The sequence below is a fragment of the Anomaloglossus baeobatrachus genome, chromosome 5, assembly GCF_048569485.1.
Source record: "Anomaloglossus baeobatrachus isolate aAnoBae1 chromosome 5, aAnoBae1.hap1, whole genome shotgun sequence".
NCBI classification, from domain to species: domain Eukaryota; kingdom Metazoa; phylum Chordata; class Amphibia; order Anura; family Aromobatidae; genus Anomaloglossus; species Anomaloglossus baeobatrachus.
Window position 1 is genome coordinate 143,533,581 of NC_134357.1, and position 121,896 is coordinate 143,655,476.

The 121,896-nt window shown below is 48.4% G+C and overlaps 1 protein-coding gene across 1 annotated transcript; it reads right to left on the reverse strand.

The window, feature by feature from the left end:
- Window positions 1–49,493: 49,493 nt before the first annotated feature.
- LOC142309794 (beta-microseminoprotein-like) lies at window positions 49,494–102,036 on the reverse strand. Its single transcript, XM_075347248.1, has 4 exons — window positions 101,851–102,036; window positions 69,058–69,169; window positions 64,389–64,491; window positions 49,494–49,725 (listed from the first exon to the last, which is right to left on the reverse strand). The coding sequence occupies exons 1-4, from the start codon at window positions 101,851–101,853 to the stop codon at window positions 49,599–49,601; spliced, it is 345 nt and encodes a 114-aa protein (XP_075203363.1). The 5' UTR covers window positions 101,854–102,036; the 3' UTR covers window positions 49,494–49,598.
- Window positions 102,037–121,896: the final 19,860 nt, after the last annotated feature.

The following is a 121,896-nucleotide window of genomic DNA, read 5'->3' on the forward strand; positions in this document are numbered from 1 at the left end:
CTATCAGACATTAGCAAGACGATTAAACGTGAGCTTCTGAAAATGCGTGCATCTGAGGCACTGCCATAGGCCCCAATATCAGCAAATAAAAAGCAGTAGTTTGTATCTACCATGTCCAAAATAACTACAGAAAAAAACTTATGATAATTAAAATATCTTGATGCAGAGTTCGGTGGTTTCTTCACTCTAATGTGCTTTCCGTCAATGGCGCCAATACAATTAGGGAAAGCTGTTTTCTCCAAAAATTCATCTGAAATGCGCATCCATTCCTGTGTTGAAGGCAGCTGCATGACATGATGCCTAAGGGTCTCCCATAGCACAGTGCAGGTATACAGGATAATCTTGCCAATTGTGGACCTTCCCAATAAGAATTTGAAATGTAGACTGCTGATGGATTGCCCAGTTGCTAGGTAACTGAAATAGAATAAAAACATGACATTACTTTGACTATTCATTTAAGTTGTATTTCACACCAAAAATTTGTTTCATCCAATGACTGGCGAGATACTGTGTATGACTATTTTTTTATTGCTTTTGTTGGGAAAACATATGTGATCTTTACTTTCCATATTGGAAAAATATTTATTTTTCTGTTTAATAAACAAGCTTGTTTGATTTATGCCTCTTGTTTCTTTTTTTTTTTTAGAGATAGAATGGTAGATGTGACTTCTCAGATCTTATTTTGAGATTGCACTGAGGTTATGTGATCAATATAAGTTTTCAACAAATAACTAAATTTAAAATTACATAATTTCAACAAAATTATGCCTTTGTGATTTAAAATGTATTTCAAAATAACAGATAAAGCATGAGTATACATGACAACACCTACCGTAAAGTCACCAACAGTCGTTCATCAGGGCAGATGCTGAGGTGCATAGAGGTGTCCTGATGCTTCAAACGATGGTACACAAGGCCAAGGATGTTGTCAAATGAATTCATGGTGAGATGGCAGTAGGCTTGGAATTTTGGTGGAAATTTCCGCATTTCGCCATAGAGAATATTAAAATGCCCATGTGTTTTCCTGAGCTTCACAAGGGGGTGAATCCACATCCTTCTCTCCAGTGGTGGCTCTTCTTCAATCATATGTCGCCTAACCCCAAATCTCCTAGATATCAACCAGAGCAAATACATGGTTGCTTCATTGGAGAGAGACATTTTGGAGTGTGTCTAATGTGATAATGAGCTCAGAAGCCAAGTTTTTTAAGGTTTTTTTAAGCAAACTAACCAAATTGGGTAGGTAATTGACCAATTTAACACACCAGGAGCACATTATGATGGGCTAACAAGGTTATTTGTGTGAAAATACGGATCTGCAAAAATGGACGGCACACGGACTGCACACGTACGTATTGTATTTCAATACGGACATTCCACACGCACACACGGCTCGCATACGTCATCACACGGATGCCATACGTACCGGAGAAACGCCCCAAAAAAACGGAATACGGACCCGAAAAACGGACCGTGTCACACGGACGTTTTTATGCGGAAGTGTGTTTTAGGCCATACATAAATACTCACTACTTCTGCTGCTCCGGTCTCCTCAGCAAGTCTACTGAACTGCAGCTTTCTGCACAGCGGCTCACAGTAGTGATGTGATCGGGTTCCGCTGTGCTGACACATCAGAGTGCCGCAGACACAGCGCGAGAGTTATGATAGCCTGTGAAAGGTTGACCATCACTGCTCTGAGTGCCCTAAGTGCAACTCAAAGCCCAATTTTTATTTTTTTGATGTCAAGTGCCAACATGGCAATTTAACCAATTCTATTATGTTAACAAATAATTTTAAACTTGCCTTTGCAGTCTTCTCTTTAGCAGGGGGCATCAAGCTTATGCATGCTTACCACACATTGAAGCTGAGCCACTCCCATTGGTCTTTCTAGCGACAGCAGTTGGATCGATTTTTATGGGAAAAAATGCAGACTATTACATTGCTTTTATCTTAGAATGCAATCAGATTCCATCCTGAAATTGACATCGACATTTCAAAGTGTGAACATCTCTAAATCCTATCAAGACATATGAGTTGCTCCGCTCCCCTTTCATTATGTAGTAATATCCCCCATCCTGTACTAACATCCCCCTTCCTGGTAAATATGTCCCCCATCCTGATATATATTTCCTACATTCTGGTATTTGTCCCTATCATGGCCCCATCTATGTGTACAGTATGTCCTCTATCCTGGCAGGCTCGCCCATCCGAGCAAGTCCCCAATTACCGATACAATTGAAACTGTAATTCTCGATGGTGGGCACGTGGGGGGGCACGGTGTCAGTGTGGACTCTGGGCGCCCCTGACTCACGGGCCCCATAGAGATCGTGTGGCCTGCCTCTATCAGCGATATGCTACTGTTCCCTGGGTACTGTATGTGCTGTGAGCATCTGTACATATCAGGGCTGGAGGCCAACTGGAATTGTCTACCATCATTCGGGGGCCGCATAAAATGATCAACTTAAAAATTACTCTGCTATGTTTGATAAAACAATTAACTCACACCTACTGTGGTGGCTGGAGCTGCTTCTTTGTGCGGGTTTGATATTAGACGATATTGATCTTATTGCTTCTCACAACTGCTTTTCCAGGTTTGTGTCAGCTGGGACTGCTGTATATACATCACATAGGAAATGCTGGGGTGATATACATCACTGGGGAGGGCTGGGGGTCATAGGTGGAATTGGGGGAGGCTGAGGAGGGTCTATATGTGACTGTAGAGGCTGAGAGGGGCCAATATGAGACTGGCAACGGTGAGTGGGGCCCATACGGGACTGGGGAGGCTGATGGGGTCCAGACAGGACCTGGGGACTAGACACCACAGGAAACATTGGGTGCATATACATCACAGGAGATGCTGGGGGTATATACACGACATGAGGGGTTGGCGGCATATATACCACAGGGGAGGGCTGGGGGCCATAGACATCACTAGGTGATCAATGCTGTCCAATCTTGTGAACGCATCTAAATATCATAGCAACCATACAGACCAATTGTGACGCCCTCTACACCCCAGGGGTCACAGGTCACTACACCACACACTCACCCCCACACTAGGCAGGTAACACCCGTCAACCACAAAGACCTGATTGCCTCCCTCAGTGTTGGACATGTACACCAGGTGAGCGGATTCAGGCGGAAAGACACGCCTACCAAGGAGTCTGCTGGCCTGAGGCAGGAAAACACAGAGAGTTGAGTTCTGCCCAGTGCAGAGAAAGGAGAGTACAGTTGAGGAGTAGTGGAGTGAAGTGCAGTTCTGCGCGGGGCCTGGGTTGGAGCTTAGGACCCCCCAAACAGTCAGGCAGGCAGACGGCAGGGACCGCCTGCAGGAGACCGGGAACACGACCGGTGGAACCGTAGGGACCAGGACAGAGTTGGAGCCCGCCGGAAACGAACCGGGGAGCCAACAGTATACCGGAGCACCAGGACGGGTACTCAGACCCTGACTAGGCCATATGCCACAACCATAGTCAAATTCACTGATTGAGGATCTGGACCTCCCGGGGTTCTTTCCCACCAAAGTCCTGATTGAAGGCAACAGCCCAACCTGACCGGATAGTAGCCACCGCCAGAGGCCAGAGATCCAAGGGCCAGCGCCTGCAGGCAAAAGAGCTCCTTTGACACACCCGCCGGGGAGCGGACCACCCGTGCTTAGGCACCGTGGTCCATTTACACTTAGGTGCAGGAGAAAGGGGGACTCTTCCAACCCGTCTAGTGGACTGCAGTCTGCTGCAGGCCTCCCGTCTATCACTACGTTTGGTTTACCAGTGACTCTGTGTGACTTAATCGTGAGTACAACAGTGCCATCCGGCACCGCGCCACACCGCAGCATTGCGCCCTGCACCAGCTCCCCGCAACCGGGCCCCGGACACACCGTCCCTACCCACGGAGGGGTTAACACCAAAGCTGCGCCCTGACACCGCTTCCAGGAGTCCCTCACCTCTACCGCAGCGGTGGTGTCCACCATCACCACGACCCGTGGGTGGCATCACGAGCAATCACCCCGACACCCTAAATCCTCGCATCCCCCGCATGTAGCGCCAGCCTCCCTTACAGAGCGAAGTGACCCCCGGGTCCATGAGAGGCTCGAGCCACCGACCGCAGAACGAGCACGGATCCGAACGGCTCAGCGGCCGCAGCCGAGGCCGCGGGGCGGTACACCTCGACTCTTCCGGCGTCACGAACAGGATCGATCCAGTTTACTCACCTGTAGAAGTGCGCCTTGTAGTTCTCGTCAGCGGCGTCCCGCTGAAAAATTTGACGATCCGCCATCTTGGGCGCGAAGAGTTCCCGCTCGAGTCGTCTTCCCCGAGCAGTAAAGGCGCGAAAGTGAGACCCCGCCCCCAAAAGAAGGCAGTGCCAGAGAGAACCAAGGGGGGATGGATGGAAGAATGTCGGCGTTCCCGGACGGGAGAGGAGGGGTGCCCGTCGCTGGAGCGGCGGGCCCGGAAGAAGCAGAGGAGGAGTAGTCTTTGAGGACTGCGGCCCGGGTGAACTCCTCGCCGGGATCGCTGCTTGGTGGGAGCGGGAGCTGGACCGGTTCTGTATTAAGGTGAGGACGCAGAGCCTGCAGCAGCTACTTGATTGGAAGGCGGAGGTCCGCAGGATGGTTACTGTGGTGTTGGCCCGGGAACTAGGGGCTGCCATCGTCGTGCAGCGCCGAGATCAAGCCACACAGATTCCCGAACCCGCCCTGATCGAGTGGGAACCGCGATCTGGCAGCGCCGCGGCGGGTGGACCTGAGGTGATACAGCTGATGGACGAAGAGGTCCTGAGTGCGCTGCTCCTGCCGCCGTTCCCATTAACCGTGTACAGCCCCGGCACCCACTGCACATAGATGGGGAACCCGATGGATCGTCAGACCGTGGGCCGAGATGGCCCCTTGCGGTGGTAGCCGCCTCCCGACATGATCCCTGAAGTTAACCGTTCATCGTTTTAAAGTTGAAGTTTAAAAGGGCCCGTTCCCCGCAACCTGCTTCCTTTGTTGAACGCCCCCATGTTCCGGGTGGTGCCATCCGGTGTGCCAGGTGGAAGGAGCCAGCTCCTGCCCCACTTGTTGAACGCCGCCGGGGTCGGGGCCCCGGTGGGCACCACCAGGAGGTCGGAATCCTTGGTAGAAGAAGGCGGGGTGTTAGAGGAGCGAGGACAGTTCTACACGTGGAGCCCGGCCCACCGTACCCGCTCCGCAGGCAGTGGAAGACGGGGTCTTTCTGGACAGTGCCACCGTGAGTGAGCCTGGAATTGGGGACCCGTGCTGCCCTGTGGTGGACCGGGGAAAGTGGCCGGAGGAGGCTGCTTAGGCAGCAGAGTTTCATCCATCAGCAAGTCCCCGTTGGGACCTACAGAGTTTGTGGTAGCCCGTTGGCTATGAAGCGCCCGTCCCCGTTGGGACTTGTGCTGTCACCTTTGTCACCCTTTGTCACCTTGCCCTGTTTAACATGAGCGACTGCCATGAACAAGGCCGAGAACTAGCAGGCCAACCCAAAAACTATTGGGTCTGTAAATATTGTCCCTTCCTGCCCCCGCCATGCCCTTCCCGCACTGCCAGTCTCCGGAGAGGCTGGTTGGAGGAAGGACCCGCAGCAGAGTAGGCTGGGGTCCGGTCACCACCTGAACCGGTGACCATCCACCGGGGCAGGGGTCCCCTTGGACGTGGGACCCCTGCAAGACTGACTGGGTGCAAGGCACCGTACCCGTTCCCGCTTGGGTGGCCTGGGCCAGTTCCCGTTTTCCGGACTGGGGAAGAGGGGCGCTGCCTGTTTCTTAGGGGCAGCATCAAGGTCTAGGTTGCTTGGGTGGGGAAGCGGAAGGACATGGACCCGTCCCGTTTGTTATTAAAAATGTTTTCCCGTTTGTAACGGTTCAAGTAATGTGCCTCCCGTAAGGGAAGAAACGAAAATGCTTTTGAATGTTTACATGTTTTTATCTTTTCCAGTTTACAACAAAAAAAAATCGGTGTGGACGGGCAGCCCACTAACGGTCTGCATTAAACCAAGGGGGAATGTGACGCCCTCTACACCCCAGGGGTCACAGGTCACTACACCACACACACACACCCACACTAGGCAGGTAACACCCGTCAACCACAAAGACCTGATTGCCTCCCTCAGTGTTGGACAGGTACACCAGGTGAGCGGATTCAGGCGGAAAGACACGCCCACCAAGGAGTCTGCTGGCCTGAGGCAGGAAAACACAGAGAGTTGAGTTCTGCCCAGTGCAGAGAAAGGACAGTACAGTTGAGGAGTAGTGGAGTGAAGTGCAGTTCTGCGCGGGGCCTGCGTTGGAGCCTAGGACCCCCCAAACAGTCAGGCAGGCAGACGGCAGGGACCGCCTGCAGGAGACTGGGAACACGACCGGTGGAACCGTAGGGACCAGGACAGAGTTGGAGCCCACCGGAACTGAACCGGGGAGCCAACAGTATACCGGAGCACCAGGACGGGTACTCAGACCCTGACTAGGCCGTAGGCCACCACCATAGTCAAATTCACTGATTGAGGATCTGGACCTCCCGGGGTTCTTTCCCACCAAAGTCCTGATTGAAGGCAACAGCCCAACCCGACCGGATAGTAGACACCGCCAGAGGCCAGAGATCCAAGGGCCAACGCCTGCGGGCAAAGGAGCTCCTTCGACACACCCGCCGGGGAGCGGACCACCCGTGCTTAGGCACCGTGGTCCATTTACACTTAGGTGCAGGAGAAAGGTGGACTCTGCCAACCCGTCTAGTGGACTGCAGCCGGCTGCGGGCCTCCCGTCTATCACCACGTTTGGTTTACCAGTGACTCTGTGTGACTTAATCGTGAGTACAACAGTGCCATCCGGCACTGCGCCACACCACAGCATTTCGCCCTGCTCCAGCTCCCCGCAACCGGGCCCCGGGACACACCGCCCCTACTCACGGAGGGGTTAACACCAAAGCTGCGCCCTGACACCGCTCCCGGGAGTCCCTCACCTCTACCGCAGCGGTGGTGTCCACCATCACCACGACCCGTGGGTGGCGTCACGAGCAATCACCCCAACACCTGAAATCCCTGCATCCCCCGCATGTAGCGCCAGCCTCCCTTACAGAGCGAAGTTGTTGAGGAGAGCCATAAGATGAAATACTTAATTAACCTCTGAATATAGAGCACTGTGGGAAGTGTGTTCAATGAAATGAATTCTCTATACATAAGCCAGTCACTCTTAAGAGGAAGCCAAGATGGCCCCTGATGACATCACAGACCCTACCATCAGCATGGATCCACCAGATGATGTCCCTCCCATCACCATCACCATGGATCCATCCGATGACGTCATAGACCCGCCTACAATGACGCTCACCAATCAGCTCATGGACTAACACATTGTTCAACCCACTGACCAATGGACACATCCAAGTATGCTCACTGTGGGGCTGACCATGCCCCTTGGCAAGGTTATATCAGAGCAAGCTCAGTTGTAATAAAGCAGAGTATGGGCTGACTTCTGTCGAGGAAAGATGAATATCCGACTGTGTCTGATCACATTTTTCAAGCATGCACTCGATCCACACCAATTAGACCAGGCAGTAGGCAACTAGTGATCTCTGATTAAGAGTTCACCCTAACATTATTGGCGCCCAACGTGGGGCCAATAGACGGAGACACCTGAAATCCTGATGAACCGGCAACTGGAATGGCATGACGTGCTGGACACCCCAGGAATTTGATCACTTCCTAGCAAGAGTATGGTAGGTCTGCTGATTTTTCATAATCTGTAGTCTTCCCGTGGTCTCGGGGGGTGTGTGGCACTGATTGCCTGACTGTGTCCGGTTTGTTGGGGTATCTGTTGACGGGCAGACGAGTCTCACGGCTATTAGCCATATTAATCTCGGAAGAACCGTCACATATTCAGTTGCCTGCTGCCTCTTCTGTATTTGTCTAGAGGGGAGATTGACTAGTAGTTAGGATAGCAAGTGAGTTTTTGAGCGGTGTTTGGAAACGTGGAGGACGCTCCATGTGGTACGGTTTTTGGTTGTTGCCTGTCATGTTTTGCGGTTCTGGTAGAGATTTAAATAGAGTTGTGGCTCGAGGCCTAGAGTGAATGACTAGGCTCGAGGTGTAGTAAATTGAGTTTTGTGTCAAGGCCTAGAGTGAGTGACTCGGCCTAGTAAGTTGAGTTTTTGGCACGTGGTCTAGGGTGAATGACTCGACACGAGGCCTAGTAAATTGAGTTCTTGCCTCGAGGCCTAGAGTGAATGACTCGGCTCGAGGTGTAATAAATAGAGTTTTGGCTTCAGGCCTAGAGTGAATGTCTTGGCAAGAGGCCTAGAGATAAAGAGCAAATTTTAATTGGTCAGGTTAGGCACGTGTTTTTCACGGGCTCTCAAAGCTGTATTAGAGAGGCTAGTTACAAGTCCTCCAAGAGAGGCAGGTTAACGGAAGTCTGTGTTATAGAGACTAGTTACAAGTCCTCCAAAAGAGGCAGGTTAACGGAAGTCTGTGTTATAGAGGATAGTTACAAGTCCTCCAAGAGAGGCAGGTTAACGGAAGTCTGTGTTATAGAGGCTAGTTTCAAGTCCTCCAAGAGAGGCAGGTTAACGGAAGTCTGTGTTATAGAGGCAAGTTACAAGTCCTCCAAGAGAGGCAGGTTAACGGAAGTCGGTGTTATAGAGGCTAGTTACAAGTCCTCCAAGAGAGGTGAATCGGCCGGTATAGACACCTTGTAGTCAGGGGTGATACTAGGTATTTTTTTGTATATTACGGAACGCAGAAATCAGACAGGGACCACGTGGCAGTATAAGGAAGGATTTGGAAGTGTGTGCTGCAAACTGCAGGTTTTCTTTAGTGTTTCAGTTATTTGTCATCTCCCCCGTATTTTTGTTTGTCTGTTTTTATCTGGTATGCATAGAGAAAGATTGCTTGTTTGGTGTTGTTTATCTTGAGAGAAAGATGGAGAAATCGATGAAGTTGTGTGTAGTTGTAGTCGGAAAAAATCCGGAAACCATGTGCTATTTTTGGTTGCAGCCATTTTAGGTCAGATTTTAAAATGGTGGATGAAGCACATGGCTGAGGCAAGCATGGTTTAAACAAAGAAGAGGAAGTGAGGGGGGATGTGTGAAGAAGACCATGTGTTCTGTAAATGTTTGAACAGTGGACTGGATGGAGTACTATATACTTAGACAGAAAACAAAGTGTTTTATCTATAATTAGACTTAGATCGTGGACATATATATGTGTGTGTGTGTATATAATATGTGTATAATATATGTATATATATATATATATATATATATATATATATATATATATATATATATATATATAGGAGTACAGACTACAGAAAATAGGAGAGAGAGAGTTGGAGCAGATGTGAGGTCCTTTTTCTCTGCCACATGCCAAAATGGTGGATGAAGTCCACATGGTGGCCGAGGCATGTTTGAGACAAAGAAAGGAAGTTAGTGGGGGGAGGTGTGTGAGAAGCCATGTGCTATTCTGGCAGTGGCCATTTTGTTAGTAAATCTGTGTAAAGGTGACAAAACTGCTCCCACCAAATAACATATGAAGTGTTAGTAAATGTTTATAGCACTAAAAGATGGAATATTGAATGATTGGGTAGTTGTGGAAAACACTAAATATAAATCCAGTGTGCAGGTTGGACTGAGTCAGGACAGTCAAAAGGAGGAATATCTTATTAATTAGTAAGCAATAAAAGAACAAGAGAAAAACCTTAAAATAAACGTACCTTAAAACAAATCTTATGAAAATAAATAAATACTCCAGTTATGGATCTGATAGACTGATCCTGAGAGTTGCATGTTTTTAAAAAAATAAATAAATAAAAAATAAATAAATAAATAGAGATGGACCCCAACTTGCATCTTGCAGAGAGAGAAAAAAGAATAATGCTTGTTTGTGGCTTCAGAGGGAGGAGGGAAATACAGGCTTTTCCACTAGAGTATCAGGTTACAGGGGGGGGGTAGTTCTATCTAAGTTTACACCTTAAAGAGCAGCTCAAGCAAAAAAAAAAAAAAAGAGCTTTCTGCATTTAATTCATTGCAAATTATACTGGAAAGAGGTATAATTTATTTTACTAATTTTATCCTAAAGGAATAAAACTTAATTGTGTAAATGTTTAGATTTATTGGTAGATACAAGAGCATAGGAAGCTGTTTAATCAGATGGATTTCTATGGTAAATCAGCATTTTATAAAAAATAATAGTATTTATGGACAGAATTATCACAGAGATGCTGAAAATTTGCTGATGATGTCCTCAATTTTGCAAATATGAACGCCTCTATATCCAGAGGTTGTGTTACGTTATTAATATTATTGTTGTTAATAATAATGATAAAAATAATATTTTTTATTAATAATAATTTATTCATAATTACAATAATTTGGTTTAAAAGTATGTGGATGATTTATGGCATTCTGTGTTTTATATATAATGTATTGCATCATCTGTTTCCTTTTTATAGAAAGAAAGATTGTAATGCAGATTTCTGTGGTTCAAGCGAAGGTTCAAAAGCCGTTAAAATAGTTTTCTATTATAAGATTATACATAACATAATATTTATTTTGTTCCCGATTTAGGTACAATCTACATAATGTGATGTTTATGCCTAAATGTAGAGCTCCGGGGCCACACAGTTTTTGAATCTAATTATGCTTTGGATAATAGATTCAAAAAGGGGGGGAAAGATGATGGGGAAAATCACACATATTATTTAAAGGTTTTAATTTGTTCATCAAATTGAGTTTTTCTATTGGGTTTTCTTTATATTTTTATCTGTAAGGAGGATACAGCAGTTTTACATATCTCATGATTGCTCTAATGTAACAAGAATTGTCAGGTTTTGAACATGTCTCAGATGAGCCCATTGCTAATGCGGATTTTGAGTTTTTCCCTAGATGGATCCAGATACCAAGATGCTGGTTGTTTCTGCACTGGATATGCTGAGGTTATGCAACATGAGGTAATAAAAATCGAACCACTCACTCCTCTCCCATTGGAATAGGAGAACGAGATGAAGATTTGTGATCACTGTGGTTTGTAGAGCGGAGGGAGGTAAGATAGTCAAAATGTGGAGTGTGACGTGATAAATCTATAAAGACCGTAGAGAGTGTATATGAGCCCAGGTGGAGGTGCTCTCCTGTTATCAAAAGAGCCGGTGAATGGTGCAGGCAACAAAGAAGCAGTGAATGGGCCTAGAGTTGAGAGTCCTTTACCAATGCAGACCAGTACCTCGGTGGCTCCTGTCACGCCCGTGACATTGGTCACTCCTTGTGTTTTTAAATCCCTACAGGAACAAGCGATTCAGCAAGGAACGGCGTGTGAGACGCAGGGAGCCAGCTGACTGAGGAAGGTCTGTGGATAAAGGGCGGTAAGCTTTCTCTGCCATGAGCGCTCTACTCAATAATGGCCCAGGTAACCCATGTGACAAAGGTATTGGGATGGACAAGATATGGGCGGCACCACTGCTCAGTACCCAGGTGGCCAGACTCACCCAGTTTTGTAAGACGTGTGCTTATTAAGGTAGAAAAACTGTAAAGACCTCGTAGCAACACCCCCCTCATCCGCTCTACTGCTCCGGTGATTGCAGATTAGTCATATACATCTACCATGAGTAGGTTTATATGAGTTTTGTGCGTGTTGTGTGAATTTCTTTTCAGGTCTGCTCTGAAACATATCCAGTATGGAAAACGTTACTGCAGAAAAACTTAGTGCTGGTGGTATGTAAAAAATTGAGTTCCTAAAAAGCGATAAAAGAACATATTCTATAGCAGAGGTCACTATAGAGATCAGTACCTGGGGATGCCCCTGATGAACCCGTCTGCCATTGTGAAGAGGGGAGAAATGCGTTGGGCTTCTTTCAAGCTAAATGTCTGAGAAATATGCATTTATTTTATTAGCCTGAGTGTCAATTGTACAGTGGAGAGTCTGTGATTGGACGAGATCTCCTCATGACTTTACCTCGCCTTATTATTATTATATTGATACAGTGGGTACATGTTATACATGTGAGATATTTAATTTCTTTTAGGGTTTGGTCCTTGAATTTGCTTTATCATATTGATTTAAGCTACCAAACAGCTATGTAAAATATAGAGTTTGAATATTTAATCTTTGGGAATTAATTGGATATATATAATTGCATATTGACGTCTCTTTATCCCCTGTATCTCACGGTTTCTATATTCCCTCATTGACATTAGCATCACGTATTAGCTTAGCAGTGTAGGGATAGGAAGGGTGAGCCGTCGGGGAGTGGGGGCGCCAATTCGCCTTATAGGGTGCCGACCTCTGCTGCGAGGTAGGGAGAGTTTAGGGCTATTGCCCCAATCCCTGCCCCCTCCTTTATTGGAATATCTAATTGTGTCTATACTCCCATGGGTTTATGTTGTTTGGAATTTTAATGATTATAACATAAACATGTAACGATCCACAAGATAATGGTGGACGCTGGCAAATCATGTAACAAATGTTTGTTTTCCTTAATAATTAGATCTTTATATAAGGTATTTTTTGTTTAGTACCTAGAATGTGATTATATTTCTCACAGATACTGCAGATACAGTGTGATATCCTGACCAGTGATGTACGAGCCTTATACAACTGCCTATATAGTGTCTTAAACATGTGTATCCTCCAATTCCAGATCCTAAATCAGTGTTAGGAGCATGTGGTCTCCAGCCAGGAGACTGGGTGATCCTAAAAAGACAAGTCAGAATGAGCTATGAGTCAGAATCAGGTGGACCGATCCAGCTTATCCCAACCACAGCAACTTCCATGAAGCTTGAGGGAAAACCCATCTGGAGACAACAACCACTGTAAAGAGTCCATTGTACCAGCAGAATTAGGGTCACAACACACATAGTGCTGGATTATCTCACATAGAACCTTATGGAGAATTTCTAGATTGGGGATGATACATGGGAAATAACCATAAGGGAACAATGGATACAGGAACATTACACAAATAAGTGCTCATGGTGGGAAAAACATTATCTGACCTGAACCAAATCAATTATTTTAAGGGTTTAAGTGACTTTTTAAGGATAACATACACTTGTAGGTAACTGGTATTGTTTTATTTGTTGGTATTTGAAGCCGTAAAAGTGCTACTCTGTGTTACTGAAAGTATTCGGATGGTGGTAGATTATAGACCCGAGACAAGAAGAAATCCATTAGTGTTGTGATACAATCAGGTGTATTCGGGTAGAAAAGTCTCGAAGACGCAGACAGCACTCGGATATTGACTGAGAATCAGTCTTTCAGAAACAGTAATGCTAAAAGCTGCAGCATAACAGTAAGAAGCTTATTCTTACAATTGCCTTACTCTTTCTAATCGATTAATCTCAAATTCTGAGTAAGCTCTTCGGCATTAAATAGTCTGTTCTAAGGACTGGTTCGTTACCTATACCTCTGTGAACTGTGTGTGCGGGATGTGATCAACTCTCTGATCAACAGTCTGTACCAGTGGGGGCAAAGGCTTAGCATTGCTTGTTTAGCGGATAGCAAAATGAAAAGAGTTGCATTTAAAGCATTAGAGCTGATTTGTTAGAGGACCATAGTAGGGTCAGAAGGTTAATAAAGTATTTAGGGGAGACTGTTGAGGAGAGCCATAAGATGAAATACTTAATTAACCTCTGAATATAGAGCACTGTGGGAAGTGTGTTCAATGAAATGAATTCTCTATACATAAGCCAGTCACTCTTAAGAGGAAGCCAAGATGGCCCCTGATGACATCACAGACCCTACCATCAGCATGGATCCACCAGATGATGTCCCTCCCATCACTATCACCATGGATCCATCCGATGACGTCATAGACCCGCCTACAATGACGCCCACCAATCAGCTCATGGACTAACACATTGTTCAACCCACTGACCAATGGACACATCCAAGTATGCTCACTGTGGGGCTGACCATGCCCCTTTGCAAAGTTATATCAGAGCAAGCTCAGTTGTAATAAAGCAGAGCATGGGCTGACTTCTGTCGAGGAAAGATGAATATCCGACTGTGTCTGATCTCATTTTTCAAGCATGCACTCGATCCACACCAATTAGACCAGGCAGTAGGCAACTAGTGATCTCTGATTAAGAGTTCACCCTAACAAAGTGACCCCTGGGTCCGTGAAAGGCTCGAGCCACCGACCGCCAAACGAGCATGGATCCGAGCGGCTCGGCCGTCGCAGCCAAGGCCGCGGGGCGGTACACAATCATAAGAGCCCATCCATATGTTTTATACACCTCCACAGTACATACCCGCCCACATATAACGTCTAATACACACAGCTCTGCTACATGTGTAAGGGACTATTAACGGAATGTCAGTGAATACCTAACCCAGACCCAGAGGTCTCAAGCACACGGCCCGCAGACACCTAGAACCCGTGACTATTGCGTCTCCGTAAACGGGGCCGCCGCCATCAGCGCTTTACTTCAGGTGAATATAATTTGCAGCAGCACAGAGAAACACGTCTGTACACGTCTTCACTAATAAGGGATATTACAACAGGATGGGCACATTGGTGCAAGGGGACAAGGATGGGCACATTACCACAGGGGACGAGGATGGACACATTGCTGCAAGGGGACAAGGATGGGCACATTGGTGCAAGAGAACAATATGGGTATGTTACCAGAGGATGGGGACATTACTAAAAGATGAGGACTAGGATGGAAATATTACTGCACAATGTTGGCTTAAATTACTATATAGTGTTAATTGTAAAATAAGTGAAAGATGTTCAAAAAACATAATCCAAAGGTTTAGTGAATAAAATATGCAATGACTAAAAATGTCACTGGGTCCAGCAAAGAATGCAGTCCTGCAAATATTATATATTTTTTTTGTCTATGCAACTCTTATACTCAGCCGAGTTTGAGACCCCTGCCCTAACCCATTAGGCCCCTGTGCAGATGAACTGCATTAATGGTATGTGCGCCCCTAGAGTGAAGCGACACAATGTGAGGCCTTCCAGACTGACACAGCCTTTTTTTTTTTTTGTTTATTTATTTTCCTTCCCACACTTAGTCTAGTGAAGCCTTCTATTTATCAAAGCTTTATAATTTAAAAAAACCCTCTCCTAGTTATCCATAGAAACCAGTTAGGATTAATTACAGCTGAGGTCTGACTGGTTGCTATGGGTAACAAGAACAGTTGTAATCTAATATATAAAGCTGAATGTGTGTGTATGTGTGTGTGTGTTTATGTGTGTGCAGACGGATTGGCATCCGCACCATCGCAACTACAGCCACAAAATTTTGCACACTCACACTTCTGGACAACAAGAGCGTCATAGGCTATGTTTTGAGGGGAAATTTTAACCCCACTCTTTACAGTTATTCGCCAAAAAACCTGCCTCCATTAAAGCGAATGAAGCTGGGAGTCACAGTGCAGCCAGAACTTCAGAATAATGCGCAGCCACGCCCTTATATGGAATGTTGGCGTGTCACAATGCACCCAGGGAAAGAGACAGACATAGACAGGGAAAGAGGCAGACACAGACAGGGAAAGAAACAGACATAGACAGGGTAAGAGACAGACACAAAGAGACAGACACAGACAGGGAAAGAAACAGACATAGACAAGGTAAGAGACAGACACAAAGAGACAGACAAAGAGACAGACTGACATGGAAAGAGACAGACAGGGAAAGAGAGGGAAAGAGAGAGACAGGTTAAGAGACAGACACAGACAAAGAGACAGACACAGGGAAACAGACAGACAGGGAAAGAAAGGGAAAGAGACAGACAGGGTAAGAGACAGACAAAGAAACAGACACGGGGAAAGAGACAGAGGGAAAGAGGGAAAGAGACAGACAGAGAAAGAGAGGGAAAGAGACAGACAGGGAAAGTGACAGATAGACAGGGAAAGAGATAGATAGACAGACAGGGAAAGAGATTGAGACAGATGGAGAAAGAGACAGACAGTCAGAGACAGACAGGGAAAGAGACAGACAGACAAAGAGAGAGACAGAGATATATACAGACGGGGTGACAGACATAATTACATTTATATCTATTTGTTTTGTGGGTTTTGTGTGCAGAATACATTTTTGTTAATACATTCTATTTTGTTAACAGCAGTTATTAACCCGGGCGAAGCCGGGTAGTACAGCTAGTATATATATATATATGTATATATATATATACAACCTCCCCTCCATATATTCAGATTATAAGACGCACCTCCTACTTTCCCCCAAAATGTGGGGGAACAAAAGTGCGTCTTATAAAGCGAAAAATAAGGTAAATGTTTTTATTAAAGTTTTACAAGTTACAACTAAATAAACATTGGAGGCTACCCAGCCTCTACCCCCTTCCCAACCCTCCTCTACCCAACAAGCATTAAACAGTCTTGTAGAAAGGAGAGATAATGTCAAATCTACAGCTCCACACATTCTAGACAAAAGTTCTTAAGTACAATTATTACATTTATCAATTAATCCAATTAGACTTTTGTTTTTCTTTGGGTTTTTGCTTTGTTTGGCATTGTACACTGTTAAATGTCATTTTTGATGAAGAATCTAACCTGTTCCCATGCTACTCTCTTCTCCCCAAAACTCCGTCATCATTATAGATAAGTTCTGCAGAAATTTCTTGCCCTTTTCCCTTTGTTATCAATTTAGAGTAAGACCAATCTAAACCTAATCAGTTCCCTCGAAGCAAACCCTGACCCGTCTATCCATCGTGCCCATATTTTTTCAAATTTGATTACGCCATTTTTTTTTCCGGTATATACTTTTCTCCACATTTATCACCCAATTAACTTTTTTGACATATTCAAATATTGTAGGACTGTGGTCCGAGATCCAGTGTTGAGCGATTAGTTTCCTGGCAATATATAATAGTCTAGATACGGCCACTTTGCCCTCCTCCTCCAAAGGTAAATCCTCCACGTATCCCAGAATACATACAAAGGGAGTTAAGCTCGTCTCTATCGTACATACTCTATTGATTATTTCTGTCACCTCTATCCAGTAATGTTCAATATCAGGACACGACCACATCATATGTAATAGATCTGCGGAACATATTTTGCATCGTGGGCAGAAGGGGGTCAGTTCTAAATCCAATATCAAACAGGAATCTAGGAGTGCGATATACTTGGTGAATAACGTACAGGTGTGACAGTCTGTATGCCTCCCCCAATGATAGACTAGGAATTCTTTCTAAAATTTCTACCCATTGGTTGTCCTCAATAGGTCCTATAGCTCGTTTCCATTTTTCTTTTGCGATTACTGGACAATTCCGGTGCACCAGATATAATAGATCCCAATATAAATGAGAGATCACTCCCGCTGAGCCTCTAGAGGTTGCTATGCGTTGCATGACTTTGTTCTGCTCTAATGCTCTACCCGTAATAGAGATTTCTGCCTGATAGGCATGTCTCAGTTGTAAGTACTTATAAAACTCCGAATTCTGGATCCCAAACTGTGCTTGCAACTGAGGGAAGCCTCTGAGTTGGCCCCCCTCCACAATATGTGTGAATCTATTTATCCCTCTAAAAGCCCAGCTCCCAAACCCCTCTAAACGATGCAAGTTAGGTAACCATGGAGTTCTCCATATAGAGGTATAATGTGAAATTCCCTGAATGTCTTGTAGTTTTTTAGTGTTATCCCAAAGTTTTTGGATTAGTAGTAGGGTTGGGCAACTATTAGCAGCAGCTCCGAAGCCTCCTTCCTCTAGAACCTCGTATAGATTAGTGGAGTGAAAATATTGTTGTAGAATCATATACTGTGCCCCCCCCCCCTCAAGGGTCCTCCCATCCCCGAATGTGCTGAAGCTGAGCCGCCAGATAGTAAACCCATGGATTGGGTACCGCCAGACCTCCACTACTTTTATCCCTCTGCAGGGTCTCGAGCCTAATGCGCGGCATCTGTCCGCCTCAGATCAATTCCCGGAATAATGCATTTACCTTATAGAAAAATCTTTGTGGGATCCATTGTGGAGAGTTGTGTAGCTTGTATAGTAGTTGGGGCATCCAGATCATTTTGATCAGGTTAGTGCGGCCAACTGCTGAGAAGGGCAGGCGAGACCAGACTTCCTTCTTATCCTTAAATTTCGACAGAATAGGGGTTAGGTTTAGACTCTCATAATCCTCAACACAAGTGGTGACCATTATCCCCAAATATTGAAACTGGGCAACAACCTGTAGGCCTGAGTCTACGTAATTGGGTGAGTTTGTGGTTCCATCCACCAGAAGTAATACAGACTTTTCCCAATTGATTAATAGACCTGAGTATTTCCCAAATTCTTGTATAACCCCCATTGCCCTTGGCAGTAATGATGTTGCATTGGCCAGAAAAAGGAGTGTGTCATCTGCGTATAGCGCTATTTTTTCCTCCTGACTAGAGATGAGCGAACCGGTCGCGGTTCGGCTCGAGGTCGGTTCGCCGAACGGAGCTCCCGTTCCAGTTCGGTTCGTCGAACGTTCGACAAACCGAACTCGAACTGCATAGGAAACAATGGCAGGCATTCACAAACACATAAAAACACCTAGAAAACACCCTCAAAGGTGTCCAAAAGGTGACAAACAACTCACAACACAACACAAACACATGGGAAAGTGACAAGGACATATACTCATGGGGAAACAAAAGAGCTGGACAAGGAAAAAGAGGAGGACACACAGATATATGAGTATATGCAAGGAAACATCGATGCCATTACTGTGCAACTTTAGCCCTGCTCATTTTAGGCTTCCAATCTGGATAAATTGCCTGAGCTTGCCACGTACGCCTTGGGGATCTTGTCGTGTCCTGCAGCCAGCGTTCTCTCGGAACCTGTCTTCAGTGCTGCTGGGGGTCTGCTGGCAGATAAGCACACATGTCTGTCCACTGACAATGTGGACATGGCTCTCAGAGGACTTTTCTTCCCCTGGGTCAGCCAGGGGATGGAAAAGGCACGCGTATTTTTGAGAGTGCTTCATGCAAAGCATCTTTTTATTTTTCAAAAGGGGGGTCAAGTGATGCCAGTCAAGTGGGGTGTGTGTGGCCCAATTAGTGGCAACGAGGGAGACTGTGGTTGGAGTCCCCTCGCTGTGTTTCTAAAAGAACCAAAATGAACAAGTCATGGCTCTCAGAGGACTTTTCTTCCCCTGGGTCAGCCAGGGGACGGGAAAGGCACGCGTATTTTTGAGAGTGCTTCATGCAAAGCATCTTTTTCTTTTTCAAAAGGGAGGTCAAGTGATGCCAGTCAAGTGGGGTGTGTGTGGCCCAATTAGTGGCAACGAGGGAGACTGTGGTTGGGGTCCCCTCGCTGTGTTTCTAAAAGAACCAAGATGAACAAGTCATGGCTCTCAGAGGACTTTTCTTCCCCTGGGTCAGCCAGGGGACGGGAAAGGCACGCATATTTTTGAGAGTGCTTCATGCAAAGCATCTTTTTCCTTTTCAAAAGGGGGGTCAAGTGATGCCAGTCAAGTGGGGGGTGTGTGGCCCAATTAGTGGCAACGAGGGAGACTGTGGTTGGAGTCCCCTCGCTGTGTTTCTAAAAGAACCAAGATGAACAAGTCATGGCTCTCAGAGGACTTTTCTTCCCCTGGGTCAGCCAGGGGACGGGAAAGGCACGCATAATTTTAAGAGAGTGCTTCATGCAAAGCATCTTTTTCTTTTTCAAAAGGGGGGTCAAGTGATGCCAGTCAAGTGGGGTGTGTGTGGCCTAATTAGTGGCAACGAGGGAGACTGTGGTTGGAGTCCCCTCGCTGTGTTTCTAAAAGAACCAAGATGAACAAGTCATGGCTCTCAGAGGACTTTTCTTCCCCTGGGTCAGCCAGGGGACGGGAAAGGCACGCGTATTTTTGAGAGTGCTTCATGCAAAGCATCTTTTTCTTTTTCAAAAGGGGGGTCAAGTGATGCCAGTCAAGTGGGGTGTGTGTGGCCCAATTAGTGGCAACGAGGGAGACTGTGGTTGGATTCCCCTAGCTGTGTTTCTAAAAGAACCAAGATGAACAAGTCATGGCTCTCAGAGGACTTTTCTTCCCCTGGGTCAGCCAGGGGACGGGAAAGGCACGCGTATTTTTGAGAGTGCTTCATGCAAAGCATCTTTTTCTTTTTCAAAAGGGGTTCAAGTGATGCCAGTCAAGTGGGGTGTGTGTGGCCCAATTAGTGGCAACGAGGGAGACTGTGGTTGGAGTCCCCTCGCTGTGTTTCTAAAAGAACCAAGATGAACAAGTCATGGCTCTCAGAGGACTTTTCTTCCCCTGGGTCAGCCAGGGGACGGGAAAGGCACGCATAATTTTAAGAGAGTGCTTCATGCAAAGCATCTTTTTCTTTTTCAAAAGGGGGGTCAAGTAATGCCAGTCAAGTGGGGTGTGTGTGGCCCAATTAGTGGCAACGAGGGAGACTGTGGTTGGAATCCCCTCACTGTGTTTCTAAAAGAACCAAGATGAACAAGTCATGGCTCTCAGAGGACTTTTCTTCCCCTGGGTCAGCCAGGGGACGGGAAAGGCACGCGTATTTTTGAGAGTGCTTAATGCAAAGCATCTTTTTCTTTTTCAAAAGGGGGGTCAAGTGATGCCAGTCAAGTGGGGTGTGTGTGGCCCAATTAGTGGCAACGAGGGAGACTGTGGTTGGAGTCCCCTCGCTGTGTTTCTAAAAGAACCAAGATGAACAAGTCATGGCTCTCAGAGGACTTTTCTTCCCCTGGGTCAGCCAGGGGACAGGAAAGGCACGCGTATTTATGAGAGTGCTTTATGCAAAGCATCTTTTTCTTTTTCAAAAGGGGGGTCAAGTGATGCCAATCAAGTGGGATGTGTGTGGCCCAATTAGTGGCAACGAGGGAGACTGTGGTTGGAGTCCCCTCGCTGTGTTTCTAAAAGAACCAAGATGAACAAGTCATGGCTCTCAGAGGACTTTTCTTCCCCTGGGTCAGCCAGGGGACGGGAAAGGCACGCGTATTTTTGAGAGTGCTTCATGCAAAGCATCTTTTTCTTTTTCAAAAGGGGGGTCAAGTGATGCCAGTCAAGTGGGGTGTGTGTGGCCCAATTAGTGGCAACGAGGGAGACTGTGGTTGGAGTCCCCTCGCTGTGTTTCTAAAAGAACCAAGATGAACAAGTCATGGCTCTCAGAGGACTTTTCTTCCCCTGGGTCAGCCGGGGGACGGGAAAGGCATGCATATTTTTGAGAGTGCTTCATGCAAAGCATCTTTTTCTTTTTCAAAAGGGGGGTCAAGTGATGCCAGTCAAGTGGGGTGTGTGTGGCCCAATTAGTGGCAACGAGGGAGACTGTGGTTGGAGTCCCCTCGCTGTGTTTCTAAAAGAACCAAGATGAACAAGTCATGGCTCTCAGAGGACTTTTCTTCCCCTGGGTCAGCCAGGGGATGGGAAAGGCACGCGTATTTTTGAGAGTGCTTCATGCAAAGCATCTTTTTCTTTTTCAAAAGGGGGGTCAAGTGATGCCAGTCAAGTGGGGTGTGTGTGGCCCAATTAGTGGCAACGAGGGAGACTGTGGTTGGAGTCCCCTCGCTGTGTTTCTAAAAGAACCAAGATGAACAAGTCATGGCTCTCAGAGGACTTTTCTTCCCCTGGGTCAGCCGGGGGACGGGAAAGGCATGCATATTTTTGAGAGTGCTTCATGCAAAGCATCTTTTTCTTTTTCAAAAGGGGGGTCAAGTGATGCCAGTCAAGTGGGGTGTGTGTGGCCCAATTAGTGGCAACGAGGGAGACTGTGGTTGGAGTCCCCTCGCTGTGTTTCTAAAAGAACCAAGATGAACAAGTCATGGCTCTCAGAGGACTTTTCTTCCCCTGGGTCAGCCAGGGGACGGGAAAGGCACGCGTATTTTTGAGAGTGCTTCATGCAAAGCATCTTTTTCTTTTTCAAAAGGGGGGTCAAGTGATGCCAGTCAAGTGGGGTGTGTGTGGCCCAATTAGTGGCAACGAGGGAGACTGTGGTTGGAGTCCCCTCGCTGTGTTTCTAAAAGAACCAAGATGAACAAGTCATGGCTCTCAGAGGACTTTTCTTCCCCTGGGTCATCCAGGGGACGGGAAAGGCACGCGTATTTTTGAGAGTGCTTCATGCAAAGCATCTTTTTCATTTTGAAAAGGGGGATCAACTGATGCCAGTCAAGTGGGGTGTGTGTGGCCCAATTAGTGTAAACGAGGGAGACATCATCTGCAACTTGTTGGCAACAGAAAGGCTGCCTTTACACCCTTTTGAGACCGAGGATTTTCGAGACCTTATGCCCATTGCAGTGCCCCAAGAGCCGATGGCCAGTCGTCACTCCTTCTCCAAGAAAGGCGTGCCCGCGCTACCACAGTAGGTCGCACACAACCTCACCGATTCCTTGAGAAACTCTGTGTGTGACAGGGTGCATTTCACCACAGATACTTGGACCAGTAAGCATGGACAGGGGAGTTACATGTTGCTGACTGGGCACTGGGTAACTATGGTGAGAGATGGAGACGAGTTTGCTGTACAAGTCTTGCCGTCCCCACGACTTGTGTGTCAATCCTTCCTCTGTATGTACAAGTTCCTCCACTGCTTCTGCCTCCTCAACCTCGTGTGGGTCCTCCACCTCGGCCCAAACCCTGTGTGGTCAGTCCACCCTTCCTTGTAACTGCGCCCAAGGAATCCCACACACCTCCTTACTATGCTGGCAGCAGAGCTCAAGGCCATCAGGCGGTCAAATGTTTACTTTGAAATGTAGGGGAAATGTGAGACACCGCTGAGGAATTGTGGACGGTTAGCTCTTGAGAGTGAGACCGAGTTTCATCAATGGTTGTCTCCACTCAACCAGCCGCCAGGGAAGGTCGGGTGCGACAATGATGCAAATCAGTCTGCGACCCTTCTTCAGGGCAATGTGGCACACGTGCCTTGTATGGCTCACGTGTTGAACATGGTTGTCCAGCAATTTTTAAAACACTATCCCGGCCTACATGGCCTTCTGCACAGGGCACGGTGTAATGCCTGCCTGGATCGACACACTCAGATGGGCTGTAAAGGATAGGCTAGAGGCAAGCCACTCACCAAGCTGGACACCCAGAACCCTGAAACCCTTTAACCCCTATACAGTGATTTGGAATTACACAGGGCCCAAGTTGATCAATACCTGTGGAAGGCTGCAGTTCCAGAGAATAGTAGTCATGCAGGGTCAAAAACATTAATTGAGGAAGAGGAACAGAATGGGATGGCCAGGACTTAATCAGAAAACAAGCAGAGGTGAAATGCGGATCGGCCAACGAGGTACATAAACAGCAAGCAGAAAAAGTAGTCAGGTAACGAGCACACAAACTCATAAAACTGAACTGGGGGTAACAGTAACAAGAGGTTCATAGCTTTGTCTGGCAGTGGTCTGCAGACAGGAGGGGCCTAAAAAAGGGTGTGGTGTCTTCCCATTGGTTGTAGCTGAATGATGGTACTTCATCTGTGAGATACCCACCACCTACATTCAGCCTGTGGTTCTGTATCTGTCAAGGTAACGCAACCCAGTGGGTGACCATAACCTGCGTCCACCTGCGCCGCAGGCATCGACTCCTTTACCATCATCAGCACTATGCACGAAAGGAGCACGTTGTCACCTGGCGACCGGAGTACAAATTGATTGAGAGGACTACGTTGGTGACTTAACAGCCGTGTGCGGCAATGATGCAAACCTGTCTGCGGCCCTTCGTCAGGGCAATGTGGCACACGTGCCTTGTATGGCTCACGTGTTGAATCTGATTCTCCAGCAATTTTTAAAATACCATCCCGGCCTACATGGCCTTGTGCAGCGGGCACGCTGCTATGTGCTCACTTTCATCCTTCGCACCCAGCAGCTCAACAACTTTCATCGCTCCTGAAGTCTTAGGGTCTGGCGGTTAAACGCCGGAAATGCGATGTTCCGACACGCAGGAATTGGAATCTGCACATGTTGCAGCGTCTGTGGCAGCACCGCAGAGCCCTGCTGAAATACGGTATGATGTATACCCTGGGCTAACTTGATCCAGAGGTGGTGCAGATCACGCTGCTGGAGTGGTGTCAGGTCAAGGACCTATGCACCCTTCTACACAATTTACAAATGTCGACGAAAATGTTTAGCACTAGTGATGCCATTCTCAGCGTGACAATTCTGGTCATCTACAAGATGGAGCACACTGTAAGCATTATTCGGAGTCAGGTGTTGGTCCAAGAGGAAGGGGAGGAAGTACAGGAGGAGTCATATGCAGAAGGGATAATAAGATGTACAAGGTCCATACGTTGAGCGGCACCTAGGCGGCAGTCATGGTGGGGGATAGGGATTAACAAGGGCGCATAGTATCAGCAAAAATTGTTGATGAAGGTACAGGAGCCCATGAAGAAATGGAGGACGAACTTGCGATGGGCATGGAAGACTCAGCAGATGAGTGAGAGCTTGCTCACATTTCGTTTGTGCGAGTTTGGGGGGAGAGGGCAGAGGAAGGAGGCACGATTCTCACCTCTCTGCCACCAACAAACCAAGGACTTTGTCCTCCTGGATGCACAAGACACATGAGCGCCTTCTTGCTGCACTACCTACAACATGACCCTCGGATTGTACGAATTCAAAGTAATGCTAACTACTGGGTTGCCACACTGTTAGATCCCCGGTAGAAGACAAAATTTGGCGAAATAATTCCAGCCATAGAAAGGGACGCACGTATACAGGAGTATCTGCGGAAGGTGGTACGGATTCTTAGATCTGCTTTTCCAGTAAACACCAGTGCTGCACAGAGTGAATCTCAACGCTTTGTCATGGATAGGAGGAAATGGGCTTTTACTTGTCCACATCTGAGGGACCGAGGGCTGGCTGCTGGGCTGAGATGGCATTGAGTACGGTGTCCCTGCAGAGTTGCACTTTTGGTCATATACCAAATGAGTTGAAAAAGGACAAATGCTGGTGGAAAGGGGAACAGGTGTGTTGGAAAGGGGAAAAACGTTTTTGTCCATGGGTTTGGTGGTTAAGCAAAAGTTACATTTGATGAAGAAACACCATCTGTTACGGTGGGACTGGCAGATTTGGATAAGGTGGTATATACTATGTTAGCGGTATATAACGAAAATTAATAAGAAAGGAAAGAGAAAGGTATATATCCCCATCAGCAGTCAATGTCCACCGTGCTCCCAGATGGAAAAGGAGAGGTTGGCAACTGGAAGGTTGGGTGGAGGATACAGAGCTGTGTGGCTATGAAACTAATAGTTGCCTGAACCGAGTTAGACGCCACTCGGATCTTGAGAGTGGGAGCCCTGTTAGCGTCACAGGGTCCACACGCCCACCCATCCCAGGAACTCCCTGTTAACATCACAGGGGCCATTGAGTACGCTGACCATGTGCATTGGGGCCACACCTGTGGACAGCAGGCGCATCAGCAGCAGCAGGCCTGTTAATGCCACTGGGCTGCACAAGCAGTACTTGTAGGACAGGAGCTGGTCTTAACCATTCTGCGTTACCAACTGTGGTGGCAGCCTGCATCGACGCCCTATCCCTGCCTACCTCTGGCCTAAAGCCGCAATGGGTTCAACACATGGAGGTGTGCTCTTTCGGAGCTTAATAGAAGACTGCGCACCTCCTTGTTGGCTCCAGTCCGTTTTATAACCGGGGTCCGCCCCAAACCAGGGTGGACCACAATGCACCTCCTGGAGACAAAAGCAGAGTGACACGTCATGAGTGGCATAACTAGCGTCCTATTTGGAACCGCAACTTCAATAATGACCTCATGGCTGCCACGACACAAACACCTCACCAGTCATCGTCTGACCATCAATAATGAGGTGACAAGTCATAGGGGCGGGCCTCTGCAAGCCATTTGGGAGTGGCCTGGCCACATCGTCAGGACACCTGATGCCCTGTGGTCTATATGGGCCCCCCCACATCAGGGGCAGGGCCAAAGAGTTCATTACCGGACCTAGTTTCTGATGCAGTAAGTGCCTGAGCATGGTCAGTTGCATGAAATAGAGTCTCTGAAAAAAGACTATCAGCTTTAGCATGGTGTCTCGGCACAAAACAGGACTTAGACCCGGCACGGAATGCAAGTACCTGTGCAAAGAGGCTTTTCAAACTAAGTGTGGGAGCATGCGCTGTATCCCGAAATGAAGACTTAGCGTCAGGAATGGCACAGTCAGGCTGAGCATACTCACTAGGCGAAACACTGTAGTTAGGCTGCAGCTGGGGTAAATCGGCACACGCATGCACACTAGCTGCCTCTCCACACTTACACGTGGAGGAGAAATTGCTCTTCGGGTGTGGACTTGGAGATGCTGTCTATGAACAGAAGGAAAAGCTAAAGAAAGCCTCACTTTCTATCCCTCCGAATTATCAAATGCAGCAATGAATTCCCTGAGTTTGCTATAACATTAGCGTAGCAAAATGTGCATGAGGGTGTCCTGCACAGGTGCTAGAAATAGCTTGGCACCAGTGGGACAATAATGAAATACAACAGCCAGTTCTATGATGCCACTAAATGGCAGTATTTTTTGCTATCATTATAGCTTATTAAAAACAGAGCAGGAGAGTGTCCTGCACAGGTGCTAGAAATAGCTTAGCACCAGTGGGACAATAATGAAATACAACAGCCAGTTCTATGATGCCACTAAATGGCAGTATTTTTTGCTATCATTATAGCCTATTAAAAACAGAGCAGGAGGGTGTCCTGCACAGGTGCTAGAAATAGCTTGGCACCAGTGGGACAATAATGAAATACAACAGCCAGTTCTATGATGCCACTAAATGGCAGTATTTTTTGCTATCATTATAGCTTATTAAAAACAGAGCAGTAGGGTGTCCTGCACAGGTGCTGCAAATATCTTTGCACTAGTGGGACTATACAGAAGTCCAATAGCCACGTTTAGGATGCCACTAAGTTCACTCAGTGTTTGCTAGTATAATGGCTTAGTAACAATGAGTTTGAGTGTGCAATGCAGGCAGACGTGCTGCAAATATCTTTGCACTAGTGGGACTATGCAGAAGTCCAATAGCCACGTTTAGGATGCCACTAAGTTCACTCAGTGTTTGCTAGTATAATGGCTTAGTTATAATGAGTTTGAGTGTGCAATGCAGGCAGACGTGCTGCAAATATCTTTGCACTAGTGGGACTATACAGAAGTCCAATAGCCACGTTTAGGATGCCACTAAGTTTCCTCAGTGTTTGCTAGTATAATGGCTTAGTATTAGGCTTGAAACACACATCCGTGAAACACGTGCGTGTTTGGTCCGTTTCCGTGTATACTGGAGACACGGCCAAACGTGCACCAATGTTACTATATCTCAGCGGTTACAATTGCGTTTTTGGTTATGTCCGTTAGTCCGTCTCCGTGATGCGTTTTGTGGGCCGTGTCTCACGCCAGCATGTCCGTTTTCTGCACGCAACACGCAGCACGGACCCAATGAAAGTCAATGGGTCTGTGCGCACGTCCGAGTGACACGGACGCATCTCTGTTTGTTCCCTGTACGTTTTGTGCTTTTTTCATGTGATGTCGGTCTTTTTTCTTTTTCTGTTTCGTTCTCTCCCTCAGCCAGTTGGTCGGTCTCTATGTCTGTCGGTCGGTCTCTCTGTCTTATCTGTCCCTCTAGCTGTCTGTCGGTCAGTTCCCCCCCCTCTCTCATACTTACCGCTCCCCGATCCCCGGCGCGGCGCTGCACTGCTGTTATAAAAACTTCGGCGGCTTTTACTATTTTGAAAAAGCCGGCCGCCCAATAATCAATCTCGTATTCCCTGCTTTACCCGCCCACCGGCGCCTGTGATTGGTTGCAGTCACACACACCCACCACGCTGAGTGACAGCTGTCTCACTGCACCCAATCACAGCAGCCGGTGGGCGTGTCTATACTGTGCAGTGAAAAAAATAAATAAATAATTAAAAAAAACGGCGTGCGGTCCCCCCCCATTTTAATACCAGCCAGATAAAGCCATACGGCTGAAGGCTGGTATTCTCAGGATGGGGAGCTCCACGTTATGGGGAGCCCCCCACCCTAACAATATCAGTCAGCAGCCGCCCAGAATTGCCGCATACATTATATGCGACAGTTCTGGGGCTGTACCCGGCTCTTCCTGATTTACCCTGGTGCGTTGGCAAATCGGGGTAATAAGGAGTTATTGGCAGCCCATAGCTGCCAATAAGTCCTAGATTAATCATATCAGCCATCTATGAGACACCTTCCATGATTAATCTGTAAGTGACAGTAAAAAAACACACACACCCAAGCCAAAAAAAATCCTTTATTAGAAATAAAAAACACAAACAAATTCCCTCATTACCAATTTATTAACCCCGACAAACCCTCAATGTCCGGCGTAATCCACGGACCTCCAGCGTCGCTTCCAGCTCTGCTGCATGGAGGTGACAGGAGCAGCAGAAGACACCGTCGCTCCGGTCACCTCCACGCAGCTAATGAGATGAGTAGCGCGATCAGCTGCTGTCAGTCAGGTAACTCGCGGCCACCGCTGGATCCAGCGGTGGCCGCGGGTAACCTCAGTGACAGCAGCTGATCGCGCTACTCATCGCATTAGCTGCATGGAGGTGACCGGAGCGGCGGTGTCTTCTGCTGCTCCTGTCACCTCCATGCAGCAGAGCTGGAAGCGACGCTGGAGGTCCGTGGATTATGCCGGACATGGAGGGTTTGTCGGGGTTAATAAATTGGTAATGAGGGAATTTATGTTTTTTATTTCTAATAAAGGATTTTTTCCGGGTGTGTGTGTTTTTTTACTGTCACTTACAGATTAATCATGGAAGGTGTCTCATAGACGCCTGACATGATTAATCTAGGACTTATTGGCAGCTATGGGCTGCCAATAACTCCTTATTACCCCGATTTGCCAACGCACCAGGGTAAATCGGGAAGAGCCGGGTACAGCCCCAGAACTGTCGCATATAATGTATGCGGCAATTCTGGGCGGCTGCTGACTGATATTGTTAGGGTGGGGGGCTCCCCATAACGTGGAGCTCCCCATCCTGAGAATATCAGCCTTCAGCCGTATGGCTTTATCTGGCTGGTATTAAAATGGGGGGGTACCGCACGCCGTTTTTTTTAATTATTTTTTTTTTTTTTCACTGCACAGTATAGACACGCCCACCGGCTGCTGTGATTGGGTGCAGTGAGACAGCTGTCACTCAGCGTGGTGGGCGTGTGTGACTGCAACCAATCACAGGCACCGGTGGGGGGAGAAAGCAGGGAATATGAGATTGTTTAATGAGCGGCCGGCTTTTTCAAATTAGAAAAAGCCGCCGAAGCAGTGTGAACGCCGTGCAGCGCCGGTGATCGGGGAACGGTGAGTATGAGAGAGGGGGGGACACTTCAGTCACTCGGGGGATTAGTGGTCACCGGTGAATCCTTCACAGGTGACCGCTAATCAGTACACGGCACACAGACAGAGCCGCAGCATGACTATGAAGTCGGGTGAAGTTCACCCGAGTTCATTCTCATCCCGCTACTCTGTCTTCCGACATGTAGTAACGACATTTTGCATCACACACGTACATTTCACACGGACAACACATACACATGTCAGTTATTTCACTCACGCACACACGGACATTCCACACGCACATACGGCTAGCATACGGGATACACACGCAGGCCACACATACCATAAAAACGGACCTAAAAAACGGAAAACGGACCCGAAAAATGGCCCGTTTTACACGGACGTGGTTTTCACGGATGTGTGGCGGAGCCCTTAATGAGTTTGAGTGTGCAATGCAGGCAGACGTGCTGCAAATATCTTTGCACTAGTGGGACTATACAGAAGTCCAATAGCCACGTTTAGGATGCCACTAAGTTCACTCAGTGTTTGCTAGTATAATGGCTTAGTTATAATGAGTTTGAGTGTGCAATGCAGGCAGACGTGCTGCAAATATCTTTGCACTATTGGGACTATACAGAAGTCCAATAGTCACGTTTAGGATGCCACTAAGTTTCCTCAGTGTTTGCTAGTATAATGGCTTAGTAACAATGAGTTTGAGTGTGCAATGCAGGCAGACGTGCTGCAAATATCTTTGCACTAGTGGGACTATACAGAAGTCCAATAGCCACGTTTAGGATGCCACTAAGTGCACTAAGTGTTTGCTAGTATAATGGCTTAGTAACAATGAGTTTGAGTGTGCAATGCAGGCAGACGTGCTGCAAATATCTTTGCACTAGTGGGACTATACAGAAGTCCAATAGCCATGTTTAGGATGCCACTAGGTACACTCAGTGTTTGCTAGTATAATGGCTTAGTTATAATGAGTTTGAGTGTGCAATGCAGGCAGACCTGCTGCAAATACCTTTGCACAAGTAGGAACAATACAGAAGTCCAATAGCCACGGTTAGGATGCCACTAAGTTTCCTCAGTGTTTGCTAGTATAATGGCTTAGTTATAATGAGTTGGAGTGTGCAATGCAGGCAGAGGTGCTGCAAATATCTGTGCACTAGTGGGACTATACAGAAGTCCAATAGCCACGTTTAGAATGACACTAGGTACACTCAGTGTTTGCTAGTATAATGGCTTAGTTATAATGAGTTTGAGTGTGCAATGCAGGCAGACGTGCTGCAAATATCTTTGCACTAGTGGGACTATACAGAAGTCCCATAGCCACATTTAGGATGCCACTAGGTACACTGAGTGTTTGCTAGTATGATGGCTTAGTAACAATGAGTTTGAGTGTGCAATGCAGGCAGACGTGCTGCAAATATCTTTGCACTAGTGGGACTATACAGAAGTCCAATAGCCACGTTTAGGATGCCACTAAATGCACTCAGTGTTTGCTAGTATAATAGCTTAGTAACAATGAGTTTGAGTGTGCAATGCAAGCAGACGTGCTGCAAATATCTTTGCACTAGTGGGACTATACAGAAGTCCAATAGCCACATTTAGGATGTCACTAAGTTCACTCAGTGTTTGCTAGTATAATGGCTTAGTTATAATGAGTTTGAGTGTGCAATGCAGGCAGACGTGCTGCAAATATCTTTGCACTAGTGGGACTATACAGAAGTCCAATAGCCACGTTTAGGATGCCACTAAGTTCACTCAGTGTTTGCTAGTATAATGGCTTAGTAACAATGAGTTGGAGTGTGCAAAGGGCAGGAGGGTACAGTGGCAGGGTTGTGGGTCTCTGGGTAGAGGAAAGGAAGCCTGCCTTTCTATCCCTCCTAATGGGGAAATGCAGCGAGGAAATCCCTGACCTTAGCTACACAGACGCTGTCATCTTGTGTAGCTGTTAAACTCTGTTTTCAGGACCTGTCACCTATGGCTCTGACCCTGCCGGTATGAGCCCTTAAAAGGACTGATAGAAAGTGCTATCCCTATGCTGTCCAGCACTGTGTATGGAGCGTATACAGCTGTATCGGTGATAGGAGCTGCGCCAGTGATGTCTGACACCAAGGACGCAGAAGAGATAATGGCGTCCGGACGGGCAGATACTCGTTTTTATAATGCAGGGACATGTGACATGGACATCCTATCACACATGCCGTTGCTTCTCTGGCTAAAAGTCCACTTAGCTGTGTGTGTGTCTGGGATTGGCTGACATGCTGGCCGGCCCCACTACACGTGCGTGCTTAGGGAAGGAAGACAAGGGAAAAAAAAAAAAATGGCGATCGCCATTATACATACAGCAGTGATCTGAATGCGCTGTTCCCGCACACTATACACTGAAATGTCATAATAGTGTGAGTCACAGAGTGACTTACACTATTACAGCGGAAAGCCAGCTAGAAATTAGCTGGTTTTTTTGCTGCTAGAACCGTTCTCGAACGTATCTAGAACTATCGAGCTTTTCCAAAAAAGCTCGAGTTCTAGTTCGATCTAGAACAGCCCCCAAAATCACTCGAGCCGCGAACTGGAGAACCACGAACCACGAACCGTGCTCAACTCTACTCCTGACCACCCCTCCTGAACCCTGTTATGTCTGGATTGGATCTAACCATTGCCGCCATAGCCTCAACGGCCAGAGCAAATAGTAAGGGGGATAGCAGGCATCCCTGGCGGGTGGCCCTGCCTAGGTGGAAAGGAGAAGTAAGGCATCCATTAACTTTGATCCTAGCAGTAGGGTTATTATATAGAAGTCTTACCCAGGAAATAAAATCCCTCCCCAGTCCAAATCTGTCAAGTACTGCCCAGAGAAACTACCACTCAATAGAGTTGAAAGCCTTAGCAGCGTCTAGGGAGCAAATTACTATATCCCCTGAGTTATCAACTGGCAATTGTAGTTTGAAGTGTAAGCGTCGTATATTCACTGCCGTTGATCTGGAAGGCATGAACCCCGACTGGTCCGAATGGATTAGTGAAAGTATAACCTTATTAAGTCTGGAAGCTAGTACTTTAGCTATTATTTAGGTATCTGTAGGTAACAGAGAGATAGGTCTATAAGAGTCAGGGATGAGGGGTCCTTGCCAGGTTTAGGTATGACAACTATCACTGCCTCTCGCATCGATTGGGGCAAGGAGCCATTTTTGGCTGCTTGCTGGAAGGTCGACAGCAGTTGGGGGAGCAGGATGTCTCCAAACTTTTTGTAAATCTCTGTGGGGATCCCATCTGAACCCGGTGACTTATTATTGGGCATGGAGGACACTGCTAAATGCAACTCTTCCAGTGTGAGTGGACTGTTTAGGTATACCCTGTCCTCATCTGAAAGTGAGGGCAAGGGGATGTCTTTCAGGTAAGAAGCTATCTGTTCCCTATCATATTGCAGTTTAGTACTGTAAAGTTGTTCGTAGAATTCAGAGAAGGTAGCCAAAAGCGGTCTGATTCTTGCTCCTCGGCATGGAACGCCACTCTGCCTCTACCATTTCTGAGCGCCGCCGCTCCAGCGGCAGGTGCTGCACCGCCGTCCATATTTGGCGCTGACATCTTTTCACTTCTCCTCCTTGGATTTTCGGGAGCAGTCTCTAGACGCGGCTTGCTAGTTTCGTTTTCGGCCTCAGGGTCCTCCTTCCAGCCGTGTTCCCAGGGGGCGGGGCTTCAACTTTGCGCCCTTTCTCAGGGTAGAAGATGGTGGGTTGTCATTTTTCGTGCCTAAAAATGGCGGTAAAATGGCGATTTCTGAAAATTTTGCAGTGGCGCACCGCTGACTGTCCAAAACAAGGCGCACTTTCACCAGGTGGGTAAGTATCCTGTTCGTGACGCCAAGTTTCGAAGTGTGCCGCCCCCACGCCAGCAGCCATGCTGCTCGGATCCAGATCTGCGGTATAGCTCGAGGGACTCTACCGGACCCGGGGGTCACGCGGACACTTCGAATAAAAAGGGGACGGATTTGTACGAGTGTCATTGAAAACTGTCTGTGACGCCAACCACGGTGTGTGGTGAGATGTAGCACCACCACTGCTGCTGTGGGACTCCCAGGGGCGATGGGCTGGCAGCTGGATGTTAACCCGTCCGTGGGTAGGGATGGATGCCCCAGGGCCCAATGTCTCTGTGCAGGGGATGATAACGGCAGGGGCCGGCACACCCGGTCAGGCCGGGGATGTTCCTCACAGTTGAATAAATCACACAAGTCCTTTGGTAAACCAAGGTGATGGTGGCGGGTGTATCTGGTCCCATACCCGGGCCGGTGGTCAATGCCCCTTTTCCGCTGCACGTTATGTTTTCTTGTGTAGACTTCCCGGTGTGTAACGCAGGAGTCCGCTCCTGGTCCTTTAGTTGGGAGCTGTGCCCGTCAGACGCTGACCCGTGGGATCTACCGGGCCCTTGCGGATGCCCTATCCCTCTCTGTGGGTGGTTGTCTACTTTTCGGGACTTAGGTTGGGACAGGACCTGGAATCCTGCCCTCAATCCGTTAATTATCTAGGCCGTCGGTGCCGGTCCTGGCTTCAGGCTCCGACCCTGACACATGTCAGCTTGAACTTCAGGCTTTGACTGCCTGAGCTCGACTCATTCACTCCACTCTGCACTTAACTCCAAACTAAAACTAAACTGTTTTCCCGCCCCGGGCTCTCCAGACCCCTAGGTGGGCGTTTTCCTTCCGCCTGGTCCCGCCCACTGGTGTGTCTGTCCTTCCCTGAGGGGGTGACTAGGATTTTGTCAGCTGGTTTAACCCTGTGTGGGAGCGGTGTTATGCAGGGGCCTAAAACTGTGTGACTATCTGGTTTTGCCAGGGCGTCACAAAGGCATGGACAGATTCTTAGACAGGATTCAATATTAGTGAGCAAACTTGTTAGAATGATAGTGGTAATAGACAAGTAGTAGAAAAGACACAATCAAGCAGGACATACTGGTAGTGTGGATTGCATTAGCACAGAAAATATGTTGGCTCACACATAAGTCCGAATAATTAAAGTTCACTTTTATTTTGGTGTAGGAGTAAAAGCATTTTATGTTTTTTATATTTTGGATGAGTTTTGTTTTTTCTTTGCAGCTGCCTTAGGGTTTGTTCACATGACTGTTGACACATTATATTGTGTTTACTAAGCTTGCAGTTTACAGACCAGATGTTGGTCTCATGGCCTGAATATTTGTCGTTGATGTTGATAGTTTGGGTCATGAGACCTTTAGGCATCCTGGGAATCACGATTGTAATATGGAAGCTACAACAAAGTATGTTATTTTATTAGAAAGCTGCAGGGTTTTTCATTATTCAGTGGGGACAGACAGAAAAGGGTCCTTGTGCAAGAACAGTATATGGGTCCCTTATAGCCCACTAGCTCATTCATAATGCACAATTCCTTCTGCTATGGAAGTAGAACGGGGTCCTTACTTTACCTCTTGGGCTCCTGTGTGGCTGGACAGGGTTACACCAATGATATGTCCACCCCTTACAATAGTAACATAACAACTTCAGTCCCCATGACTGACACAGGCAATCACATGGCTCAGCGGATTGTGTCATCTACATTGGATAAACCATTTGCAATAGTGCAACTTGTCAACAAAGACCGGGAGGTGGGTAAGTATAGCTAGAACCAGTAGCGTAGCTAGCGGGGGGGCAGAGGGGGTGGTTGCCCCGGGCACTGTGCTCAGTGGGGGCCCACTAGGAGCTTACGAACTATCAGTGCTGCATGGTCAGAGCAGAAACTCTTGCCCAGGTGACGAAAATACATGCTAGTGGTACTGCCAGGACATGCGATGATGTCGTGCCCATGTGGCCGAGTGGGAGGAGCCACAGTTGCCGGTCAGAAAACAAAAATCAAGAGATACTGATTTCTGAAGGAGATGCAGGGTGAGTGGCATATGAGGGCTGCAGACTGTGACAGAATGGTGTGAAGGGGTGCAGGGTGTTTGAGACAGGGGTAAGTTGGGGTACAGGCTGTGTGACACATAGGGATGCAGACAGGGTCGGCTCCAGGGTTTTGTGGGCCCCAGGCAAAAGAGTCTCAGTGGGCCCCATCCTCACACAGACACACACATACACAGATACTCGTACATACACATACAGGCATCTCTGCTCGGCGCAGCTCTGCTGTGTGCGGGGATGTTCTGTGTTAGTCTGCTTAGAGCGGGACTGCTCTGTGCGGGGCTGTTCTGCTTGGCGCAGCTCTGATCTGTGCGGCTCTGTTCTGCTCGCCGCGGTTCTGCTCTGAGCGTGGCTGCACGGCACGTCTCTGCTCTGTGCGGGGCGCCTTTGCTCTGTGCTTGTCTGTTCTGCTTGGCACAGCTCTGATCTGTGCAGAGCGGCTCTGCTCTGTGCGGCTCTGTTCTGCATGCCGCAGTTCTGCTCTGTGCGTGGCTGCTCGGCGCGGCACGGCTCTGCTCTGTGCGGAGCGGCTCTGCTCTGTGCGGCTCTGTTCTGCACACCACAGTTCTGCTCTGTGCATGGCTGCTCATCGCAGCATGACTTTGCTCGGCGCGGCACGGCTCTGCTCTGTGCGGAGCAACTCTGCTCTGTGCAGCTCTGCGCGGCTCTGCTCTGTGCGGCTCTGCTCCGTGTGGTGGGTGGCAAGGTATCGGCCATTCTAAATATGTCGGTGGTGAGGGCTTCTTCAAATAATGGCACCTAGAGTTGGGTCGTGCGCAGATGGAGCTCTCAGCTCAAGCTCTTATCTGCGCACGTGCTGACTCCAGCCTCCATTATTTGAAGAAGCCCCCACCACCGACATCTTTAGAATGGTCGGTGCCTTACCACCCGCTACACGGAGCAGAGCCGTGCAGAGCAGAGCCGAGCAGCCCAGCACAGAGCAGCCATGCAGTGAGTATCTGGGCCTCCCTCTGCACCACTGACAGCATCACCGTACTCCAGTACCGTCCCTGCCTCCTGTGACCCCCGCTCCTCTGCCAGCCCCCCTCCCTGGTAAGACACCACCGGATTTTAATACGGACCCCATATTTTAATTTATTTTTTTACTCCAAATTTGGGGTGTGTCTTATAATCCGGTGCGTCTAATAAAACAAAAGATACGGTATTTAAAGAGAAATTAAGGAAACTACTAGTGATGAGCGAGTACTAAAAAGCTCGGGTGCTCGAAGCTCGGGCCGAGCCTCCCAAGATACTCGTGTACTCGGCCCGAGCAACGAGCCCAATGTTATCCTATGGGAGACCCGAGTATTTTTGTGAAATGACCTCCCGGCAGCATGGAGAAACCCTAAAAATGTCACAAAAGTCTCAGAAGAGTGCTCAAATGACATGGCAACAGCATGGGGAAGACCCCTTGAAGCATTTATCACTCAAAAGTCACAGCTGTGAACAATTTTGTCCGCGTTTTACGCCATTTTTACGGACTCACCAGAAAACCTTCCAAAATGACCCCAAAATGATTTTTCATGGCGGAAATGTTAAGGGCACATACCCAATAGTGAGATAGAGCTGGTGTATGTTACTTTTTGAGATCAATACATGAAAGATTTTACGTGAAAACATTGTGTGGCACTCCGATGTCCCTGAGAAGAGACGTACATGAAGGCCTCTTGAGTCTAATGTGCCCATTTTGAGGAAGTGAGTCTTTGTAGTATTTTCCTTTGCCAGGGCAGTCCTAAATTGTGAGGTTCACCAATGCCCCTGCATACAGACGTGCATGAGGGCCTCAAAACATTAAGTGTCCATTGTCAGGAAGTGGGTGTATTATAGTATAGCCCTTAGGCAGGGCAGCCAAAAATTGGGAGGCTCCACATTGTCCCTGGGTAGAGACGTGCATGATGGCCTTTAAACCTGAAGTGCCCATTGTAAGGAAGTGGGTCTATTTCAGTATAGCCCTTTGCCAGGGCAGCCAAAAATTGGGAGGCTCCACATTGTCCCTGGGTAGAGACGTGCATGAGGGCCTCAAAACATTAAGTGTCCATTGTCAGGAAGTGGGTGTATTATAGTATAGCCCTTAGGCAGGGCAGCCAAAAATTGGGAGGCTCCACATTGTCCCTGGGTAGAGACGTGCATGATGGCCTTTAAACCTGAAGTGCCCATTGTAAGGAAGTGGGTCTATTTCAGTATAGCCCTTTGCCAGGGCAGCCAAAAATTGGGAGGCTCCACATTGTCCCTGGGTAGAGACGTGCATGATGGCCTTTAAACCTGAAGTGCCCATTGTAAGGAAGTGGGTCTATTTCAGTATAGCCCTTTGCCAGGGCAGCCAAAAATTGGGAGGCTCCACATTGTCCCTGGGTAGAGACGTGCATGAGGGCCTCAAAACATTAAGTGTCCATTTTAAGGAAGTGGGTGTATTTCAGTATAGCCCTTAGGCAGGGCAGCCAAAAATTGGGAGGCTCCACATTGTCCCTGGATAGAGACGTGCATGATGGCCTTTAAACCTGAAGTGCCCATTGTAAGGAAGTGGGTCTATTTCAGTATAGCCCTTTGCCAGGGCAGCCAAAAATTGGGAGGCTCCACATTGTCCCTGGGTAGAGACGTGCATGATGGCCTTTAAACCTGAAGTGCCCATTGTAAGGAAGTGGGTCTATTTCAGTATAGCCCTTTGCCAGGGCAGCCAAAAATTGGGAGGCTCCACATTGTCCCTGGGTAGAGACGTGCATGAGGGCCTCAAAACATTAAGTGTCCATTTTAAGGAAGTGGGTGTATTTCAGTATAGCCCTTAGGCAGGGCAGCCAAAAATTGGGAGGCTCCACATTGTCCCTGGGTAGAGACGTGCATGATGGCCTTTAAACCTGAAGTGCCCATTGTAAGGAAGTGGGTCTATTTCAGTATAGCCCTTTGCCAGGGCAGCCAAAAATTGGGAGGCTCCACATTGTCCCTGGGTAGAGACGTGCATGAGGGCCTCAAAACATTAAGTGTCCATTTTAAGGAAGTGGGTGTATTATAGTATAGCCCTTAGGCAGGGCAGCCAAAAATTGGGAGGCTCCACATTGTCCCTGGGTAGAGACGTGCATGAGGGCCTCAAAACATTAAGTGTCCATTTTAAGGAAGTGGGTGTATTATAGTATAGCCCTTAGGCAGGGCAGCCAAAAATTGGGAGGCTACACGTTGTCCCTGGGTAGAGACGTGCATGAGGGCCTCAAAACATTGTTCCCATTGCAAAGGAGCGGGTCTCCTGTCGTTGTAATGTCCATTCTGCAAAGAATGGGCGAAAAAATTTACCACTGGGGGTATACCTGAAACAAAGACCTAACTATTGTAACGGTCATCATGATGGCGCATGAGGAGAAGGAGGAGCAGTCCAGCGATTATCCAAAGTCGAGAAGTGTACCCATGGGTGAGTGGAGGTACATGGCAAACTTTAAATTCCGCTCTCATTTGCTGGTGGTGTGGTGAAGTCTGGCCCAATCCAACCCTTGTTCATCTTTATCAGAGTCAGCCTGTCAGCATTTTCAGTTGACAGGCGGGTGCGTTTATCTGTAATGATTCCACCTGCGGCACTAAAAACACGCTCTGACAAAACGCTAGCAGCAGGGCAGGCCAGGACTTCCAAGGCGTAGAGAGCCAATTCATGCCACGTGTCCAGCTTGGATACCCAATAATTGTAAGGCACAGAGGAATGTCGGAGTACAGTTGTTCGATCTGCAAGGTACTCCTTCAGCATCTGGGCAAACTTAGGATTTCTTGTGGCACTACCCCGCACCTCAGGGGCTGTGGTACGTGAGGGGCTGAGAAAACTGTCCCACATCTTAAAGACTGTTCCCCTACCTCTGGCGGATTGGACTTGTGCCTCTCTCGGCTGTACGCCTCGGTTGTCCACTGATTCCTGACCTATGCCGCTAGCGTTTTGTGAGGGGAATGCTTTGCCTACTTCCGTGAGTATGGCCTTCCGAAACTGCTGCATTTTGGTTGACCTCTCCTCCACGGGAATAAGAGACAAAAAGTTCTCCTTGTAGCGTGGGTCTAACAGTGTTACCAACCAGTAATGATTGTCGGCCAAGATGTTCTTAACGCGAGGGTCACGAGACAGGCAGCTTACCATAAAGTCAGCCATGTGCGCCAGACTCTTAACAGCCAGGACTTCAGTAGCCTGACCAACAAGATGACTGAACATGCTGTCCTCCTCCTCCTCCTCCTCCTCCTCCTCCTCCTCCTCATCTACCCTGTCCTCTGGCCAGCCACGCTGAATCGAGGATATGACTGGTGTGCATGTCATATCCTCAATTTGGCCGGAGAGTTGCTCCATGTCTTCATCCTCCTCCTCGTCATAGTCCTCCACTGCACGTTGTGATGAGACGAGGCTGGGCTGTGTGTTATCACCCACACCCACTACTGTTTCTTGCTGCAACTCATCGCGCTCCGCCTGCAATGCATCATGTTTGTTTTTCAGCAGGGACCGTTTTAGAAGGCAGAGTAGCGGTATGGTGACGCTAATAATGGCGTCATCACCACTCACCATCTTGGTGGAGTCCTCAAAGTTTTGGAGGATGGTACATAGGTCTGACATCCATCTCCACTCCTCAGGTGTTATGTGTGGAGTTTGACCCATTTCCCGACGGCTTAGGTGATGCAGGTACTCAACAACTGCCCTCTTCTGCTCACATATCCTGACCAACATGTGCAGAGTTGAATTCCAACGCGTGGGGACATCACACACCAGTCTGTGAGCCGGAAGATGCAAACGGCGCTGAAAGCCGGCAAGGCCGGCTGAAGCAGTAGGTGACTTTCGAAAATGTGCAGACAGGCGGCGAACTTTTACCAGCAGATCAGACAGCTCTGGGTATGACTTTATAAACCGCTGAACCACGAGGTTGAGCACATGGGCCACGCATGGAACATGTGTCAGCTGGCCTCGCCTCAAAGCCGCCACCAGGTTCCGGCCATTGTCACAAACGACCTTTCCTGGCTTTAGGTTCAGAGGTGTGAGCCAGTGATCTGCCTGCTGTTTCAGAGCTGTCCACAGCTCTTCTGCATTGTGGGGTTTGTCACCTATGCAGATTAGCTTCAGCACAGCCTGTTGCCGCTTCGCCGAGGCAGTGCTGCAGTGCTTCCAGCTTGTGACTGGTGTGGAGGGCACAGTGGATGAGGATGCGCAGGAGGAGGAGGAGGCTGAAGAGCATGACATTCCGGAGCTGTAGAGTGTGGGTGAAACACTGACTGAGGTAGGGCCTGCAAACCTTGGTGTGGGAAGGACGTGTTGCGTCCCTCGCTCAGACTGGGTCCCAGCTTCCACAATATTAACCCAGTGTGCCGTCAACGAGATGTAGCGGCCTTGCCCACAAGCACTTGTCCACGTGTCTGTGGTTAGGTGGACCTTGGGTGAAACAGCGTTGTTCAGGGCACGTGTGATGTTTTGTGACACGTGGTTATGCAACGCGGGGACGGCACACCGGGAGAAATAGTGGCGGCTGGGGACCGAGTAACGTGGGACAGCTGCCGCCATCAGGTCACGGAATGCTTCTGTCTCCACCAGCCTAAAAGGCAACATTTCCAGCGCAAGCAGTCGCGAAATGTTAGCATTTAGAACTGTGGCATGTGGGGTGTTGGCAGTGTATTTGCGCCTGCGTTCAAAGGTTTGCTGAATGGATAACTGAACGCTGCGCTGGGACAAGGACGTGCTTGATGATGGTGTTCTTTCTGCGTAGGCAACTGTAGGTGCAGGAGTGGAGGAGGCTTGTTCGCAGGCAGCATGGACAGAGGATTGGCTCGCATGCACAACCAGCGAAGACGTAGCAGTGACATCAGCAAGCACTGCTCCTCGACTCTGTTGTACTTCCCACAAAGTCGGGTGCTTGGCTGACATGTGCCTGATCATGCTGGTGGTGGTCAGGCTGCTAGTTTTGGTACCCCTGCTGATGCTGGCACGGCAGGTGTTGCAAATGGCCTTTTTTGAATCATCTGGATCCAACTTAAAAAACTGCCAGACTCGTGAAGACCTAACATTTGGACAGGCACCTTGTGTCGTCGTGTTGTTCCGGGGAACGGTTGCCTGACTTCTGCCTGGGGCCACCACCCTGCTTCTTACTGCCTGTTGTGATGCTACGCCTCCCTCCCCCTGTGCACTGCTGTCCTCGCTCTGCATATCCTCCTGCCAGGTTGGGTCAGTTACTGGATCATCCACCACGTCGTCTTCCTCTTCCGCACCCTGCTCCTCCTCCTGACTTGCTGACAATTGTGTCTCATCATCGTCCACCACTTGTTGAGACACGTTGCCAACTTCGTGAGAACGTGGCTGCTCAAATATTTGGCCATCTGTACAGACGATCTCCTCATGACCCACTTCAATATGAGCTGGCGAGAGGCCAGAATGTGTGAATGGAAACGTGAACAGCTCTTCCGAGTGTCCAAGTGTGGGATCATTAATGTCCGAGGAGGACGTGTACTCAGCCTGGTGGTAGGAAGGAGGATCAGGTTCAGAAATGTGCGGTGCAGTATCACGGCTACTGACACTTGACCGTGTGGAAGACAGAGTGTTTGTGGTGGTGCCAATCTGACTGGAAGCATTATCCGCTATCCAACTAACAACCTGTTGACACTGGTCTTGGTTCAAGAGCGGTGTACTGCTGCGGTCCCCAAGAATTTGGGACAGGACGTGCGAGCGACTAGATGTGGCCCTTTGTTGTGGCGAAATTAGAGCTTGCCCACGACCTCGGCCTCTGCCTGCACCACCATCACGTCCACTTCCTTGTTCCTTGCCAATGCCCTTGCGCATTTTGCAATGCTGTGCACTGCTGACGTGTATATTCACTACTTGTGCGTTATATCAAAGTTTCTGGAAATTGCACACAAGTGCACCTGTACGCTGCCACCGACAGGCACACACGTGCGGTTTTAAAAACCAAGCACGGACGCAATAATAACCTAACACAGGTTTTAGGAGCAAAAATTAAGAACTCTGACACTATCAGCCACTGCTGACTGACGTGTATTATACACTACACTTGTGCGTTATATAATAGTTTGGTAAACGCACACCAGTGCACCTGTACGCTGCCACCAACAGGCACACACGTGCGGTTTTAAAAACCAAGCACGGACGCAATAATAACCTAACACAGGTTTTAGGAGCAAAAATTAAGAACTCTGACACTATCAGCCACTGCTGACTGACGTGTATTATACACTACACTTGTGCGTTATATAATAGTTTGGTAAACGCACACCAGTGCACCTGTACGCTGCCACCAACAGGCACACACGTGCGGTTTTAAAAACCAAGCACGGACGCAATAATAACCTAACACAGGTTTTAGGAGCAAAAATTAAGAACTCTGACACTATCAGCCACTGCTGACTGACGTGTATTATACACTACACTTGTGCGTTATATAATAGTTTGGTAAACGCACACCAGTGCACCTGTACGCTGCCACCAACAGGCACACACGTGCGGTTTTAAAAACCAAGCACGGACGCAATAATAACCTAACACAGGTTTTAGGAGCAAAAATTAAGAACTCTGACACTATCAGCCACTGCTGACTGACGTGTATTATACACTACACTTGTGCGTTATATAATAGTTTGGTAAACGCACACCAGTGCACCTGTACGCTGCCACCAACAGGCACACACGTGCGGTTTTAAAAACCAAGCACGGACGCAATAATAACCTAACACAGGTTTTAGGAGCAAAAATTAAGAACTCTGACACTATCAGCCACTGCTGACTGACGTGTATTATACACTACACTTGTGCGTTATATAATAGTTTGGTAAACGCACACCAGTGCACCTGTACGCTGCCACCAACAGGCACACACGTGCGGTTTTAAAAACCAAGCACGGACGCAATAATAACCTAACACAGGTTTTAGGAGCAAAAATTAAGAACTCTGACACTATCAGCCACTGCTGACTGACGTGTATTATACACTACACTTGTGCGTTATATAATAGTTTGGTAAACGCACACCAGTGCACCTGTACGCTGCCACCAACAGGCACACACGTGCGGTTTTAAAAACCAAGCACGGACGCAATAATAACCTAACACAGGTTTTAGGAGCAAAAATTAAGAACTCTGACACTATCAGCCACTGCTGACTGACGTGTATTATACACTACACTTGTGCGTTATATAATAGTTTGGTAAACGCACACCAGTGCACCTGTACGCTGCCACCAACAGGCACACACGTGCGGTTTTAAAAACCAAGCACGGACGCAATAATAACCTACTAACAGGTTTTTTTGGGGAGCGACAATTACAGTACAGACAAGTCAGACACTATCTGGACTGTTTTACACTGTGTACACCAGCCCCAGATATGAAGGCTGGTATACGGTCACCACTACCCTGCCTGCCTGCCTGCCTGTATACTGCTACAATAGTCCTGACAAGGACTCTTTTGGTCACTAGCCTGTATTCAGACCTGGCTATACCCTGCCTGTATATAGCAACAATAGTCCTGAGAAGGACTCTGCTACTGTACTCCGACCTGGCTATACCCTGCCTGCCTGTATACAACTAGAATAGTCCTGAGAAGGACTTTTGGTCACACTGTTTGCAGCCCTGCAACTGAAAAAGCTATAAAGGGCCGCAAAGCTTTCCCTGAATCAGCGACACTCTCCCTACACTCACTGTCAGAATAGCTGTGAGCAGAGCACAGCGCGCCGGCCGATATAAAGGCTCGGTGACGCTGTGCAGGCCGGCCAATCACTGCAATTCCACAACTAACAGGGCTGTGGCATTGCAGTGGTCTGCCAGCCAATCCCTGCATGAGGGCTGGCTCTCAAAAGAGCGCCAACATGCAGAAATGAAGACCACGAGTAAAGCACGAGTATCGCGAGATTACTCGGTCCCCGCCGAGCAGCCCGAGTACAGTGATACTCGTGCGAGTACCGAGTAGTGACAAGCATGCTCGCTCATCACTAGAAACTACATATAAACAGACAAAAATCTATACACAGTCATACACACTGACATACATAGATTCACATCATACACGCACACACAGACATGTGACGCCCTGGCACAGCCAGGTTGTCACATAAAGAGTTAATCCTCCTTGGTAATATGATCTCACACCGGTGCAGCCAGACAAGCACAGCCCCCAGTGTAAGGGAAAAGCAGAGGAGAGGGGAGGGGCTGGAGCAGAGAGTGTGAGGAGTGCAGACAGGACAGAGGTCTGGAGTTTAGCTCCCGGCTGGGAGTGAAGCGTTATCCAAAAGGGCCGGGGCAGGCCGTAGTGAGGAAGGGGCCAGAACAGGTAGCCGGAGCCGGGCGGTGGCCCCTCGGTACCTGGGTACCCGGATCACTACAGGGGAGTAGATTCCCCGTTCCCGGCTGAGGAGAAAGAGGAAGAGAGAGGAGAAAAAGGCACTTTGCTGCAGGGAAGGAAACAACAAGGGCTGTTGCACCGTGTGTGGGACTCTAACACCCCCGTACCGGAGGCCGCGGACACCGGCAATTATTAGTTCACCAGTGACTCCGTGTGACTTTCTTGTGAGTACACCCGTGCCCTCGGGCACCGCACTGCAGCACTGCGCCCTGCCCCCTGCTACCCCATCACCGGGCCCCGGGACAACCAAACCCCTACCCACGGAGGGGAGAAATAACATCTAGCTGCTCCATACCATCGCTCCCGGGATCCCCATCTAAAGCAGCGGTGGTGTTCCAACCTCACCACAACCGTGGGTGGCGTCACGAACAATTCCCCTTACCCAAATCCCCTTTTTCTGTGGAGCCTGGGATCACAGACCGGGTCACGCCATCGTGATACCCACAGAAGTGACTCTGTGGCCCGGATCTGAGTACCCCCTGGTCCCCGGGCGAAACATTTGGCGTCACGAACAGGATCGAACCCATCCAGTTACCTGGAGGAAGTGCGCCTTATTCTGGACTGTCAGTGGTGATCCGCTGCAAAAATCTTGAAATCCGCCATTTTAGCCGCCATTTTAGGCGCCAAAAACAACAACTTGGCGCCTTCTTCTCCGAGCGGTGGGCGCGAAAAAGAGGCTCCGCCCCCCTGAGAACGCGTGCGGAAGTGAAGCTCCGGAGGACCGGAAGCGAAAAGAGAAACTTTAAAAGCTGCTGGAAGGACTGCTCCCGAGTACCAAGGGGGAGCAGGAAGAAGGAACCGCAGCTTATGTGACAAGGACTGTAAAGGCAGGGACGCCAGGACTCTGCCAGCATTTGGTTCCTGGAGAGGCCGCCGCAGCGATGCACCGACCCGTTACCCCTGTTACCGGTAGCAGAGCCCGCAGCACCTGTTGGGGAGGACCCAGACCTGGGGTCCCCAGGCCTCACCTTTGTCACCGCCCTGCCACCGGCCCCGGCAGTCCGCCCGGCCGCGACGGAGATGACGACGGCTCCGGCAGTCCGCCCGGCCGCAACGGCAGCAAAGTACCGGTCCCGTTGACCAATTTGGGGCTGTTCCTGGACTGGGGTCAAGGGGTGCTGCCTGGGTTTTAGGGGCAGCACCAAGGCTAGGTTGTTTGGGTGGGTGACTGAAGGACCCGTTACACAGTTATTATTAAAAGTGTTATTTGTTGTTGCAACGTTGAAGCAATGTGCATCCCGCGGTGGGAAGATTGAAAATGTTTAAAATGTTTTATTCTTTTCCAGTTTAATAAAATGTCGGTGCCTAGCCGGCCCGAGGACGGGCCGTGTTTTACCAAGGGGGTGTGTGACGCCCTGGCACAGCCAGGTTGTCACATAAAGAGTTAATCCTCCTTGGTAATATGATCTCACACCGGTGCAGCCAGACAAGCACAGCCCCCAGTGTAAGGGAAAAGCAGAGGAGAGGGGAGGGGCTGGAGCAGAGAGTGTGAGGAGTGCAGACAGGACAGAGGTCTGGAGTTTAGCTCCCGGCTGGGAGTGAAGCGTTCTCCAAAAGGGCCGGGGCAGGCCGTAGTGAGGAAGGGGCCAGAACAGGTAGCCGGAGCCGGGCGGTGGCCCCTCGGTACCTGGGTACCCGGATCACTACAGGGGAGTAGATTCCCCGTTCCCGGCTGAGGAGAAAGAGGAAGAGAGAGGAGAAAAAGGCACTTTGCTGCAGGGAAGGAAACAACAAGGGCTGCTGCACCGTGTGTGGGACTCTAACACCCCCGTACCGGAGGCCGCGGACACCGGCAATTCTTAGTTCACCAGTGACTCCGTGTGACTTTCTTGTGAGTACACCCGTGCCCTCGGGCACCGCACTGCAGCACTGCGCCCTGCCCCCTGCTACCCCATCACCGGGCCCCGGGACAACCAACCCCCTACCCACGGAGGGGAGAAATAACATCTAGCTGCTCCATACCATCGCTCCCGGGATCCCCATCTAAAGCAGCGGTGGTGTTCCAACCTCACCACAACCGTGGGTGGCGTCACGGACAATTCCCCTTACCCAAATCCCCTTTTTCTGTGGAGCCTGGGATCACAGACCGGGTCACGCCATCGTGATACCCACAGAAGTGACTCTGTGGCCCGGATCTGAGTACCCCCTGGTCCCCGGGCGAAACAGACACATTCGAGATAATTTTATTATGGGGAAGCTGGCAGCAGCCTCCTCCCCTCCCCCGCTTGTCTCCGTCCAGCTCCTCCTGGGCATGTGGCTGTGCAGGCCGCACTGCGTGATGGTCGTCACTAACAGACATGGCCGCGCACAGTGCACACAGACTGCTGTATATACATCACAGGAAGAGCTAGCACTACAGTATATACATCACAGGAAGGGCTGGGGGATACAGTATATAAATGACAGGAGAGGTTGGGGTCATAGACGTTACTGGAGTGGCATACATGTTACTGAGGTGCATACTTATTCCTGGGGGGCATAGATGTTACTGGAGTAGTATACAACTCTGGGGGCATACACATTACTGGGGTGGGTGGCATACAGGTCTACGGTGGCCGCACATACGGCTCTGAGGTGGCAGTGTATACGGCTCTGTGGGGCCAGTGCATACGGCTCTGGCAAGTCCCATACAGCTCAAGAGGGGACACCTACTGCTTCGAGAGGGCCCATACAGCTCAGGAGTGGGGGCCCACAGATGAACTTCAATGCAGGAAGAACACGGAGCATTCAACCATGAATAGTGTGTGTCAGTGTGGATTAAAGGGTCGGCAACCGCACTATCCAGGATACAGGATAGTGCAGCTGCCAACCCAAGCACTGCAGTCCCTGGAACTCAGCCCGAGGCCCGCAGGACTGAAGACGGCTAGTTGCCCCCCCCCCAGCTGTCCAGGGCCTCGGCATTTGCCCGGGTGTGTCGGATGCTGACATCGACCCTGGATGCAGGGTGTGTGGAATATGCGGGTTCAGAGTATTTGAGAGAGGTGTAAGTTGGGATACAGGCTGTATGAGATCTAAGGATGCAGGGTGTGTGGGATATGGGGTGCAGGGTCTGTGGGATATGGGGGTGCAATGTGTGAGATATGGGGGCACAGGCTTGGGTGAAGGGTTTGTGGGATATGGGGTGCAGTGTGCGATATTGGGGTGCAGGATGTGTGTGGGATATGAGGGGCAAGGTGGGATATAGGGGTGCAGGATGTGTGTGGGATATGGGGGTGCAGGGCGTGTGAGAGAGCACCACAAAGGAGGTAAAGATGAGGGATAAGAAGCTAAGTGCTCCACCATGGAGCTATAGATGGGAGGAACTTTTACTGTAAAGTGTGGGAGGGGGAATAGTAGCATTCACTCAGTATACAGAGTGACAGCACATTATGGGAGGCAGTAAGGACAGTGGGAGGACGCAGTATGAGAGGAGCAGTATACGAGGGACAGTGTGAGGGCACAGTATGAGAGAAGCAGTATACGAGGGACAGTGTGAGGGTTCAGTATGAGAGGAGCAGTATACGAGGGACAGTGTGAGGGTTCAGTATGAGAGGAGCACTATACGAGGGACAATGTGAGGGCACAGTATGAGAGGAGCAGTATACGAGGGACAGTGTGAGGGTTCAGTATGAAAGGAGCAGTATACGAGGGACAATGTGAGGGCACAGTATGAGAGGAGCAGTATACGAGAGACAGTGTGAGGGCACAGTATGAGAGGAGCAGTATACGAGAGACAGTGTGAGGGCACAGTATGAGAGGAGCAGTATACGAGGGACAATGTGAGGGCACAGTATGAGAGGAGCAGTATATGTGGGACAATGTGAGGGCACAGTATGAGAGGAGCAGTATATGAGAGACAGTGTGAGGGCACTGAGAGAAGGAGTCACCAATACGGTACCTGGATCTAAGGGAGCATTTATGCTGGACAATTGCTGCATTGAAAGGGAATCTGTTAGCAGGTTTTGCTCGCCCCTCTGAGAGCAGCATTATGTAGAGACAGAGACCCTGATTCCAGCGATGTGTCACTTACTGAGCTGTTTTCTGTCAATTTGATAAAAACAATGATTACTCTGCTGCAGATCTAGCAGTTATACACAGCTCATGAATATGCTGGACTACCTGCAGCACGCGAAGTAGTCCTATAATGATAACCTACTGCTGATTAATCAGTAATTTTATCAAAACTACACTGAGCAGGTCAGTAAGTGACACACCGCTGGTATCTGGCTTTCTGCCCCTACGTTATGCTGCTCTCAGATTAGAGGGCAAAAACCTGCTGACTGATTACCTTTAAATGATAGTCAACCGTTTGGTTATATGAAGCCGATTGGTAGCTGTTTAATGGCCTGTGACTGCAGACTTGTGAATCCTCATAGCATGCACACAGTGCACTGTCAGGGTTTTCCAGTGCCGATGGTGAGAGCGAGCCGTCATGTGACCACAAGTGTGCGATTGGCATACTTCTAGCTACATCTGCATGAGGCTTTAGTCTGACTTATTGGTAGGGTACGTGATCAATTTAAGTGCTTAGAACAGCATGAACACCATCTACAGCCCGCTACACTTAACCGTACCAGTCTGCGCATGCATGCTGCAATTTTTTTTTTTTCATAGACCACTCGGTCCAAGGACAAAATCGAACATGTGCACTGCCTCATTGGATAACATTGGTCCGAATGCCATCCAATATTTTGTTGGATCGCACTTGGACCAAAAATATGGTTGCCTACACAAGCTATTAGGCTGCGACACCATCGTTGTAAATATGGTTACCTGGTTAGGGGCTCACTCAGAAGTTTCGCCCCTCTGAGCCGAACCCCTAGCTACGCCTCTGGCTAGAACCCTAGGAAAAAATATCATGGACAACCCTTATGTGTTATTTATATGAAACTGAAAAAAACATTTATTATCTGGGCCATGTTCTAATGAGTAGACCTTTTCATGTTATTTCTTTCCTTTGAATTAGCTATATGTAATGTAAAAGACATCTTCTTTGTATTCCAAGACAAAGCAAATCTTGTATCAACTTTTATTACTAGACGTCATGTTACTGGATCAAGAAATCAAAAATGTCTCATTTCATCATATGCAATAAGCTGTTTTATTTATTTAGCCCTTACAATGAACACACACAGTGCTAAAAATAATGTATATGTCAAGATATATTGTAACTGATATTATTGTGAATGTTTATATCAATTAGTTCTCCTCTCATTCAGAACTGGATTTAGCCCACCATGGCATGTTTACAAGTCTTGTTTGGATTATCTTTTCTAACCACACGGTGGATACAGGTCTCCTCGTCAAAGATTACTTCGCACTTCACCTTGTTATATCCAACTGGTCGGCCAGACCTGAATAAAAAAGAAAATAGAGTAAAAAACTATTATACTTGTATATATTGATATACTTATGATATACACACGTTTTCCATGTATAGCTCAAATAAGAAATCTCTTATATCCTGGGTTTCACATCACTGAAACTAATTCAATTGGTTCCCTATCAAATAAATTGGCTCACTTCACTGTCCAAAATTGTTAAGGTACATTAATATTAAAATATAACTTATGTCATATATTAAAATAAGATAGCAAACCATAGAAATAGGTATACAACGGGTGAAATAATTATTGAGCATGTCATCAATTTTCTAAGTAAATATATTTTTAAAGGTGTAATTGACATGAATTTCTCACCATATGTCGGTAACAACTCATCCAATCCATACGGGCAAAGAAATCAAACCATAGATGTCCAAAAATTAAGTTATGTGTTCTATGGCCAGTAGATGGCTGCAAAGCACAACAAACACTGTACACCATAATATCTGTATAGAATGACTGGAAGAAAACATATTACATTAAATATATGTCCTTAATGGAGCTAACTTCTTCTGAAGAGAATGGCAGGATAGCACAATATGTGTAATAATGGAAATGACACAGGAAAAACTTTTGAACACGCTTACTGAAATTTATTTAGTGCTTCCTACAAAAGCCTTTGTTGGTGATGATAGCTTCAAGACGCCTGATGTATGGAGGAACTAGTCGCCTGCATTGCTCAGGTGAGATTTTGGACCATTCTTCCCCACAAACACTCTTCAAATTCTGAAGGTTCCATGGTCTCCTTCTATGAGCTCTTAGCTTTAGTTCCTTCATTAAATTTTCTATTGGATTCAGGTCAGGTGATTTTCTGGCCATTCTAGCAGCTTTATATTCTCTCTCTGAAACCAATTGAGAGTTTCCTGTGCTATGTGTTTGGGATCAGTGTCTTGCTAAAATGTCCACCCTCGTTTCACCTTCATCATCCTTGTAGATGGCACCAGATTATTATAAAAAATGTTTTTGTACATTTGTCCATTCATCTTTCTTTCCATAATATGAAGTTTGCCAGTGCCGTATTCTGATAAACAGAACCATACCATGATCTTCCCACCTCCAAACTCTTTCTTCATATGTTCAATATTTTTTCCCTGTCATTTCTCTTTATCACATATAACTTAATTTATGATCATCAATGGTTTGATTTTTCTTTGTCTGTGTGTATTGGATTGGTTATTGCAGACATCCGCTGAGAATTTCATATCAATAGCACCTTTAGAAATATATTTAATTAGAAAATTGTTGATGTGTTCAATACTTATTTCACCCACATTAGTGTATATTTTCAATCTCAATTATGTCTCTCAGTAATTATTCCCATCTGGTTAGGTACACCAGACAAATACTTGGAAGAATATATATACATATATATATATATATTCCAAGTATTTCTGTATCTATATATATAATTGCCTTATTCTGTCTGTCTGTCTGTCTTGCTCCAAAATGATGTCATTACAGTGACAACCGTCGCATTAACCGCTCGGCCCCGCCCCCAGCACACTTTGCCTGCTCGGCTCGGCCCAGCCACGCCCCCCGCACACTTTGCCCGCTCGGCCACGCTCCCCCGCACACTTTGCCCGCTCGACCACGCCCCCCACACATTTTGCCCGCTCGGCTTGGTCAAGCCACGCCCCCTGCACACTTTACCCGCTTGGCCACGCCCCCACACACTTTGCCCAATCAGCCACACCCCCGCACACTTTGCCCGCTAGGCCACGCCTCCCACACACTTTGCCTGCTCGCCCACGCCCCCCGCACATTTTGCCCGCTCGGTTTGGTCAAGCCACGCCCCTCACACACTTTACCCGCTCGGCCACGCCCCCGCACACTTTGCCCACTCAGCCACACCCCCGCACACTTTGCCCGCTCGGCCATGCCCCCCGCACACAATGGGCACTTATACACCTCCCCCCAGGACAACTCCACCTATTAGACACCTCCCCCCCAGGACTACTCCACTTATTAAACACCTCCCCCCAGGATTGCTCCACCTATTAGACACCTCCCCACAGGACTACTTCTCCTATTAGACTCCTCTCCCCCCAGGACTAAAACTCCTATTAGACTCCTCCCCCCAGGACTATTCCTCCTATTATCCTCCTCTCCCCCCAGGACTACTCCTCCTATTATACTCCTTTCCCCCCAGGACTACTCCTCCTATTATCCTCCTCTCTCCCCAGGACTACTCCTCCAATTATACTCCTCTCCCCCCAAGACTACTCCTCCTATTATCCTCCTCTCTCCCCAGGACTACTCCTCCTATTATACTCCTCTTCCCCCAGGACTACTCCTCCTATTATAGTCCTCTCCCCCCAGGACTACTCCTCCTATTATACTCCTCTCTCCCCAGGACTACTCCTCCTATTATACTCCTCTCCCCCCAGGACTACTCCTCCTATTATACTCCTCTCCCCCCAGGACTACTCCTCCTATTATACTCCTCTCTCCCCAGGACTACTCCTCCTATTATACTCCTCTCTCCCCAGGACTACTCCTCCTATTATACTCCTCTCTCCCCAGGAGTACTCCTCCAACACACACACACTGCACAAAACATACCTCCCTCCAAAATACACACACGCACCCCACACAAACCGCACAACACACACAGCACCACACGCACACAACGTTGCAGACACACAGCGCTCCACAAACAACGCAACACACACAATGCAACACACAAACAACACCGCTCTCACACACACCCACACCCAGACAACACCCAGAACATTTACAGTGCCCTACACAAACACTTGGCAACTACACACAACAACATCTATATATATATATATATATATATATATATATATAACAGAAATCATACATTAACTACACAATAAATTCTAGAATACCCTACTAGTGCTCACTTCAGTTATCCCATTTAGTAATATGAAGGTTTTTTTCTGAATGTGAACACAGCTCCGCCCCTTTTGGCCATGTTTTTTTCCTAATATTCATGGCAGGTATGCATTTCATTATTCACACTTTCAAGTTAGCAAGTGGCATTTTTCATAGTATGCTTCCATATTTTTCGTTATGCTTATGGCATTATACTATTATCTATGTTTGATGTGCAGCCTTATCCTTATGTATTATGTATTTTTTGGCTTGCACTCATAATATATACTAGTGCTCACTTCAGTTCTCCCATTTAGTAATATGAAAATTTATTGGGTCCTAATATCTATGTGCACCCAATACTTAGTTAAAGGGCTTGTCTGATCAACAATGACAAGTCTGCAGTTGTGCCGCCCCCGTGCCAGCAGCCGGGCTGCTCGGATCCGAATCCGCAGTGTGGCTTGAGGGATTCTACCGGACCCGGTGGTCGCGTGGACACTTCAAATAAAAGGGGGCGTATTTGTACGGGATTTGCCGTAAACTGTCTGTGACGCCACCCATGGTGTGTGGTGAAATGTGGCACCACGGCTGCTGTTGTGGGGCACCCGGGGCGATGGGATGGCAGCTGGATTTTAACCCCTTCGTGGGCAGGGATGGATGCCCCGGGGCCCAGTGTCTCTTATGCTGAGGATGGTGACTGCAAGGACCGGCGCACCCGGTCAGACCGGGGGATGTTAGTTTACTCACGATTAAATGAATCACACAAGTCCAATGGTAAACCAAGGTGCTGATGGCTGGCCGCCGTGGTCGGGTGTATCTGATCCCACACCCGGGTTGGTGGTCTGTGTCACTTTCATCTGCACTCTGTGTTTTGTGTGGTGGACTTCCCAGTGTGAAACACGGGAGTCCGCTGCCGGTCCATTTGTTAGGAGCCGTGCCCACTGACGCTGGCCCTTGGGATTTACCGGACCCTGGCGGATGCCCTATCCCCCGCGGTGGGCTGTTGTCTGCTTTTGGGACTTTGGTTGGGACAGAACCTAGAATCCTGCCCTCAATTGGTTAATTAGCTAGGCCGCTGGTTCCGGTCCTGGCTTCAGGGTCCAAGTACCACCTCTGTGCACAATTTCCGGGTCGGTTCTCCGGTGTCGGTACCGGCGGGCTACAACCCTGCACTGATCCACCTCAGATCTCCGGCAGCCGTCTTCCCATTTCCTGACAGACACGGACCACCATCTGCCACCTAGCCAGTACGTCGGGGCTCCTACCCCGACGCCTTTTCTTTCTGTCTCAGCCTTCACTTTCTCCTCCTCAACTACTCCACTCCTCTCCACTTGAACTTCAACTCAGACTCCCTGAACTGAACTGAACTGAACTCTTTTCCCGCCCCGGGTTCTCCAGACCCCCAGGTGGGCGTTCTCCATCCGCCTGGTCCCGCCCACTGGTGTGCCTTTCCTACCCTGGGGGGGGTGACTAGGGTTTCTGGTCAGCTGTGTGTAACCCTGTGTGGGATGGTGTTATGCGGGGGCCTACTGTATGTGACTACCTGGTTTTGCCAGGTCGTCACATTCCCCCTTTGTTAAATACAGACCGTCGTCCGGCTGTCCGACCACAAACATTTATTAAAACCGGAACTGTGAAAATAGAAAAGGGATAACAAGAATAATAACATTTCAACAGGTAAAAACATTTCTTCCCTTTTGCGGGAGGCACAATTCTTAAACGTTGTAAACAGAATGGAACGGAACGGACCACCTTCTCATCGCCCCCACCCAAAACAACCGGCTCCCTGGTGCCACCGCTAACACTGGTTCACACCCCTTTTCCCAAGTTCAAGAACGGATCTGGGTGACGCCCATACGGGCCGGGTAAAAAGTTCCTTACCCGGCAGTCCTTGTCACGGGCCCCAAGTCTGGGGACCCCTGGCCTCGAGGTTAGTCACCGGTTGCAGTAGTGACTGGGCCTCGGCCTACTCTACCGCAGGCCCTTCCTCCAATCAGCCTCTCCAGAGACTGCGGCAAGCAACAAGAAGGTAGGTTGGGATATTTACAATGCCCAAAAGTTTTTGGGTTGGCTTTTCCAGTCCAAAAGCCATGGTGCATATAAACTGAAAAACTCTTTAATGGGGTAAACTGGAGTAGCCGGGAACTGCTACCTTACTCATCATCTGAGCTTGGAAATGGTGGAGGGGGGTGGAGGTACAGCTGGTCACCATCTTTCACCCACTTCCTCACATCCAGGGCGAACCACCCCCTCTCTCCGCAGTACAGGGTGTAAGAGACCAACTCTCCCGGCTCCATGTCTTGATCTGGGTTGCCCGTGGGCAGGTATGGGGCTACATCCCTTTGGGAAACAAATATTTTGGCGTGCTTGCCCAGCTCGTAGATGAAGCCCCATCCTTTTTGGGCATTGAAATGCCGGACCTGTCCTTGGTACGTCAGGCCCCGCACACGGAAGGTTGCTTGCCGGAGATTGTCCTTTTCCCGGTAGGTACGGGTTAACACCTCTGACTTCCGCTTTTCCCGGGCAGCGATCTCGGTCTTCAGCTGCTGCCGTTGCCGCTCCCAGTACGGGGCACTGATTTTGTGCTCCGCTTCCTCCTGTTCAGGGGCCTGGCCCATCCGGATACCCTCGCTGCCGGCTACAACCGGCCTCCCTTGAAGTGGAGGGCTCCGATGATCCGCGGCCTGCTTTGCCGCCCTACAGGTACATCCCGGCTGCACCTCAGCCGGGACCAGATACTGGGGAGTGGTCGGCGTCTTTACTGGGGCCGACTTCCGGTCGGGCGTCGCCTCTGTTGCGGCCGGGCGGACTGCTGGGGCCGACGTCATCAAGCGCGCAGCCATCCTCGGGACTGGGGGTGATGTTATCTTTGGTGCGGCTGGGCTCGGGGCCGGAGGGAATGTCTTCCGGGCTTTGGCCTTTGCAAGGCTGGTACGGGTGCCAGAGCGGTGGCGTGCTCGTGGCCCGAGGACCCCATTGCCGGGTCCTCGCAGGCAGATGTCACGGGTACCGCTGCCATGGCTTGGGGCAGCGGACCGATTGGGTCACTAACTGCAGGTGCGGGCGGCGAGGGAGGCGACGTGGCGGATGGGGGCAGACCGAGCTCCTCAGCCAGTTGATCCGGTTCCGGTGAACATAGGCGCGTGGGTTGCTTACCCGCTCCTCCGAGGCCATCTCCTTTTCGTGTGCCTGGATGGCTGCAGCCAGATCCCTCATCTCCGCCGTCCATCTTGCCAGCATATGGTTGGCCTGAGTCTGGATCCTGCGGCACATCCTCGCGGTCTGGGATTCCACCCAGCAGTCCCGGGAGCAAGTTCCTCCATGATCGGGTTGCCGGACCAGGCAGACATCCTCTCGAGATGATGTCCAGGAACAAAAGATGGCAGAGTCCTGGTGTCCCTGCCTCTTATCTCCTTGGGTCACATGCCGCAGTTCTCGCCTGCCCCCCTGGTTTTTCAGGAGCAGTCTGCAGACGCGGCTCTCTAGTTTTGTTCTTGGCCTCAGGGTATCACTTCCTTCCGGCCGTGTTCCCAGGGGGCGGGGCTTCAACTTTGCACCCTTTCTCGGGGAAGAAGACGCTGGGTTGTCGTTTGTCACGCCCAAAAATGGTGGCAAAATGGCGGCTTTTCAAAATTTTGCAGCAGAGCACCACTGACAGTCCAGGACAAGGCGCACTTCCACCAGGTAGGTGGATGGGTTACAATCCTGTTCATGAGGCCAGGTTTTGAGGTGTGCCGCGCCCGTGCCAGCAGCTGGGCTGCTCGGAACTGGATCTGCAGTGTGGCTCGAGGGATTCTACCGGACCCGGGGGATCGCGCGGACACTTAAAATAAAAGAGGACGTATTTGTACGGGATTTGCCGTGAACTGTCTGTGACTCCACCCATGGTGTGTGGTGAAATGTGGTACCATGACTGTGTCGCGGGCGGAGGAGGGGACGCCGCGCTCTCCCACTGCTGCTCGGGTCCGGCTGCCGCGGCTGCTGCGGCCTGCTGCTGCTCGGTGGCTCGAGCGATGGGCCGGATCCCGGGGACTCTAGCGGCGCTCCTCGCCCGTGAGTGAAAGGGGGGTTTTGGGTGTGGGGATTGGTTATTGTCCGTGACGCCACCCACGGTTGTGGTGATTCGTTAGCACCACCGCTGCTCTTGTGTGGGGATCCCGGGAAGGATGGTATGGAGCAGCCAGTTGTTGTGTTGCCCCTCCGTGGGTAGGGGTTGGTGATCCTGGAGCCCAGTGATGAGTTGGGAGATGCAGGGCTTGGTGGGCGCAGGGACGCCTTGCGGCACTGTGGTACTCACTCAGCCTGAGACGTTGACACAGTTTTTAGTAAAACACTCGGCTGGATGGACGGGTACCCACAGACGGCTGCAGTTGTTTCTCCCCTGACCCAGTTTGGTGGTATAAGTCCTTTCTTCCACCTCCGTGCACGCTTCTCCTGCACTCCGGCTTCCAGCTGGCTCCCCGATTCAGTACCGGGGGGCCACCGCCCAGCCCCGGCTACCTGCGGTTCCACCAGCTGTCTCCCCGGCTCCCTGCAGACGGCCACTCACGTCTGCCGGACTCTCTGTACGAGGCCCTAGGCTCCAACCTAGGCCCCTGGCTATGTCTGCCTCACTGCAGACCTTCTCTCTTCCTCTGCCTGAACTCGACTGGGCTTGTTTCCTGCCTCAGGCCAGCTAACTCCTGGGTGGGCGTCTCCATCTCCTGACTCCGCCCACCTGGTGTGTCAGTCTGAGCCCAAGGCAGAAAGCAGGTCACTTAGGGGATGTCTACTGTGAACTGCGGGGGGTGGGGGTGTGTGTTGTTACCTGTGTCCCCTGGCTTGTCCAGGGCGACACAACTGCTGTTGTGGGGCACCCGGGGGACGATGGGATGGCAGCTGGATTTTAACCCCTCCGTGGGTAGGGATGGATGCCCCGGGGCCCAGTGTCTCTTATGCTGAGGATGGTGACTGCAGGGGCCGGCGCGCCCGGTCAGATCAGGGGATGTTAGTTTACTCACAATTAAATGAATCACACAAGTCCAATGGTAAACCAAGGTGCTGGTGGCTGGCCGCCGCAGTAGGGTGTATCTGTTCCAACATCCGGGCTGGTGGTCTGTGTCACTTTCTCTTCTCGGTGTGAAACACGGGAGTCCACTCCCGGTCCTTTTGTTAGGAGCCGTGCCCGCTGACGCTGGCCCTTGGGATCTACCGGGTCCTGGCGGATGACGTATCCCCTGCGGTGGGCTGTTGTCTGCTTTTGGGACTTTGGTTGGGACAGGATCTATAATCCTACCCTCAATTGTTTAATTAGCTAGGCTGTCCGGTCCTGGCTTCAGGGTCCAAGTACCCCCTCTGTGCACGGTTTCCAGGTCGGTTCTCCGGTGTCTATACCGGCGGGCTCCAACCCTGCCCCGGTCCACCTCGGATCTCCGGCAGCCATCTTCCCGTCTTCTGACAGACACGGACCACCGTCTACCACCTAGCCAGTACGCCGGGGCTCCAACCCCGACACCTTTTCTTTCTGTGTCAGCCTTCACTTTCTCCTCCTCAACTACTCCACTCCACTCCACTTGAACTTCAACTCAGACTCCCTGAACTGAACTGAACTCTTTTCCCGCCCCGGGTTCTCCAGACCCCTAGGTGGGCATTCTCCATCCGCCTGGTCTCGCCCACTGGTGTGCATTTCCTACCCTGGGCAGGGTGACTAGGGTTTCTGGTCGGCTGTGTGTAACCCTGTGTGGGATGGTGTTATGCGGGGTCCTACTGTGTGTGACTACCTGATTTTGCCAGGGCGTCACACAATCACTCTATGTGTCACTCTATGTGACTGCAGACTTGAGAATCCTCAGAACACACATTCTAGCCAAGGGTATGCATATCTCATATTTGCAATCACATGACCACCTGTTCCCAGTGCTGACAGCAGAGAATTCTCTCCGCACACGGTGTCTGTGATGTGATGATTCACGCATCTGCAGTTACTTAGAGTGACACGTAGAGTGACTGCAGACTTGTGGTTTAGACCAAACAACCCCTATAATTCTGCAGTAATATGTTCCTCAATAAACCTTGACCAAATAGAAAAGAGAGAAAAAAAGTGATTGAGAAAAGCTAAAAAAGATGAGAAAGTTTTCTAATTACTACAACAACATAGCCAATCCTAGGCTTCCTTATTATTTGTTTCAGTGGCTAAATACGGAACACAAATATTTACGGCAATAAGTATATCTTATTCTTCTATTTATAGGCAAACAAAAATGAAGCTTTGATATTTTACACAGCTTTGCTGAAGCACTATGTCATAAGTTTCATCACAATATTTACAGCAGTGTTTTCTTCTGCAGTTATGGTATACATCTACTTAAAGGCTTATTCCCATTAAAAGCTCTCACCTATCCAAATTTTAGATGACAACTTCTGAAGTGGTGGGAGTTTGACAGTGGAGCATTTCTGAGTATAAAATGCTTCTGTCTCTGAAATGCTCCATCGAAAAGGTGCATCAATGGCACAGCACTTTTCATTCTTTGTGAGACTGCTGGAGACAGTTGATAACAGCACTCGACTCTACCCAGCAATCCCACAAACAATGAATGGAGCAATGACTCACCGGGAAGTCCACCACATCACAACACAGTGCAGAGGAAAGTGACAGAGACCACCAGCCCGGGTGGAGGACCAGAGTACACCCGGCCCTGGCGGCCAGCCACCAGCACCTTGGTTAACCACTGGACTTGTCTGATTTCTTTAACCGTGAGTAAGCTGAGACTCCCTGGTCTGACCAGGCGCGCCGCACCCTGCCATCACCGTCCCCTGCACCAAGTCACCGGGTCCCGGGGCAACCGTCCCTACCCACGGAGGGGTTAACAACCAGTTGCCATCCCATCGCCGCGGGTGTCCCACAACAGCAGCGGTGGTGCCATACTTCACCACACACCGTGGGTGGCGTCACAGTCTGACTATGGCAAATCCCGTACAAATACGTCCCCCTTTCATTTGGAGTGTCCGCATGACCCCCGGGTCCGGAGAATCCCTCGAGCCACACTGCGGGTCCCTATCTGAGCAGCCCGGCTGCTACTGATGTGGGGGCGGCACAGGTACACCTTCATGCAATGCAGCCCAGGAGCTGCAGAAGGTGATACTTTTGGGTCAATACTGAAAAAACTGGTGACAGATTCCCTTTAAAATAGGTAAGAATAAATCTATTGGAACCTGGCACTTGCTATTTCTTAAATGTAATAGAAGCATCTAAAACTAAATTGAGTATCAGTACTTCAAAGTACTCCAGCTCCAAGACATATACTACTCTATCAAATGTAAAGAACTGTATAGTTACTGCCTGGGATGGAGATGTATGACAAAGGATATCACTGGAGTGTATGGCTAAAAACAGTATTATTTTATTAAATCAAAATATAAAATGTACAAAATGAACAAAGACAGCACGAGAAACTCTGGGTAAATATAACCGACTTTTCGTTTTTGACTACTGTGTCATGGTGCACTTTATGGGTAAGGTTGATCTTTATTAGAATATATTACCTTTTGGGAGGATATCCTATGGTACCTGTGGAGCCCCACATTACCTTCAGGTCACCTCAGGGTCTTCAGGGACTTCTGTGACGCCCTGGATTAGTCAGGTCGTCCCAGGTAGTCACACACACAACACCACACCCCCTCCCCATTAGGTGACATCAGTCAATCTAAAAACCTTGTCACCACCCTCCAGGTTTGATGTCCACACCAGGGGGCGGAGCCAGGTGGTTGGCTCCGCCCACCGAGGAGTTCACAGGCCTGGAGGCGGGAAAAGACAGACACAAGTTTAAGTTGACAGTGCAGAGTAGTTTTGACAGTGAAGGAGGGAGGACGAGTTCAAGGGCAGTCCTGTGCCCAGGCCTGCCATACACTACTCCGGTGGCTAGGTCGGAGCCCAGTCACCTTTGGCAAGGAGGCAGATGGTGGTGGCCGCCTGCAGGAGCTGGGATTATAGCCGGTGGAACCGTAGGGACCGGGGTCGGGCGGTGGCCCGCCGGTTCCGAACTGGGGAACCGATTGGAAACCGGAGCACCAGGAGGGGTACTCAGACCCAGATGAAGCCCTGAACCGACAGGGCCGAGTCAAATCAACTGATTGCGGACTGGACTTAAGGAACTATCCCACACAAGACCCGTTAGAAGACAACAGCCCAACCATACAGGGTAAAGCCACCGCCAAGGCATAGAGACCCAAAGGGCCAGCGTCTGCGGGCAAACGGGCTCCTATGGGATATACAATTCGGGGAGCAGACTACCGGTGTCTAGGCATAGGAGTCAAACATTTACACACAGAGGTGCAGGAGAAAGGCGGAAACCACCAACCTATACTGGGAGAAGCTGCAGCCGGCTGCGGGCCCCGTTCATCACTCCGTTTGGTTTACCAGAGACTCGAGTGTATTGTGTCAGAGTGAGTACACCAGTGCCTTCAGGCCGCGCACCACGCTGCACCGCACCAGCGTCCAACCCGCTCCCCCGCCTCAGCACCTCCCTCGGGCCCCCGGGACCATCGCTCCCCTACCCACGGAGGGGTCAACACCAAGCTGCGTAACACCGTCCCTGGGACGCCTAGTTAACGGCAGCGGTTGTGTCCATCCATTCACCACAACCCGTGGGTGGCGTCATGAACTTACAATCCAAACCAAACAACCGCGGCCCCGGCCGTGGAACTCCTCACCCAAGTCCCCGCATGTAGCGCCAACTCCCTTGCAGAGCCCCGGGTCCGTGAGAGGCTCGAGCCACCACCCGCAGTACGAGCACGGATCCAAGCGGCTCGGCGGTCGCAGCCGAGCCCGTGGGGCGGTACACTTCACATGTTGGGAATCTTCTGGCCACAGGTTAGTCAGGTTAACTTCAGTGGGAATCGTGACGCCACTCTCGCAATTGCGGTCAGGGGGTGACCGCCACTGCAGTTTAGGGAGCACCTGGGGCTGATGGTAGATGCAGTCAGTTGTTCTGGCCTCCCAAGAGTGAGGCTGGCCCCAGGGCCCAGTGTAAGTGTGTAGTACCACAGGTCGCAGAAGAACTCACACACAAGCAGCAATGTCTTTCAGGGTTTTTACTCACTTTCAGATGGTAGCTGTGAGTCAACCCGGGTAATGCTATGATGAACCAGGTGGAACCAGGTGTCCCTTCGGCTGATGTAGGGGTGACTGCTGACTCGCCTTCCTAGCCCTTCTTGGTTGGGGTGACTCCTTACTTGTAGTATTGCAGGGATCACCCAGGGAAGTCGCAACTACCGTTCTCCCCTTTCTGGCCCGTTTGCTGGCAGCGTGGACCAAGGTTAAGATGGCTCCAGGCTCAATCCTCCTTATGGGCCCCCTCGTTGCTGCTGATGCTGCGGACTCGGTGTAGGTTGGTGAGGCACATACAGTGCCCTCACCAGCAGGTTTGGCAGGCCAAGTAAATGGGTTCCTGCTCTGAGGACCTGTTTCCCCGTGCGGGCTCGGTCTACCGGCAGTCTCCTTACTCAGCCACCTCTGCACTAGGTGGATTTTAGGCAGCACTACACGGTAGCCGCTCTTCCCCGCCAGTAGCCACTACAGGTGCAGGGTCTGAGCGTGTCCTGATCTTCTACTCCACACCTCAGACGTGGCTCCTCCACTCCTACTCCTCTGGCTGCTACTGCACACTCTCCCATCTCCAGTCCCAGTACCCACCACTAGCTGGGATGCGAGGGCCACGTCCCCTCCCTGGGACTGCCCAGGGGTACCCTCTAAGCTGTGTGTGTGTCCTGGTTCCAAAGTGACTGTGTTTCCACATCCTAGTCAGCCTCTGGGATTACCTGTTTTGTACTGACCCAGACGTGGGTGCAGTACTCAGTGGCGCCTGACCAGGTCAGGGGCGCCACATACCCACAGCGGTATTTAATCTCCATCTGTGAGTCTTTTTTAGTTATCAATACAATAGCTATCTGTCCCCCAGCTATCTACCTCACTATACCCATTTCTGGTTCCTATATACTGGTTGTATTATTTTTACCCAGAGTTTCTTGTGCTGTCTTTGTTCATCTTGTACATTTTATATTTTGATTTAATGAAATAAAACTATTTTTAGCCATATACTCCAATGTTCTCTTTTCTCATACATCTCCATTCATGGAGTGGCTTATGGATCCTTTCCCATATATTTTGGTAATTTTGTAATCCCTATTTTTTTCACAATATGCACCCATTGGAATTTATATTTCTCATTCGGCATGGAAATTTTTCATTCTGCATTCTCGATCACTTTTCAATCTGCAATGGAAAACCAGAATAAGGTAAGGCACTATTAACTCTAAAAAAAAATGAGGCGCCCCTGACCTGGTCAGGCACCACTGAGTACTGCACCCATGCTGGGACAGTGCTTCCAAGTAATTCCAAAGGCCAGAATGAGGTGTGTACGCACAGACACATAGCAACCAGGTCTCCCACACCATTAGAAGGGACCCTTGGGTGGCCTCTGAAGAGGTTTGCTTTCAATGCTCAGCAAGGGATGTAGTGGAGAGGCTGGAAGCTAGGTTTCAGTGGCAGACAAGAAAAGGAGGAGGAGCAAGCCAATCTGAGAGAGTGTACAGAAGTTGCTGAAGGAAGCAGATGTACAGCCACGCTAATCAGACCCTGCAGGTGTGGTAGCTGTTAGCAGGGGAGTACAGTAACCAGGAAGTCTGCCTTAAAGACACCTGAGGAGAGGTAGTCGAGTACGGGGATTGCTGGTGATTGGACACGCACAGGGAACAGGTCCCTAGAGCCAGACATTGATTTATTGATCTGCTAACCCTGCCGGTGAGGGGACTAGAGGTTCCTCACCAAAGATACAGAGCTCGAGCCTCAGCAGCAACAGGGAGACCCATAAGGAGATTGGGCCAGAAGCCACCTCACCTGGTCCACGCTGCCGGCAAATGAGCCAGAAAGGGAAGGAGAGGCAGTAGCAACTTTCCCTAGATGAATCCCACGATACTGCAAGTCAGGGGTTATCCGAAACAAAAGAAGTGCAAGGAAGGCGAGTTAATAGCTACCCTCAGAACGGCCTGCAGGAATTCCTGGTTGCAACTGGTATATTCTCAGCATCGCCCGGGTATCTCACCAACCAACTAAAAGTGAGTAAACAAGTTAAAAGACTTTCTGGACTGCGACTGAATTATTCTGCGACCTGTGGTTCCACACACATATACCCAAGCCCCTTGGGCCAGCCTCACTCTCGGGAGGCCATACCACCAGAGACCATCAGCCCTAGAAGCTTGTTAAACTGCAGTGGCGGTCCCCCATCACTTTGACCACAAAACCGAGAGTGGCGTCACGACTCCCATGAAAGTGACCCTGACATACCTGTGGCCAGAAGGGTCCCTACAGAGAAGTCCCCGCAGTGTCCCACAGGCGACCGCTGCGGCGCTGTGGTGGGCAACTCAAAAACATGTTGGAAAACTTCAGATTCATAGAAGGTCTGATGACACATTTCAGAAATGAGACAACAGACTGCCTAATCGTGTACACTGCACGTAGTTTGTGTTCATGGTGCGAGTAGGTAGACATGTGACTGCACATATGCAAGTTGCGGACCGGTCACGTGCTGACTAGACCCTGTTACTCCTCTCAGTGATCTATTAAGAGACTCCAGATGAGAATCTAACCAGCACATGACCCCAACTTTCCAAATTTGATACTTGCAATACAGTAACCATCCACTCCCACAAAGAATACATTGGAATTGTGACAGTGTGCACACCACACATTTTCATGATTTGACAAAAGGTTACTGCATACTTTTTCATAGACTGGTAAACTCCTTTAAACAACTTACGTAGAGCAACATCTCATACTTCCATCCTCAGAGCAATCACAATCTACACAGTTTAATCTCCACGATGATCCAAGTTTATGGACTTCGCCTTCATGAATGCATCCTAGAAAATAAAAAATATGGTACTTATTAACGAAAGAATTCTCATGCTAACCTGCACCAATTTTGTTCATGACATTTTACTGCTATTGCATTCATTTGAGTTGGAAAAGGATACTATTTGTGATGGGTGAACTCCGAAAATGGACTTATCAGCGAAGTCCATGTCACTGTTCAAGTTCAGCCAACTGGATTTAAAAAAAAAAAAAAAGGAATAATGGGGATTAAAACAAGACAATTATAGTTACCAAGTCTCTGTGCTGCTGTCACAATGCTCCTGGGTCTGCTCATTAAAGCTTATAAATATTCACTGCTTCCCCCGCAGACACTCTGTGACAGCGTCTGTGACTGGTTGCAGTCAGACTGCCGGAGTCTGTGATTGGTTTCCCCCACACTAGCTGTATGGGTCCCCGAAGAGGAGTGTAAAAATAAATAAATAATTGGAAAAAAATGGCACAGAGAAAGCAGACAGCTGGAGGCTGCAGCCACCAGCTGTGTGCATTATCATTGCTGTGTATCAGAATGCGAGAGACCCCATGCAGCTTTTTTTAATTATTTAAATCAATAATTTAAAAAAACGGCGTATGGTCCCCACTCAATTTTGATATCCAGCCAAGATAAAGCAGACAGCTGGAGGCTGGTATTCTCAGGCTGGGAAGGCCAATGGTTATTGGGCCCTCCCCAGCCTACAAATAGCAACTCGCAGCTGCCCCAGAATTGGCACATTCATTAAATGTTAATTCTGGTGCTTTACCTGGATCATCCCGATTGCCCTGGTGCGGTAGCAATCAGGGTAATATAAGGGGTTATTGATAGCTGTGGTTAGTAAGAAAATCATAACTGCCATCAAGCACTGGATAAGTAATTGGTAGGGGTCTATGAGATCCCCCATTACTAAACATGTAAGTAAAAAGAAATAAACACAAAACACAGAGAAAAATCTTTTCTAAAAACAAAAACAATATACCACCCTCTTTTTTCATTCTATTAACTTCCAAAACACCACTGCAGGTCCAATGTAATCCGCATGAGATCCCACGACGATCCTGGCTCTGCTACATCCTGAAGTTGAATTGCACAGTCACATTAGAAAATGCAAGTAATAGGAATTTCAGGCTCTACCACTCATTGGAGGTGCTAAGGGGGTAAAAAGTTCTAGATAGAGTAAAGTAAACCCCAGCACTCGCATGAAGACAAAAAGGGGAGTATATGCACAAGTGGATTTATTGACAAACACTGCAAAAGGAACCTAACCAGAGCAACAGCACCGACGTTTCGGCATAGAGCCTTTTTCAAGGTTGTTGCATCACTGGTCAGTGGAAGTCCAGGACAAGCATAGGTGGCAGGGAGACGCCGCTGTAGCCTGTCTCCCTGCCACCCATGCTTATCCTGGACTTCCACTGTAGGCGTCCATCCTCTTCCTATAGTGACCCTGTCACCTCTTCACTTACGGCATCCATCCACCTCCCACAGTGACCCTGTCACGTCCTCACCTACGCACACTCTGCAAAACATATGGAACCTTGCCTCTCTTTATTTATATTCGGTTGTCCGTTGAGACCCGTGCTTCCTTGCTCTGGCCAGTGATGCAACAACCTTGAAAAAGGCTCTATGCCGAAACGTCGGTGCTGTTGCTCTGGTTAGGTTCCTTTTGCAGTGTTTGTCAGTAAATCCACTTGTGCATATACTCCCCTTTTTGTCTTCATTCGAGTGCTGGGGTTTACTTCCCCCACATTAGAAAATGCAATTGAGCACTGACAGAGCAACAGCTGTGAGCAGTGATATCAGTGAAGTTATCTAAGGACACAGCTGGCAAGTTGTGACCTCAAGTGAACGCACCTCAGGTGAAGTCATTGAACTCCGTAACGCTAACTCAGGTGAACTCATTGAACTCAATGCCGAATTACCGGATAAGGCTACCTAGATTATCTGAGGTCACAGCTGGAGGTTCCCATGGTACAACAGTTGTGACCTCAGGTGAACTCATTGAACTCTGGGACCTCAATCAGGTGAACTCAATGAACTAAATGCCGGATTACAAGATTAGGCTATGTGCGCACATTGAGTATTTGGTTGCAGACATTTGTGCACCAATTCTGCATCAACTGGTAAAAAAGTACCAAAAATGCAATGGGTTTTTTTCATGCTTTTGGTGCATTCTTCTGCCAGGAGATGCAGAATTGGGTCAGAAATGTGTGCAAAAAAATACTCAACGTGTGCACTTAGCCTAATCCAGTAATCTGGCATTGAGTTCAATGAGCTCACCAGAGGTGAAGTCACTGAGTGCAATGAGTTCACCTTAGGTGTGTTCACCTGAACTCACAGCTAGGGTATCGTGGGAACCTCAGCTGTGACCTCAGGGGAAGTCATTGAGCTCAATGAAGGATTATCGGATTAGGCTATGTGTACATGTGGGGCTATGTATGGGCTATGTTGAGTATTTAGTGGCAGATATTTCTGCACCAAATCTTCATCGCCTGGCAAAAAAAAACCGCACCAAAAATTCAATGCCTTTTTGACACGTTTTCTGTGAATTTTTCTGCCAGAAAATGCAGATTTGTTGCAGAAATGTCTGCAACCATATAGTCAACATGCAAATAATGACTAATCTGGTAATCTGAGATTGAGTTCAATTAGCTCAGATGAGGTGAGGTCACAGAGTTCAATGAGTTCACATCAGGTGAGTTCACTCAGTTATGATCTCAGGTGAAATCATTGAGCGAAATGCCGGATTACTAGATTAGGCTATGTGCGCACATTGAGTATTTGGTTACAGACATTTCTGCACCAAATGTGCATGTCCTGGCAGACAAACGCTCTGAAAATGTGTCAAAAACGCATCGCATTTTCAGCTCATTTTTTTGCCAAGAGATGCAAATTTGGCGAAGAATGTCTGCAACCAAATACCCAATGTGCGCACATAGCTTAATCTGGTAATCAAGCATGGAGTTCAATGAGCTTAATGGAGTTCACCTCAGATGAGTTCACCTGAGAACACAGCTGGGGTATCATGGGAACCACAGCTGTGTCATCAGGTGAACTCACGGACGTCACCGCTCACAGCTGCACCTCCACCAGTGTGTCTTTAACGCCACAGTGCTCGGTCACATTTTATAATGTGCCGGAGCACTGTAACCGCAAGATATCGAAGCCGGGATTGTCATGGGACATCGTGGTGTGGATTACATTGGACCTCCAGGGGTGTTTTGGGGTTATTAAATTGTAGAAAGAGGGTGTTGGGGTTTTTTTTGTTTTTTTTCCAATAAAGGATTTTTCTCTGTGTATTTTTCTTTTTACTTACACAATAAGTAATGGGGGATCTCATAGACTGGTACCCAATTCTAATCCAGAGCTTGATGGCAGCTATGATTTTTTGACAAACCACTGCTGTCATTAACCACTTATATTACCCCGATTACTACCGCACCAGGGATCTCAGGATGAGCTTTGTAAGCAACAGAATTCTGAATTGGCTGTGGGCTTCTCTTTTTAGACTAGGGAGGGCATGATAACCATTGGCCTCCCCAGCCTGAGTGTACCAGCCCCCAGCTGTCTGCTTTATCCTGTTTTTTGGGTATCAATATTGGGATAATCGCAAACCGTTTTTTTAAATTATTTAAATACTTTAAAAAAGCTGCATGGGTTCCCTTGTATTTTGATACAAATCCAAAATAAAGCAAACAGCTGGGGGCTGCAGGGTCCAACTGTCTGATTTATCTGCACTGGGCATCAAAATACGGGGGACCCGATGCCATTTTTTCTAATTTATTTTTACACTCCAATTCGCAGACGCATACAGCTACTGTGAGGGCAACCAATCCTAGACGCCGACACGCCAGCAGTCTGACTGCAACTAATCACAGACGCTGTCACAGAGGGTGGGTGGGGGAAGCAGTAAATATTCATAAGCTTTCATGAGTAGTCCTGAAAGCAGTGTGACAGACTCACGGAGACTCGGTAAGTATAATTGTCCTCCTTTAATCTCCATTTTGATTCCTTTTGCAGCCCCCTAGTCTTTACTAACTAACACCATTTTATAACACTTAAGTTTGGGTCTTTAAAACTTATATGGGGTTCAGCATCCGGGGTCAAGTCTGGTCCTGAACCAGATCTTATTTTTTTAAGACATCCGGACATCTGCAGGTTTGCCAATCTCTAATTACAATACTATAGAAAGTCCTTCATCTGGAGTGACTGTAGCCAGAAAAAGACAAACATTTTTTATTATGACTTGGTGTGGCCAACAAGAAAAGATATTTATTGTGGGAACTCAGCTTAATCCTTCTACCTGTATTACTATACACTGTGGGTGAATATGATAAAAGTCTATGTTATACAGTATGTTGTAAAGTTGTTTATATTTGGATATATGCAAACGAATGCTTAATACACCAAAATATTTAACATGCAAAGTAGAAGCTTTGTGTGGTGTATTTCTTTTAATTACATTTTTACCATGAATAAAAACGCCTAAATTTACTCGCATTATGCGGCAGGTGTTAAAAGTTGCATTTCTTAATGTCATATGTTCCAGGTATCGACCGACTTTGTCCCCTTCTCGAAAACTTACCCTCGGGATCTCCTCCATCTATATTTGCCTCAGGTAGTTGCTCAAAGCAGTAGGCATTACAAACACCCACAAAGATCCCAGCACCCAACAAAGCAATCACCAAAAAGGATTTCTGAAAAAAAGGCAAAGTTTTACAAACAGTGAATAAGTGTAATTGATCTTTTTTAGGTCCCCAAAGCCAAAAAAAAGTAGTTTTTATAAATTCACTCACTCTCTAAATCAGACACAAACCTCTTGTTTATGAGGATTTATGATTGCAGTCATGACATGCTTATCACTGTAGTATATTTCAATATCATAGTAAAAGAAATGTATCAGGAAAGTTTTGACAAATATTGTAGAAGCTCTGTGCATTTGTGGATAACTTACTTTATGGGTGAATGTAAAACAAGCATATGAAAAAACTAAACAGATTGTATTGTGGGAAAGTGAGTTTTTTACCAAATAAAAATACTTTTGGATGTTCACTTCATTTTGGAAAGAAAAAAAGCTGTATATGTTTCGGACCAGTCCCGCCCCGGCAGCGGTCGAATCGCATCCGGGGGTGCTACTCGTGGCTCGAGGGTCTCCGGGCCCGGGGGCTCGGGGTCGATCCGAAACGTGATAGGGGGTTATTTACAGGGGCGTTAGATAGTTTGTGACGCCACCCATGGTGTGCGGTAATAGGGAGTACCGCCGCTGGGAGTATCTGGAGTGATGGAGTGGGGTAGCTAGATGACGTTACCCTCCACGGGTAGGGAAAGGCCCCGGGACCCCGAATGGTGGGATGGATTGCAGTGGAGAGCGCAGGCTCGCTGGTAGCAGGGGTTAATTGGGTACTCACTCAGAAAGAAAGAAAACACTGACAACATAGTAAACCAAGTCTCTGGGTGCCGCTGCCCTCTAGGAGAGCTCATCCGGGTTCTGTCCCCTGCAGCACTGCCTGGTGGTCTGTAACCTGCCTCCATGCACAGAATTTGAAAGTGTTCAGGTGGCCCGTAACCTTGGAGCTGTCCGGGCCCCGCTCCCTACTATGGGTAGCAGAGGAGCTTGCTCAGGAGCTGACGCTTGGGATTTCAGTGGGCTGCTTTGCTTGGAAAGCTCTATTCCCCTCGTTGCGCTAGTGCCCCTGATCTCTGAGCTTCGTGGGAACAGTCCATAAAGGCCCTGTCCTCACAGGTTAATTTCTGGGTTGCTTGAAGCTTCTCCTCGACCTAGGATCCAGTACCCCGACGTGCTTTCGACCCCAGCCCGACTATTGGACTGCAGCTGCCGACCGTCCTCCTAGACTCAGCCAGCACCCAATCCCAATCTCCTGCGACCGGGTCTCCGACTCCTCCAGGTCCAGACCACCGTCTGCAACCCAATCTACGTTTTCCTCTGGGAGCTCCAACTCCCAGCTTCCACACACTTCGCTCCACTGGAGCCAACTTCTCTCTTCGCATCCCTGGAGCTAACTGATATGTCATCTCCCACCTCCCTGCCTGACCCCTTAGGTGGGCGGCCCTATTCCAGCTTAGCAGCCCACTGGTGTGCCTAACAAGGTGTGGTGCGAGGTGTGATTAGGATTTTTAGATGCTGGTGGAGGCAGTACTGCAAGTTGGGAACCCAGAACCATGGGGAGTTGAGTCCTGCACTGGGAGATAAAGAGCGTGCTGTACCCTGTGACAACCTGACTAGTCCAGGGGCGTCACATATACTATGTGAACTGTATTATCATGAAAGGGAGAGAGAGACTACGAAAGGGGATATTTGATTAAAGGGAACCTGTCAGGTGCAATATGCACCCAGAACCCCAAGTAGTTCTGGGTGCAAATTGCTAATCCCTGCCTAACTGTCCCTGTATACACTAGCATAGATAATGAGATCTTTTGAAAAAGTATTTCTAAAGATCCTTTATGATATGGTAATGAGGTCAGCAACTAGTTGCAAGGACATTACTTCCCTTGGCTAGTCAGCCCCCTTAGCATCTAACACGCCCCTGTTTGCGTGCTAATGAATGCACAGCGTCAGAGGCACGATGGATCTCATCACTCTCTGCAGACACCGTGCCCGGATTTCGGCTCAGTCACATGATCAGAAGTCCCGGACTTCCAGTCATGCGTACTATGTGTACGCGACCCGGCTTCTGACTGATGTAGTGTGCATGACCAGAAGTCCGGGGACGTTATGATCGCGCGCACTGAGCCGAAAACCAGCGGTGGCAGCAGAGGTGAAAGCGACCATGCCTCTGACTCTGAGCATTCATTAGCACAGGGGCGTGTTAACATGCTAAGGGAACTATCGCCCTTGTGACTAGTCCCTGGCCTCATCAGCATATGATAAAAGATCCTTAGAAATTCTTTTTCTTAGAATCTATTTATGTATGCTGCTAGATACAGGGACAGTTAGGCAGGGATTAGCAATTTGCACCCAGAACTGGTCATGGTTCTGAGTGCATATTGCACCTGACAAGTAGAGATGAGCGAACCAGTCGCGGTTCGGCTCGAGGTTGGTTCGCCGAACGGACCTCCCGTTCGAGTTCGGTTCGTCGAACGTTCGACGAACCGAACTCGAACTGCATAGGAAACAATGGCAGGCAATCACAAACACAGAAAAACACCTAGAAAACACCCTCAAAGGTGTCCTAAAGGTGACAAACAACTCAAACACATTGGAAAGTGACAAGGACATATACTCATGCGAAAACAAAACAGCTGGACAAGGAAAAAGAGGAGGACACACAGATATAGGCATGGCACGCCCTTCTAAAATCATGTAAAACACCGCAAGGTGACTCCAAGCGGAGTCTCCCTTTTTTCCAAAAATTGGGCCACACACACACCCACCCCTTCAGTGGCAGCACTTGTGCCCCAGTTGTACACTTCACAGCTACATTTGCATCAAGCACATTCAAAAATACGCCATTCTTATCCGTCCCCAGGATGACACCGGGGTAGGTAGCAAAGTCTTTCCTGATCCCAGCTCTGTTCATCTTGGCTTCTTTTAAAAACACAGCAAGCAAGGGTTACTCCAAGCGGAGTCTCCCTTTTTTCCAAAAATTGGGCCACACAGACACCCACCCCATCAGTGGCAGCACTTGGGCCCTAGTTGCAAACAGGATGTTTTGATTTGCATCAAGCACATTCAAAAATACGCCATTCTTATCCGTCCCCAGGATGACACCGGGGTACGTAGATAAAGTCTTTGCTGATCCATGACTTGTTCATCTTGGCTTCTTTTAAAAACAATGTAAGCAAGGGTTACTCCAAGCGGAGTCTCCCTTTTTTTCCAAAAATTGGGCCACACAGACACCCACCCCATCAGTGGCAGCACTTGGGCCCTAGTTGCAAACAGGATGTTTTGATTTGCATCAAGCACATTCAAAAATACGCCATTCTTATCCGTCCCCAGGATGACACCGGGGTAGGTAGCAAAGTCTTTCCTGATCCCAGCTCTGTTCATCTTGGCTTCTTTTAAAAACACAGCAAGCAAGGGTTACTCCAAGCGGAGTCTCCCTTTTTTCCAAAAATTGGGCCACACAGACACCCACCCCATCAGTGGCAGCACTTGGGCCCTAGTTGCAAACAGGATGTTTTGATTTGCATCAAGCACATTCAAAAATACGCCATTCTTATCCGTCCCCAGGATGACACCGGGGTAGGTAGCAAAGTCTTTCCTGATCCCAGCTCTGTTCATCTTGGCTTCTTTTAAAAACACAGCAAGCAAGGGTTACTCCAAGCGGAGTCTCCCTTTTTTCCAAAAATTGGGCCACACAGACACCCACCCCATCAGTGGCAGCACTTGGGCCCTAGTTGCAAACAGGATGTTTTGATTTGCATCAAGCACATTCAAAAATACGCCATTCTTATCCGTCCCCAGGATGACACCGGGGTAGGTAGCAAAGTCTTTCCTGATCCCAGCTCTGTTCATCTTGGCTTCTTTTAAAAACACAGCAAGCAAGGGTTACTCCAAGCGGAGTCTCCCTTTTTTCCAAAAATTGGGCCACACAGACACCCACCCCATCAGTGGCAGCACTTGGGCCCTAGTTGCAAACAGGATGTTTTGATTTGCATCAAGCACATTCAAAAATACGCCATTCTTATCCGTCCCCAGGATGACACCGGGGTACGTAGATAAAGTCTTTGCTGATCCATGACTTGTTCATCTTGGCTTCTTTTAAAAACAATGTAAGCAAGGGTTACTCCAAGCGGAGTCTCCCTTTTTTTCCAAAAATTGGGCCACACAGACACCCACCCCATCAGTGGCAGCACTTGGGCCCTAGTTGCAAACAGGATGTTTTGATTTGCATCAAGCACATTCAAAAATACGCCATTCTTATCCGTCCCCAGGATGACACCGGGGTAGGTAGCAAAGTCTTTCCTGATCCCAGCTCTGTTCATCTTGGCTTCTTTTAAAAACACAGCAAGCAAGGGTTACTCCAAGCGGAGTCTCCCTTTTTTCCAAAAATTGGGCCCACACACACCCACCCCTTCAGTGGCAGCAGTTGTGCCCCAGTTGTACACTTCACAGCTAGATTTGCATCAAGCACATTCAAAAATACGCCATTCTTATCCGTCCCCAGGATGACACCGGGGTAGGTAGCAAAGTCTTTCCTGATCCCAGCTCTGTTCATCTTGGCTTCTTTTAAAAACACAGCAAGCAAGGGTTACTCCAAGCGGAGTCTCCTTTTTTCCAAAAATTGGGCCACACAGACACCCACCCCATCAGTGGCAGCACTTGGGCCCTAGTTGCAAACAGGATGTTTTGATTTGCATCAAGCACATTCAAAAATACGCCATTCTTATCCGTCCCCAGGATGACACCGGGGTACGTAGATAAAGTCTTTGCTGATCCATGACTTGTTCATCTTGGCTTCTTTTAAAAACAATGTAAGCAAGGGTTACTCCAAGCGGAGTCTCCCTTTTTTTCCAAAAATTGGGCCACACAGACACCCACCCCATCAGTGGCAGCACTTGGGCCCTAGTTGCAAACAGGATGTTTTGATTTGCATCAAGCACATTCAAAAATACGCCATTCTTATCCGTCCCCAGGATGACACCGGGGTAGGTAGCAAAGTCTTTCCTGATCCCAGCTCTGTTCATCTTGGCTTCTTTTAAAAACACAGCAAGCAAGGGTTACTCCAAGCGGAGTCTCCCTTTTTTCCAAAAATTGGGCCCACACACACCCACCCCTTCAGTGGCAGCAGTTGTGCCCCAGTTGTACACTTCACAGCTAGATTTGCATCAAGCACATTCAAAAATACGCCATTCTTATCCGTCCCCAGGATGACACCGGGGTAGGTAGCAAAGTCTTTCCTGATCCCAGCTCTGTTCATCTTGGCTTCTTTTAAAAACACAGCAAGCAAGGGTTACTCCAAGCGGAGTCTCCCTTTTTTCCAAAAATTGGGCCACACAGACACCCACCCCATCAGTGGCAGCACTTGGGCCCTAGTTGCAAACAGGATGTTTTGATTTGCATCAAGCACATTCCAAATCCACAAGCATTTACTCTCCCCAGGATGACACAGGGGTAGTAAATTCCTTCTGGATCCATGACTTGTTCATTTCGATGAACGTCAGTCTGTCCACATTGTCACTGGACAGACGCGTGCGCTTATCTGTCAGCACACACCCAGCAGCACTGAATACACGTTCAGAGACAACGCTGGCAGCTGGACACGACAAAATCTCCAAGGCGTAACTGGAGAGCTCTGGCCATTTTTCTATGTTTGAAGCCCAAAAGGAGCAAGGCTCCAGTTGCACAGTCATGGCATCGATGTTCATTTGGAGATACTCCTGTATCATCCTCTCCAGCCGTTGAGTATGTGTCAGACTTGTTGTCTCTGGTGGCCTTGCAAAAGAGGGTCTAAAAAAATTATGAAAAGATTCCATAAAATTGCTGTTACCGGCACCAGATACGGTCCTACTGGTACGGGTAGACTGGTGAAGATGACGAGACCGTCCCATGTTTGTCAAGTTACAACTGGGAGATTCCCTCCCTGCACCTGCACGGTTGTTTGGTGGAAAAGCCGAGCTAAGATCGAGTAACAGCTTCTGCTGATACTCCTGCATACGTGCGTCCCTTTCTATGGCTGGAATTATGTCACAAAATTTGGACTTGTACCGGGGATCTAATAGTGTGGCAATCCAGTAGTCATCATCACTTCTAATTTTGACAATACGACTGTCATGTTGGAGGTAGTGCAACAAGAAGGCACTCATGTGTCTTGCGCAGCCATGCGGACCAAGTCCACGCTGTGTTTGTGGCATAGAGGTGCTAACCGTTCTTTCTTCCTCTGACATCTCCCCCCAACCTCTTTCAACTGAAATTTGACCAAGGTCTCCCTCATCCGCTGAGTCTTCCATGTCCATGGACAGTTCGTCCTCCATTTCTTCATGTTCTCCTGCACCTTGCTCAACATTTCGCCTGCTACTATGCGCCCTTGTCGATCCCTGTTCCCCATGGTCCCATGCCTGCTGCGTTGGTGATGATGAACGTCTGGATCTTGGTGATGTTGTTGTCCCTTGCACATATGAATCCTCCTGTAGTTCCTCCCCTTCATGTTGTCCCACCCCCTGACTCCGAATAGTGTTTAGCGTGTGCTCCAGCATGTAAATGACTGGAATCGTCATGCTGATAATGGCATTGTCAGAGCTAAACATATTCGTCGCCATGTCGAAACTGTGCAGAAGGGTGCATAGGTCCTTGATCTGAGACCACTCCATCAGGGTGATCTGCCCCACCTCTGCATCTCGTTGGCCCAGGCTATACGTCATGACGTATTGCACCAGGGCTCTGCGGTGCTGCCACAGTCGCTGTAACATGTGTAGAGTTGAATTCCAGCGTGTCGCCACATCGCATTTCAGGCGATGAACCGGCAGGCCGAAAGACTTCTGGAGCGATGCAAGTCGCTCAGCTGCGGCGCTTGAACGCCGGAAGTGAGCAGACAGTTTTCGTGCCCTGTTCAGAAGGCCATCTAGGCCGGGATAGTGTGTTAAAAATTGCTGCACGACAAGGTTCAACACGTGAGCCATACAAGGTACGTGTGTCACCTTGCCCAGGCGAAGGGCCGCACCCAGGTTTGCAGCATTGTCGCACACGGCCTTACCAGGCTGCAGGTTGAGTGGAGACAACCATTTATTAAACTCGGACCGCAGAGCTGACCACAACTCCTCAGCTGTGTGACTCTTATTACCAAGACATGTCAAGCTAAAGACCGCCTGATGCCGTTGCGCTCGGCTGCCAGCATAGTAATGAGGCGTGCGTGATTCCTTCTGCGCAGTGAGAACGCTGGTGGCTTGACCAGGCAGGCTTGGGGCGGAGGTGGAGGACCCAGATGAGGTGGAGGATGCAGAAGCTGTGGCGGAACTTGGACAGACAGAGGATTGACACACAAGTCGTGGGGACGGCAAGACTTGTGCAGCAGACCCTTCACCATCTATCACCATAGTTACCCAGTGCCCAGTCAGCGACATGTAACGTCCCTGTCCATGCTTACTGGTCCAAGTATCGGTGGTGAAATGCACCCGTTCACACACAGAGTTTCTCAAGGAAGCGGTGATGTTGTGTGCGACATGCTGGTGTAGCGCGGGCACACCTTTCTTAGAGAAGTAGTGGCGACTAGGCATCTGGTACTGGGGCACAGCGACAGACATAAGGTCTCTAAAATCCTGTGTGTCCACTAGGCGGAAAGGCAGCATTTCGGTAGCCAACAGCTTACAGAGGGATAGAGTCAACCTCTTAGCTTTGTCATGGGTCGGAGGAAGTGGCCTTTTATTTGACCACATCTGAGGGACAGAGATCTGGCTGCTGTGTGTAGACGGTGTTGAGTAGGGTGTCCCTGGAAAAATGCAGGTTTGTGAGGAAAGTGCAGGCGGAGACATGATGTTGCCTTCATCCAACGTTGGTGCTATCGATGTCTGAGAGAGCTGTACACACTCACTTGTTTCCCCTTCCAAACCAACTGACGACCTTACAAGCAAACTGCCTGTTGCGGTTACAGTGGTGGAAGTTTTGCGTGGAAAAACAGGTGTGACAGCTGTCCCCACAGTCCTAGAAGAAGAAGAGCGCGCGGATGCACTGGAAGGGGTGGGCGGTGGATGGTTCGCTCCGCTAGCCGGCATTGCAGCACGGTGAGCTTCCCACCGGGACTTATGATATTTATTCATGTGACGATTCATGGAAGAAGTTGTCAAACTGCTGAGGATTTGACCTCTACTAACAGAATCATGACAAATGTTACATATCACATGAGTTGGGCGATCTTTTTCGATGTGAAAAAAGGCCCAGGCTAGGCAAGGCTTAGAGGCCATGCGACCTGTTGATCCACCCCGAATAATGCTCATAGGCAGAGTGGTGGCTGAGGATGCAGTTGTAGACGTGCTACCAGTGCTCCGACTCTGTCCAGGAAGGCGCAAGGTAACTTCGTCGTCGGTTGCATCCTCCTCCACCGCCTCTGTTGACCTCCTCGAGTGCCTGACTGGGGGTTGACAGTAGGTGGGATCTAGAACGTCATCATCAATTGTTGTGTTTGCACTCCCCTCCCCCTCAGACCGAGCCTCTTCTTGCCCTGACCGAATATTTAAGTTGTCATCCCAATCGGGTATCTGCGTCTCATCTTCATCAGTATGTTCCTCATTGTCTATAACCACAGGTGTTACAGTTTGTGACAAAGGGTCAACATTATGCTCAGAAACTTGGTCCTCACGGCCTGAATCTGAGTCACAAAGGTTCTGGGCATCACTGCAGACCATTTCCTGTTCTGTACTCACTGTAGCTTGGGAGCAGACCTCTGATTCCCAGGCTATAGTGTGACTGAACAGCTCTGCAGACTCAGCCATCTCAGTTCCACCATACTGTGCAGGGCTGATGGAGACTTCAGAGCTGGGAGAAATCAAGTGTGATTGGGATGACAACTCAGAGGAATGGTGTTTTTTGGATGCGGTACTTGAAGTGGCTGAGAGGGCACTTGTTGGACCACTTGAGATCCATTCAAGCATTTTCCTTTTTTGCCCATCATCTACCTTTGTTCCTCTTGTTCGTGTCCGTAAAAAAGGGAGCACATCGGATTGTCCACAATAAGTAGTAGACATCTTACTTTTGCTAGTAGATGGTCTATCTTCAGCAGATGATAATGGAGCTTTGCCACCTTCCCCACTGACAAAACATTTTTTGCCTTTTCCACCACGCCTCTTCCCCTTTCCACCAGCATCTGTCATTTTGCCACTCATGTTGATTGCGACAAGATTGTGGACTGAAAATGTGGTAGTAAAAATTGAGAGGTGGTGAAGATTGCAGTGGTGGTCTAGCTTTATTAACAGCAGAATAATAAAGAATAAATATCCCTGACAATGTAACTTAGTTATAATTCGTTGGAGTGTGCAACGCAGGCAGACGTGCTGCAAATGTCTTGGCACTAGTGGGACTATAGCAAAGTCCAATAGCCACGTATAGGATGCCACTAGGTACACTGAGTGTTTGCTAGTATAATGGCTTCGTTATAATTTGTTGTAGTGTGCAACGCAGGCAGATGCGCTCTGCAAATGTCTTGGCACTAGTGGGACTATAGCAAAGTCCAATAGCCACGTATAGGATGCCACTAGGTACACTGAGTGTTTGCTAGTATAATGGCTTCGTTATAATTTGTTGTAGTGTGCAACGCAGGCAGATGCGCTCTGCAAATGTCTTGGCACTAGTGGGACTATAGCAAAGTCCAATAGCCACGTATAGGATGCCACTAGGTACACTGAGTGTGTGCTAGTATAATGGCTTCGTTATAATTAGTTGGAGTGTGCAACGCAGGCAGATGCGCTCTGCAAATGTCTTGGCACTAGTGGGACTATAGCAAAGTCCAATAGCCACGTATAGGATGCCACTAGGTACACTGAGTGTGTGCTAGTATAATGGCTTCGTTATAATTAGTTGGAGTGTGCAACGCAGGCAGATGCGCTCTGCAAATGTCTTGGCACTAGTGGGACTATAGCAAAGTCCAATAGCCACGTATAGGATGCCACTAGGTACACTGAGTGTTTGCTAGTATAATGGCTTCGTTATAATTAGTTGGAGTGTGCAACGCAGGCAGATGCGCTCTGCAAATGTCTTGGCACTAGTGGGACTATAGCAAAGTCCAATAGCCACGTATAGGATGCCACTAGGTACACTGAGTGTTTGCTAGTATAATGGCTGAGTTTAAAAAACTTGGAGTGTGCAATGCAGGCAGATGTGCTCTGCTAATGTCTTTGCACTAGTGGGACTATAGCAAAGTCCAATAGCCACGTATAGGATGCCACTAGGTACACTGAGTGTTTGCTAGTATAATGGCTGAGTTTAAAAAACTTGGAGTGTGCAATGCAGGCAGATGTGCTCTGCTAATGTCTTTGCACTAGTGGGACTATAGCAAAGTCCAATAGCCACGTATAGGATGCCACTAGGTACACTGAGTGTTTGCTAGTAAAATTGCTTAGTTTAAAAAACTTGGAGTGTGCAATGCAGGCAGATGTGCTCTGCAAATGTCTTGGCCCTAGTGGGACTATAGCAAAGTCCAATAGCCACGTATAGGATGCCACTAGGTACACTGTGTGTTTGCTAGTATAATGGCTGAGTTTAAAAAACTTGGAGTGTGCAATGCAGGCAGATGTACTCTGCTAATGTCTTTGCACTAGTGGGACTATAGCAAAGTCCAATAGCCACGTATAGGATGCCACTAGGTACACTGAGTGTGTGCTAGTATAATGGCTTCGTTATAATTTGTTGTAGTGTGCAACGCAGGCAGATGCGCTCTGCAAATGTCTTGGCACTAGTGGGACTATAGCAAAGTCCAATAGCCACGTATAGGATGCCACTAGGTACACTGAGTGTGTGCTAGTATAATGGCTTCGTTATAATTAGTTGGAGTGTGCAACGCAGGCAGATGCGCTCTGCAAATGTCTTGGCACTAGTGGGACTATAGCAAAGTCCAATAGCCACGTATAGGATGCCACTAGGTACACTGAGTGTTTGCTAGTATAATGGCTTCGTTATAATTAGTTGGAGTGTGCAACGCAGGCAGATGCGCTCTGCAAATGTCTTGGCACTAGTGGGACTATAGCAAAGTCCAATAGCCACGTATAGGATGCCACTAGGTACACTGAGTGTTTGCTAGTATAATGGCTTCGTTATAATTTGTTGTAGTGTGCAACGCAGGCAGATGCGCTCTGCAAATGTCTTGGCACTAGTGGGACTATAGCAAAGTCCAATAGCCACGTATAGGATGCCACTAGGTACACTGAGTGTGTGCTAGTATAATGGCTTCGTTATAATTAGTTGGAGTGTGCAACGCAGGCAGATGCGCTCTGCAAATGTCTTGGCACTAGTGGGACTATAGCAAAGTCCAATAGCCACGTATAGGATGCCACTAGGTACACTGAGTGTTTGCTAGTATAATGGCTTCGTTATAATTAGTTGGAGTGTGCAACGCAGGCAGATGCGCTCTGCAAATGTCTTGGCACTAGTGGGACTATAGCAAAGTCCAATAGCCACGTATAGGATGCCACTAGGTACACTGAGTGTTTGCTAGTATAATGGCTTCGTTATAATTTGTTGTAGTGTGCAACGCAGGCAGATGCGCTCTGCAAATGTCTTGGCACTAGTGGGACTATAGCAAAGTCCAATAGCCACGTATAGGATGCCACTAGGTACACTGAGTGTGTGCTAGTATAATGGCTTCGTTATAATTAGTTGGAGTGTGCAACGCAGGCAGATGCGCTCTGCAAATGTCTTGGCACTAGTGGGACTATAGCAAAGTCCAATAGCCACGTATAGGATGCCACTAGGTACACTGAGTGTTTGCTAGTATAATGGCTTCGTTATAATTAGTTGGAGTGTGCAACGCAGGCAGATGCGCTCTGCAAATGTCTTGGCACTAGTGGGACTATAGCAAAGTCCAATAGCCACGTATAGGATGCCACTAGGTACACTGTGTGTTTGCTAGTATAATGGCTGAGTTTAAAAAACTTGGAGTGTGCAATGCAGGCAGATGTGCTCTGCTAATGTCTTTGCACTAGTGGGACTATAGCAAAGTCCAATAGCCACGTATAGGATGCCACTAGGTACACTGAGTGTTTGCTAGTAAAATTGCTTAGTTTAAAAAACTTGGAGTGTGCAATGCAGGCAGATGTGCTCTGCAAATGTCTTGGCACTAGTGGGACTATAGCAAAGTCCAATAGCCACGTATAGGATGCCACTAGGTACACTGAGTGTTTGCTAGTATAATGGCTTCGTTATAATTTGTTGGAGTGTGCAACGCAGGCAGATGCGCTCTGCAAATGTCTTGGCCCTAGTGGGACTATAGCAAAGTCCAATAGCCACGTATAGGATGCCACTAGGTACACTGAGTGTGTGCTAGTATAATGGCTTCGTTATAATTTGTTGTAGTGTGCAACGCAGGCAGATGCGCTCTGCAAATGTCTTGGCACTAGTGGGACTATAGCAAAGTCCAATAGCCACGTATAGGATGCCACTAGGTACACTGAGTGTGTGCTAGTATAATGGCTTCGTTATAATTAGTTGGAGTGTGCAACGCAGGCAGATGCGCTCTGCAAATGTCTTGGCACTAGTGGGACTATAGCAAAGTCCAATAGCCACGTATAGGATGCCACTAGGTACACTGAGTGTTTGCTAGTATAATGGCTTCGTTATAATTAGTTGGAGTGTGCAACGCAGGCAGATGCGCTCTGCAAATGTCTTGGCACTAGTGGGACTATAGCAAAGTCCAATAGCCACGTATAGGATGCCACTAGGTACACTGAGTGTTTGCTAGTATAATGGCTTCGTTATAATTTGTTGTAGTGTGCAACGCAGGCAGATGCGCTCTGCAAATGTCTTGGCACTAGTGGGACTATAGCAAAGTCCAATAGCCACGTATAGGATGCCACTAGGTACACTGAGTGTGTGCTAGTATAATGGCTTCGTTATAATTAGTTGGAGTGTGCAACGCAGGCAGATGCGCTCTGCAAATGTCTTGGCACTAGTGGGACTATAGCAAAGTCCAATAGCCACGTATAGGATGCCACTAGGTACACTGAGTGTTTGCTAGTATAATGGCTTCGTTATAATTTGTTGTAGTGTGCAACGCAGGCAGATGCGCTCTGCAAATGTCTTGGCACTAGTGGGACTATAGCAAAGTCCAATAGCCACGTATAGGATGCCACTAGGTACACTGAGTGTGTGCTAGTATAATGGCTTCGTTATAATTAGTTGGAGTGTGCAACGCAGGCAGATGCGCTCTGCAAATGTCTTGGCACTAGTGGGACTATAGCAAAGTCCAATAGCCACGTATAGGATGCCACTAGGTACACTGAGTGTTTGCTAGTATAATGGCTTCGTTATAATTTGTTGGAGTGTGCAACGCAGGCAGATGCGCTCTGCAAATGTCTTGGCCCTAGTGGGACTATAGCAAAGTCCAATAGCCACGTATAGGATGCCACTAGGTACAGAGTGTTTGCTAGTATAATGGCTGAGTTTAAAAAACTTGGAGTGTGCAATGCAGGCAGACGTGCTCTGCAAATGTCTTTGCACTAGTGGGACTATAGCAAAGTCCAATAGCCACGTATAGGATGCCACTAGGTACACTGAGTGTTTGCTAGTAAAATTGCTTAGTTTAAAAAACTTGGAGTGTGCAATGCAGGCAGACGCGCTCTGCAAATGTCTTTGCACTAGTGGGACTATAGCAAAGTCCAATAGCCACAGATAGGATGCCACTAGGTACACTGAGTGTTTGCTAGTATAATGGCTTAGTTATAATGAGTTGGAGTGTGCAGAGGACAAGAGGGTACAGTGGCAGGATTGTGGTGCTCTGGGTAGAGGAATGGAAGCCTGCCTTTCTATTCCCTCCTAATGGGGAAATGCAGCGACGAAATCCCTGACCTTGGCTACACAGACGCTGTCTCTGTTTTCAGGACCTGTCACCTATGGCTCTGACCCTGCCGGTTTGAGCCCTTAAAAGGACTGATAGAAAGTGCTCTCCCTAAGCTGTCTAACGCTGTGTATGCAGCGCATACTGCTGTATCGGCGATAGGACAAAGGACGGAACTGCGACAGTGATGTCTGACACCAAAGACGCAGAAGGCAGATAATGGCGATCGTGAAGAAAATGTCCGGTTTTATAATGCAGGGACATGTGACATGGACATCCTATCACACATGCCGTTGCTTCTCTGCCTCAAAGTCCACTTAGGTGTGTGTGTGTCTGTGATTGGCTGACATGCTGGCCCGCCCCACAAGACGCGCGCGCTTAGGGAAGGAAGACAAGAAAAAAAAAAAAAATGGCGATCGCCATTATAGAAACAGCAGTGATCTGAAGGCGCTGTTCCCGCACACTATACACTGAAATGTGATAATAGTTTGATTCACAGAGTGACTTACACTATTACAGCAGAAACCAAGCTAAGATTTAGCTGTTTTTTGGCTGCTAGAACCGTTCTCGAACGTTTCTAGAACTATCGAGCTTTTGCAAAAAGCTCGAGTTCTAGTTCGATCTAGAACATGCCCCAAAATCACTCGAGCCTAGAACTGGAGAACCACGAACCACGAACCGCGCTCAACTCTACTGACAAGTTCACTTTAATTTTTGTCTGCTGAGAATCCTAAATATTACCTTTTTGTAGTAAATGGTTTGATTGACTGATGGCAGCTTTTTTGTATGCACTGTGTTTAGGCGGAAAGCTCGAAATCAGTGGAGGGGGTGGGCTTATACAGAGCTCACACTTATAGATGACTACTTGTCAGAAGATGTACTAGTTCTACAGTGATAATCTCCTGCTGATAAAACTGTGATTTTGTCAAAACTACAGCAAGCAATCCAGTAAGTGACACATCACTGGAATCGGGGTCTCTGCTCCTACATTATGCTGCTCAAAGGTCTGGTGACAAATTCCCTTTAAAGTACACAGCGAAAAAATAAAAACCGCAAGAAAACTACAAGATGAAAATAAATAAGGTCCAAAAGTGACTGTGCAGGAGAAAAACAATCACAAAATCTCTTTAACTAGATATGATGTTATAATAAGCAATATTGGTTATATTTCCGCAGATTATGTAGATTATGTGCTTATTGTACACTTATCTCCTTCTATGTGCCATTTTATTGTCCAGTATATGGCTGAATTTGGGGGGGGGGGAATGGTTTTATTGGCTAATATACAGTGTATCGCTAAACTCTTTACTTGTTTAGCTTTAAGAGCAAAGTTAAAAGCATAGTACTCATTCTCATGTGTATGTGCAGGCTGTATTCATATCTAAGATTATTTTATTGATTTTTACAAGCGCTATTGTTGGTGATTTTATTTAGTGAAACTTTGTACATGGCTTTTTAATTATGAAATGCTTACCAAAAGGCAAAAAATAAAACTATCATATGTGTTATTTTTTCATTTTTCTGATGTGTCTGCCATACGTAGTGAATAAATGGAGTAAATATGGTTTGAAAGTTTGCTTTTATCTCTCGTTCGGAAGGGCAAAGATGAAAAATGTACCTCTGTTCCCTTAAGGTGAGCAACCTGATCAGATGCCAACACCGTGACTTTTAAGTAACAACCAACATAAGCATTTGCTTGTTAAAAATAAGTCGTGAAAAATATGTGCCGCGCCCACGTCAGCCGCCGGGCTGCTTGGATCCGGATCCGCGGTGGCTCGCGGTGACTCCGGACCCGGGGGTCGTGCGGCCACTCGAAATAAAAGGGGGGATGTATTTACAAGGGACTGTATGGTTAAAGTTTGTGACGCCACCCACGGTGTGTGATAAGGTGGAGTACCACCGCTGCCGTTGGGAGGGCCCGGTGGCGATGGAATGGCAGCCAGGTGTTTAACCCCTCTGTGGGTAGGGGGGAATGCCCCGGGGATTGGTGATACTGGTAAAGGATACCGTTGGGGAGGTAAGGGGCACTGCGTACTCACTCAGTCCAATAACACTGACAACTTGTAAACCGAAATTCGAGAACCGCTGCAGCAGGGAGGGAGCACGCCTGGATCCCGTGCCCGTTCGTGTTGCTTGTTAGCCTGTGACCTTTTCCTTGGCACCTTTCTACTGATTGGCCCCTGTAGTGTAGAACTAGTCGGGTCCCGCTCACCCGTATGGCTAACGGAGTGAGCTTGCTCTCAGGGTTCACGCTTGGGATTTTCTGGACTGTGTATCAGGAAAGTCCTATCCTTCTGGTTGTGCTAGTACCCCGATTTTGGAGCGGGTGGAGAACGAATCTTGAATGCTCCGTCCTCGTCGGGTGAATTACTAGGACGCTCTAAGCTACTTCCCGGCCTAGGGTCCACATATCCCGTCATGCCTTGGCCCCTGCCCGGGGATGACACAAGGCCGTCGGCTGCCCTCCTCAGCAGTCCCGTGCCCCTGGTCACGATCCCCTGCGACCGGCGTTCCAGCTCCCACCAGGCGCAGACCAACATCTACCACCTAGTAGTCTCAAGGAGCCCTGCTCACCAACCTCTCAACTTGAGAGTCTCTCCTCAAATGCCTGCTCCTGACACTCCTGACCCTCCCTAACCAACCCCCCAAGTGGGCGGCCCTATTCCCTTCAGACTACCCATTGGTATGTCTAGTGGGTGTGGGGCAGAGTGTTCCTAGGATTTTGATTAGCTTGTTCTTAGCAACACCAAAGACCAGGGACCCAAAACCAAGGAGGATTTGGATACTGTGCAGAAGGGCAGATTGCACAATACCCTGTGACGACCTGATAGGTCAGGGCGTCACAAATACAAGTAAGAACTCTCAGTGCGATTCCAAGACTAAAGGCCCTTAGATAAAATAAAGTCATATGAGAAAACAGAATTTGGTGGGACCACCCTACCATTTAAATGGAACCTGTCACCAGATTTTTCCTTTGTAAGCTGCAGCCACCCCCAGGAAGCCCTTATATTTAGCATTCTAGAATACTGTATATAACAGCCCAGGCTGCTCTGTATAAAGTAAAAAAACATATTTTATATACTCACCTGTGGGGCAGTCCGGTCCAATGGGTGTTGTTGCACTCGGTCCTGCGCTTCCTCCATTTTGTGCGATTGCTATAACATCCACACAGGCTGGCATTGCACTCCTGCACATGCACACTTTGTTATGCCTGGCTGAGAGCAGATCAAAGTATTGTAGTGCCCATGCGTGGACGATCTTTCACCTTTCCTCATGCCAGCGCATTACAGTACTTTGATCTGCCCTCAGCAGGACAGATCAAAGTGCGCCTGTGCAGTAGCGAAATGTCGAACTATGTGGATGACGTAGGACGCATCATCCATACTGGGCTGGGAAGAAGGAGGCCGTGATGGAGCAGAGATGAGGCACTGGACCCGCAACCAGCAACACCCATTGAACTGGACCACTCCCTAGATGAGTATTACAAAGTTGTTTTTTATGTTCTACAGAGCTGCCTGGGCTCTTATATACAGTATTTTGAAATACTGTATATAAGAGCTCACTGGTGGTGGCCACATCTCATAAGGGAAAAACCTGGTGACAGGTTCCCTTTAATATGTTTGGGATCCTTGGACTCTTCTCTAGCAGTTATGATGGAAGATAAGGATCAGGAAGTTTGAATTCTACCCGATAAGTCATTGTTCTGAAAAGATGTCAGAAAGGAGCTTAATGGGGTTGTCCACTACTTGGTCAATCCCTTATCAATCAGCATGTTTGCCGCCCTTAAAATAAAAAAAACTTATACTCACTTGCAGTGCCAAGAGCATTCCTACGGTGACAGCATTCGCTGTCCTGGGGCTCATGTGAGATTCTTACATCACACTAGCCCTGCACACAATCAGCACTGTCTTCACTCTGCCTGCTTTCAGACAAATTCAAGAGGAAGTCAGAGCTGTGGCTGGCCGATCACTTCCTATAGGCATTTCATACGTCTGAAGGTGAGGACAGTGAGAACAGCGCTAATTTGACAATGGGCTCGCATAACAATGTCACGTGAGCCCCAGGAGAGGGAGTGCCAAGCCCAGAGGTGAGCATATGTTATTATTATTATTTTAACAGGGCAAACATGATGATTGAGAAGGTTTTGTCTGATTAGTGGACAATCCCTTTAAACGTCAACATGTGAGTGCTCATGCCAAGTATTGAAATGTATTGGGTGTTTAGTGAACAACTAAGATGTATGGTGACCTTGATAAGGCCATAATTTAGGTTGATGCCATTTAGTCGTGCATCCCTCTTAAACTGTCTGCAGTCCAAATTATGAGTCACTTGTGGTAGCATGCATAACCACACTCTTTCATACACACCAGAGAGACGTACTCGGATATGAATAGAAAGTAAGACTCCTTTATTCCGGAAGTTTGTACAGATATATATAACCGTATTCTTGGCTAGGTGGCAAGAATACGTAACACGTCTTCTATTGGATAAAGTAGAACAGCTTATTCTGTGATATACAATTTACTGTAATGTGCTTGGTTCCTCATTTATATTAAGCAATGTCAGCATGATTCACTAGTTAAGATATGTATGGTGTGAACACTGCACTATTAAAGATGGTATTGAGGTGCTAGTGAGAGGACCAAGGTCCGGACTCTAAACTGTACATTCAAAACACTGCACTCTCATCAGCATGAGGTATTAATAAAAGGAAATCAACAGATTCTTTGTCGTGCAAAAAAGTTTCTTTATTTTATGAATAAGGTGGGTGGGAGGGACTAAGGGACGTTTCGGCCCAGACTGGGCCTTCTTCATACCAAGTCACACTCCAAATTAAGAAGAAGTAATGTCACAGAGGGAATTTTTTTCTCTCTCTTTCTCTCCTCGTTAGAGATTTATTGGTATAGAAGTGGTTACGGACTCCACCCAGGAAAATGAATATAATAGTTGCAAGATGCCAGTCCTTGCCTGTATTAGCAACTAAATAGTTATTAGAAGTTGTCCTTTTATATTGGGAGAGTTTCGAAACTCGTGGTCTCTTAAGCTTATCGTAGGCAGATATGATCACATATGATATGTTAATATCCACAGGCATAGGGGGCTTATCTGCATCTGCAGGCTTTAAGGTGAGAGTATAGCAATGGGTAATGGAGTCCTCTTTGTGGCCGTCTTCCCAGACTGTGGCTCTATGCCACAGTCTGGGAAGACGGCCACAAAGAGGACTCCATTACCCATTGCTATACTCTCACCTTAAAGCCTGCAGATGCAGATAAGCCCCCTATGCCTGTGGATATTAACATATCATATGTGATCATATCTGCCTACGATAAGCTTAAGGGACCACGAGTTTCGAAACTCTCCCAATATAAAAGGACAACTTCTAATAACTATTTAGTTGCTAATACAGGCAAGGACTGGCATCTTGCAACTATTATATTCATTTTCCTGGGTGGAGTCCGTAACCACTTCTATACCAATAAATCTCTAACGAGGAGAGAAAGAGAGAGAAAAAAATTCCCTCTGTGACATTACTTCTTCTTAATTTGGAGTGTGACTTGGTATGAAGAAGGCCCAGTCTGGGCCGAAACGTCCCTTAGTCCCTCCCACCCACCTTATTCATAAAATAAAGAAACTTTTTTGCACGACAAAGAATCTGTTGATTTCCTTTTATTAATACCTCATGCTGATGAGAGTGCAGTGTTTTGAATGTACAGCATGATTCACTGGTCACAAGAATAGCCCAGACTGTCTGTCTGAGTCTTATGCCAAGAGATATGTGGGGTACAGTTCAAACACCATCTTAAATCCTGTTCTTTATGGATATCTCCATGTAACAATGATATACTCATAATAATTCATAATCTTGTCCATAACAGTCCCCCCTTTGGAGATAGCCAAAAAGTCTTTCCTTACTTTCCCCGAGTCTATTGATCTGTCCTAATGCCGATGGTTACCTCACTCACATACGAGATACCCCATCCCTTGTGGATGCATCTTCCCACCCAACAGACTATGCATAGGAAGCCAGATCCTGACCGTATTCTCTAGACTGTCCTAATGGCTATGTTCCGCTGGCACACGTTATTCAGGAAGGGGGAACGTGGCAGTAGTCCTTTAATTGGCTAATATTTATCAGGGTTGGTTTCACTCAAAGTCTCATGCTCCTCAGTCCTCAGGCGGTAATGGTGGGACATCATCAAAGGTAAGATGTACAGTCGTCTTCCGGTCCACATGCTTAGATATCATCGTCCTGGCACAAAGTATCGGATAGAAGAGGGAAGACAGCCATCTCCTGGTCTCAGGCAGGTCCGACATCTCTTTGTTGTGGAATGCATGGATCTTCGTCCGAAAGAAAAAGAGTGAGAGAAGAGAGAGGAAGAGAGAGAGAGAGAGAAAGATTGAGAAGAGAGGAAGAGAGAGAAAGATTGAGAAAAGAGAGAGGAAAAGAGGAGAGAGAGAAAAAGAAAAGAGAGGAAAATCTAGATCTGGTTGGATCTGGAGGAGAAAACTCAAAAACGTATATTAGGCAAATGTTTAAACAAACAACAAGCTTAGTTGAAGTATCTGGCGCTACTTCTAAACATGATTTCATAGGGTCTCAACCTAGTGGTCCCTGCTGGGGTGTGTCTGACACTGAACAATTCAAGGGGAAGACTCTCATGCCCTTGCCTTCTACACTGCCCCATCTTCCCAACCTTCCCTCTATTCTGTGGCTGGTATGGGGTGTGTAGAGTCAGTTCAGTGTCTAAGGCCTGCCATATCTCTTTGGCTGGCAGTGAAAGCAGGTCACTAGCCACTTTCCATGGTGTCCGGGAGCCCACAGCTGTACCCTATCTCAGTCCTCTTCTTCTTCTGAGACTTGCTCTTCTAGGGTCAGGATAATGTTTTCTCCAGACTTTCCATCTTTCCTTTCTTCTTCACATCGGGGTCATTTAAAAGCACAGATTGACTGACTGTTTCTTTGGTGAGTGGTCTTGGGGCTTCTTTGGATGTTCTGTCAGTGAGGGCACTTCATACTGCTTCCCTTGACTCCTCCAATGTAGGCCTCAACCCTGCTCACCGCGACTCTGTCTGGCAATAGCAAAGCTTCCATCCGTTCCTCTATAGCCTCATGGCGGCGTACAGTTCCATTGGCAGTGATCAAGTCTCTTGTCTTCCATACAGAGTAGATGCTGGCTGCCATCTTGCAGGCTTCAGCGAGAGCACATACATCTGCTTCTTCACAGACAGGCATGCGGGTAGCGACTGCTCTATCAGCACAGCATCTTCTGCTACCAGCACCATACCCATGTGGAACCGTCTTCTTGATGCACATCTTGATCCATCCGCAGAGGGGTTAAGTCAGGGTCCAAAGGTGTATCCGTCACTGTATCGTATCCAGAGTTTCTTCAGCTATGCCAGAGTCAACTACCTCTTCCACCAAGGTGTCAGAGGTGGGACACTCCCCCCTTGGAAGAGGGAGAAGTTCAGCAGGATTAAGGACCGCAAACCGGGAGATGGTGACTTTGTCAGGGAGCAGTGATGTCATACGGGCACTGATCTTCAACTGGTGCTTTAGGTAGGTGTTCAATCTGGCTGAGTAGTGTTCAAAGGGATGCTGTCTTCCTCCATGGCAAACATGTAGAATGACTTCTGGGCTGGAGATGATGTGATGATACTCTTCAGGTGACTTTGACTGTAACTCAGGTGACTGTGACTGCTGCACATCTGTATGTGGGGTGATCTTGTAAGCTGCTAGATTCATCTCCATACGTCTTGCCATTTGAAGGAGGGTGTCTTGGTCCTTACCAGCTGTAGTTGTTTGCATATGGGCTCTCGGAGACCTGATACAAAGGACTATACCCAGGTTTGTAAGAAAGAGCAATGGGTGTAACTTTGGGGTCAGGAGAACACTGAAATTCTAAAAACTAAGACTCCCTAAAACCCCGGGGAAAGAGAAAAGAGCACAAGAGGGTTTGGAAACTAGCAACAGCACCCCCTGACTACATCTACACAACTAGGAAAAAGCAGTGGAGCGTATCTACTCTACCTCTCCTGTGCTGACCCTGTAACTGGGGGCCCTGCACTCTCCCTCATCCCGACGGTAGACCTGATGGTGGTCAGGGTCGGGCCTCCAGCGTATCCCTCTCTCCTGTCAGACCCTGCAAACTAAGACACAAAGGATTACTGGGTGCTGCCAACGAAAACTCTAATATATGTCGACTCCTGATGATCAATGTCCCCTTGGGACCACATGAACCTCCACCCTCTCTATCAGGGAACTCTTGTGCAAGATACCAGGCAGGATAATATACAAGTGAAAATATCTCAAACTAGGCTAAGCAGCAACTATCATAGGCAGAGAAATATTCACTGTCCACCAGGACTAATAGTGAGCAGTCTATATGGTCTAGACTGTATACTAGATACAGCAAAAACAAACATGCAAAAGTGAAGGGAAAAGGTTTCCACAGGACTATCAGCAATAACCTCTGCTAAGGTTCATTAGTGGGAACTCTGTGGGAAAAAGTTCATTAGTGGGAAAAACTGCATATATGACCAAAAATGGAGTGTGTTCCAGGTCCCTGTCTCCCCCCTCTGCAGTCCCTGCTATGTCAGCAATAAACAGAGCAGTTGCTGTGGCTGCTGAAACAAAAATGGGGAACTGGGTGTCGGCTGGACTAAAATGGCGTCTAAAGATGAACTATGTAGTGTCTGAGTTAAAACGTCCACTAAAGATAATTACCGATAAGAAACAGCCGCTAAAAGAGGAAGTAGGTGTTGGCCAAAAATGGCGTCTGAAGAGTCCTGGGAGGGAGTGACATGTATTGTGACATCTACATTCAAGAGGTATTCAATCTGTCACTGGGAATATGGATTATATAGGGACCCCTGGGCTGACCCTGTAACTAGGGACCCTGTACTCGCCCTCATCTCGACGGTAGACCTGATGGTGGTCAGGGCCGAGCCTCCAGCGTATCCCTATCTCCTGTCAGATCCTGATAACAAAACACAGAGTGACAGAAAGAAATCTACATTTAGGACAGAAAATAATGGGGTGGGCTTACGTGGACGCAGTGCTCCACAGACAGCACACAAGTCCACCCTATATATCAGCTTATGTTTCTTATTTTCACAGACAGGTAAAATACACATAGTGTAGTTACTAGATTCAGAATTACTCATCAATTCTCATCTAATCTCCCCCCTTGGGAGAATTCTCCATTTCAACATACGTGTGTCATTTACAATTAAACTTCACAGAACTTCATTCACAGGACTGAAATAGAAACTAACATTTCTCTTAGTTCCTTTTTTTTTTTTTCCTTTCAATTTCAACCCTACGGTGTTATACACCAAAAACTGCGTACATTATACATAAACATCTTCCAGGGTCACTTGGGTGATAAGGTACATGCACCCTCACTGTAAACCTGCAAACCTGGCTCCATTTCTGGCCAGAAAGAATCCCCAGCTTTAATCTGGGCGAGCCCATACAAATCAGTTTTGGTGGTGGGGTGAATCATTGATAAATCATTGTCATCTTCCTGCCCCCCCTCGGTGTCTTCTGTTGCTCCAGCAACAAATAGGCCAGTGGCCTTGGGACTGAAATTTGGCTGGAAAAGGGAACTAGGTGCGGCCCGACCTGAAATGACGTCTGGGCAGGTTAGGGAGGGCGTTTGGTGGGCAGGGGGACAACTACACAAGTCCAACCCTCTGGGGACGACTTATGAGGAGGGGGGGCGTTGTTTCCTAATGGGCTTGGCCACTTCCTCAGGTGCCATTTTCTGATCTGGTGCAATATAGAAATATCTACTATCTCCATCACATTCCTCTCTCCATGCCAATTTCCTAACATCTTTTGACGTTCTATACCATGCCTCAGCATCCATAAGGAGATCTTTATCTTTCAAGATCCGTCACTTATTTAACAAAACATCTTTCCATTCTTGCTCCTCTAATCTCCCTCTTGATCGTGATCCCTGAAGGAGCGACTTCATATTTTTAATATACTTTTTTACCTTTTTGCTCGCTTACTAATTCTTCTGCCGTTAACTTGACAGGTGTGGACTAATTCTACCTCAGTCCACAAACCACAACACAAACAGGTTGTCCTACCAGGAAGAAGTGTCACGTGGGTGATAGAAACTAAATTCACCCTCACTATCTCTGACTTCATGTACTAGTAACCTCTGTTCACACTACATACACCTTCTTTGAACGGTCCGTCCAGAACATCAATAATACTGTTTAAAACCAAAGTCAAGGGATTCTGCCAATGTTACTCCTACCTAGGATCGTAGAGAACATCAAATTCCACCGGATACAGTCAGGGTCTTACCATGACGCTGTACCGGCCAAAACCAATCCCCCTATCGTCTCCTCTCTGTGGAAGACGCACCAGGATTCTGCCAATGTTTCTCCTACCTAGGATCGCAGAGAGAACATCAAATTCCACCAAATACAGTCAGGACTCTTACCATGACACTGTATTGGCCAAAACCAATCCCCCTATTGTCTCCTCTCTGTGGAAGACCACCAGGATACAGTCAGGACTCTTACCATGACACCTGTACCTGCCCTTTAGATTTATCAATTACTGACTGTCCACCGGACACGTCACACACCAGTGTATACACTATATACATCAAAGTACAGCTTCAGAGGGTTTTTTTTTTGTTTTTTTTCTTCTCCTTCACTCATAGAAGAAACAGCTTCACTATATCAAAGTACATTCCCGTGACACAACTTTTTACAATAAACCAGCAAGTACGAACAAAGCACATAGAACTTCCTCTTTTTGCAGCCAGCGTTGCTGCAAACACAGTGATTAGAGCGATACCAGCAAGTACTCCACCTGCTGCAAATAGACAGACATTTCAACAGGTAGACACAGGTCAACACAATGACATAACAATAAGGACACTATATACACCATCCAGGTGGCTGATCTCACCTGCAGATATAACCATATACAGTTAGGTCCAGAAATATTTGGACAGTGACACAATTTTCGCGAGTTGGGCTCTGCATGCCACCACATTGGATTTGAAATGAAACCTCTACAACAGAATTCAAGTGCAGATTGTAACGTTTAATTTGAAGGTTTGAACAAAAATATCTGATAGAAATTGTAGGAATTGTACACATTTCTTTACAAACACTCCACATTTTAGGAGGTCAAAAGTAATTGGACAAATAAACCAAACCCAAACAAAATATTTTTATTTTCAATATTTTGTTGCGAATCCTTTGGAGGCAATCACTGCCTTAAGTCTGGAACCCATGGACATCACCAAACGCTGGGTTTCCTCCTTCTTAATGCTTTGCCAGGCCTTTACAGCTGCAGCCTTCAGGTCTTGCTTGTTTGTGGGTCTTTCCGTCTTAAGTCTGGATTTGAGCAAGTGAAATGCATGCTCAATTGGGTTAAGATCTGGTGATTGACTTGGCCATTGCAGAATGTTCCACTTTTTTGCACTCATGAACTCCTGGGTAGCTTTGGCTGTATGCTTGGGGTCATTGTCCATCTGTACTATGAAGCGCCGTCTGATCAACTTTGCGGCATTTGGCTGAATCTGGGCTGAAAGTATATCCCGGTACACTTCAGAATTCATCGGGCTACTCTTGTCTGCTGTTATGTCATCAATAAACACAAGTGACCCAGTGCCATTAAAAGCCATGCATGCCCATGCCATCACGTTGCCTCCACCATGTTTTACAGAGGATGTGGTGTGCCTTGGATCATGTGCCGTTCCCTTTCTTCTCCAAACTTTTTTCTTCCCATCATTCTGGTACAGGTTGATCTTTGTCTCATCTGTCCATAGAATACTTTTCCAGAACTGAGCTGGCTTCATGAGGTGTTTTTCAGCAAATTCTAGCTCTGGCCTGTCTATTTTTGGAATTGATGAATGGTTTGCATCTAGATGTGAACCCTTTGTATTTACTTTCATGGAGTCTTCTCTTTACTGTTGACTTAGAGACAGATACACCTACTTCACTGAGAGTGTTCTGGACTTCAGTTGATGTTGTGAACGGGTTCTTCTTCACCAAAGAAAGTATGCGGCGATCATCCACCACTGTTGTCATCCGTGGACGCCCAGGCCTTTTTGAGTTCCCAAGCTCACCAGTCAATTCGTTTTTTCTCAGAATGTACCCGACTGTTGATTTTGCTACTCCAAGCATGTCTGCTATCTCTCTGATGGATTTTTTCTTTTTTTTCAGCCTCAGGATGTTCTGCTTCACCTCAATTGAGAGTTCCTTAGACCGCATGTTGTCTGGTCACAGCAACAGCTTCCAAATGCAAAACCACACACCTGTAATCAACCCCAGAACTTTTAACTACTTCATTGATTACAGGTTAACGAGGGAGACGCCTTCAGAGTTAATTGCAGCCCATAGAGTCCCTTGTCCAATTACTTTTGGTCCCTTGAAAAAGAGGAGGCTATGCATTACAGAGCTATGATTCCTAAACCCTTTCTCCGATTTGGATGTGAAAACTCTCATATTGCAGCCTGGAGTGTGCACTTTCAGCCCATATTATATATATAAAATTGTATTTCTGAACATGTTTTTGTAAACAGCTAAAATAACAAAACTTGTGTCACTGTCCAAATATTTCTGGACCTAACTGTATCTCCATATATCCAGCGTATATAACAACTTCCTCATTTTCCCTTGCAGTTAAGTCAGAGAAAAATAAAACATAGAACTTCTGCTTTTCTCCTAGAGCAGACAAAAAAACCTCAAACCACATTACATTTCATGTGATTTACAATTACATTACATAAATTACAGACAGCTTAAGGTGAACCTGACCACCTTGGTGTGAGATCTCTTAGGACGGCTTATCTCATGCGAGATGGCGGTCATTAGGTGTCTAGACTGGGACAGCCCAACCCCCCCTTCGAAATGCAAGTACACGCATGAGGTTGCAAGGTGAGATTATACAAATGTTCTCACCTGCAGCTGGAGTGCGCATCTCCACCTCTGGCGTAGTTGCCTTTCGACTGAAGGTGTCAGCACGGCCGTCCGCCATCCAGAGCTCCGTCCTAAGGTTAGTTGGGCGCCAAATGATAAGGCCATAATTTAGGTTGATGCCATTTAGTCGTGCATCCCTCTTAAACTGTCTGCAGTCCAAATTATGAGTCACTTGTGGTAGCATGCATAACCACACTCTTTCACACACACCAGAGAGACGTACTCGGATATGAATAGAAAGTAAGACTCCTTTATTCCGGAAGTTTGTACAGATATATATAACCGTATTCTTGGCTAGGTGGCAAGAATACGTAACACGTCTTCTATTGGATAAAGTAGAACAGCTTATTCTGTGATATACAATTTACTGTAATGTGCTTGGTTCCTCATTTATATTAAGCAATGTCAGCATGATTCACTGGTCACAAGAATAGCCCAGACTGTCTGTCTGAGTCTTATGCCAAGAGATATGTGGGGTACAGTTCAAACACCATCTTAAATCCTGTTCTTTATGGATCTCTCCATGTAACAATGATATACTCATAATAATTCATAATCTTGTCCATAACAACCTTAAGTTTAAATTCCCATAATCAGATTTTAGAGAGTTTTTAATGCTGCATATTTCACTGTACACAAAACACAGTCTTAGGCCCCCTTCACACGCACGTGTCTCCAGTACATGTTTGGTCCGTTTCCGTATGTACCGGAGACATGACACACGTACTCCAATGTTATTCAATGTTTACACGTGCATTATTCCATATGGTGTGTGTGTGTCCGTGTGCGTGTCCGTGTGCATGATACGTATGTTTGTCCGTAAAACACGGATGCATGTCCGTTTTCCGCACGGAACACGCACACACGGACCCATTAAACTCAATGGGTCCGTGAGCACACGTACGTGACATGGATACATCTCCGTATGGTCCGTGTCTGTTTTGTGCTTTTTTGAAGCGATGTAGGTCTCTCTTTAATGTCTGTGTATGTCAGTCAATCTCCCTCTGTCCGTCGGTCAGTCTCTCTCCCTCTCTTACTCACCGATCCACGATCACCAGCGCGGCGCTAAACAGCTGTCAAAAAGCTCCGGCGGTATTTACTATTTTGAAAATGCCGGCCGCCCATTATTCAATCTCGTATTCCTTGCTTCCCCTGCCCACCGGCGCCTATGATTGGTTGCAGTTAGACACGCCCCCACGCTGAGTGACAGCTGTCTCACTGCAACCAATCACAGCTGTCGGTGGGCGTGTCTACATTGAGCAGTAAAATAAATAAATAAATAATTTTAAAAAAACGACGTGCGGTCCCCCCCAATTAGTATCATAGTATCATAGTATCATAGTTTTTAAGGTTGAAGGGAGACTCTAAGTCCATCTAGTTCAACCCGTAGCCTAACATGTTGATCCAGAGGAAGGCAAAAAAACCCCAATATGGCAAACAAGTTCCAATGGGGAAAAATGTCCTTCCTGACTCCACATCCGGCAATCAGACTAGTTCCCTGGATCAATACCCTGTCATAAAATCTAATATACATAACTGGTAATATTAAATTTTTCAAGAAAGGCATCCAGGCTCTGCTTAAATGTTAGTAGTGAATCACTCATTACAACATCATGCGGCAGAGAGTTTCACAGTCTCACTGCTCGTACAGTAAAGAATCCTCGTCTGTGATTATGATTAAACCTTCTTTCCTCAAGAAGTAACGGATGCCCCCGTGTTCCAGTCGCAGGCCTAGGTGTAAAAAGATCTTTGGAAAGGTCTCTGTACTGTCCCCTCATATATTTATACATTGTGATTAGATCCCCCCTAAGCCTTCGTTTTTCCAAACTAAATAACCCCAAGTTTAATAACCTATCTTGGTATTGCAGCCCACCCATTCCTCTAATAATCTTGGTCGCTCTTCTCTGCACCCTCTCCAGTTCAGCTATGTCCTTCTTATATATCGGTGACCAGAATTGTACACAGTATTCTAAGTGCGGTCGCACTAGTGACTTGTACAGAGGTAGAACTATATTTTTTTCATGAACACTTATACCTCTTTTAATACATCCCATTATTTTATTAGCCCTGGCAGCAGCTGCCTGACACTGTCCACTAAAGTGAAGTTTACCATCCACCCATACACCCAAGTCTTTTTCTGTGTCTGTTTTACCCAGTGTTCTACAATTAAGTACATAATCATAAATGTTATTTCCTCTACCCAAGTGCATGACCTTACATTTATCTACATTAAACTTCAATTGCCACTTCTCAGCCCAATCCTCCAATTTAAATAAATCTCCCTGTAATATAAAATTATCCTCCTCTGTATTGATTACCCTGCAGAGTTTAGTATCATCTGCAAATATTGAAATTCTACTCCGCATGCCCCCAACAAGGTCATTTATAAATATGTTGAAAAGAAGCGGGCCCAATACTGACCCCTGTGGTACCCCACTATGAACTGAGACCCAGTCCGAGTACGTACCATTAATAACCACCCTTTGTTTCCTATCACTGAGCCAGTTTTTAACCCAGTTACACATATTTTCCCCTATCCCCATTATTAGGATACCAGCCAGGGTAAAGTCACACGGCTGAAGGCTGGTATTCTCAGGATAGGGAGCTCCACGTTATGGGGAGCCCACCACCCTAACAATATCAGCCAGCAGCCGCACGGAATTGCCGCATCCATTAGATGTGACAGTCCCGGGACTCTACCCAGCTCATCCCAAATTGCCCTGGTTCATTGGCAATCGAGGTGATAAGGAGTTAATGGCAGCAGCCCATAGCTGTCACTAAGTCCAAGATTAATCATGGCAGGTGTCTCCCCGAGATACCTTCCATGATTAACCTGTCAGTTAAAGTAAATAAACACACACAACGAAAAATCCTTTATTTGAAATAAAAAACAATAACAAAGACCCTCTTTTACCACTTTATTAAGCCCCAAAAACCCCTCCAGGTCCGGCGTAATCCACGGAGGTCCTGCGACGCTCTCAGCTACATGAAGCTGGCAAGAGCTGCAGTAGAACACCGCTTCTCCTGTCAGCTCCACACAGCAACTGAAGTGAGCCGCGCGATCAGCGATGATGTCACTCAGGTTACTCGCGGCCACCGCTGGTTCCTCCAACTGTAACAGCGAATCACCCGAGTGACAGAAGTGAGCTGCGCGATCGGCGATGAAGTCACAGGTGAGTTGCGGTCTCGGGGGGAGGACTCCAGCTAGCCGCGGGTAACCAGAGTGATGGCAGAGCTAATTGCGCTGCTCACTTCATTGACTCTGGGGGTTAGCGGTTACCGGTGAGTCCTTCACGGGTGACTGCTAATCAGGACGCAACACAGATAGAGCCGCGGTATGACAGTGAAGTCGGGTGAAGTTCACCCGAGTTCATTCTCATCGCGCGTCGCTGTCTGCTGTCAGCGGGTATGTAGCAACGACATTTTACATCACACACTGATCATTTCACACGGACAACACTTGGACTTTACACTTACGTATCTCACGCACACACGGACATTCCACACGCACACACGGCTAGCATACACCATCACATGGATGTCACACGTATCGTAGAAACGGACATAAAATATGGAACACGGACCCGAAAAACGGAACGTTAGACATGTGCGTGTTTTTCACGTGCGTGTGAAGGGGGCCTTAGGCCTCTTTCACACGTCCATGTCTCCAGTACGTGTTTGGTCCGTTTCCTCACGTACCAGAGACACGGGCACACGTAGACCTATTAAAATCAATGGGTCTGTGCTCACGTGCGTATTATGCCATGGAACATGTGTACGCGTGGAGCATACGTGTGCTCGTGTGCTCCACACGTAGACATGTCAGTTTTTCTCCGGCATCACGGGTGTCACACGGAACGTAAACAGGTCACACGGAATGCAAGCGGACCACACGGATGTGTTCCGTGTGACACGCACCAGAGAAAACACGTGTCTGCGAGAAAAAAAAAAAAAATGACTCACCTTCTCCAGCCCTGCTGTGTCTGCCGCTGCTGACACTTGCTTCCGACCGCCGCTCATTATGCTCATTGCATATTCACTTCACTGCGGGCGGAAGCAGCAGCAGCGGGGAGTCGGCAGGACCGGAGACGAAAGATCAGAACCACGGACAGCGAAGCCAGGGACAGGTGAGTTGAAAGTTCCTGTTCTCCATGTTTTATCATGGATAACACACGGCGACCACACGTGTGCCATAAACACGGCTCACGGAGGGCAATACGCACCTTTGACACGTCCGTGAAAAACGTGCGTGATTTTCACGGACGTGTAAAAGAGGACTAAGGCTGTGTGCCCACGATCAGTTTTCACAGCGTTTTGGATGCAGCATGCATGCTTGTGCAGTACAAGCATAGTGGATGGATTTCTAGAAATCCCGTGCCCACTGTGCTTGTTTTTTCCACAGCAAACACTGACCTGTGGTGCGGCTTCCCGAGTAGCATCATGTCAATTGTTTTCTGCGGAGTCGCAAGCGTCCTCCTCAGGGAGAACAGAAGAGAGCGAACGCAACTGCCTGAGCCCAGATCTGGGGTACGAGCATCTGCGGTCTCCTGCGGAGGAGACTTGCGGCCCCGCAGGTCAGGACCCGCTGCGTCCAGGACACAGCGGGTCCTGATTGTTGGCAAGTACCCTTACAGTTGCAGTGAAATAGATGGGATTTATAGAAATCTTCCGCCCACTGCATTTTTTTTTAGGCCTCTTTCACACGTCCGTGAAAATCACGCACATTTTTCACAGACGTGTCAAAGGTGCATATTGCCCTCGGTGAGCCGTGTGTATGGCACACGTGTGTTCTCCGTGTGTAATCCGTGATAACACATGGAGAACGGGAACTTTCTACTCACATGTCCCTGGCTTCGCTGTCCGTGGTGCTGATCTTCGGTTTCCGGTCCTGCCGACTCCCCGCTGCTGCTGCTTCCGGCCGCAGTGAAGTGAATATGCAATGAGCATAATGAGCGGCGGTCGGAAGCAAGTGACAGCTGCGGGAGAGACTGCAGGGCTGGAGAAGGTGAGTAAAGTTTTTTTTCTTTTATCGCAGACACATGTGTTTTCTCCGGTGCGTGTCACACGGATCACATTCGTGTGGTCCGTTTGTGTTACGTGTGACCCGTTTGCGTTCCGTGTGACACCCATGATGCCGGAGTTAAAACGGACATGTCTACGTGTGGAGCACAAGGTCACACGTATGCTCCACACGTATACACGGTCCATTGCGGTCCAATACGCACGTGAGCGCAGACCCATTCATTTTAATGGGTCTACGTGTGCCCGTGTCTCCGATACGTGAGAAAACTGACCAAACACGTACCGGAGGCACAGACGTGTCAAAGAGGCTTTATGGAGCGTAAACTGACCAGTGATCTGTTTTCCAAGTCTGCAACATGTCAATTTCTTTTGTGGATATTCTGACTTTTTTGTTTAGATTTCCCCCCCAAAATGGCATTAGATGTGTAAAATCCACAGGTGAAAAACGTATATGCATTTTTAATATATTTCTACTACAGAAATCAACATGTAAAACACACATATGACTGTATGAATAATGTTTTATCAAAGCCAAATAGCAGGAAGTATCCAAACCAAAGCACCAAAACCTGACATACCAAAAAAGAGACAGGAACTGCATTGTCAAAAACGCATATAAAAATGTATTAAAAAATGCAATGAATTGAATGTGATTAACCTATTATATTATTAGATTATTATTTTCCTAATAGATGCAGAAATGCTGCAATATCAAAAACTCACCAAATGCTCATCACCAGAACCGATTTATTCAGACTTGGTCACTTTGTTGCAGACTGAACCATTTTGTACATATGAATGAGAGTGTTCTTATATCATGTACTGTACATGGATTTCTACAAACCTCACTCAAATCTTTCTAACAGTTGCAAATATGTTAAATTCCTTTATTTTTGCTAATATCAAATATATATAAACTGCATTATGTGACCCATATGGCAGTATAGCGATAGAAGACTTACCATCGTGATCTGTTCTCTGCAGCTGCTGAACCTTTGTACTGAATGGTATTTAAATTCTCAGTTGTGCAAATATTGAGCAATTTTTTTTTTAAATGGAAATCAATGTTTTTCTCACTAAATCTTTCTTGGCCCATCCTTTGACTTGAATTTTCTTCTGAAATTCATAGCAGAGTATCTTATTTTCTGTGCACAGTTACGGTAATCTGAAATAATCCAATATAATATGTCACATGTGCAGAATCATTATGTTTTTAACACTAGAAGTCCCAGAAATTTCGAGCTCCCCCTGAAGTCCCGAAAGAGGGTCAAGTGACCAAATACAATAAACTGAATAGAACTAACTAGAAACTAAGGGGTACTTTGCACGTTTCGACATCGCTACTGCGATATCGTTGGGTCAAATCAAAAGCGACGCACATCCGGCGCCAGTAACGATGTCACAACGTGTAAAGCCTAGATGCGCCGATTTACGATCGCAAAAGCGTCGTAAATCGGCGATCTGTGTAGCGTCGGCCATTTCCATAATTTTGGAACAACCGATGTTACGATGTTGTTCCTCGTTCCTGCGGCAGCACACATCGCTGTGTGAAGCCGCAGGAGCAAGGAATATCTCCTTACCTGCCTCCACCGGCAATGCGGAAGGAAGGAGGTGGGCGGGATGTTTACGTCCCGCTCATCTCCGCCCCTCCACTCCTATTGGCCGCCTGCCGTGTGACGTCGCTATGACGCCGCACGACCCGCCCCCTTAGGAAGGAGGCGGGTCGCCGGCCAGAGCGACTTCGCAGGGCAGGTAAGTGCGTGTGAAGCTGCCGTAGCGATAATGTTCGCTACGGCAGCTATCACCAGATATCAAAAACCTAAAGATTAGAAACATCAGATCCATATTATATTTCTTGCATTAACGTTTTTACTATGGTCCCCCAAAAACCACTATAAACCTACAATCGACTCATAGTTACACATAATGATATAAAATAGTCTCCAAGTGGATTTAATATATCACTTTATTTCATCAATAGAAAAATTATATATTTTTATGGATACACAAAATGCAGATAGTGCTATATAAAAACACACAATACGTTTAGGTGAACACAAACAGAGGGCAGTGTGACCTAACACAATACACGGCAATTTGATAAACCAACTATATTCCTGCACGTAGTGAAAAAGTATTCGCCATCAGGAGAGCAACCTAATATTATATGCACACAGTAATATTGAGCCAAAATATACAAATAGTTTGATAAAGTGCTTGGTTATAGTGCTTAATTACCAATCTCATGTCCTGTCATATTACACATTTGTTATATTGCACATATCCCAAACATTATAAAAAGTTATTATCATAGATAATCCACGATTACAGCCATATATATACATTGCATATAAGATAGCCTGATTTCAAGAATTGGTGCTCAAGCCCTGAATACATGTTACAGACTTCCACTATTAAGCATAAAGGTGGCTCATGGTAGCAGATTAGATGGGGAACGCTGCTGCATATGTAGGCAATCTCAATCAGCCCAGCAATCTATTCATATAAACTGCCTCCAGATCAGTATGGGGAATCTCACCCCCCAAGATAACCACCTGATGTTGCTATGCCCGGTCTCTGGTCACACCGCCCCTCACCCCAACGCGTTTCGCCAGAGCTTCGTCTGGAGGTGCAGGGACAGTGGAAACAGCTCCCTAAATACCTCTTCTAGAGTGTGCGTCTGTAGATCGTGCCGCTGACTCTCCTGTACTGTATGCGCGTGCGCGGTCCAGTCCTTGGCCCCCTTCCCTGTTGTGCCCGGCGTCCAATGGTGGTTTATCTCTGCGCACATGGACGATGCTGACTTCCGGGATGCCGGCCATGGCGGTGAATGCGGAAGTGGCTGGTGATGATGGGGGTGGTAGTGCCGGGGTGTGTGCAGTGATGATGGGTGCGTTAGTACCTGCGTGTGGGCGGTGATGATGGGGGCGGTAGTGCCAGGGTGGGGGCGGTGATGATGGGTGCAGTAGTGCCGGGGTCTGTGCGGTGATGATGGGGGCGGTAGTGCCTGCGTGTGTGCGGTGATGATGGGGGCGGTAGTGCCTGTGTGTGTGCGGTGATGATGGGGGCAGTAGTGCCTGTATGTGTGCGGTGATGATGGGGGCGGTAGTGCGGGGTGTGTGCGGTGATGATGGGGGCGGTAGTGCCTGTGTCGCGGGCGGAGGAGGGGACGCTGCACTCTCCCACTGCTCGGGTCCGGCCGCTGCTGCTGCGGCTGCTGCTGCTCGGTGGTGGCTCGAGCGGTGGGCCGGATCCCGGGGACTCGAGCGGCGTTCCTCGCCCGTGAGTGAAAAGGGTGGGGATTGATTGTGGGGATTTGAGATTGTCCGTGACACCACGTGGTTGTGGTGAGGTTGTGACACCACCGCTGCTCTGGACGGGGATCCCGGGAGCGATGACAGGGAGGAGCCTAGGTGTTAGTTCTCCCCTCCGTGGGTAGGGGGTTGGTTGTCCCGGGGCCCGGTGATGGGGTAGGGATGGATTGCAGGCGGGTTACGGGGCCTGGCGAGGTGCAGGGTCGCGGGGGCAGCGCTGTGCCGCACGGCACAGTGGTACTCACTCAGCCAATGATGTACACAGAGTCTCCGGTAAAACAAACGGCTGGATGGACGGGTCCCACGGACGGCTGCGGTGTTTCTCCTCCCGGCATGTTGATGGTTACTGCCTTTCCCTGCACCTGTGTAGTGTGTACGGTTCCAATGGGTTCCCACCGGTAACCCACTCCCCAGCTTGGATGGGTGCTGAAGGAGCCCTTTTTGCCCGCAGGCTCTGGCCCTGGGAACTTTAGCCTTGGCGGTGACTGTGTTTCCCTCTCTCGGTTGGACTGTTGCCTTCTGTCGGGATTTTGCTAACGGATTTGGCAAATTCACGGCAACTCCTAGCCTTGCCAGGGTCCGTAAGCCCCTGCCGGAGGATGCTGGCTTCTCTTTGCGTACCGGTCCGGTAGCGCCGGGCCACCGCCCATCCACGGTCCTTACGGCTAGCTCCAATAGGCCACTCCTGCAGACGGTCACCACCATCTGCCAACCTTGCTGATCCGTCCGGGCCACACACCCGGACCAACTTCAGTCTGCTCCTCTACCACTTTCGTTCCTCTCACTTTCACTTCCAAACTCTATCTCTCCTTCTCTTCCCGCCTCCAGGACTGTGAACTCCTCGGTGGGCGGGACCAACCGCCTGGCCCACCCCCTGCCCCTGGAGCCCCTGGAGGAAGGCAACAAGGGTTTTTGTCTGACTTTGGTGTGCCTGACCGGGAGTGTGGGGTGTGTTGGTGTTGTTCTGTGACGACCTGGCTTGTCCAGGGTGCCACACCTCCATGTGTGCGGTGATGATGGGGGCGGTAGTGCCTGTGTGTGTGCGGTGATGATGGGGGCGGTAGTGCCTGTGTGTGTGCGGTGATGATGGGGGCTCTCTCTCTCTTGGCTAAAGAAAACTAACGCAACGTGTTATTTCACAGGAATCTGTTGCCTTTATTATCACACTATTTACAACGCATTCGTCACATGCGTCACACAACGCATTGTGACGGATGCCAAACAACGCAATTGTGAAAGTAGCCATAGCTGGTCCTGAAAGCCCCAAAGGCACAGCAGAGAGGTGAGACTTTGTCGCTTGTACCACCTTGTGTTCGTGCTGGGAATGTATGATATGTTTTTGCAGTGGTGTAACTAGAGTCCAATGGGCCCCAGTGTGAAATTTGGACCTGCCCCCCCCCCACTCACACATGTTCTCACATGTACGGGCCCTTGTAGTGTTCTAACTTCTATCAAGACTGAACTGCCTCCCCTCCCCCTTCATTATGTAGTAATGTCCTCCGTCCTGGTATATATGCCCATCATCCTGGTGAATATGTCCTCATCCTGGTGTATATGACCCAATGCTGGTATATAAGGTCCTCATCCTGGTATGTATGGTCCACGTTGTCTCCATCCTGGTATATATGTTCCCATCCTGAGTTACATGGTCCCCAATCCTAGTGGGCATTCATGTCTGTTGGCAATTTTCTGTGGACATTTTTCACATATCATGTGAACATCCTCACCTTGCACCTCAAATATCATAGATCTGAAACTTTCTGATGCTGCAATTGGCAATTTTCTGTGTGGGCAATTTTCCATGTGGGCAATTTTCCATGTGGGCAATTTTCCGTGTGGGCAATTTTCCATGTGGGCAATTTTCCTGTGGGCATTTTTCCTATGGGCAATATGTAACGGGGGCAGGGGGCGCCTCAGCTTGTGTAGTCGGGTCCCCTCGCCTTGTGGGCCGCAGGCTGAACCCCGGCCCGGCCGTTACTTGCAAAGCAGGTGTGTTGTTGGGGCAGAGTGTGGATGAATGGGGCCCATTCATGACAGCGTTCCTTCTGTGCTCTCCAGCTCCTTCTTCACTTTCAGGAAAGAGACAATTGCAGGCAGCGGGTAAACCAAACACCGTTTTATTAAACAAAGCTTCCATCTTTCTGTTTGCAGCAGTCTTACTTTAGTACGTTACAAGTTACAAGTCCTTTTCTACAAAAACGGTTTCCTTTTTCTCTACGGGCACTTTCCTTTGCCTGCAGGGGCCAATTGTTATCCCCCTAGCAGTGGTACTCCTATCCCGATTTTAGTCCATCCCTTTCCCAGGGATTTGTATTGAACTAGGGGACGGCTCCAGTACTCACTACCGGCTCCGGATTAGCTCCAACTTCTTCGCTCCACTGCCACAGCACCCACTCCTGCACTCTGCCCCGACACTTCTCAGCTCACTCCCCTGTTACATCTCCCAGCACACTGCCCTGCATTCAGAGCCCAACCCCCCTTCTCTTCCCTCCTAGGCTGCCCTGCCCCTTCCTTCCCTGTCACTGTTACCAGGGGAACCACTCACTACACTGGCACCTAGGGAGGAAACAGTTTATGACAGGTAACATTTTACCATCAACATTTACAATTTGCCACCATACTACTGTGGCATTTTCAGGGGGGAAAAACCGCTCCTTCACTACCAGGGGTCCGACTACCCCTTACATTCCTCCCCTCTTTAACCTCAGCCTCCTGGCGAGGTTCGTACCTGCAAAACAACACATGTAGGAAAACACAATACTTAAAACACACAGACTGGCACACAAGTTTGATGCCCGGAGTCCCTCCAGGGAAGCTCCCGGTCTTAGTCGCACATCTGCCCAGAGGCCCTCCTCAGGCGCTCCCGGTCTTAGCTGACCTTCTGCCCGGATGCTATTTGCAAGCGCTCCCGGTCTTTGGGTGGGCAGAAAACAACAGGACAACAAGATTCCTTCTTAACAGTCACGGAAGGAGTCCACGCACAGTTCTGCATTAAGCTCCTCCCGGGTTCAGTACTTTTAACGTTGCTTAAGCTGTAACATTCGCTGGCTCCTAACAGCACCGGCTCCCAACAACAAACAGACGTCTCTTCCGGATGACCACCTCTTCACGCTGGGTGGTATGCACGCAGTCATTCGGCCCGCTGGGCCCTCACATGGTCGGAGAGGGACTGTCCAGGTAAGCGGGGTAGCCTACGAAACGGCTCATAACCCGGTGGCTCCGGTACTTCCTTCTCTGGTTCAGGCCCTTCAGCCTCCTGCGGGGGTGAGGGGGTAGCTGGACGGGACCGCAGTGGGCTGCCAACAACAACTACCGGGTGCGACACCATACTCTGATGTATCACCAGTAATGCCGATTCTTCTCTTGGCTTGTCTCCAGCCGTAGGTTCGGCGGCCGCTTTTGGCGCAACCGTCGGGGTACTCTTCAGCCCACAGGCTTCAGCGAGCGCTTGCTTATGCTGAGCGCGCCACGCTCTGTTCTCCATTCTGCTTGGTCCAGGTATTGGAGTTTGCTTCTTCTTCCACTGCCGGGGTTGCAATCGCGCCGGGGAAGGTGGAGGCGGTTCTTCTTTTCCCGCTTCTGCCCATACTCCGCCCCCGGCCTCACCCACCAGGTCGGCACAGCGTTTGCGACGCCTCTTCTTTCTTGTGGCGCCGCCCACGTCTCTAGACCACTGCAGTATCTCGGGGCAAGCACCTCCCCTCTTTGGGCGGTGCACTCCGGGCTTCTTCCTTACAGGCCAGCCCAGCGCTTTTCGTTTGGCACCCACTTTTCGCGCCTTAAGTAAACCCATGAAGACGGCCGCCATCTTGCCGCCATTTTGTGGCACGTACAGCACATCAGGCACCACTTGGTCATCTTCACAGTTTCTGGTCGGGGTCTCTCGCATGCGAGCCCGATCCTGCCGACTACGCCAAAATGTAACGGGGGCAGGGGGCGCCTCAGGTTGTGTAGTCGGGTCCCCTCGCCTTGTGGGCCGCAGGCTGAACCCCGGCCCGGCCGTTACTTGCAAAGCAGGTGTGTTGTTGGGGCAGAGTGTGGATGCATGGGGCCCATTCATGACAGCGTTCCTTCTGTGCTCTCCAGCTCCTTCTTCACTTTCAGGAAAGAGACAATTGCAGGCAGCAGGTAAACCAAACACCGTTTTATTAAACAAAGCTTCCATCTTTCTGTTTGCAGCAGTCTTACTTTAGTACGTTACAAGTTACAAGTCCTTTTCTACAAAAACGGTTTCCTTTTTCTCTACGGGCACTTTCCTTTGCCTGCAGGGGCCAATTATTATCCCCCAAGCAGTGGTACTCCTATCCCGATTTTAGTCCATCCCTTTCCCAGGGATTTGTATTGAACTAGGGGACGGCTCCAGTACTCACTACCGGCTCCGGATTAGCTCCAACTTCTTCGCTCCACTGCCACAGCACCCACTCCTGCACTCTGCCCCGACACTTCTCAGCTCACTCCCCTGTTACATCTCCCAGCACACTGCCCTGCATTCAGAGCCCAACCCCCCTTCTCTTCCCTCCTAGGCTGCCCTGCCCCTTCCTTCCCTGTCACTGTTACCAGGGAAACCACTCACTACACTGGCACCTAGGGAGGAAACAGTTTATGACAGGTAACATTTTACCATCAACATTTACAATTTGCCACCATACTACTGTGGCGTTTTCAGGGGGGAAAAACCGCTCCTTCACTACCAGGGGTCCGACTACCCCTTACAAATATTCATGTGGGCATTTTTCCTGTGGGCAATTTTCTGGTCACCGACAGCAATGGCCTTAATTACAGAACAAAAGACAGTGATTATAGGATGTTTGCTAAAATCTTTCAGGTCATTCGACCCGTCTCTGGGTTCCAAAGGTAGAAATGTTAAATGACCCCTCTCCGGGACTTCTAGTTTTAATTGTTTGTTTGGTTTGTGTTGCCTATTTTTCCTCTTTTTATGTTTTTTATGTCCAAGTCAGCTATAAGCTAGACATAAGCAAGTTTTTTGTACGCAACCAGTTCATCCCCAGTTGATTTTCCGTTTTTGTTTTTTGCTTCTCTTCTTCCAAGAACCATAACGTTTTTATTTTTCCGCCAATCTTGCCATAAAGGCTTATTTTTTGTGGGACGAGTTGTACTTTTGAATGAAACCATTAGTTTTACTATATAATTTACTAAAAAACAGAAAAAAAATTCCAAGTGCAGTGAAATTGCAAAAAAGTGCAATTGCACAATTGTTTTTGGGATATTTTATTCACCATGTTCAATATATGGTAAAACTGATGTGTCAGTGTGATACCTCAGGTCAGTACGAGTTCGTACATATTAAACATGTACTTTCACTTTTATCTGAGAGGTTAAAAAAAATTCTGAAGTTTGTCCAAAAAAAGAGTAGCACTTTAGGCACCATTTACTGAGACCCATAGCGTTGTCACTTTTTGGGATCTGGGGCTTAGTGATGGCTTATTTTTTGCATCTTCAGCTGGCATTGTTCTGCAGATGCTATGTTTTGATTGCCTATTATTACAGTTTAAAAAAAAATTGCAGCTATCAAAAAACTTAATTTTTGTGGTTAGATTTTTCTTCTTGCCCCGCCGTGTAAAGATTAGATTATTTTATATTTTGATAGTTTGGCATTTCTGAACTGTGCATACATTTTATTTTTTTTTAACTTTTATTTTCAATGGGCGAATGGGGGGTGATTTCAACTTTTAGGGTTTTTTTATTTTTTCATATTCTTAAAAACTTTTTTTTTTTACATTTTTCTTTATTTTACTAGTCCCCTAGGGGACTTTATGGATCAGCAGTCTGATCGATTGTTCATTTCTGTAGTTCAGAGCTGCATAGCTCTGTTCAGGAGACATGCAGCGTTCCTCTGAGAGCCAGCGCTCTGTCGACTCTCACAGGAAATACATCATGATCGCATCAGGGGTCATGACATGACCCCGAGCTACCATGGCAACCATTGGTTCCCCGCAATAACGTTACAGGGCCTTCGATGGCCATTTAAATCAAGCTGTCACATTTTGACAGCACAACAGCCTGTTATCCCCCCATGTCTGCTGTTCAAATCAGCAGACATGTGCGAGGATCACCGCTGGCTCACTGCAGCAGCCGGCAGTGATTACCGCAACATGACCGATGACGTACCTGTATGTCATCGGTCATGAAGGGGTTAAAGATGAACAAATTAAAGAGCTATTCCCATCTCCAAGATCCTATCATAATATGTGGTAGGTGTAATAATAATAGTAATAATATTAGCAAATGCTTCCAATTAGAAATTTAGTATAGTTATCCTGATTTATTATGTCGCTTACCTCATGTTCAGGGCATTGCAGGACCTTAGGTATCCATGGCTACGACTACACATATAGTTACAGTTAGTTACTTGCTAGTGGTCATAACCATGGATACCTAAGGTCCTGCAAGGCCCTGAACATGAGGTAAGCACCAAAGTGAATCAGGAGAACTATACTAAATTTCTAATTGGACATATTTGCTAATATTATTATTATAATTACACTTACTTTCATATTGGGATAGGATCTTGGAGATGGATATCCCTTTAAGTTATTCTTCATACCGGAATATGCTGTGAATACCTGGCTATGTATACAAATATGCCGCCCCCACTCCAGCAGCCGGGCTGCTCGGATCCGGACCTGCAGTGTGGCTCGAGGGATCTTTCGGACCCGGGGGTAGCGCGGACACTTCAAATAAAAACGGGATGTTTATATACGGGAATTGCCGTAGGTACTTCGTGACGCCACCCATGGTGTGTGGTGAGATGTGGCACCACCGCTGCTGTTGGGGAGCACCCGGGGATGATGGGATAGCAGCTGGATGTTAACCCCTCCGTGGGTAGGGATGGATGCCCCGGGGCCCAGTGTCTCTGTGCTGAGGTTGGTAGCTTGCAGGGGCTGGCACGCCCGGTCAGACTGGTGGATGTTAGTTTACTCACAGTAAAATGAATCACACGAGTCCAATGGTAAACCAAGGTGTCGGTGGCTGGCCACCGCGGCCGGGTGTATTCTGGTCCCTCACCCGGGGTGATGGTCTGTGTCACTTTCCTCTGCACTATTTAAGTTCTCTTTGGACTCCTCGGTGTGGAACTCAAGAGTCGCTCCCAGAACTATGGATGGGAGCCTTGCCCGCAGACGCTGACTCTTGGGATCTACCGGGCCCTATCCCCCGCAGTGGGCTGTTGTCTACTTTTTGGGACTTTGGGTGGGAAAATACCTGTAATCCTGTCCTCAACTGGTAAATTAACAAAGACTGTGGTTCCGGTCTCTGCTTCATGGTCCAGGTACTCCCTCTGTGCACGGTTTCCGGGTCGGTTCTTCGGTGTCGGTACCGGCGGGCTCCAACCCTGCCCCGGTCCACCTCGGATCTCCGACAGCCGTCTTCCCGTCTCCTGCCAGACACGGACCACCGTCTGCCACCTAGCCAGCACGCCGGGGCTCCAACCCCGACGCCTCTCCTCTCTGACTTTACTTGCACTTTTCTCCTCACTTCTTGCTACTCACTTTAACTTCAACTTAACTCCACTGCCTTTCAACAACAACTCTTTTCAACGACTGACTCTTTTTCCGCCCGGGTTCTCTAGACCCCTAGGTGGGTGTTCTCATCCGCCTGGTCCCGCCCACTGATGTGCCTGTCCTACCCTGAGGGGGGGTGACTAGGGCTTGGTTGGCTTGGTGTAACCCTGTGAGGGAAGGTATTGTGCGGGGGCCTATTTGGTGCGTGACCACCTGGCGGCGCCGAGCGTCACACAAATAATATACACTTGAGTTGTTCTCTCTAAAACAGGCCTGCTCAACATATGACCCGCCAAAGGGTTTGCTGCATCCCGCAGATCGGTCTGGCAAATGCTGCTCCCTGCTTTCTGTGTTCAAATGCGAATACATTTGAATAGTGCAACGCCTGGACTGGGGCAGAGGAGTAGAGGAACGTCTGTCTTCCCTCTGCGTGTAGCAGCATGATGAGGTCAGAACACTGTGACCTCATCACACTGTTGCTGGCACAGAGGCAGCGGAGGCGGTGTGGGCAAAAGTAAACACTCAATCAAAAAGCCAAAGATTAAATGCCTTATAGTGGGTGGATAGAGGGAGGTTAATGTTACTGTGATGACTCATAATGAAGGGACAATTGTAAAAGTGGGTATAGTTTTGCCTGTGGGTGATATTGTGTGTGTGCTGACTTAGGAGGTACTGTGTATGTGCTGTCTGTGGTGGATATTGTGTGTGTGCTGCCTAGGGGTACTGTGTATGTGCTCCCTATGGGGGTACTGTGTGTGTGTGCATATGGTGCTGCCTGTGGGTGATACTGTGTGTGTCTGTGTACATGTGCGTATTGGTTATGGGGGGTACTATGTGTATGTTGCCTGTGCGGAGTACTCTGTGTGCTGCCTCTGGGGAGTGCTAAGGGTGTGCTGCATGTGGGGGTACTGTGTTTTTGTGCTACTTTTGGGGGTACTGTGTATTTGTGTGTGTGTTGCCTATGCAGGGTAAAGTGTGTGTGTGCGTGTGTGCACATGCGTGCTGCCTGTGGGGGCCACTGTGGTCTTGGCACTGTATTCATCTACTTGACGCATCTATCAGGGATAAGCAGGTTACCATACAAAGCACCCAACCATATCTACCTAAAATAAAGACTAGAACCACGACTTTATTGCAGGAATGGCCACAGTTTTATTTAAACCGTATATATGTATACCAAAACTCGTGGCTCAACATGCCACTCAATTGTTACTTAAACCTTATACATATATACCCGTATAACCATACACACCGATAGATCCGTCCAAGAGGCCAACCATCCTTCATAACCCCCCGGCCGTAACCTCCAAACCGGCCCAGAGGACCACCTCGGCCGTAACCACCCGGCCCAAAGGTGAGGGGTAACAACGTTCCATCGTTAATTACCCCTTCCCAGAACCTGCGGGACCTCCGCCCACAAGTTCCCATCCAATCCGAAGCCACTCCCCTTGAGCGACTTCGTACCAACCAACCAACTGTCGGTACTCCCAACCTCTCAGACGGACCTATCACCCCGCCACAGACCGGCCAAGTGACCCCTTACTTGGCCCGGGCCCCCCACACCCCTAGTGCTTGCTCCAGGCCATCCCTCAAACCCAACATCCATAAATCCAGACCCACATCGGTCAAGTGAACCCCATCTCTCCTTAGATACTGCTCCGTGGACTCCTCCAATTCTCTATGCCGCACCACCAACCCACCATTCCTCGCCACAAACCTACCAATCGCCCGGTTCAGCTTGCTCCGAGCCCTATTAATCCGGTCCACCGACCTACCAAAACGCCACTGCGTCCGAGCTATAATGTCTGACCAAACGATAACTATGCCCGGGAACGCCCTCCACAAATGTAACAGGTCCAGCTTTATGTCCCTTTTTAATTCCCTTGCCGACCTTACTCCCAGATCGTTCCCACCCACGTGCAAAATTAACACATCAGGGTCACGATCCATACGGCTATAATAAGCCACCTCTGGGCGCACTCTACCCCAGGTCATGCCCCGAATTCCGAGCCACTTTACTCGGGCTTCCGACACCGACACTCCAAGCTGCCGACCGTCACGACGCACATCCGCTCGCAACGCTCCCCAATACACATAGGAGTGCCCGAGGATCCACACAGGGCATGGACCTACAAATACAAAAACCACGAATAAAAAACAGCAACAGAACAAGAAAATCACAACAAACCAGCATCAACACAAACCAGAAATCCCCCACCCCTGACCATCACCTGACTAAGTGAGGCCTAATGTACAAGCGAAACCTGGAAGACTCCCACCTCCCAATCCGCCGGATACAATCCTCACTCAAACCCCACCTGGCGGCCTCCGTCGCCGCCCCAATCCGGAAGGAGTGAGACCCGTACTCACGTGGCTCCTCCCCCACCCTTACTAAAGCCATCTTCAGCACCGCATTGAATTGGTACCGCGACAAAGCCAATCCATCCGCATGTCTAAGAAAAACGCCAGGGAAACCGCCGCGCACCTTTAAAAACTCTGACACTTGTACCACTGGGCACAACTGGTGCCCCGGTAAAGCAAACAACACTACTAAGCGCCCCCGACCCCTCTGATCCGTCTTCGAAAAGCGAAGGCGACATTCCACTCTATCCTCCCCCAGCATAACATCCTCCAACAGCAACCCACCCATCGCTTGCTTGGTCGGGCTGACCAATTCACCAATGCGAAAGGCCCCAAAAAACGCCAATACAAAAGCTACCGAAAACAACACCCGCTCATAAGGAGACGAACACAATTCCCCCAAACACCCCACTAACCGACCCAACAATGGCAATGACACCGGCCGCCTCATGTCACGCGACTGGGCCCCTTTTCGAAAACCCTTCATTGCCTGCCGCACCAGAAAATCCTTAGTCGCGTCCCGAACCCCTTGCATCTGAAACAAGAAGGCCAATGCCGCCAACTTGCAACCAATCACCGAAACGGACCGACCTGCCGAAAAATCCCCACTAATGAACACCAGGACCCCCAACACTCGGCCCTTGTAACCCGACTCCATAAAATCCCCTCTTTCCAACTCCGCCCATTCCTTCCACACCGCCTGATATCGGCACCAAGTAGCCTCAGACACCGATCTCCTAATCCCCTCAAATGCTACACCGATGCCAGGTCCCACAGCCATTCCGGACAAGGTTCTCCATCCGCGTCCGCTCCCGGCACCAGCTTCCTGAACCTGCAAACTGAAATCGTGATAGCGCGTCAGCCACCTCATTTCGAATCCCTGGCACGTGCCGGGCCACCACACAAATGTTCAACTCCAAACACCTCAACACCAAGTGCCTCAAATACCCCACAACCGGCGGGGATTTTGCCGACAGCGCATTGATGGAATGCACCACCGCCATGTTGTCACAATGCATGCAAACCCTTCTTCCGGAAAAAACAGGGCCCCATAACTCCACTGCTACAATGATGGGAAACAATTCCAGCAGAGCCAAATTCCTCACCAGACCTGCTTCCACCCAAAGCCGTGGCCACTTTCCAACACACCAGTGCGTCTGAAAAATTGCCCCAAAACCGGTCGCTCCAGCCGCATCCGTGTACAACTCCAACTGGCTATTGGACAAAGCCTCGCTCATCCAAAGGGTCCGACCATTGTACCGGTCCAAGAACCTCTCCCAAACCAACAAATCCCCTTTCATCACTTTGGTCACTCTGACAAAGTGATTTGGAGCTTTCACCCCCGCGGTTGCACTTGCCAGCCTCCTATTAAAGATCCGCCCCATTGGCATAATGCGACAAGCGAAATTCAATTTTCCAAGCACTGACTGCAAATCCCGCAACCGCACCTTCTTGGCCTGATACAAAACCCGCACCGACGCCTTCAAATCCAGAAGCTTCCCCTCCGGCAATCGGCATTCCATTGCCAGTGTATCAATTTCGATCCCTAAGAAACATAGGGCCGTCGCCGGCCCTTCTGTTTTTTCCTTTGCCAACGGGATACCTAGTCTCCGCGCGATCCGCTCTAACGTGAGCAACAACAAGGAGCAGACCGAAGAGCCCGCCGGACCCACGCAAAAGAAGTCATCCAGATAGTGAATCACTGAATGGACTCCTGCCACCTCTTTGACTACCCATTCCACAAAAGTACTAAATGCCTCAAAATGAGCACACGAAATGGAACAGCCCATCGGCAGGCAGCGATCAACATAGTATTCACCATCCCACATACACCCTAAGAGATGAAGGCTCTCTGGATGCACCGGGAGTAAACGAAAAGCTGCTTCCACATCCGCCTTTGCCATCAGGGCCCCCCGCCCGGCAACCCTTACCAGCTCCAAAGCCTTATCAAAAGATACATAAGAAACTGCCGACAACTCTGGCGATATCCCATCATTCACCGACAATCCCGCCGGATAAGATAAATGATGAATGAGCCGAAATTTGTTCGGCTCCTTCTTAGGCACCACCCCAAGGGGGGAAATCCTTAAATTGGAGAATGGCGGGTCCTGGAATGGACCCGCCATCCTCCCCAATTCCACCTCCTTTTGCAGCTTTTCCTTCACCACCGCCGGATGTTCTTTTGCGGACCTCAAATTCCCCGGGCGAAACACCGGCGCCTCAGATTCAAACGGAATCCGAAAACCTTCCGTAAAACCACTTGCCAACAACTCCGCCGCCCTAACATCCGGATACCTATTTAAATAGGGAAGCATCGCCTCTACTCTCACTGGCGTCCTCCCTTTTTCCAGACCCCTCCCCCGCCTTTCCTTTTCCTTTTTTGAAGCACCTGGCCAAGGAGTGGGACCCTCCACATCCGGAACACTCGTGTTTAAACCGACACGAGGCCCCAAACTTACACTGTCCCTCGTTATACTGCCAACAAGCCCCCTTTTTCTGTCCAGCCGAGGACCCGCCGCTCGCACCCGGGCTCCCGGCACCCCCTCGAAAGGGCTGAGCCGGAGCCGTCATTAACCGCATCCACAAAGAAATATCCTTGTGGCCCCACTGGACACCCTGCCGCAGAGCCTTCCGTTGCCGGAACTGCTCATCATATCTTAGCCACCCTAAACCGCCATACACTCTATACGCCTCCCCTATCGCGTCCATATAACCAAATAGGGCGGAACAATGCTCCGGCTCCTTTTCCCCGATCACGCTGGCTAAGATCGCAAAGGCCTGTAGCCAGTTAGTGAACGTCCTCGGGATCAATCTATACCTTCGTTTTTCCTCATCCTCTTTCTCCTTTTTTGTATCACTGGGTTTCACCTTATCCAAATTAAACTTCTCCAAGGGAAGCAAGGAAAAAATTTCCACATACTCCCCCTTCCAAATCTTTTCCCTCACCTCCTTCTTCAAGTGAACCCCTAACTGCCCTTCAAAACACACGTAAATTTCACTCTGTGCCCTATCATCCAACCGCACAACCTCATCCTCCTTTTCTTTTTCCTTTTCCGCCTCCTTGCTCGCACCCACGTCAGCCGCCCCACTGGCCGCCGTTCCCGCACCTACCGCCAAGGCAGGGTCCCGCACCGTCACCCCGCTCACCGCCGCCTCAGTCTGCACCACCTCCGTGGGGCCCACCCACGCCCCCACCGGAGCCCCCGGCCCAGTCCGACTAACCCGCTCCGCCGACAACCCCTGCAACGCTCCCAAAAGTTGCCCCCAAAACTCCGGGCCCGGGAAACCAGCCTGACCGACCCCACTCGCCCCCTGTGCCACACTTCCCGCGACGGAACCCCCGCCCCCACTACACACAGCATTAAACATGTCAGTCGTCTGCTCACCAGGCTGCCGTGGAACCGACGCCGGCACAGCCGTACCACGATCTTCCTGCTGCCGCTCTGCCCGACCTGCCGCTGCCATTGCACCATCGTCACCGCCGGAATCTGACGTGCTGCCGAAGTCTTCAGGGGGGACCAGCGAGGGGACAGCCTGCACCTGGCGGCCGTCAACCCCCACGGTCACCGCACCCTGCTCCTCCGGGCGCCTCCTGCTCGACCTTTTTCGTTTCTCACGCCGTGGCGCCCTGCCGCCGTCGTTCCTCGCTGTCTGCATGGGCACCTGCTGCGCTGCTGTTGTTGCCGCCGTCCTCAGTGGGCTCCCTCCCTGCCGACTGCAGGAAGGCCGTGCTGCATCTGACCGTCGCTGGGAACCCCCCCCAGCCCGATCCTTGCTGGCGGGGACCGTGACTGTGGACCTCATCCGTGCCTCCGGGCCACCGTACCCCTCCTCCACGCTCCTCACGTCGCCGCTCCCCTCATCACCCATCCTCCGACCTGTCGCTCTCCCCTGCCGTCTGCAGGGAGTCTCCGTTCGTGATATACCCCGATGAGCGCCACCCCCAGCCGGCACTTCACTGGGGGCTGCTGTGATCGCTGCTCCGGTCCTGGACTGTGCTGGCCGCGGACCGGAAGTGGGCCCCGCCGAGGCTCCGCCCACCCCCGACCCGCGGGATCTCCGTCGAGGATTCCTCCCGGCGGCCGGCAGCTCCCCCTGGTAAGATGGAGGGCTCCGCTGTCCCAGAGGGTCCCCATAGGGGCTCCTAGATCTCTCTCTCCCCCTCCCACTGGGGGAGTAGCGCTCCGGGCGCAGGAGTAGCAGCGGTCCGGGCGCAGGAGTAGCAGGCTGTACCGCTCCAGCTCCACAGACCGCCACCAGCTGCTGCCGCAGAGCGTCCACGCCGAGGACCTCGGAGGCCCCCCGCACCATCTCCAACAGCGCATTAAGGTCAGTCATAGCAGCGGCAGCACAACGTCCTGGGGCCACAACTTTTCAGCGACGAAAAGGGGAGGTAATCAGTCCACCCCCCTCTCTTATACCCCCCACAACCCCCACCCCTTCCCTGCTCCCCTCCAATCCCCCTACAGCTTCCTTCCACCAATCCAATAGTCCTAACTATCCCCTATCCCAGTTCAACCAATTAACCCCCTCCTAACCTTGCACCCTCACGATGGTCATGGGGTCCATTCACCCCTATGGGGCTCACTGCCCTTCTGACAGTGGTCCTGATCTTGTACACATGTAGCAATCCAAAATGTCTTTATGGCTTTGTTAGAACTTAAAAATCCTCAAAACTTAGAGTTTTGAGATTGTGAGAAGGATTTGCTGAGATTCTGCTTCAAAAGCTCAGTGTAAGTTAGCATATGTTCCCACTTATTTTCTTGGGAGCATAAACGGAGCATAATCTCTCCAAATCCTCCTCAAATATTCAAAACTTGGTTCTGCTGAAGTATTAATCTACTGATGGTGGTTCTGGTGAAGTATTTATATGGCTAAGTTCACTCAGGGTATCTTTTGTAACTACATAGATGCAGCGTTTTTGTCACAAAAAACGCACCAAAAACGCATCGTGCAAAAACGCATCAAAAAAACAATCCAGCATTTTTGAAGCGTTTTTACCCCGTTTTGCCCAATGCGTTTTTTAAGTCAAATCTATTAACTGGAAGGGCTCAAAAACGCAGTAAAAACGCAAAAAGAATTGACATGCTGCATCTTGAAAAACGCAGCCAAGAGGCAGCCAACAAAAGATGCCCAGTGTAGACAGCAAAATAGAAATCTGATAGACTTTGCTAGGAGGAGGAAATGCATGCATTTAGGTGCATCTTTGTGACCTCAAAAATGCAGCAAAAGATGCCCTGTGTGAACTTAGCCTATAAGTATCCCTTTAATATTTTGTGGCCCTTGGGATTGGATCAGTATGGCAATGCAGCCCTTGGACCAAAAGATGTTGTGCACCCCTACTCTAAAATATGGGTATGCAATGGTGTCTAAACATACTGCCTTTATCCTATATTCCACTTCTACTACAAGTGTAGCCAATACCAACAGTAAGGTAGCAATGGAGGGGGTGTATTTAACTATGCTCTAGTACAGGGGTCTCAAACACGCGGCCCGCGGGCCGCATGCGGCCCCTCAGGGTAGTTCGTGCGGCCTCCAGGCCCGTGCCCCTGTTCAGTATCGCGGCAGGTGCAGGGGCCGCAGCCACTGTCTGCACTTTATGTCAGATGAATGTGTTGTCGGTGCTGCGCTCTCGCGCAGGCAATACAATCATCTCACATAAATCACTGACAGTGACACTACAGCTGCCGCGATAGTGACAGGGGCACGGGCCTGGGGGCCGCATGAAGCAGAGATGAGGGAGCGGAGGGAGCGCGGGACAGGTGAGAAGAATGGTTGTGTGTGTGTGTGTTTTGGACGTTAACCCCTTAGCGACCTATGACGTACTGGGTACGTTATGGCTCCCTGGTACTTAAGGACCCATGACGTACCCAGTACGTCATGGCGAGATCGTAGCCCCGGTGGCTGCGATCGCTGCAAATACCTTAGATTCGGGGAGGAGGGGACCTCAGGAGGGGTGGTGTCTCCTCCCCGGACCTACGGAGGCTGTGATTGGCTGACGAATGCCGCTCAGCCAATCACAGCCACTAATGTTTCAGCCATTGAAAATCGCTGAAACATTGAAATCCAGCCAAGATCAGTGCAGCTGTAGCCCTGATCATTGGCTGGAGCTGGGTGACCTGTGTTTCACCCGCCCCCAGCTCTGATTGGAGAGACCGGCCTTGTGACCGATCTCTCCAATCACTGTGGATCTGGGGCCGCAGACCACTCCCCTCAGCTTCACTCCGGCATCTGTGAAAGGTGAAGGGAGCAGTGCTGACCCATTACTACAGGACGGGGACAAAGTGCGCACATTACTATGGGATGGGGATAAGGCTGGGGACATTACTATAGGATGGGGACATTACTAGGATGGGTACAATACTATTGGATGGGGACATTATTACTATAGTATGGGGACATTACTATAGGATAGGGACTAGGATGGGCACATTACTATAGAATGGGGATAAGGCTGGGGACATTACTATAGGATTGGGACATTACAAGGATGGGCACATTACTATTGGATGGGGACATTATTACTATAGTATGGGGACATTACTATAGGATAGGGACTAGGATGGGCACATTACTATAGAATGGGGACAAGGCTGGGGACATTACTATAGGATGGGGACAAGGTGGGCACAGTACTGTAGGATAGGGACATTACTACAAGGGGACAAGGATGGGAAACATTACTATAGAATAGGGATAATGCTGGGGACATTACTATAGGGTGGGGAAAAGGTTGGCACATTACTAAAGGATGGGCACATTACTATAGAATGGGGACAGTACTATAGGATGGGGAACATTACTATAAGATGGGGGACAAAGATGGACACATTACTATAGATTGGGGACATTACTATAGGATAGGGACAAGGATGAACACATTACTATAACATGGGGACAAGGATGAACACATTACTGTGGGATGGGGACTAGAATGGGGCACAATACTACAAGGGGACAAGGATGAGCACATTACTGTCAGATGGGGACAAGGATGGGGTACAATACTACAAGGGGACAAGGATGGGCACATTACTGTCGGATGGGGACTAGGATGGGGTACAATACTACAAGGGGACAAGGATGGGCACGTTAAAACAATATGGGGAACATTACTAAAAGATGTTGGTCAAAATTTCTATATAGTGCTAATTGTAAGACTATTAGTTACAAGAAAGGGATAATATGTAAAAAAAAAAATAAATGTTTATATTTAAACAAAGAATGTGCACGTTTGCTATAATGAACAAGTGAAAATGTTCAAAATCAGTGATCCCAAGGTGTGTAAAAAAACAATAATATATATTATATATGGTACCAATAAAAATGTCACTTTGTCCTGCAAAGAATGCGGCCCCCCAAATTATTTTTTTTCCTCTGTGCGGCCCATACACCCAGCCGAGTTTGAGACCCCTGCTCTAGTATATCTTGTTGCATTTACTTACCTATTATGTCTTAGATTAAGAACCCACAGGGTTCGAAACGCGTAAGACGTGTTTTATGTTTTCTTATGGATATCCATACAACCTTGTGTTGTTATAATCTTTGCAAATAAATGGCTTTTTAAGGAATTAATCAAACGTGTTGCTGGAAAAAAAAAATTCTAATGCTTTTCAACAGTAAGGTTCAAAAGGATAAGGCACTTCTACCGGTTTCTAGGTACCAGGGTGCTGTCAGGTTTCCGGGTTTTCCAGTTCTCTTTTGAAAGAGCTTGCCCTCGGTTAACATGGAGTTTACTGTTCTGTTGCCCTACTTCCTGTCCAGCTGCTTAAAAGGCCGCCTCTAAGCCTAGTCCAGTGCCTGAGTATACTGC

Coding starts and splice junctions, on each gene's coding strand:
- LOC142309794 (XM_075347248.1), bottom strand. Junction 64,492..69,057: donor AGATGGAGGAGATCCCGAGG/GTAAGTTTTCGA, acceptor TTTATTTTCTAG/GATGCATTCATGAAGGCGAA. Junction 49,726..64,388: donor AGTATGAGATGTTGCTCTAC/GTAAGTTGTTTA, acceptor TTTTTTATTCAG/GTCTGGCCGACCAGTTGGAT.